This window comes from Trichomycterus rosablanca, chromosome 6 (genome assembly GCF_030014385.1).
Source record: "Trichomycterus rosablanca isolate fTriRos1 chromosome 6, fTriRos1.hap1, whole genome shotgun sequence".
Lineage (NCBI taxonomy): Eukaryota > Metazoa > Chordata > Actinopteri > Siluriformes > Trichomycteridae > Trichomycterus > Trichomycterus rosablanca.
This window is the reverse complement of record NC_085993.1, coordinates 8,029,696-8,158,873: the sequence shown is the minus strand read 5'-3', so window position 1 is coordinate 8,158,873 and position 129,178 is coordinate 8,029,696. Positions and strand designations below refer to the sequence as shown.

Here is a 129,178-nt window from a genome sequence, read left to right as displayed (position 1 = left end):
TGTGGACCAGTGCTGATGAGGTTGCTGCACCAGTGAACTCACTCAGATCCTTCCCCCCTGACAACATGATAAAAAAAATCAGGTAAACAAGCCTTGTTTGGTACTAAATCTGGTACAGAACATGGTTGCTTCCTTGTACAAAGCTTATACAGTATTTCCACTTATTTATGATATTTTTCCTTTAATCTGTCACTTGTCTGTGTGTATATTTTATTTGATCTGGTGTGAAGCTCCTAGTTCTGCTCTGCCTGGTGTCTCTCTCTCATTAGGGATTGTTCTGTGGGAGGTTCAGTGGGAGAGCTGTCTAATGGGTTCAATTCTGACCTACTGCACACACACACACACACACACACACACACACACACACACACACACACACACACACACACATTACTTTCCTATTGAACTCACTGTGATAATTGATTGCACTGGGCCAGCAAACTCCTGCTATGTGTGTGTTGCAGTTAGTTTAGTAGGACTTTTCTGGCTCAGTGAGATCTCCAACTGTGGACTCTGGACTCATTTTGAGGAACAGTACTCAGGTAGTAATCACTTTTCTTTATTGAGTTTAAAGTTGAGCTAAACACATTTTTATTAAGAAAGAAGATTTTCCACATTGTTTACTAACTTGTCTGTACTGGTAACACGGCTGGATTAAGTGAACAGGTCAGAGGTTTTTAATCTTGGGGTCAGCACCATACTTGGGGTGATAAAGGTGGCAAGTGGGTCTTAAGTGTCAAATGTTTTGACAGTTTATAAAGTTCTGGACAGATAATTCCAGCCTATACAATATTTTACAATAACAAATAGTTTGTAGTAATTATAGTTTCTTTCATGGTTATAAAATTATCTGCAAAATCACTTGACTAGAATAATGCACTGCAAAAAATATAGCACAAATTTCGGGCCCTTAAAATAGGCTCACGTGCTCTGGTGGCACCGCAGTCTTCTACGCTGGTATCTAGTCTTGAGTCTTGAACCGAAGATTCTGTCATGCCACTGGCTTGACTGGGTACTCAACAGAGCATTGGTAGTGTCTGAGGGAGGGAAACCTTGCTGCAAAATGATTTTTGCTGGTCGCCAGTCTGCATTTGTAGTGTTTGCATCGTGGTCATGCTGGTTTTGTAAGAAGGTCCTGGGTTCGATCCCCAGGTTGGGCAGTCTGGGTCCTTTCTGTGTGGAGTGTGCATGTTCTCCCTGTGTCTGCGTGGTTTTCCTCCGGGAGCTCCAGCTTCCTCCAACAGTCCAAAATCGTGTAAGTGAGGTGAATTGGAGATACAAAATTGTCCATGACTATGTTTGATATAACCTTGTGAACTGAAGAACTCTGTGTAATGAGTAACTACCGTTCCTGTCATGACGTTAAAATTCCAATTAAACAAAACAAACAAATCATGCTGGTTTTTGCTGGTCATTAAGCTGAATTTGTTGTGTTTATACAGTCTGTCCAGCTTACACCAGCAATCGATTTTTGTCCATTGCTAGTTCAAACTGGATTTAGTTATCGGGTTATTTAGTGCTATTTCAGCTAACACTGGTCTTTGATGGTTTTTATTATCAATTAAGCTAATATGATTTCAGAAAGCCATGTTTCCAGTACGGCAGCTGGGATTTTTTTTCATGCTCTGTTTACCTCTGTGCTTCCCTCTGTTTAACAAAGGTCAAAGAATTGAGGAAGAATGTTTGGTCACAGGTCACCAACACAAGGAGACGCAATGATAAAAAACACTGAGGTGTTTGTACTCATTGTTATTCAGGGAACTTCAAAACTGTTTTCCTCACATTAAAATCTCTGTACCGAGTTCCTTTTTATAACACAAACACAAACCCAGAGGAATTATTTGATTTTGACTTTGCAATGTGATTACTGGAAATGTGAGGGTTTTTTTTTAATGCTGTTCTAAAGCTTTGTGTAATATGAGCTGACAGCCAAAGGCAACTATGCAAAAAAGAAAAAAACTAACCTAGATACAATAAAGAAGACTCAATGACAGGAACCCAGAATACAATGAGGAAGTTTTTATTTATAAAGCTGGTTTAGGTTACAAAAGAATCTTCTGAAAATTCTGCCAAAATACAAAGTGTATAACTTTTATTAAGATGCAAAAATTAGAATGCTGATCAGAAATTTGTAAATTTTACTTAGTCAGAAGTAGTGGTGGTAAATTCGGTTCATTTTATGGACTCGGGTTAACTGAGTCAATCAGTAATGTGATCCGGTTCACTTGAGTCAGTTGAGTCACTTGCACTGACATCTTGATTGCGATTGATTTACTGCACGAAAATGCATCCAAATATCACTTGTCTTCCGTGCACTCATCTTCTGTAAATAAACCCTTCTCTCTTAATTCTCTTGGCATCTCACACTTCTCTTGTCAGTGACAAGTTGGCACTTTTTTCTAGGTGGAATCTTTTTTTTTCTTTTTTTTTCTTTTCTTTTTATTTTTTTTCTCCGAATTTTCTCCCCGATTTTTCTCCCAATTTTTTTAGCGCTTCCAATCTGTCTTCCGCTGCTAACAGGCACACCAGACCTGCATCCAAGGAGAGCATGCCGCTGCCCCATGCCTTCTTTACACGTGTACAGCCCTCCTCTTCTCGTCCGTGCATTCTGCACGGGCGTCTCTTCTGCAAATCAGGGTCCTTATACAGCGCATGAAGACCCACCCACCCACACATAGTCCGGTCCCGCACCCTGCAGGCACTGCCAATTATGCCCGCCAGATGGCGCCCAGCCGACCGATGGCAACACCGAGCCTCGAACCGGGAGGTTTAGAAACTCGGTGCTGGTGCGTCAGCGGAATATCCCGCTGCGCCACCTGGGCGCCCCTAGGTGGGATCTTGATCATGCGGGAGAGGAGGGTGGACTCACCTACCAATCAGATGGGTATAATAATGGGTCAAGGGTTCAAGGGGGATGGTCAACAACAAATTGCCATGGTAACTTAACCCATTCAGGCAGCCACAGTGGCACCAAAACAGTCAATAAATTACCATGGGGGTTATGATACTCCTTAAGTGGTACAGTACTAAAGTAGCCTGTAAGCATTTGCATTTTAATAATAATATAACTATATTTTGTTGTTGTTTTGCTTACAAGAAAATATGCTGCATTACTAATTTATACCTCGACTACTGATAATAATAATAGCATATGCATAAAATCAGCCACATAACGAACACCAGTGAGTTTAGCTGCTTGTTTATTGGAATATTTAACGTATTACTTAGATTCACGGACTGGAGTGAAGTCGGTTCAGCCAAATCATCTGAGTCTGCGGTGTTTCCGTGAGCCTGCTCACTCGCCTTGCGTACTTGGCAGCAGCCAGAAGACTCATAGGATCCGGGTTAATTGAGATTTCGGACTCGTGATTCCTGATTCAGTACAAAGATTCGAATCATTAACCCGGGTGATTCAGGAACCGCCCAGCTCTAGTCAGAAGTCCTTTGAAATATTCATACATCTGACGTTCAAGTAAGAACTTTGTAATTTGTTTAGGATTACACCTGAGGGTTTCATTACAGGGGAGCTTAGTACCTCAAAAGTGTTATATGAGGGTTATACTGTATGATATGAAATCAACACCAAGGATAATCTCTACAGGAGGAGAAGAGTGACTGCTGATCTAGTTTAAGAAAGTCACATGGTTTTAACACTTTCTGCCTAAAATAGCACAATCCTGTATGCATTTCAGGTAACATATAGCTGATACAGGGGCCAGCAGTCCCCAACTTTTTTTGCACCACGGACCAGTTTCACATAAGATATAATTTCACAGACTGGCAGAGGAGGGGTATTTAGTTATACTGCTCACAAATTATGTAGAATGAGCTTTTTTTCGCTGCAATGAGACGCTGCTCCCGACGCTGCTCCCGCCTAGGGGTGATACGAAACAATAACACCCAAAATATAAACAGTGAAAACTGCTTTTCTAGTGATCTCTAATTATTTATTCTTTCTGTGCGGCCCGGTAATAAATGGCCTGGTGGTTGGGGACCACTGGTCTAGTCAACTGAGGATTAAGAGCCTCAAAAATTGAAAGAGGTGTGACAATACTTTTGTTTACAAGTTGGGACAGTATGTGAAATACTAAAAACCCTGAAAGCAGTGATTTGTAAATTGTCTTTAAAATGTGTAAAACAGGACAAAAACCTGATTTTTCATGCTTTATTATTTATAAACGTTTATAGTTTTTTAAAATATACATATACATACAATATAAAGTAATTTCCCCCTCAACAAGTTTTAATAAAGCTTTGACAGAAGCATCACCATTTTTTAAACAACACTTAATAATCGTTTGGAGACTGAAGACCTTAATTCATCCACTTTTAAAAAGCAAAATCAAATCTTTAGCTGCTCACCTACAAGGTCTGGATTGCAGGCAGGCCAGTCTAGCACCTGATAGCACTTCTGATCATGCAGGCATTCTGTTGTAAGACGTGCAGACGGGGGCTGGTTGTTATCATGTTGAAACAAGCATGGCTGTTCCTGAAAAAGACATTATCAAGAATATGTTGCTTCAAAATGTCCTACCATGGCCCTTTTTCTTTGGCCCAGTAACACATTGTCCATCATTTCCATTTGAAAGGTTCAGATTTTCCACTGTGAATCAATTCATTTCAGGTGAGCTTGAGTCCAGAAAAGTCTTATTTTGGAATTTTGGACTTTTAGCCTTTTTGCGTGGTACAGTTTTGTTTGCTAAAGTATTTCCAAGTCCATGTGGTGACATCCATTATAGAAGCATGCCAGTTTTTATGCAATGCAGTCTATGGGATTCAGTAATTGTTTTCAACCTTGTTCTTTATACACAGAGAGTATTCTACACTGTTTTTTATCTAGATGCCCTTTTTGATGCAACCCTCCTTTTTTATCTGGGCTTGGACCTGCACTGAGATCGCACAGCATGGTTGAGTTAGCATATTTTACTGCTGCGCCATTTAAGTGCCTGATAATATTATACATTGTAAAGGGTGAAATGTGTGGCTCAGTGGTGCAGAGGGTAGCACTGTCACCTCACAGCAAGAGGCGACAGTTGGGTGGCCAGGGTCATTTCTGTGTGGAGTTTTAATGTACTCTTTGTTCATGTCTGGGTTTCCTCCGTGTGCTTTGGTTTCCCTCCAAAGTCCAAAAACATGCAGTCAAGCCAGCTGGAGCTTTTAATAATTAAATTTACATTTACATTTTCTGCATTTAGCAGACGCTCTTATCCAGAGCGACTTACAGAAGTGCTTCCATAGTAAACATTTCATTTCTCAAGTTTTAGTAAACAACAGTCAAAGATTAGACCACGAAGGTCGCTTGGGGCTGGTCCATTTTTAGCTTTGTAGGCGAGCATCAGAGTTTTAAACTGAATGCGTGCAGCTACAGGAAGCCATTGAAGAGAACGCAGCAGTGGGGTGATGTGGCAGTGTTTGGGCTGGTTAAAAGCCAGACGGGCAGCTGCATTTTGAATGAGCTGCAAGGGTTTAATAGTGGACACCTACGTGTAAGTGTGTATGTGAAAGTGTGTGTGTGTGTGTGTGTGTGTCTGTCTGTCCTGTAAAGGCTTGTCTGTCTGGGGTGTTTCCTGCCATTCGCCCAATGAATCCAGACCCCCTGCAACCCTGACCAGAATAAAGCAGTTGTAAAACAGACAATGAATAAATAAATGAAAGGGCGACCTACCTTAGCAACCTTGGCTCTCCACGCTGGTATCAAATTGAGAGACACTGTTAATAAACTGCTGGATTATTCAGTGATGCATGTTCTTGACTCATAATATGATGTTTCAGAATTTACAAAATACACACACTCCAAAATCTTGTGAAATGCCATTCCAAAAGAGTGAAGGCTGTTATCCACACAGGCCCAAGGTTTAAAATGCAATGTCCAACAAGCTCATGTTTACGTGTCCACATACTTTTGGCCATGAAGTGTATTTGTAGTTTTTTTTTAAGTAGGGTATTTTTGTCTCCTGTGGTTTCATTTGTTTACTGCTGCTTTCAGAAAAAAATTTACTGCACTTATAAGCTACAGTGTATCACAAAAGTGAGTACACCCCTCACATTTCTGCAGATATTTAAGTATATCTTTTCATGGGACAACACTGACAAAATGACACTTTGACACAATGAAAAGTAGTCTGTGTGCAGCTTATATAACAGTGTAAATTTATTCTTCCCTCAAAATAACTCAATATACAGCCATTAATGTCTAAACCACCGGCAACAAAAGTGAGTACACCCCTAAGAGACTACACCCCTAAATGTCCAAATTGAACACTGCTTGTCATTTTCCCTCCAAAATGTCATGTGATTTGTAAGTGTTACTAGGTCTCAGGTGTGCATAGGGAGCAGGTGTGTTCAATTTAGTAGTGAGAGCTTCACACTCTCTCATACTGGTCACTGAAAGTTCCAACATGGCAAAGAACTCTCTGAGGATCTTAAAAGACGAATTGTTGCGCTACATGAAGATGGCCAAGGCTACAAGAAGATTGCCAACACCCTGAAACTGAGCTGCAGCACAGTGGCCAAGATCATCCAGCGTTTTAAAAGAGCAGGGTCCACTCAGAACAGACCTCGCGTTGGTCGTCCAAAGAAGCTGAGTGCACGTGCTCAGCGTCACATCCAACTGCTGTCTTTGAAAGATAGGCGCAGGAGTGCTGTCAGCATTGCTGCAGAGATTGAAAAGGTGGGGGGTCAGCCTGTCAGTGCTCAGACCATACGCCGCACACTACATCAAATTGGTCTGCATGGCTGTCACCCCAGAAGGAAGCCTCTTCTGAAGTCTCTACACAAGAAAGCCCGCAAACAGTTTGCTGAAGACATGTCAACAAAGGACATGGATTACTGGAACCATGTCCTATGGTCTGATGAGACCAAGATTAATTTGTTTGGTTCAGATGGTCTCAAGCATGTGTGGCGGCAATCAGGTGAGGAGTACAAAGATAAGTGTGTCATGCCTACAGTCAAGCATGGTGGTGGGAATGCCATGGTCTGGGGCTGCATGAGTGCAGCAGGTGTTGGGGAGTTACATTTCATTGAGGGACACATGAACTCCAATATGTACTGTGAAATACTGAAGCAGAGCATGATCCCCTCCCTCCGGAAACTGCGTCGCAGGGCAGTGTTCCAGCATGATAATGACCCCAAACACACCTCTAAGACGACCACTGCTTTATTGAAGAGGCTGAGGGTAAAGGTGATGGACTGGCCAAGCATGTCTCCAGACCTAAACCCAATAGAACATCTTTGGGGCATCCTCAAGCGGAAGGTGGAGGAGTGCAAAGTCTCGAATATCCGCCAGCTCCGTGATGTTGTCATGGAGGAGTGGAAAAGCATTCCAGTGGCAACCTGTGAAGCTCTGGTAAACTCCATGCCCAGGAGAGTTAAGGCAGTTCTGGGAAATAATGGTGGCCACACAAAATATTGACACTTCAGGAACTTTCACTAAGGGGTGTACTCACTTTTGTTGCCGGTGGTTTAGACATTAATGGCTGTATATTGAGTTATTTTGAGGGAAGAATAAATAATTTACACTGTTATATAAGCTGCACACAGACTACTTTTCATTGTGTCAAAGTGTCATTTTGTCAGTGTTGTCCCATGAAAAGATATACTTAAATATCTGCAGAAATGTGAGGGGTGTACTCACTTTTGTGATACACTGTATTAGTAAAGAATTATAGTTAAACCTGCTGTGACAAATACAATTGGACTCAGTTGCATTTACTGACGAGATGAAATGTGTAAAATGTGGTCTGTCCCTGTACAGCAGTTTCTGTAAATCCTGTAGTGTTTTTATTCAGGTCAGATGATGCCTGCAGGGAGGTTGTACTCTTTTGACCTGACCTTGTTGTACAGAGTGTGAGATGCTGTGTGTTCTGATCAGGTCAAATCACTACATACAGTTCTAATACATTTCTAATTTCTGCAGCTGTTAATTTTCTTGGACTGAATGAATGAAACATAAATAAAAGAGGAAAAAGGAAACATATACAGTACATTTAAGGCATTTAGCAGAGACTTTTATCCAAAGCGACTTACAATTGTGACTGAATACAATTAATGCAATTGAGGGTTAAGTGCCTTGCTCAGGGGCCCAACAGTGGCAACTTGGTGGTTGTGTGGCTTGAAGTGGCAACCTTCTGATTACTAGTTCAAAACCTTAACTGCTGTGCTAGCACAGAATTTGACTTTAGTGTGACTTTCGAATTTGTGTTGTTCTTGTTCTCTAGAACTGGTAAAAGTTCTATAATGTCACTGAACATTTTGACGTGGTCTCCTAACTCCTAGCTCCAATTACAACCTCTGCTGGCTGATTGATGGTGCCTGCACTGAGACGTGGGATAATAAAGATCAGTGCATGACTCTCCATGCACAATACAGATCTCCATATGAACCCGACTAGTGCAGGTAAAAAGAATCGGTCACCCACTGCACACGTGTCTGAGAGGGTGTATGTTAGGGGTTAAAGATAGAATATCTTTATTCTTTATGTTCTTTTCACATTATTCCTGCCATAAGACTTTTTTCTTTTGTCCTTCTTACTTTCTTTCTCATGTATGTACTTCATTACTAATGGAATTGTTTTTACACAGAAGTTTGTAGTTCCCCTACAGTAAAATAGTACAGAGAAGTAAACAATAATCTGATATTAAACAATATCGGAACTTTGTTTGTTGTAAATAGCTGTTGAAAGTGGTAAAGCTTTCTTTCTTTCTTTTTCTTTCGTTTTCTTTATTTTTCTCACTGTAGACTGTGGTTAAATACAGTAAACACTGTATTGTGTTGTTCTTGTATAGAATTCGAACATACCGACAGCAAGATGATTCATTTAGTGGAGCAGAAAGTTCTATAATGTCACTGAACATTGTCACGTGGCCTCCCAACTTGGACTACAACTGTCATCTGTGCCCCTATGGAAGAGTGGTCAATTACCAAGGTTTGGAAAGAAACCCTAAACTGTCCTGTTGAAAAAGGGATAGATGTGAGCAAAATCTTATTTGGATTGTCAGATCCAAGAGCATCCAAAAACAAAGGAACATGGGTAACAGTGACCACAGTGCACTCTCTGTTTACTTTATTAGGAACACCATAATACCAATTTAATATCAAAGCTGTTCAGCGTGGTTGAGGTTAAACTGTAAGGGACTTCACCTTACTGTTGCTAATTTATTAAAAATATATATATTTAATAGTAACTTTTATAAATGATTTCATACTTAGACTTGTTAGCAATGAGTGTGGCAAAAAACACCTGAACTCAATTATCATAGGGATGTCCATATACTTTTTTAATGGTGTGAATGAATTCAGTTCCTATGAATTCATTTCACTCACTCACTCACTCACTCACTCAGAGTGCACTTAGAAGGGAACATTCCTTTCCACATAATTGGGTTTTATTCAGTCTCTGTGTGTGTGTGTCTGTGTGTGTGTGTGTGTGTGTGTGTGTGTGTGTGTTTACTGTGTGTCCTTTTACTGAGCATTTCTCCTTCAAAAAGCAGCGTGATGTGAAGATCAACACAGTTTCAGGGGTCGAAAGAGGAAAACACTTTAGTTCCTCTGGTTTTAATTGTGTAGTTTAAAAATAGGACTGTGACAGAATGAGATTGAATTTAAAGCAAATATTTACATTAAAATACAGAAAACAAGAAAAATACAGAAAGAAAGAAGACACACAATGAGAAGGAAGGAAATAATGGCAAAAGGAAAGAAAGAATTTTTAAATCATAAAAGTAAGGAAAAAAGAAAGGGAGAAAAAGCCTATATAGGGAAACAAACAAACAAATGTAGATTAAACAAAGAAAATATAAAAACAAAAGAAAGGATAAAAAAAAATTATTAATTAATCTCAAAGGTGTTTAATGGGGTTGAGTTCAGGGCTTTGTGCAGCCTTCACTGTCTATATTGGCCTTGCTTTGTACACAGAAGCACTGTCAGGCTGGAACAAGGAAAAAGCCTTCCCTAAACTGTTGCCACAAAGATAAAGCTTGTTATTTATTTTGTATAAGAGATATTATAAACCTGTTAGCAATGAGTGTGACTGAAAGACCTGGGCTGCGTCCGGAATCGCATACTTCCATACTCAATAGTACGCGAAATGAGGACGCGAGAGCGGTTAGTATGTCCGAATACATAGTATACACAAAGAGGTATGCGAGAAGTACCCGGATGACCTACTTATTGGGCAGCCATGTTTGAGTATGCAAGCGATGCACACTTGCGGTCCGTTAATGTATCCCATAATGCAACTGGAGCTCCGTAGGCGTTCGAAGCGTAATAAGAAACAAGAAAGATAGCGGTCCTCTGTTTACAAGTGTAAGTAAGATAAATAAAATAAAACATTTTAAAGACAAATAAATAACAAAAACATGATAAATATCCAAAAATTTGGCGAGTGGGGTTTGTAATGAGTCTGTAACCATGGTGATATTACGTCATCACGTCCCACGTCATCACTTGGCGTTGGAAAGATGGCGGATGTAGTGCGTAGCAGTGTTGTGTGCATACTGCATACTTCTGTACTGGAAGTATGTACTTTTTTACCGGCAGAGTTGTGCATACTTCCTCCAATCTAGTACATACTCTCTAAGTATGCGATTCCGGATGTATCAGTGTCCGCATACTTTTGGCTATATAGAATACAACAAGTACATGTAAAAAGCAGTTATCTTTTACTGTTGTGACACATTATTGGTAAAGTAAACTAGATTGGATGGGGGCCAATATTGGGGGGGGGGGTGATCTGTGAGCCTAGAAAAGAACAGAAACTACAAGAGAATAATAATTTGTTTCTAAGTGAGAATCAGTGTAAAGCACGTCTTGTGGATTAAGAATGAACGCACACAAGGAGAACTTGGTGGTGGTGGTGGTGGTGGTGGTGGTGTGTGTGTGTGTGTGTGTGTGTGTGTGTGTGTGTGTGTGTGTGTGTGTGTGAGTGTGTGTGAGTGTGTGTGTGTGTGTGTGTGTGTGTGTGTGTGAGTGTGTGTGTGTCAGTGGGGGTTGCATAAGGACAGGATTACAAAAAAACACTGCAGGATCCTGACTTTAGCCCTTTCTATCTAGCCACAAAGAATTTTTTTCCAATCAGTCTGCCTACAGACAAACAATTGACTAAATAATGTTCTTAATTAGTGTTTGAAGTGTACAAAAACTCACAAAGAGGTCCAAATTGGGGGGTTGTGGGGCAGTGCAGGACAAATCTTATTAGGCCTGTTTATTAGGTCAGTGATAGACAGATTATTTAATTTATTCTGTTTATGTCAAATTATTCAACATTATAGCTGTGTACTTCATATTAAAGTTTATCTTTATACCTTTATATTAAAGTTCACATATACTAAAATATATTTAAAGCTTTGCTATCGGCTGGCAAGGCGCCTGTATAGACAAAATGGCTTGCCCAATGAAGGGAGGTGTTAGGAGTGATTTCTTATAACTATTACAACCTCTTACAACCTCTGCTGGCTGATTGATGGTGCCTGCCATGAGACGTGGGATAACAAAGATTGGTGCATGACTCTCTGTGCGCAATACAGATCTCTGTATGAACCCGCCTAGTGCGAGGGCCCATATGTTAGTCATGGCTCGTCTTAGTCACGAGTAGAGGTCTGTTGCAGTAGAGGTGAAATACAATCGAGTTATTAGATACGACTAGACTGGAAGAACACACTGATCAGCCATAACAATAAAACCACCTCCTTGTTTCTACACTCACTGTCCATTTTATCAGCCCCACTTACCATTTAGAAGCACTTTGTAGTTCTACAATTACTGACTGTAGTCCATCTGTTTCTTTAAATACTTTTTTAGTCTGCTTTCACCATGTTCTTTAATGGTCAGGACCCCCCACAGGACCACCACAGAGCAGGTATTATTTGGGTCGTGGATCATTCTCAGCACTGCAGTGACACTGACATGGTGGTCTGACATGGAGTGTCTACTAGACACTCCTACCTAGTTATTCCACCTTGTAGATGTAAAGTCAAAGATGATCATCTATTGCTGCTGTTTGAGTTGGTCATCTTCTAGACCTTCATCAGTGGTCACAGGACACTGCCCACGGGAGCTGTTGGCTGGATATTTTTGGTTGGTGGACTATTTTCAGTCCAGCAGTGACAGTGAGGTGTTTAAAAACTCCATCAGCATTGCTGTGTCTGATCCACTCATACCAGCACAACACACACTAACACACCACCACCATGTCAGTGTCACTGCAGTGCTGAGAATGACCCACCACCCAAATAATACCTGCTCTGTGGTGGTCCTGTGGGGGTCCTGACCATTGATGAACAGCATGAAAGGGCGCTAACAAAGCATGCAGAGAAACAGATGGACTACAGTCAGTAATTGTAGAACTACAAAGTGCTTCTACAGTGTATCACAAAAGTGAGTACACCCCTCACATTTCTGCAAATATTTCATTATATCTTTTCATGGGACAACACTATAGACATGAAACTTGGATATAACTTAGAGTAGTCAGTGTACAGCTTGTATAGCAGTGTAGATTTACTGTCTTCTGAAAATAACTCAACACACAGCCATTAATGTCTAAATAGCTGGCAACATAAGTGAGTACACCCCACAGTGAACATGTCCAAATTGTGCTCAAATGTGTCGTTGTCCCTCCCTGGTGTCATGTGTCAAGGTCCCAGGTGTAAATGGGGAGCAGGGCTGTTAAATTTGGTGTTTTGGGTACAATTCTCTCATACTGGCCACTGGATATTCAACATGGCACCTCATGGCAAAGAACTCTCTGAGGATGTGAGAAATAGAATTGTTGCTCTCCACAAAGATGGCCTGGGCTATAAGAAGATTGCTAACACCCTGAAACTGAGCTACAGCATGGTGGCCAAGGTCATACAGTGGTTTTCCAGGACAGGTTCCACTCGGAACAGGCTTCGCCAGGGTCGACCAAAGAAGTTGAGTCCACGTGTTCGGCGTCATATCCAGAGGTTGGCTTTAAAAAATAGACACATGAGTGCTGCCAGCATTGCTGCAGAGGTTGAAGACGTGGGAGGTCAGCCTGTCAGTGCTCAGACCATACGCCGCACACTGCATCAACTCGGTCTGCATGGTCGTCATCCCAGAAGGAAGCTGACGCACAAGAAAGCCAGCAAACAGTTTGCTGAAGACAAGCAGTCCAAGAACATGGATTACTGGAATGCCCTGTGGTCTGACGAGACCAAGATAAACTTGTTTGGCTCAGATGGTGTCCAGCATGTGTGGCGGCGCCCTGGTGAGAAGTACCAAGACAACTGTATCTTGCCTACAGTCAAGCATGGTGGTGGTAGCATCATGGTCTTGGGCTGCATGAGTGTTGCTGGCACTGGGGAGCTGCAGTTCATTGAGGGAAACATGAATTCCAACATGTACTGTGACATTCTGAAACAGAGCATGATCCCCTCCCTTCGAAAACTGGGCCTCATGGCAGTTTTCCAACAGGATAACGACCCCAAACACAACCTCCAAGATGACAACTGCCTTGCTGAGGAAGCTGAAGGTAAAAGTGATGGACTAAACCCAATTGAGCACCTGTGGCGCATCCTCAAGTGGAAGGTGGAGGAGTTCAAGGTGTCTAACATCCACCAGCTCCGTGATGTCATCATGGAGGAGTGGAAGAGGATTCCAGTAGCAACCTGTGCAGCTCTGGTGAATTCCATGCCCAGGAGGGTTAAGGCAGTGCTGGATAATAATGGTGGTCACACAAAATATTGACACTTTGGGCACAATTTGGACATGTTCACTGTGGGGTGTACTCACTTATGTTGCCAGCCATTTAGACATTAATGGCTGTGTGTTGAGTTATTTTCAGAAGACAGTAAATCTACACTGCTATACAAGTTGTACACTGACTACTCTAAGTTATATCCAAGTTTTAGTTCTATAGTGTTGTCCCATGAAAAGATATAATAAAATATTTGCAGAAATGTGAGGGGTGTACTCACTTTTGTGATACACTGTATATGGTAAGTGAAGCTGATAAAATGGACAGTGAGTGTAGAAACAAGGAGGTGGTTTTAATGTTATGGCTGATCAGTGTAATTGTTAAAGATAGAATATGTTTATTCTTTATTTTCTTTTAACATTATTTCTGCCATAAGACTTTTTCTTTTGTCCTTTTTACTTTTTTTTGCATGTATGTACTTACTAATGGAAGTGTTTTTACACAGAAGTTTGTAGTTCCCCTACAGTAAAATGGTACAGAGAAGTAAACAATAATCTGATATTAAACGATATCGGAACTTTGTTTGTTGTAAATAGCTGTTGAAAGTGGTAAAGTTAGCTTTCTTTCTTTTTCTTTCTTTCCCTTTATTTATCTCTCTGTAGACTGTGGTTAAATAAAGTAAACACTACAACAACAGGTACATTACAACAAGTTTCCTATAGCCTGTTATAATGATCCACCTACAATTCTTTGTAATAAAAAAAACTACAAATAGCTTTAAGCTAAATTTGCTTATCTTTATTGTGGTGTGTTCTTTTTCTTTTTCTCTTTCTTTTTTGTGTATATATGATATATCGTGCACCTCTATTTTCTCAGTCTTCGTGTATGGTCGAACACTCCTGTAAAATAGTTGACAGCCTGATGCTGTGTTTAAGTTGTCTTTGCAAAAACTTGAAATAAATCGATTTCTAAACTTGATTTTGGAGTAAAAATTCTTTCTCCATAACTAGTAAATCAATTCCTTTTAGGATTGACCTCCAGCTTTACTACCTTTTCACTTATTAACATAATTATGATGACTCAAAAGTGAATATACAGTGTACCTGTAGTGTGTACCAGTGTGTAAGTGTACCTGTTCATTGGTATTTTAGGGGCCTTTTAGGGGCAGATTTGTAGAGGTTGTTTTATATATTGAGAGACATGTCACAAAGCAGCGGGAGATTCCAGATCTGGATTAATTTAGGATAGTCTGGTTTCAGAAGTGGCGCCAGTAGGAATTTTGGGCCTCCTGGTAGGTTAATCCTCCCATTTTCATCCCTCAAAAATTCTATTTCCCAGAGGTCCCCTTGGGTGCCCTGTGTATCTTGAACCAGTTGGATTTTATATGGCATTCCTGGGTTTTATTTAATACATGAAAAGTATGTCCAAACATCTGAGAAATTAAGCCTTTCTCATGGGCCAACAAAAGCTAATTGACAACTTCTGATCATCCAGTGCCCTTCTAATACTGATCGTCCAGTGCCCTTGCTTCTGATCCAGTTAAGGAAACATAATCTGAAGAAGAGTTTACCCAGGTTTATTTCTCTGAAATAATCATCAGAAGTTTCTAAAGTTTATGAGAAGTTTTAAAGACCATGGTTTATTCCAAAATTCCACTTTGCAGTCTAAGGTCACAAGTGTCTCCTTCACAAGGCTTTGTTAGGTTAAGCTCTGGTGTGTACAGACTGACTACTTGATTTATTTTTATGCTTTTAAGACAGGCATGTTGAAAGTCTGGTCCCTGGGGGCCAAATAAGCTATCTAATAAACTTGAAAAATAACTGCAGGTTCAGACTGACAGAACCCTGTAAATGACATTATTATTAACGTCTAAATGATAAAGGTGCTTTTGCCACACCCATTGCTAGCAGGTGTATAAGAATAATTATGTGTAAGTAATTATGTCCTTCTAACTTTGTGGCAACAGTTTGGAAACAACCATTTTCTGTTCCAGCTAGAACTTGTCCTTGTGCACAAAGCAAGATCCATAAAGACATGGTTTGGTTGGTTTGGCAAATTTAAGTGGCATGCACAGTACCCTGACCACTACCTAATTTAACATCTGTGGGATGACTTGAAAGGTCAATTACAAGTCAGACTTTTGAATCTGACACCAGTTCCAAATTTTACAAATATGTACATTTAAAACAAGGTCAATGTTCTCAGCAATTATAAGTTGCTTTTACATTCCTTATTAATTTTTAAATATTTTTACTAGCCCTGGTAGTAGATACTGTTGCTATATATGGGGAGTAATGTTTCTCAAGATATGACTTTTAGTGTTGGTACATAATGGAGCAATATAACCCCATTAGCAGAAAAAAACTGCATAAAACCACACGGACACATATATTTGCACACATACACAACATGAAAGGAACAGAAACTGAAGTTTGGTTCTCAGTGTTTTTGCGTCTGCTTCCTCTCAGTTACTTCTCCTCACAGTAACACATGCTTGATTTTGACATTCTCTCTCTGTAACTGCATACTGATGATTCTAATCAGACAGGAAATAAAGTAGCACAATAGATATCTTGAAAGTAATCTACAATAAGCATGTCGTGTTAGATATAATGAATATGTTTTTACTTCACTATATTTTGTAAATACAAACAATTTTTAAATTCAATGCCTACAACACAGTCAAAAAACAGGGCCAAAATAAGAGTAAAAAGTTTATAGAATATTTATATTACATTGTTTTGACTCAATAGGGAGTCTTTATAGGTGTAAAAAAAGAATCCACCAAAGGCTCAGTCTTTGTAAGCAAAGATACTAAGAATCTTCAAAAATTTTCCACACTTTTATATTTTGGTTGGGAATGGTGAGGGTGGCAGGAGTAGTAACTGTTCATGTCCGAGAGACTGAGAGAGAGCTTATAGTCCGGATTCAGCACCGTCTGATTTCCACTTTTTGGATGCTCAAAGAAGCTTTAAAGGAAAGAAGATTTTCATGTGATGATATGAAAGCAGCAGTGCATCAGTGGCTACTCGCTCAACCAAAAACATTTCTGCTGATGGCATTACAAAGCTGGTACGATGCATTGGAAGGTAAACATGTATGTAAACTGTATGCATATGAAAACTTATTACTATTGAAATTCTTAATAAATACAGTTTAAAAAGTACGGAAACCTTTAGAAAATTCCTCATAGGTTGTGGCTCACCACTTTGTGCCTAACTGTGTGTGTGTGTGTTTGTGTAAAATTACTAACTAAATGTAAAATTTAGTGTTATATAAAAATGTAGCAGTGGCATGAGCATAGATTGACTGTATATTGTTATGTTTGTATACATATAGCATGGTGTGTTATATATAAGCCCAGCAGTGTGTATGAGCTTTAGGTTGGATGTATGATGGAGTGTTTGTATACATGTAGCATGTTGTGTTATATATAAGTCAGCAGTGTGTATGAGCTGTAGGTTAAATATATGATGTAGTGTTGTTGTGTTATATATAAGTCATGAGCTGTAGGTTGAGTGCACAATGGAGTGTTGTGTTATATATAAGTCAGCAGTGTGTATGAGCTGTAGGTTGAATGTATGATGTAGTGTTGTGTTATACATGAGTCAGCAGTGTGTATGAGCTGTAGGTTAAATATATGATGTATTGTGTTATATATAAGTTAGCAGTGTGTATGAGCTGTAGGTTGAGTGCATGATTGAGTGTTGTGTTATATATAAGTTAGCAGTGTGTATGAGCTGTAGGTTGAATGTATGATGTAGTGTTGTGTTATATATAAGTCAGCAGTGTGTATGAGCTGTAAACATGTATGTAACAGTGTGTGTGAGCTGTAGGTTGAATGTATGATGTGTTGTTATATATGAGTGAGCAGTGTGTGTGAGCTGTAGGTGTGAGTGTATGATGTAGTGTTGTGTTATATATAAGTGATCAGTATGATGTAGTGTTGTGTTATATATGAGTGAGCAGTGTGTGTGTGAGCTGTAGGCTGAGTGTATGATGTAGTGTTGTGTTATATATGAGTGAGCAGTGTGTGTGTGAGCTGTAGGTTGAGTGTATGATGTAGTGTTGTGTTATATATAAGTCAGCAGTGTGTGTGTGTGAGCTGTAGGTTGAGTGTATGATGTAGTGTTGTGTTATATATAAGTGAGCAGTGTGTGTGTGAGCTGTAGGTTGAGTGTATGATGTAGTGTTGTGTTATATATAAGTGAGCAGTGTGTGTGTGAGCTGTAGGTTGAGTGTATGATGTAGTGTTGTGTTATATATAAGTGAGCAGTGTGTGTGTGAGCTGTAGGTTGAGTGTATGATGTAGTGTTGTGTTATATATGAGTGAGCAGTGTGTGTGAGCTGTAGGTTGAGTGTATGATGTAGTGTTGTGTTATATATAAGTGAGCAGTGTGTGTGTGAGCTGTAGGTTGAGTGTATGATGTGGTGTTGTGTTATATATGAGTGAGCAGTGTGTGTGAGCTGTAGGTTGAGTGTATGATGTAGTGTTGTGTTATATATGAGTGAGCAGTGTGTGTGAGCTGTAGGTTGAGTGTATGATGTAGTGTTGTGTTACAGTGGGGCCAAAAAGTATTTAGTCAGCCACTGATTGTGCAGGTTCTCCTACTTAGAAAGATGAGAGAGGTTTGTAATTTTCATCATAGGTACACTTCAACTATGAGAGACAAAATGAGAAAAAAAAATACAGGAAATCACATTGTAGGATTTTTAAAGAATTTATTTGTAAATTATGTTGGAAAATAAGTATTTGGTCAATAACAAAAGTTCAACTCAATACTTTGTAACATAACCTTTGTTGGCAATGACAGAGGTCAAACGTTTCCTGTAAGTCTTCACCAGGTTTGCACACACTGTAGCTGGTATTTTGGCCCATTCCTCCATGCAGATCTCCTCTAGAGCAGTGATGTTTTGGGGCTGTCGCTGGGCAACACGGACTCCACAAATTTTATATGGGGTTGAGGTCTGGAGACTGGCTAGGCCACTCCAGGACCTTGAAATGCTTTTTACGGAGCCACCCCTTCGTTGCCCGAGCGGTGTGTTTGGGATCATTGTCATGCTGGAAGACCCAGCCACGTTCCATCTTCAATGCTCTCACTGATGGAAGGAGGTTTTGGCTTAAAATCTCACAATACATGGCCCCGTTCATTCTTCCCTTAACACGGATCAGTCGTCCTGTCCCCTTTGCAGAAAAACAGCCCCAAAGCATGATGTTTCCACCCCCATGCTTCACAGTAGGTATGGTGTTCTTGGGTTCTTCTTCTTCCTCCAAACACGACGAGTTGAGTTTTTACCAAAAAGTTCCATTTTGGTTTCATCTGACCACATGATATTCTCCCAATCCTCTTCTGGATCATCCATATGCTCTCTGGCAAACTTCAGACGGGCCTGGACATGTACTGGCTTAAGCAGGGGGACACACCTGGCATTGCAGGATTTGAGTCCCTCTCGGCGTAGTGTGTTACTGATGGTCCCTTTGTTACTTTGGTCCCAGCTCTCTGCAGGTCATTCATCAGGTCCCTCCGTGTAGTTCTGGGATTTTTGCTCACCGTTCTCATGATCATTTTGACCCCACGGGATGAGATCTTGACCCCAAGGGAGATTATCAATGGTCTTGTATGTCTTCCATTTTCTTACAATTGCTCCCACAGTTGATTTATCCACACCAACCTGCTTGCCTATTGTAAATTCACTCTTCCCAGCCTGGTGCAGGTCTACAATTTTCTTCCTGGTGTCCTTCGACAGCTCTTTGGTCTTGGCCATGGTTGAGTTTTGAGTCTGACTGTTTAAGGCTGTGGACAGGTGTCTTTTATACAGATAACGAGGTCAAACAGGTGCCATTAATACAGGTAATGAGTGGAGGACAGAAGAGCTTCTTAAAGAAGAAGTTACAGGTCTGTGAGAGCCAGAAATCTTGCTTGTTTGTTATTGACCAAATACTTATTTTCCACCATAATTTACAAATAAATTCTTTAAAAATCCTACAATGTGATTTCCTGGATTTTTTTTTCTCATTTTGTCTCTCATAGTTGAAGTGTACCTATGATGAAAATTACAGACCTCTCTCATCTTTCTAAGTAGGAGAACTTGCACAATCAGTGGCTGACTAAATACTTTTTGACCCCACTGTATATATGAGTGAGCAGTGTGTGTGAGCTGTAGGTTGAATGTATGATGTAGTGTTGTGTTATATATAAGTGAGCAGTGTGTGTGTGAGCTGTAGGTTGAGTGTATGATGTAGTGTTGTGTTATATATAATTGAGCAGTGTGTGTGTGTGAGCTGTAGGTTAAGTGTATGATGTAGTGTTGTGTTATATATAAGTCAGCAGTGTGTGTGAGCTGTAGGTTGAGTGTATGATGTAGTGTTGTGTTATATATAAGTGAGCAGTGTGTGTGTGAGCTGTAGGTTGAGTGTATGATGTAGTGTTGTGTTATATATAAGTCAGCAGTGTGTGTGTGAGCTGTAGGTTGAGTGTATGATGTAGCGTTGTGTTATATATAAGTGAGCAGTGCGTGTGTGTGAGCTGTAGGTTGAGTGTATGATGTAGTGTTGTGTTATATATGAGTGAGCAGTGTGTGTGTGAGCTGTAGGTTGAGTGTATGATGTAGTGTTGTGTTATATATAAGTGAGCAGTGTGTGTGAGCTGTAGGTTGAGTGTATGATGTAGTGTTGTGTTATATATGAATGAGCAGTGTGTGTGAGCTGTATGTTGAGTGTATGATGTAGTGTTGTGTTATATATAAGTGAGCAGTGTGTGTGAGCTGTAGGTTGAGTGTATGATGTAGTGTTGTGTTATATATAAGTCAGCAGTGTGTGTGAGCTGTAGGTTTAGTGTATGATGTAGTGTTGTGTTATATATAAGTCAGCAGTGTGTGTGAGCTGTAGGTTGAGTGTATGATGTAGTGTTGTGTTATATATAAGTGAGCAGTGTGTGTGTGAGCTGTAGGTTGAGTGTATGATGTAGTGTTGTGTTATATATAAGTGAGCAGTGTGTGTGTGAGCTGTAGGTTGAGTGTATGATGTAGTGTTGTGTTATATATAAGTCAGCAGTGTGTGTGAGCTGTAGGTTGAGTGTATGATGTAGTGTTGTGTTATATATAAGTGAGCAGTGTGTGTGAGCTGTAGGTTGAGTGTATGATGTAGTGTTGTGTTATATATAAGTGAGCAGTGTGTGTGTGAGCTGTAGGTTGAGTGTATGATGTAGTGTTGTGTTATATATAAGTCAGCAGTGTGTGTGAGCTGTAGGTTGAGTGTATGATGTAGTGTTGTGTTATATATGAGTGAGCAGTGTGTGTGTGAGCTGTAGGTTGAGTGTATGATGTAGTGTTGTGTTATATATGAGTGAGCAGTGTGTGTGTGTGAGCTGTAGGTTGAGTGTATGATGTAGTGTTGTGTTATATATGAGTGAGCAGTGTGTGTGTGAGCTGTAGGTTGAGTGTATGATGTAGTGTTGTGTTATATATGTCAGCAGTGTGTGTGAGCTGTAGGTTGAGTGTATGATGTAGTGTTGTGTTATATATAAGTGAGCAGTGTGTGTGTGAGCTGTAGGTTGAGTGTATGATGTAGTGTTGTGTTATATATAAGTCAGCAGTGTGTGTGAGCTGTAGGTTGAGTGTATGATGTAGTGTTGTGTTATATATGAGTGAGCAGTGTGTGTGTGAGCTGTAGGTTGAGTGTATGATGTAGTGTTGTGTTATATATGAGTGAGCAGTGTGTGTGTGTGAGCTGTAGGTTGAGTGTATGATGTAGTGTTGTGTTATATATGAGTGAGCAGTGTGTGTGTGAGCTGTAGGTTGAGTGTATGATGTAGTGTGTTATATATGAGTGAGCAGTGTGTGTGTGAGCTGTAGGTTGAGTGTATGATGTAGTGTTGTGTTATATATGTCAGCAGTGTGTGTGAGCTGTAGGTTGAGTGTATGATGTAGTGTTGTGTTATATATGTCAGCAGTGTGTGTGAGCTGTAGGTTGAGTGTATGATGTAGTGTTGTGTTATATATAAGTGAGCAGTGTGTGTGTGAGCTGTAGGTTGAGTGTATGATGTAGTGTTGTGTTATATATACAGGTCCTTCTCAAAAAATTAGCATATTGTGATAAAGTTCATTATTTTCCATAATGTAATGATAAAAATTAAACTTTCATATATTTTAGATTCATTGCACACCAACTGAAATATTTCAGGTCTTTTATTGTTTTAATACTGATGATTTTGGCATACAGCTCATGAAAACCCAAAATTCCTATCTCAAAAAATTAGCATATTTCATCCGACCAATAAAAGAAAAGTGTTTTTAATACAAAAAAAGTCAACCTTCAAATAATTATGTTCAGTTATGCACTCAATACTTGGTCGGGAATCCTTTTGCAGAAATGACTGCTTCAATGCGGCGTGGCATGGAGGCAATCAGCCTGTGGCACTGCTGAGGTGTTATGGAGGCCCAGGATGCTTCGATAGCGGCCTTAAGCTCATCCAGAGTGTTGGGTCTTGTGTCTCTCAACTTTCTCTTCACAATATCCCACAGATTCTCTATGGGGTTCAGGTCAGGAGAGTTGGCAGGCCAATTGAGCACAGTAATACCATGGTCAGTAAACCATTCACCAGTGGTTTTGGCACTGTGAGCAGGTGCCAGGTCGTGCTGAAAAATGAAATCTTCATCTCCATAAAGCTTTTCAGCAGATGGAAGCATGAAGTGCTCCAAAATCTCCTGATAGCTAGCTGCATTGACCCTGCCCTTGATAAAACACAGTGGACCAACACCAGCAGCTGACATGGCACCCCAGACCATCACTGACTGTGGGTACTTGACACTGGACTTCAGGCATTTTGGCATTTCCTTCTCCCCAGTCTTCCTCCAGACTCTGGCACCTTGATTTCCGAAAACAGTACTTTGGACCACTGAGCAACAGTCCAGTGCTGCTTCTCTGTAGCCCAGGTCAGGCGCTTCTGCCGCTGTTTCTGGTTCAAAAGTGGCTTGACCTGGGGAATGCGGCACCTGTAGCCCATTTCCTGCACACGCCTGTGCACGGTGGCTCTGGATGTTTCTACTCCAGACTCAGTCCACTGCTTCCGCAGGTCCCCCAAGGTCTGGAATCGGCCCTTCTCCACAATCTTCCTCAGGGTCCGGTCACCTCTTCTCGTTGTGCAGCGTTTTCTGCCACACTTTTTCCTTCCCACAGACTTCCCACTGAGGTGCCTTGATACAGCACTCTGGGAACAGCCTATTCGTTCAGAAATTTCTTTCTGTGTCTTACCCTCTTGCTTGAGGGTGTCAATGATGGCCTTCTGGACAGCAGTCAGGTCGGCAGTCTTACCCATGATTGCAGTTTTGAGTAATGAACCAGGCTGGGAGTTTTTAAAAGCCTCAGGAATCTTTTGCAGGTGTTTAGAGTTAATTCGTTGATTCAGATGATTAGGTTAATAGCTCGTTTAGAGAACCTTTTCATGATATGCTAATTTTTTGAGATAGGAATTTTGGGTTTTCATGAGCTGTATGCCAAAATCATCAGTATTAAAACAATAAAAGACCTGAAATATTTCAGTTGGTGTGCAATGAATCTAAAATATATGAAAGTTTAATTTTTATCATTACATTATGGAAAATAATGAACTTTATCACAATATGCTAATTTTTTGAGAAGGACCTGTAAGTGAGCAGTGTGTGTGTGAGCTGTAGGTTGAGTGTATGATGTAGTGTTGTGTTATATATAAGTGAGCAGTGTGTGTGTGAGCTGTAGGTTGAGTGTATGATGTAGTGTTGTGTTATATATGTCAGCAGTGTGTGTGAGCTGTAGGTTGAGTGTATGATGTAGTGTTGTGTTATATATGAGTGAGCAGTGTGTGTGTGAGCTGTAGGTTGAGTGTATTGTGTATTGGTAGTGAAAGTTAAACACGGTGTTCCCTCTGAACTCATTTCCCTGTCGCTTCCGTTTCCACGGTGCTCTGCAAGAATGCATTAATATGGAAATTATCTGACGTGAACACTTAACCCCGCCTACTTTACCACCCACTCGGTGCCAGTTTGGCCATATATGGTGTGGAGGCGTGGCTCCAGCGCAGTAGTGTTCAGTAACTCAGTGCAGCTGCGAGTTTTAGTGTGTAAGATGTGAGTGTGAGCTTGTGGAGGAGTGTGTATTAGTGCGTTTATGCTGTGGGAACACACACACACACACACACACACACGGAGTGTACATCAGAGGAGTGAGTGCGGACTTCGGAAGTAAACTAGCTATTATGAGTACTGATTAGAGCTCACCTGTGTGATCAAGACCGCGGAGTGTGTTCTGTATATTAGTAGTAGTGCGTGTAGTGTATTGTGTGGTGCAGTGTGTGTGTATGGCTCTGGATTACTCTGGAGTGTTGGAGTGTGAGCAGTGGGCATACACAGACCATGTGGACCCTCATATACTGACCCCCACGGTAAGGAAGTTCAGATATTGGTGTGTGTATGCTTTTTTTTTTTTTTTATAATTTCATTTATTCATTCGTGTATTCATTGTGTAATTCTTTACTATGCATAAATCGTGTTTATTATCAGTACAGAATGGTGCTGAATTAATTCTGGGTGTTTTAGAGGTCTTGTCATGCCAGGAAAGTTGAGTTTCAGTTGATTCAAGTAATACAAAAGACAATAACAATAGACTGAGCACCTGAATGAAACAACTTATAGTTGAAATATATTTACTTCAATGCCAAGCTCAAAACTTTGAGTTGAGTTTTAACAACAAATTATAAGCAAGAACAAAACAAATCGATAAAGTAACTTGTATTGAATATCTTTTCCCTTTAAACTGAATGAACTTTTCACAGTGAAGCAGCTCACCAGTACCAGTAGCTGAAAAGCCTTCCCACATCATGACACATTTCACTATACTCAACAGTGCTAGAGATGCAGTTCACTGTTGCATACATCTCAAATCCTAAATCATTTCTCCACACAATTCTGCTCAACTGCTCAAAACCAACCTTTCCATATTCTACCAAAAACTTGTCTTTGTAAAGTAATGGTTGTTTAACAGATCTTCTAGGCAGAAAACGTTCTGCTTTTTGTTGTTCTTGGAAGAGTCTTGTTTCCTGAGGTCTTAAATTCTTCAGTTTTAGTAGCTTATCCCTGGTGTACCTAAGAACAGTACATTTCAGATTTTGTATTTAATATAAAACATTTTTAATTGTGCTAATAATTTTACTTGTATACAAAGACAAGGAAATTTCTGTAACTGTAGCAAAAATAGGAAATGGTGGCACTAAAATTGAGTGTTCAAGGTTTCAGGAGCATGTTATTTTACTTTGTCTCAATTGTGCCAACTAAAATTGTCAAAGGTATAATGTTTTTCAACTTTAGGCTTGCACATGAGTGAATACAGTGTTGTATTCATTAGGATTTATTGTTTTTAGGGCAGTTGTAGCCTAGCAGTTAAGGTACTGGACTAGTAATCAGAAGATCGCTGGTTCAAACCCCACCACTGCGAGGTTGCCACTGTTGGGCCCTTAAGCAAGGCCCTTAAGCAAGGCCCTTAACCCTCAATTGCTTAGACCGTATACTGTAAGTCACTTTGTATAAAAGTGTCTGCTGTAATGTAAAAGCATGTTCAGCTGGGTTACATACACATGAACGAGGTGTGTATGCCATGGCAGTCTTGGAATTTTAATTTCTAACACTTATTTTTCCTTTGTCAAAAATATACATACAGCAACTTCTGTCAATTAACTTTATGGCAGAGCGTTTTAATTCCTTATTAGTGAATATAATTATTGACCATGAATGACTTCTCTGTGCCCACATTAAAGGATTAGCTTGATTGCACCCATTATAAAGTACATGGAACCATAGTAGTCCCTAAGAGTGAATTTTAAAGTGACAATTGTGGGGGAGGGGTTAACTTTATATTCCATATTCATGAATGGAAGAATACAATTCCAGACACCCCTGAAGTGGACCATACTATGTCTCGTCTTATCCGCCTGCCTTCCCTCCCATTACTGGTCACGTCTTTATTAAGGTTGCAATTGCGCAAACCAGAGAAGGTGAAAGTAGCATGTAGCTTGTTTGACACTCTTTATTGTTCTCTGGGTTTCTAATTTAGATTGTGTCAACTGCATATTGATAAATTCTAACATCAGCTAGTTTTGCCTAAAGTTACAGTTTAGCTAACTACACTGCATCTAAGCCATGGTGATGTAAAGCTCATTTAATTGTGGACAATGTCATCAATGTTCCAGCAGCTTTTGTGATCAGTGATCAGTCTTAATTTGATCTACTCAATTTGAAAATCAACAGTTGAATCAATACAATTGTAATCTTATAAAACCTTCATGCTGTCCTATTTAATTTGTGTTGGAATGTGAAGGGTTAAATTTAAAAGTCTTTTGTCTCTGTGAGGTGGTCCATCTGTAGATATATTAAGGGCCAAGCAATAAGAATTTAATAAGACCAATTTCAAATGACAGCAAAAATGATCAATCATATTGTCCCTCTAAATTCATTGGCATCTCTAACTTTATCCCGAGTTCTGCTTTTGTAGCTGTCATATCTGTCTGGAGAGCTGTGTGGGCGTGACTGTCATGTGTTTTAAGCTGCACCATCATGCTAGTCAAAAGTTTAAATATAAGATCTGTTGATGCATGCTCAATAATCCAGGTACACAAATCCACAAAGTTGAATCAGTTCATCTGGACACAAGTTTGTTGTAGAGATACGTTTCGTCACTCAATCCGAATGACTTCTTCAGTCTGAAGAAGTCATTCGGATTGAGTGACGAAAAGTATCTCTACAACAAACTTGTGTCCAGATGAACTGATTCAACTTTGTGGATTTAAATATGAGACTTACAAAACTTGTACGTCATGGCCATCTTAGAATTCTAATGATTTTTTCTGTGTCAGAAATATACAGACAGCAACTCTTATGTGAGTAAACTTTGAGGCAGGGTCTCCTATTATTACTTACTATGATTGACGACCACAATCACTAAAATCACTTACAAGGAAGTAGGAGGCTGTTTTTACACAACTGAATCTACATTGCTGTCTGTATCCTGGTAGGGTTTCTTTTACCCATGAACTTTGGAACTAACTTTAAAATTTAATTTTAGATGTTTTTTTTAGATGCAAATATGTTTCAGTGTCTTTTGGCTTAGTGCCTACATAATCTAGCTCATTTTCTCTTTTTGTATAGCAGGCATTATTTGTCCCACATGAAGTATTACCACTGTATGTGGAAAATAAATTTTTTATACCCTGCTTATCTGGGATGTACTTGTACCCTACGCAGTGTTGTTTCTGTGGATTGTTGTGAGTTTCTTGACACGTACTGTACACAAATAGCATCTCTGTCTGTGCCTCACTGTCTCTGATAATAGGATTATTAAGAGGATTTGGGACAGCTCATTTGTACATCGGTGTGTCTGTTAGGGTTGGGGGTAGAGAAAACACAGTAGGTCTGTCCACATTATTACAAAACTGTAATTGCAATAATTTAGTCACTAGGTATTGGGCTGGTATTGAGCTTGTTTATTAATTATGATCAGTTTTAATATGGACAATCATTTGTAATTCCTTTTATTATATTAATTCTTTCTAATAATTGGTCTAATATCTGCGTGAAAGCCTATTCAGGTCTTGGACAAGGCCAAAAACTTTTGTCCTCTTTTGGCTGCTCCGTAAGTCATTTGTCATATCGGAAATGTCATCATAAATGAGGAAGTGCAGGGTACAGGTTTGACTCTCAGCTCTGCTATTGGCTGAGAGTGGGTGGGCCAAAGGAATTTCTTATTACTGCTAGTTAAAGGAACCACACAAAGACTGTAAATAACAGAGAGCAGTGTGTGACTTTTTTAATCACTGAGTGACCCCCCAGTAGTGCTTGGCTACTGCTGACGTGTTAGGCATGTTTTAAGTTCAGCCCTCCTTGGTCAGGGTTTAGGTCTGGAGTAGAAGCAAATGAACTTAGTGTTAATATGTCCTTCATTTCTCACCCATGGTAAAGTCACAATTTAGTGTTCAACAGGCTTTTTAACAGATGCACTGTTGTTCCCTTTTGACTGATTGTCAAGCATAGAGGTATGGCTGTGCCCCTCTTAGTTCTGTTTTTGTCCCAGTTAAACAGTTAGTACAGAAAAACCCCTGGTTTACAGAACAGACTCTAAATACATAGATAAACATATTTATATGACAGTCATCAGCTAATGTTTTGTTATTGTGACACCTAGTTGATGGTTTCACATGAACATTGTACCTGTTTAAAAGGGAAGTAGGATTTTCCTAACAGCACAATAAGCTTCAGTTTGAGGGAACTAAGAGTGTGTGTGCTGGTCAGGAGGAAAAGTGGTGTATATCTTTCCTATCTGTTCTATCGGGACAAAGCCGGAGTGTTGTTCTCAGTAATCTGACCCCCATTGGTTCTTTATCTTTGAGCTTAACAGCTAGAAGATTGAGAAGATCCAGAGACTTGTTTCTTGCTTTCTTTCTGTATTTTTTTACTGTCAGAGAAATGTAACTGCCACACTAGTCTCCAAAAGCAATACAAATAGCAGAACAATGGACACTTCTAAAATCCTAAATCCAAAATCAGTTTCATCTGTATTGCAAACCATAAAATCTCCAACTACAGTAAACAACTTAATGTATGTACACTATATGTATGACTGGAGTTGAGTATGAATGGAATTTTAAGACCAGTTTACAGCGTGTGTGTGTGTTTGTGATCAGGGTCTAAGGTGGAAAGGAGATGCACCAAATTATCATACCAATAACAGCTGAAACACCCACCCACTAATGCAAACACACCCACACACCCACATACACACACACACACACACACACACACACACACACACACACACACACACACACACACACACACACACACAAAAGATACCAGTTTGTCCACTTGTGTATCATCTTACACGGACCTGCTTTACTGAACATGTCACTGCATCACTTTTATATCCATATAATGACTGTATATATAGACACACACACACAGACTTGTGTAAAAGGTTATAACCCCCTTCTATCTGTCTGAGTTACTGCATACTTGTCCAAATGAATTATTTAAAACATTTATATTATACTAAGAAAAGAACACATTTTGTGAGACCCATGTACACAGAACGGAGTTCAATTCCAGACAGGAATTGTCCCTTAAATCTATAACGAGATGATTATCACACACTTCTGTACAGAACTGCTTTAAATCAATCAAGACACACTGCTGCTTATCAGACCTGAACTGATGGGTTCGGGTGTCACCGGGTCCTCTGTGGGGTTCACATCAGGGTTTTGAACAGAAAACCGAAATCTACTATTCTGATTCTTTTGCACGTATTGTGAACCGGGCTTTGACCTCAGCTAATAAACAGTTGACCACACATTTATTTTATTGGTTCTTTGAATTGTTGTCCAAATCGTAATACAGTGAAGACACCTTGCCCCATCATGCTGCCATCTAATGTTTGACTATTGCTATAATGGTCTGACTACTGAATGTTGGATTTACTTTCAGACATTCAGAGTTCCTATTTTTGTCTATTCCAAAAGGTTTAGGGGTCCTCAGTAATGCTCCTCTTGGTTAAGTTGTTTTATCTTTTCTACTCGACCATTTGTGGAGAGCCTGTTTGATATTGTGAAGCCGTGAACACTGAACTGAGGTATCATACGTCAGCAATTCTTTAGTTGCTGCTGAGCATTACATTCACTTGTTTCAAGTTTTCCTCATATGGAGATAATGTCTCTTTCTGGGGCAGCACGGTGGCTCAGTGGGTAGCACTGTCGCCTCAAAGCCAGAAGGTCCTGGGTTCGATCCCCAGGTGGGGCGGTCTGGGTCCTTTCTTTGTGGAGTTTGCATGTTCTCCCCGTGTCTGTGTGGGTTTCCTCCAGAAACTCCGGTTTTCTCCCACAGTCTAAAAACATGCAAGTGAGGTGAATTGGACAAAGTTGTCCATGACTGTTCAATATAACCTTGTGAACTGATGAATCTTAAGTAACTACCGTTTCTGTCATGAATGTAAGTCAAGTGTGTAAAACATGATGCTAAAATCCTAATAAATAATAATAATAATGTCTCTTTCTGTGGTTTTGTGGAGTCCTAGAAATACCATTTTAATCCAGTCCAGATCTGTTTAAACCTTTTGCATAGTTCCTTTCTGTGGAAATATGTCCTCAAAAACATGTCTGTTCATTCAGTTCACCTGGTGTGCCCACCCACACCCACACACACACTTCTCTGTGTAAGCACTGTGAACTGAGAATACAAGCACTGTTTTGAGCTCTCAGGTTTCAGAATCCTGAAACGAAGTTGATCATTTACTGCAGCTTGGTGGGAAGTGAGCTACTGGGCTTGTTTACACAATGGCCAAAAGTATGCGGACACTTCTTTAAAGTCTGATTTCTTTTAATTAGACTGTAACTAACATTTTATTTATTTAACAATAGGAACCGTATTCCAGTATTAATAAGGAACCACATACATTATGGCCACATTTATTAAAATAAATTATATGCTTCCCACACTGTACCAACAGTTTCAGGAATGCCCTTTTCTGTTTTAGAATGATTGTGTTCCTTTGCACCGTCCATAAAGATCTGATCTCAACCCTAATTTACACCTTTGAAACAAATTGGTACTTTGATCAGTGCCTAGACTCAAAAATGTGTTTTTTATTACTTAATTAAAGCAAATTCCCGTAACCATGTGGAAACTCTTCTCAGAAGAGTGTAAGCTGTTGTACCTGCAGCAGACAGGGGGCAACTTCATATTAACACCTATGGTTTTGGAATGAGATGCTGAACCAACTCATGGCAGGGTGTCCACATACTTTTGGTCATGTAGTGTAACTGTAAATGTGATATCTGCTGTCAGAACTGCTGCAGCATTTTTGATGACTCAGTGTTTCCTGTACATCACCTCTGGGTGCGGGGTGGCGGGTGGGAGTGTAAAATTGTCTGATCAGCAGAACCTAGTGATTCAGATGGTATAAAACATTATGAAGAATCAAGTCTGATTAAAAAGATGATGCAGCATGAAAGCCTGAATTCACTCTGGGGGAGGATGATGGAAATATTAAACACACATTTTAGGACTTTAAACATCTAAAACCTGAACAACCTTTGGTTTGTTACAGAAGATTGATCTGATTTGTGTGAATTAGATCTGTAATATGTTGCAGCAGTGCTCCTTAAACCTTTTTGTGCAAGTCCCACCACTGATCAAACCAAAATCTTTAAGCACCTCCAATAACGGGCAGTGGTGGCTTAGTGGTACTGGACTATTGTTTGAGGATTGAGGTTCAAGGCTCACCACCACTGCTGTTGGGCTCTTTAGCAAGACTTTTAATTCTTGTGTGCTTAAAAATATATCTTGGATGCTCTGTTGGTTCGTCATTCTAATGTAGGATTTGAGTCTTAGTGGTGTCCCAGCTGGTCATGTCTGAAAGAGGGAAGGTGGGACTGGGAGTCCTTACTGCTTCAGCAGTGACTTCTACTGTCTGGTGCAAGCACTGGCACAGGCAGTAGTGAATACAGAGACCAATTTCCACACATGCAGTCCAACATTTTTTAATATTATTGCCCATGGTTTTGAAACTAGATGCACAACGACCTCATGATGAGGTGTTTGAAAACTTTTGGTCATATGGTGTATTTTTAAGTAAGCATGTCACAGTAAAATAAGATTCATTGTGAATATAGGTCCAAATTGCAGTATCAGCAGGTTAAGGCACTGGACTACTGATCAGACGGTCACTGGCTTTGGATAAGCGTCAGCTGACTGCCATAATAGTTATGCTGTTTGGAGAACTTCAGAAATAAGCTTATGTTTCTATGCACATTAATAATCTGATCATCGTCCTTGTCTGTGTTTTATTGGTCTGATTAATGACAACACGTGGATGTTTTATCAGCTGATCCCTCACATTCATCAGTCAACTTCATCTAAAAATCACATCACTTATTTATTCAGCTTAGTCTCGGATTTCTGACTTCCGTAGAGCAGTTTAACACTATGGCAGCAGTCGCTGTGCTTCTGCAGATCTGGGGTGAGGACATAGTGTTACATAACCACCAGAGTATCTGGAGATTAACATAAATAAACACTGAGATGAAGCTGCCTTCCATATTACTCACATTAAACCTTTGAGGAAACCACCTGAGAGGATCTTGTCTCTGTGGAGATGTTTCGTTTAACCACCACTCCCTCTTCCACTGCTATGTTCTGCTGTGTGTGTGTGTGTGTGTGTGTGCGCATGTGTGTGTGCGCATGTGTGTGCGTGTGTGTGTGTGTACATCAGACTTGATGTTGTTTTCAAAACTTTTGCAAAGATTAATATTTACGGCTGATTTTATTTTCTGTAGCGCTCTAGACGAACACATGCGCCAATGCTTTTGTTTGACGTTACATACTGCTCTGTCTTCATTCTGATATTTTGATTTACTGTATGTGTAGCAACAGAATTCTAATGAACCACTTGTGCATTTACATACTTCTCTCTTAAAGGGAAGTTGTGAATTATATCCTGTCATGTCATCATATCATCAAGAGTTCATCTTTTATACCTGTAGCTTGTTTTATTTTAAATAGCTGGACAGTTTTATGGACCTTCTTTTTCATTATGGGGACCTGTTTTCTTCAAAATCTCTTAATTTTAAGAGCTGATGTGTTTAAACAGAATTTATTTTTTTTAAAAAGAGAAAAAAGAATCAGTTTAATAAACAGACTTTAATATACAGTCTATAACAAGCACGCCAGTAAACATACAAACATTTCATTGAAAAGTATCACTGTGCTCCCTGGGGTCCAATTATGAACTGTAAATGGTGTTCCAAAAGACATACCCCTGAGGGTACCAGCCTAGTGACAAGCTTTGTACATTCAAACCCCAGCAGTACTTTTGTTTCACAGACTGTATAAAACACTTGAGTGGATTAAACTATAGATCAATGAACGTGCATAAATGGGTCGTCTGAATGACTAGTCGATTTGTCAGTGTCTATTTAGCACTGTGTAATTATGTGCATCCATGGGGGTCGATTTAGGAGCGAGTGGTACAATTCTGTCCCTACCAATCTCAAAAGTTCAAACAAAAGATTGCATGTCATTTTCACCTGGTCGGTCACTAGTGGACATTTGTTTTGGACTTGTTTTGGATGTATTGCTCATGTCCATGGGTTCATTGATAGCACTCATTCGGAGAAGGGTCATGTCTTTGGTGCAATATGAATGCATGCTTGTGTGCCAGTTGTCACTTTACCTACCATCACCTACCATTTACTAACTTCTAATAATCAGAAAACATTAGACTTGAGTCCTGTCAGTGCACCTCTTATTACTCTGATTAAAGTGCCAGATTGTTTGGCGTAAAAGTGCCCATATGAATCCCTGTCCAACATCAAAAGTGACTAGAACAGCAAGTGAGCTGGTTTGATGAATCCCGTTTTTTCCAAGATCATGTGCACGTCTGGACACATGTGCATGATTTACCCAGTGATGAGATGCACCAGGATGCACCGTAAGATGATCCATCTCAACAAACACAAGTTGAAGGGCCTGCAAGTACCATACAACAGGTCTCCTTCAGACTCGCCTTAGCGAGTCAGAGCTCTTCTGACAGTATATTAGATGGGCAGTCATTATGCTACTGTGCATTGGTGTGTACGCTGTTGCTCTTCTGACTTTTTTCCTGCCAGCAAAGTTTTGCTTCATTGTTGGTTTAAGAAGTTTTGATAAGCTCTGTGGTTGCATTGGGTCAAAAATTAATAATGTTTTTTAACATAGTGTTAGATATAACAAATTTTTAATGATTAGTATGCTAATGTAAACTGGAACACTGCTCCTGGGTAACTCTGGTTCAAGGACAAAGACTGAAGAGTAAAAATGGGACATGTCCTCTGGTATGGTAACTAGACTAATGAGTCATTAGCCTGTTAATTTGCTTGAGAAATCTCTAATGGAAACTGTTAGACAATAGGCTAATCAGCAGCTAGCTTTAAACTAGCGCTTTATATAAAGCATCACACTCTGAACAGAGTGTTTCGTTCAGGTTGTAGCAGTGTTTATTGTGTTAATTTCTGAAGTACTTTGGATGCGATATACTGTACATACCTGGCATTGCACCCTTGATTGACCTTATTAAAGGACCTTATTAAGTATTTCGACATCTAACCATGTCCACGTAGGACACATTTTTGTCTATATAGTGTACTCTCTACTCATTGTTCTATTCCTGACAAGGCGGCAATCCATTTCAGACTTAGCCAATTATGCTTGTGTAGATGCCCAGTCAGTGTGTGTTGTGCTGGTATGAGTGGATCAGACACAGCAGCGCTGCTGGAGTTTTTAAATACCGTGTCCACTCACTGTCCACTCTTATTAGACAGTCCTACCTAGTTGGTCCACCTTGTAGATGTAAAGTCAGAGATGATTGCTCATCTATTGCTGCTGTTTGAGTTGGTCTTCTAGACCTTCATCAATGGTCACAGGACACTGCCCACTGTTGGTTGGATATTTTTGGTTGGTGGACTATTCTCAGTCCAGCAGTGACTGTGAGGTGTTTAAAAACTCCATCAGCACTGCTGTTATGGCTAATTAGTGTATATAAGTAATTTAAAAGTAAATGTAGTACACTATATGGACAAACATACTGAGACACCGCTTTTAATTATTAAGGACATGAAGAAAAGACATAAAGCACATGAAGAAATGCTTGGTTAAAAAAAAAAAAAAACTCCAGAGCCCTGACCTCAGCCCCACTGGAATGAACTGGAACGAACTGGAACATCAATTGACGCTATCTTGACCAACATTAATGCCCAACCGTACAAATGCTCTATTGAGTGAATGGGCACAAATTTTCCACAAATGTACTTTTTGGAATGTTTTTGAAATATGATGTTCAACAAGCTCATTGTCAGGTGTCCCAACACTTGGCAATATGGTGTATTTACAGCCTAATTTGAAAATTAGGTTTTTTTTTTTTGGTCATTAATTGTCTTATGTATTAATATATGTTATACATTGTCTCTATACTGTCAACAAATCAGGAGAGTTTTGGAAGCGTTAACACACTAATACTCTCCGTAATATAAAGTGTTACGAGTAACAAATGTTTTTTAATTTTCTTTTTGTTTAGCTGTACATGTTGAATATTGTTATAATTACTGGGTTAAATATTGTGTCTTCAGGTCTTTGTGTTTTATAAAGCTCATTATTTTTAGCCGTTAGTTTGACTGCATTACGCTAAGCATGGTGAGTGTTGTCATTGTCTGATCGAGTCTGAGCATGAACACTGCGTCATAAACCTGTGTTTGTGTAGGACCTGTTTCAGTCACCTGTTTAAATCGCTCTGTTTGGATGTACCAGCCTATGGGATACAGAGCCAAACCCAGAGTGGGTGTGTAAGAAGCAGGTGGATTAGCCTGTGCTAAATTAGTTTTGATTTGTTTTACACACGTTTATATACACCTCATAGTGCTAGCTAATAGCACTGATGTTCTATTACTGAGTGTGTCTAATGGTCCTTATTATAGACCTGGTTTAGGATTCTCAGCTGTACTGAGGGTTTTACTCCTTATATACACAGAGAATGGTGAGTATAAACACAACAACTAGAAACACTGGTGCTGGTTTTGTTTTGTTTTTTTCTGCTGGTGTTTTCTTCGACTCGTGTGTTGCTTTTTTATTGCTGATTCATAGTTAATATAATTTTTTTTTTCTTAGAAAAAGTAACACTGATTTCAAGACTTTTACATGACTTGGATTCCTTGTCATTTTTAAGGTATGCCTCAGGGGGCAATGCCAGGTCCATCTTTATTTGTACAGTGTCATTATTATATTTATTTGTTGAATTATTTGTTGATAATGTAATGATAAAAAGAAACAAAATTCTTATTACAATAATGGCTTTGTTCTTTTACTGGCTCTTTATTGACTTTTAAGGAACTTCTATTAAAAATCTTTTCGGGTGGCTCAGTGGTGAAGCACGCTAGCCTACCAGCGATCTTGGGCTTTCAAGTTCTAATCTCAGCTCTGCTGTTAGCTAGCTGTGTGCCTACACAGAGACATGATTGGCTATGGGTCTGTGTTTCATTGTTTATAGTTAATAATCAACAAAAAGTGGAAAATAACATGAAATGTTCCTTCAAGTCATTTAAACTCTGTTTTGTTACGGGTGCTTGGGTGGCTCAACGGCCTGATGAGCTAGCGCACCACAGTGGAGTGTTTGAGTTTGAATTTCACAAGAGCCACCAACCTGCCCGGCGTCCACACAGCTGGCTTTGTTTGAGGGAGAAAATGTCGGACGGGTCTCTTCCCACTGTTGCTTATATACTGGGACTAGTCCAAGTGCCTGCATGTGGTGATCTGGTTCTTTTTTGATCAGCTTGGGTGTATGGGGGTAGTGCAAGCAGCGGTGGGCCCACATTGGAAATGACTAAATATAGAGATAAGAGGGTAAAATCCAATTAAAAATCCTGTATTAACCCAGATTTTAATACAAAGTCACTATAAAAGTTTCTGTACTTAAACAAGGAGAGCTTTGTGTGGAAGATGTTTGGAACTAGTTGGATGATCTGACTGTGTCATATTTTAGGTATACCTCAGGGTTCTTCTTTCGCCCATTTATTTTAGTAAAATGTTATAATAATATTTTAAATCATTTAACACAAACATATATCAAATTTATTCTTCCCCTTTTGTGATTATTTTTGTACTTTGAATGGATTTCATTTGAAAAATCCATTTGGTTCATATTTTAAGGTGAGCCACAGGGAGCAATCTTGAGACCAGTTTAATTCATTAAGATTTATAATTAAAGCAAACTTAAGTTAATTCTCTTTTGTTCAGTGATTTGTTTCTTACATTCTGTTTCAGTTTCAGTCTGCTGATGACCATGGTGTTATTAATACTGTTATTGGAAAAAGTATCTATGTGGCTTTTGGATTAGGGTGTTATATTTGGCTGTTTGTAGACTTTCTACATGAATTTTCTACTTTTTTATCACACGCTTTGAGATATCATCAAACACCTGTTGGCTTGTCACTCTGGTGGTACCCTCAGGGGTAAATATTTCACACTTTTAGTGTGTATTGTTTACTACCTTAAATGGTTTATCTGCTTATTCATATGTAAAAGCAATTCACAAAAGATCCTGTTTACAAATGGCTTTTATCCTTTACTGTGGTAACAAAAGGCATACTGGTCAAGCCCTGTGTATTTTGGAGCTTGGGGACAAAGCTGGCATCTAAGTATGGGGAGGAATTAGTGCCAGATTGAAATGCAATCACTACAGTGGAAAAATGTGAAATGCAATACGCACGTCACTGCTTTTCTATAGGGACATGCAGAATACGTGTCAAAATGGAACGTGAAAGATTCTTTGCATTGATTAATGTTGCCCAACCTTTTAACAGAAAAAACAATACATGTAAGTTTGCTACATGTATTATGTATCTATTACATTTCACTGTGGGGTGTTTTGAACGTACCAATACAAGACACAATACGAGCATTGTATTTCCACTAATGGACACCAAACCCATAGTAAATAAGTTCATCAGAAACTAATGGCAGCTTAAATGGGACACTCAAACAAACAAACAGTATGATATACTCCACAATATTAGGGGGAAACCAGAAATGCACCTTGTAATATGCATAGACCAAGTGGTTTACACAAGATTTAAAATTGGCCACTCCAAAAATCAGTTCTCAAATTTCTTACCAATAAAAGACTAAATACACAAATATAAGACAGACCCTAACACAGTTAAACACATTTAAACACATTAAAACAAGCATTTTGAACCAAACTCTACCAAACTGAATATCTAGTTCACTACCAGTGGTGCAGTTATGCACTTCATAGCACATGTGATGGGGCTTGGGATGCAGCAGGAAATAACTTGTGCATGCTGTGTAAATAATGTACGCCTGTCATAATCCTTGACTGAAATTCTCATTGCTACAAAAAATGACCAATTAAAATGTCACCTAAGACTGAAGTGACTTCTCATATAGAGAATCAGTTTGACTTTTTGTAAAATAAAAAATATATACAGTTAGTGTAGCTCAAATCTGTTACCAATGAAAAGGGGACTGAACGTTCAGCAACACTGAAACTTCTCAAAAAAATAACTAAATCAAATGTTAAGCCTATTTTTGAAACACTGATTTTGAAGATTAGGTTGGTGCACCTAAGTTGAAGACCTTTTATTTTGTTTGTTTGTAGAAGGTCCTGGGTTCGATCCCCAGGTGGGGTGGCCCGGGTCATTTCTGTGTGGAGTTTGCAAGTTCTCCCCGTGTCTGCGTGGGTTTCCTCCGGGTGCTCCGGTTTCCTCCCACAGTCCAAAGACATGCAAGTGAGGTGAATTGGAGACTCAAAATTGTCCATGACTGTGTTTGATATAACCTTGTGAACTGATGAATCTTGTGTAATGAGTAACTACCGTTTCTGTCATGAATGTAACCGAAGTGTAAAACATGACGCTAAAATCCTAATTGTTTTTGATTTGATTTTGTTTGTTTGATAATTCAAATGATTCTGGTGTTAAACACAGGCGGGTGTAACTGAGCTTGTTGTCATTGCATTTGTCTCTAACATTTGTGAAGACTTTCACCAAAAAATCTCATTTGAGGTTACAGGTGGACCTGTGAGATCATCTATGAGCTAGCTGCTAAAGTTATAAATCATACACTCTGGGTGCTATCTTAATGTATTGTCAACAAAAAATTAACACATACAAGAAGAAAATTTTACATTTAAATATGTTCCTGACACATTTTAGCTAAGACTGCACGTGCACACACACAATATTGACATGACAGCGTGGTGCATCGCTGCATGTGACTGTTAGCTGTAGAACCGGTTTGATAAGCTGCATAAATGTGGGTCGTGTGAGAGTGAGACGGAATATAATCACAATGATAAAAGGAAGTGATGTTTAATTTTTCTGATGAACTTAGATACTGAATATCTACAGTCTGTACCTGCTGTGTAAACTCTCATCGTGTGTTTAGACTCTCACTGATCTGCTGCTCTGTAACTGTTACCCTGCAGATTTTTACCCTGATGAAAACATTAACCTATTTAAGTCTACTTAACCAAAAACAGGTAACAGATAAGCGAGTTATTATCTCCCTTCCCCCTCTCTCACAATGTTCATTGCATTTGGGAGAAAAGGAAAAAGAAAGAACATCATGTTTGCAGTGTTGTTTAAAATTGAGCTGAAATCCTAGAACTTTTTATTCAGACTCTGTACATAAACACAGATTTCAACTCTCATGAGTGGTAACAACTGGTACATGAAACATTTCTGATTTTTTAAATCCTGTCGTTCTCTCCTCTGTCTGCAAAATCCCATCAACAGATTTAAAACCATGAATAAATCTCTACATCAGGGACAAATGGCAAAATGAATGGAACACCCAGACCACCAACAAACTCTGTGAAATACACCCAAACGTCAATGCTAAACCAATAATTCACCACGGACGAAGCATAGATCAAGTCATATACACAAGGTGCCGAATCGGCCACGCCAGAATAACCCACCAACACCTGGTAAAAATAGAAAAACCCCCAACCTGTGAAATTTGCCAAACACCTGTAACAGTAAAACATATTCTGATGGAATGCCCCAAGTACACCAAAGAAAGAAAACAAGTGCACATGCCTGAAACCATAAAAGAAATTAATACACAAGACAACACAAGAACAGTTTTAACCTACCTCACAGCCATAAAAATAAAAATATAAAATGGACCAAAATATAAAGACAGATACATAATACCTACTGTTGCCATTAAATGACACAAATGTGTTAAACACGGCATTAAAATCCAAACAAACAAACGAACTTTCCTCTGTCTGTGGTTCATCTCTTCATGCAAAAATAAAAACATGAATGTTTATCAATCTGCATGTGTCTGTTTCCGTGTGTCTGTAGTTGGGAGAGATCATGTCTGTGAGGGAGCTCTACGAGGATGATGAAGCTCGGGAGTCGGATCATGACAGCGCCATCGAGAGTGCTGCGGGATCTGACCTCTCTGATGGAGGAAGAGGAGGAGAGAAAGAAGAACCCCTGCCTCTCTTTCTGTCAGGACAAAAGTTTGTGAAAACACACCTGAACACATGTAATCAGTATAATACCAATCAGCAGATACACCAGCATCAGTGCACTGATCTACTTATTATTAAATAAAGTGTAGAACAGCCCACGACTGCTAAGTGGTTTAAACGGCTACGTCTACAGAGACATGATTGGTTATGTCTGGGGGGTGTCATTAAGCCCTCATGTCAGGTGTCATATTCTGTAATGACTAGTCATAACAGTTAACATTAGGTGTCATAACAGTTGACATTACCACCGGTTTGATTACTATGAGTTTATAGTTTTTAAGTTTTGATATACTTGAAAGACATTTGTGTGGAAGTCCTGGGTTTTTATCAATTTCTGCACCTGCTCTTTTTCTATGACTGAATGATAAAACGTTCATTAATTGAAGTTTATTGAGGGTTTTCTGAAAGCCAAAAATAACAGTACAGCAACTTGTATGAATAATGTGGTGTAGAAAGTTCTACAGTGTCAATTAAGTTTGTTGCATGACCCCAGAATTCCTCACAGCTACAAACTTTTGTGTGTCCATATAAAAATAGGCTTTTTTGTTTGTATCAAATAGAAAGAGTCGGTTTATAACTGTTCACAAGTGCTTAAGGCCTTAGAATAATCTGTATAGTTGTCCATAAGTAAAAAACACATGGAACAGTGACCGCTTTGCCAAGGTTTGGAAGAACCCCAATCTGTCATCATATGCTTAGAAACAAAATGTGTCTGGATAGTCAAATGGTATCCAAGAACCACCAAAAACAGCCGAAACATGGGTGTGACTGTCCACAGCCATGCAAGCTTGACATTGACATTAACTTGGCTGCTGCTTTGCAAGAAAGAGGCCTTTGCTCCAAATTCAGCTTATTAAAGCCTGACTGAAATTTGTTGCTGATTGATGGTTACAAATGGTCAGAAGTGTGAATTGTTATTAAATGTTGGATCCCATTATAAAACATATCAGAACTGCAGAAAGCTTTTAGAATGGCCTTCCCAAGATAATTAACCCTATCAACATGCTATGGACTGTACTGCCAGTTTTGCCAAGTAGAGTCATTAAAGATCTGACCACAGTTGTTGGGTAAGCTTGTTGGGTAAGCTTGTTGGCAGCTGTAGCCTAGTGGTTAAGGTACTGGACTAGTAATCAGAAGGTTGCCGGTTCAAGCCTCACCTCTGCCAGGTTGCATCTGTTGGGCCCTTGAGCAAGGCCCTTAACCCTCAATTGCTTAAACTGTATAGTCACATTTACATTTTCATTTTCAGCATTTAGCAGATGCTTTTATCCAAAGCGACTTACACAATGAGCTGAACACGATAAGCAATTGAGGGTTAAGGGCCTTGCTCAGGGACCCAACAGTGGCAACTTGGTGGTGGCGGGGCTTGAACCGGCAACCTTCTGCTTACTAGTTCAGTACCTTAACCACTGAGCTATCACTAGTCACAACTGTAAGTCGCTTTGAATAAAAGCATCTGCTAAATGCTGAAAATGTAAATGTTGGCAATCAAACGTGACTGGTCAAGCTGAAATAAGCTAAGACATATAAATAAATAAGTCTGTTGTATGTATATTTTCGATCCAGCAGATAATCACACTAATCTATCATCACACTCCTTACTCGGACTAACTCAAATCTGATGTTGCAGGAGTGGAGAGGTCAGTCAGAACCCATCGGTTACGTCTGACCATTCAACGCACTCGCTGAACGAGGAACAGTTTGAGGATTATGGAGAGGGAGATGACGGAGACTACAGTCCCATCAGCCCCGAATATGAGACCCACACCAACGGCTTCTCTGACCTCGGATCTTCACTGTCCTCCAGGTGTGTGGCTGAGTGTGTTTTGGGTGTGGTGTTTGATGTTTGTTGAGAGGAGAGAGGTAGCTTAGCGATTAAACAGTCCTCTGGTTAATGCTCCGAAGATTTAAATAGAAGCGTCAATAACAGTCTCAAACGTCATTTGTGTACAAATGGGTTTAGTAATGCCACTCCATTTAGAATCTGTGCAAATGTTGGTGTAAGAAACAACACACGGAGCCTTAAACATTAAAGAAAAATGTGTGATCTGAATTCAACTTTCAGCTGATGTTTTATTTTTTTTACATCTGGATGGGTTTTATTTGGTGAGGGACAGCTCAGAATTCAAAATCTGGTGAAACAATTCCCAAAATAAACTGCATGAAATAACTCCCAACATTAATGTTAAACACAACCGAGACTTCTTAAATAGGCAAGACCAGATGATTATAACCAGGTGCTGAATTTGTCATACTGCCCTCACCCACCGACACCTCCTGGTTGGCGAGCAGGCACCAACCTGTCAATTCTGTACTACAACCCTTACAATACAACATTTCTGTTAGAATGTCCTAGAATTTCTGCCATCAGAGCAACTTTTATAATGTTGAGAAAACGGTAAAACACACGCTGTTCACCAGAGCTGAGATCTCGAATACATCGTATCGAATCTCAGCTCTACCTTGCCGGCTGAGGCGGAGTGGCTACATGAACAACGATTGGCCTGTTAAGATAAGGGGCGGGACTAAAAGACGGATAGGGACTCTCTCTCAGACTAGTGCAATTACGACCTTTGCTGGCTAGTTGGTGGCACCTGCACGGAGATGGGAAAGGAGTGCGGTAGGGGGTGTGGCCCTCCGTGCACAGCGCTGTACCGCACTGTGCTCGTCAAGTGTGGGTGATAAGATGTTCAATTGCTGTGCACGTTTCGGAGGGGGCGTGGAGCAGTCTCGTCCTCCCCAATCAGGAGCAGGGACCAGCATTAGTGAGAGGATGATTGACGGGTAGAAGTGGGATGCGCTAAAAGTGGGAGAAAAAGGGGTATAATAATAAAAAAAAAAGTTGAGAACTTGAAAGACTTGTTTGAGAGGATTCCTCCAATTAAAATTCTGAACTTTTTAGACAGACTTGATATAAAACAAATGATCTGAGCAAATAATGATCTACAGTTTTGCCATAAATATAGCCAGTATGTTGCTGATATGGCAATAAACCCAAACAAACAAAAAATCTGGTGGAACTCATTTACTTGCATTTTATAAGTGACAATTACGAGGCAGTTTTACAGAACCAGGTGCTCCTTATGGAGGTATGTAAATTATTACATGCCTCTAAAATTATTCAAAGGTGGCTTGATGAGTGCCAGGATGAAGTTAAGCTCCTTTTATGTTCTTCCTTACTCAACATACTGTAAAGAAGTTTTCTTCCCAGACAAGCTTCAACATTCCACCACAAACTATTAAGAAGGTTTGTTATAGGTTTCTGTGATTCCATTACACAATCCAGTACAGATTGTGTAATGTAGCAATGATGAAGTGATGCTGAGTTTCTGATGCATGTTGAGCAAGCAGGATGATTCAGAGTCGATGTCAGATTGAGTAGCAACAGGGTTTCAACAGCTGATTTCCTCCAGCTTTAGCACTGAAACTGATGCAGACTCAATCGAGCAGAGTTGCTGGTCTTGCACATGTTTTTTTGGAGACCACTAGGAAAACATTCTCATTTTGATTTCAACAGCACACATCCCCTAAAACATTCCAGTCTGTACAAAGCACCATGTTCCCTATTTCTCAACATATCTGAGTCAGCATGAAAACAATAACTCCTCATAATGAAGACCGCAAACTTACCACATCCTCTACAGGGAACCACTTTTTGAAATTTTATTTCTGAGGTACTGTTTATCTGCTGAATATATTGGGGGGAAAAAACCAAACATGATTGTAAAAAAAAAAGAAAAACAGCCCTATATACACTGAATCTGGATTAGTTTAAATTTAAAGTGAATTACTTTCCAGAGCAAAATACACTGATCAGCCGTAACATTAAAATTACTGTCCACTTTATCAGTTCCACTTGCCATATAAAGGCACTTTGTAGTTCTACAATTACTGACTGTAGTCTATCTGTTTCTCTGCGTGCTTTGTTAGCCCCCTTTCATGCTGTTCTTCAATGGTCAGGGCCACCACAGGACCACCACAGAGTAGGTATTATTTAGGTGTTGGATGATTCTTAGCACTGCAGTGACACTGACATGGTGGTGGTGTGTTAGTGTGTGTTGTGCAGGTATGAGTGGATCAGACACAGCAATGCTGATGGAGTTTTTAAACACCTCACTGTCACTGCTGGACTGAGAATAGTCCACCAGCCAAAAATATCCAGCCAACGGCCCCCCGTGTGCAGCATCCTGTGACCACTGATGAAAGTCTAGAAGATGACCAACTCAAACAGCAGCAATAGATGAGCGATCGTCTCTGACTTTACATCTACAGGGTGGACCAACTAGGTTGGAGTGTCTAATAGAGTGGACAGTGAGTGGACACAGTTTTTAAAAACTCCAGCAGCGCTGCTGTGTCTGATCCACCCATACCAGCACAACACACACTAACACACCACCACCATGTCAGTGTCACTGCAGTGCTGAGAATGATCCACCACCTAAATAACACCTGCTCTGTGGTGGTCCTGTGGGGGACCGGACCATTGAGGAACAGGGTAAAAGCAGGCAAGAAAGGTATGTAGAGCAACCGATGGACTACAGTCAGTAATTGTAGAACTACAAAGTGCTTCTATATGGTAAGTGGAGCTGATAAAATGGACAGTGAGTGTAAAGACAAGGAGGTGGTTTTAATGTTATGGCTGATCGGTGTAAATACGCACCTGATCTCCACCGATACGATTTGAATTGTATAAGCCAGTCTGTGCTTCCTCACACCAGAGCCTCCCCCGCCCCTTTTTAAAGGGGCCTTTAAAGCAGGCTGTGTCCCAAATCGCCCAGATGTCAAATCTCAACTGCTGGCCTTGCAGGACTATGCACCTGATAATACAGACTGATTCCTGAGCTACCAACAGCATGTTCATTTCTCTGTCATTCTAAGAGTTTGATTTTTCTCCTGGTTGGGAAATACTTTTTTATAATGATGTGCTTTGATTAGATATGATCAGGGTAACATGAATATTAATAAATCAGTTCTATCTTTAAACACACATCTCAGATACATAGTTTCAGCTACAGAGCTGTATCATGCTGCTGCTTCCTTCTGTACCCCGGTTTCAAGTTTCTTTCTCTCGGTTAGCAGAGTTACAGTATGAGCAGCACATTAGAAACTTTATACTGATGATTATTATGGAATGGAAGCCAAAACCAGCAGAAGCTGCAGTGTTGCATTTTAATGAGAACACAATTCAATTTTAACTCTGTCGGCGAGAGCAGAACAATATTACAAATCTTCCTGCTTGTTTTTCATCTACATTTCTGTGAGGATTGCAGCCTGAATTTCTCTACCACATAAACTTTCTGTTCAAACTTTTAACATTAGTTTAGATTAAACATGCACAAGTGAAATACTTTAGTAAAAATGTGTGTGTGGTAATGTGATGTGAATGTAGGTTTCACATTTTGACAATTATGTGGAGCATGTACAATGCAAGCGATTAAGGGTTGAGGGCCTTGCTCAGGGGCCCAACTGTGGCAACCTGGAAAAGGTAGGGCTTGAATTAGCAACCTTCTGATCAGTAGTCCAGTACCTTAACCACCAAGTTATCACGGTCCAATCCTTTGGCACAGACAGGAATAGAAGTGGGTTGAGGACTTAATGGTGTGTGTTTAAACACTTGTAAAGTGTATTTTATGGATGTTGGCAGGGAGAATAATCAATACTGCTGTACACACACACACACACGCTTTAGCAGCTGGTGAACCACTTTTTGTCGTGTTTGTGTCCAGTGGTGGTCAGCCTGGGCTTGCTATTCTGAATTAATCAGGGATTGTATGAGGATCTGTATACATGTGTGTGTTGGTGTGTATGGTCTTACATGTACATACTACAACTACATACTACATACAACTACATACTGTATTGTACATGGTGCTGTATCTCTTTTTCATGATAACCCATCTGTCTCTGCAGTGCGGGTCACACTCCGAGGAAGGTGCCCCAGCTGAATGGAGATCAGGACGTGTTTTGTTCAAACTGCTGCAAGAAAGTTGTTCAGCTCAACGAACTCGAGACTCGCCTTAAAAACCTCAGACTACACAGGTAACCCACACACAACACCCCCACTCTTCCCTAAACTTCCTGACTCCTGTGCTGCATTTACTTAAGTGAAGTCATTTACTGAGTGAAGTCTTTTATATGTTAGTATGTACGATTATATTGAGTGTGAACGCTGCTCACACCCTGTCTCTTCAGACAGTCATGGTTTTACAGCAACTATACAATTATGTAAAGAAACCGTATCTAAAAAAGCCATTTCCCTGCTCATTTAAAGTTATCTCTTACTTGCTGTTTTTATTAAGAGTAATTGTGCATTATAAAGGGAAAAAAATGAACCATGTAATTTGACCATGGGTAACTGAATGTTTGTATCAGATTGTGTATAGGTACTGTACACAGTTTGTGACACTTTTGATTTATTTCAGCCCAAACAGAACAATCTCCAGTACAGCATTTGGCAGGTAAGTCCCTCAACCTGTATGTGTGTAAGTGTGCAGGTGTGTATGTAGGTGTGTTGGTGTGTGTGTATGTAGACTGGCCAAATAGACCACCTTTATTTGTCATATATGCATATACAGGTGTAAAGTACAACGAAATTCTTTCTTCCTTATCCCACCTTGTTTGGTCAGAGTGCAGGGTCAGCCATTGTTCAGCGCCCCTGGAGCTGAAAGGGTTAGGGGCCTTGCACAAGGGGCCCAACAGTGGCTGCATATCAAAGCTGGGATTCGAATTCTCAACCTTTTAATTGATAGCGCAAAGCTCTACCCACTAAGCTACCATTGTCCTTGGGTGTGTACTGGTGTGTGTATTTAGATGTGCAGATGTGCATATGTGTGTACAGTAGTGTTAAAAAAAATAGCAGTGATTTTAAAAAAGTGAATAAAGCACAAAATCATTATAATAACTTTTATTTCCATAAATGCAAATGCACTGAAAATACTACACTTTTAATTCTAAATCAAAACATCAACAAAATTTAGCCAGTTTGTGTTAATCCTTTACAGAAAGTTAAGAAAAATGAATATTAGGCTGATCCATGATCCCTCGTATGTGATAAATAGACGTAACACCATGGTATGAAAAACATCCTCATATCATAGTTTTGTACCACCATGCTTTACTGTCTTCACAGTGAACTTTGGCTCGAATTCAGTGCTCGGGGGTCGTCTGACATACTGTCTATGGCCACTTGACCCAAAAAGAACAATTTTGCTTTCACCAGTCCACAAAATGTTGAGCCGTTTCTCTTTGGACCAGTCAATGTGTTCTTTGGGAAATTTGAACCCATTCAGGACACGTCATTTTCTTAACAACGGGACTTTGCAAGGAGTTCTTGCTGGTAAATTGGCTTCACTTAATTATCTTCTGTACTCACTGGGAACTTCAGATGTTCCTTGATCTTTCTGGAGGTGATCATTGGCTGAGTATTTGCCATTCTGGCTATTCTTTGATCCATTCAAACAGTAGTTCCACGTTTCCTTCTGCATCTTTCAGGTTTTGGTTGTCACTTTAAGGCATTTGAGATCATTTTAGCTGAGCAGCCTATCATTTGCTGCACTTCTCTGTATGTTTTTTCCCTCTAAAATCAACTTTTTAATCAAAGTACGCTGTTCATCAGAACAATGTCTGGAACAACCCATTTTACCCAGTATTTGAGAAGGAAATGTGCTATGACCAACCTGTGCAACATTTGCCCCCTCCTAAATTAAATAAGGGCCAAAATTGACACCCATTCTTCTGCAGAATGAATGACTTCACCAATTGAACTCCTCACTGCTATTATTTTGAACAACCCCCTTTCAATCAATGCTTCGATTACTCAGAATGAACGGCATGCATGTCCTAATTGTTGGGTGTGTTTTGTTTTCAATAATCTGCTACACTTTCAAGTAAATTTTTTGCTATGTAGAAATAGCATTTCTACTAAAAACTTTGATTTATCAAGTTAATGGTGTTGGACTGCTATTTTTTTGAACACCACTGTATGTAGGCGTGTAGGTATGTTGTTGTAGTTGTGCAGGTGTGTGTACTGGTTTCTGAGTAGTTTATTATTACACACACAGTCTGTTAAAGGTCAGTGTTTATGTAACAAATATTCCAGCTGAGGTTTTTGTGTATAATTATGAAATATTTGCATTAAAATACTGCTGCTTTTAGTTTGGACAGTTAGAATTACCTGTAATTGCAGGGTATGCTAATTTAGCGAGTGTGTAGCGTGTGTGGAAAGTGATTAGTTGATTATTTTAATTGTTAAATATGTAGCTGTACCACTATGTAAGAAGACAGGTAAGTCCTATGATTACAGTAAATTAGGGGGGCAATGCTAGAGAATGTAAGATACAGACTTTTACTGATCTCTCGTTTTATCTGATGGCCTTCAGGAATGTACTTCACCTTCTGCTGGTGTATAATTGTGGTCAAAAAAAATATTCTGAGAATTGTAATGGCAGTCGAGCAGAAAAGCCTGTGGCTATTTATTTAAAGTTAAAGCTGCTTTATGGCAACAACCTTCACTCTTCTGAAAGGCTTTGTAAAATAATTTAGAACATGACTACAGAGAGTCGCTTCCATATATCTGCAAAAGCTTTGGTCAGGGGGTGATGGTGATAAGACCCGGGTTTTAGTCATGTGAAAGGTTCTGGGTTCTGAAGCTCATTTTGTGCTTTACTTTAATTCCTTAAACGTGTTCCTCTTTGGTCTAGTGATGGTGTGCCCTACGCATTTGGCTGATATACACTGATCAGCCATAACATTAAAACCACCTCCTTGTTTCTACACTCACTGTCCATTTTATCAGCTCCACTTACCATATAGAAGCACTTTGTAGTTTTACAATTACTGACTGTAGTCCATCTGTTTCTCTGAGCTGATAAACTCCATTAGTGCTGCTGTGTCTGATTCACTCATACCTGCACAACACACACTAACACACCACCACCATGTCATTGTCGCTGCATTGCTGAGAATCATCCACCACCTGAATAATACCAGCTCTGTAGTGGTCCTGTGGGGGTCCTGACCATTGAAGAACAGCATGAAAGGGGGTTAACAAAGCATGCAGAGCAACAGATGAACTACAGTCAGTAATTGTAGAACTACAAAGTGCTTTTATATGGTAAGTGGAGCTGATAAAATGGACAGTGAGTGTAGAAACAAGGAGGTGGTTATAATGTTATGGCTGATAGGTGTACAGTTCTTGTGCTACTGTTGCTTCCAGAGGCAACCTGGTAGTGAGGCTTGTTCTTTTGACCTTCACAGCAATAATTCAAATGACGTGATTCATTTATTTACCTTACAATCAAAGAACACCAAGTCAAGCAGATAAGCTCTAACCTTTTTATTTCTCTTAGAATAGTGCATTTATTAAATAATGCATTTATTATTTGAGCCCTGCCGCATTAGCACGGATGGTTTTCGTTACATTAACCTACTTCATATAATGTGTGAGACTGAGTGTGAAAGAGACTGTGTGTGTGTGTGTGTTTGTTTGTGTGAGCGCCAATCCATTACAGTGCTATTTGATACTTCTCAATAGTGCATAGTATTCATGGTGCTTCATGGGTAATGTAGTTTGTATGTAAATGCTTTGCGTGTAAGGGTGTGACGGAATGCGCTAGTGTCTGTCTCAGACTTTACAGGCAGAGCGAGGATACACGCTGCAGTAAAACCCAGTAAATGTAAGTGTGTGTGTGTGTGTGTGTGTGTGTGTGTGTGTGTGTGTGTGTGTGTGTGTGTGTGTGTGTGTGTGTGTGTGTGTGTGTGTGTGTGCATGCAGGCAGCTCCTCCACCACAGTAATCTCATCAGTAGCAACGACAGCACAGAGGATCTGTTTAAAGAAACCATTGACTACTGTGATGTCGACATCACCGAGAAGGTAACACACACACACACACACACACACACACATACATACATACACACACATATATACATACACACACCATTAGACAAGTGAAGAGGTTAGTTTGCCTGGGATTTACCAGATGATGCAACAGACCTCATTTACAACCTGCCTCATGGAACAGATGACTTCATTCAGCACTTCTGTTCATGTTTACCAGCTTTTAATCCAATTTTATTAGAAAGATCAAAGGATTTTACAGCAGATAATACTTTTAAACATTCTATTGTACATCATCTCATTAATGCTCCTGACTCAAAAGCGTGTTGCTGCATTCGGATAAAATTATTTGTAGTTGTTGCGTTACATTTCAGTATTAGATTACATTTCAGACCACACCGCTCCTTTAGAGCGAACAGTAGATCAGTCGTTCTGACCATATATAGGAATTTGTGGGTCTACAAAAGATAACTTTAAGTAAATCATTTCCTGGTTTCTCTGGGAATTTTTATTTATAACAGAAGTAGCAGTTGCAAAATTGCTTGTTAGTGCAAATCCACCTGAGATGGAGGTCATTCCACGCAAATGGCTTTTAAAGAAAGGGGTGTGAACGCACCTTTCTTTAATGTTTCCTATGTAATGGGGAACTCTCTCTCTCACTCTCTCACTCTCTCTCTCTCTCTCTGTGTTACCTGAACAGGTGAGTGAGTTGGAGAAGAAGCTGTTTGAGTTGGAGAGTGAATGTCTAATGAATGGAGATGTGAAATCCAAACTCAAACAGGAGAACACACAACTAGTGCACAGGTAAACACACACACACTTCACAGCCATTCCAAATAGGTTTAGTGGGGTTAACACCTTTACTCCATTCTCATCAAACAAACAAACTCCAGTCTCATCAAACCATGGTTTTATTAACCTTGCCGTGAACACAGGGCATGGCCATGCTGAAACGAAGCGTTTAATTCCTTTGATCTAATTCACTGTAGACTTTTTAATAATGGGTGTGACTGGAATTTCTAAATTCAGTTATTAGGAAGAGTGTTTACATACGTGTGTGTTTGTGTGTGTGTGTGTGTGTAGGGTACATGAGTTGGAGGAACAGTTAAAGGAACAGGAAATGAGGGCGAAGCAGACTCTAGATGATGAACAGCAGAGACATAGAGACTCCCTTAGCAAGTTAGAGAGGGACAAGGATACACAGATTGATCTGCTTAATAACAGGTACTTCTTTCTCTCTCTCTCACACACACACACACACACCTGGAGGCACTGATGCTGAGAGACATATCTACTGGAGAGTGAGATTATTTAATTCATCCCAGTTCTTAAAGCAACACTGCAGTTCTGGCCTGCTGGGCTGTGTTTACATGCAGTTGATTCATTCTGTGCTGTTGCTCTCTTGGTATCAGGGTGCAGCACTTGGAGGTGGAGATTTCTGAGATGCTCACTAATGTCAAGAGGCTAAAGGCTCAGACGGAGAAGCTGGACGAGGTGCGAGTGTGTCACGTGACTGTATATATGTGTGTGTGTGTGTGTATGTGTATGCTGATTCCCATCACACTGCTATCTCACAAACCCCTGAGCTCATCAATCCATCACTTCATAAAATTAAGCTCAAATGTTTGCCAACACTTGCAGGGGACACGTGTGTCTGGGAAAATAATTTCTGCAACTGTTTTTTTTCTGTGAGGTTTTTGGGTGGTGCAGCGGCATATTATGTCCACCAGCCCACCACTGTTAAGATTCAAACCTTGATTCGGTTAGCTGGGTATCTATACAGACATGATTTGCTATGTCTGGTGGGGGTGGGTGTGATTGTTCATTGGCAGAAGTCTTTCAATGGATTAGATGGTTTCTATTTCATCAAGGGTGGTGTGTGTGCAGCAAATTGCATGGCAATGAAAAATGAAATAGCATATAGTAATTTAGCACTGATCTACTAATGAGATGATACTATAGTTAAGCAGCACTACTACCTCACTGCTGGAAATTCAGCTAGCCAATTGGCTAAGTTAATGATAGGACTGACCCAATATTTTACAGGTGGTTTGTGTTACTGCTCACCTCAGACAGGATCATTTCCCTGTTGACCTATTAGATGACGTGTGTGGGTGTGTGTGAGTGTGACAAGCTGTTAATATTTGTATGTGATTTGGTTACATGTACAGGAGAAACAGCGGATGACGGATAAACTGGAAGACACGAGTCTGCGTCTGAGGGACGAGATGGACCTGAACAGGAAGATGATGGACAAACTGAGGCAGAGCCGAAGCGACTTTCAGAAAGAAAGAGAAGCCCTGCAGGAGGTCAGTCTGTGCCACCTAGTTTGGTTTTTCAGTTTGTACGAGACCTGCACTTTTGAATTTGAAACTGATTTGAATTTGAATGAAATTGCATGTGCATTATATGTGCTTAAGTATGACTTATGAGCTTGTTGGGCAGCCCATTCCAATGCCAAGGACATTAACATGGAGTTTCTTTCTTTTTGGAGTGTGTCTGTATGAATTTGTCCACATTTAGTCCATGTAATCAAAAAAACATTTGTAGGGTCAGACCTGCGATCAACGTTCTAATTTATTCCAAGGTTGTTCAGGTGTTGTAGGGTTGAGGTCAGGGCTCTGTGCAGGCCACTGGAGTTCCACCACATCGAAACATCGCAACATGTCAAACATGTCGCAACATGTCAAACCAACCATGTCTTTATGAAACTAGTTTTGTTCATAGAGCTACAGACATGTTGAAACAGAATGTACACCTGTTAGCAATGGGTGTGGATTAAACACATGAACTAGTTAGCACTATATCTAAACGCACACACAAATATATATATACGTATATACAGTGTATCACAAAAGTGAGTACACCCCTCACATTTCTGCAAATATTTCATTATATCTTTTCATGGGGCAACACTATAGACATGAAACTTGGATATAACTTAGAGTAGTCAGTGTACAGCTTGTATAGCAGTGTAGATTTACTGTCTTCTGAAAATAACTCAACACACAGCCATTAATGTCTAAATAGCTGGCAACATAAGTGAGTACACCCCACAGTGAACATGTCCAAATTGTGCCCAAATGTGTCGTTGTCCCTCCCTGGTGTCATGTGTCAAGGTCCCAGGTGTAAATGGGGAGCAGGGCTGTTAAATTTGGTGTTTTGGGTACAATTCTCTCATACTGGCCACTGGATATTCAACATGGCACCTCGTGGCAAAGAACTCTCTGAGGATGTGAGAAATAGAATTGTTGCTCTCCACAAAGATGGCCTGGGCTATAAGAAGATTGCTAACACCCTGAAACTGAGCTACAGCATGGTGACCAAGGTCATACAGCGGTTTTCCAGGACAGGTTCCACTCGGAACAGGCTTCGCCAGGGTCGACCAAAGAAGTTGAGTCCACGTTTTCGGCGTCATATCCAGAGGTTGGCTTTAAAAAATAGACACATGAGTGCTGCCAGCATTGCTGCAGAGGTTGAAGACGTGGGAGGTCAGCCTGTCAGTGCTCAGACCATACGCAGCACACTGCATCAACTCGGTCTGCATGGTCGTCATTCCAGAAGGAAGCTGACGCACAAGAAAGCCCGCAAACAGTTTGCTGAAGACAAGCAGTCCAAGAACATGGATTACTGGAATGCCCTGTGGTCTGACGAGACCAAGATAAACTTGTTTGGCTCAGATGGTGTCCAGCATGTGTGGCGGCGCCCTGGTGAGAAGTACCAAGACAACTGTATCTTGCCTACAGTCAAGCATGGTGGTGGTAGCATCATGGTCTTGGGCTGCATGAGTGTTGCTGGCACTGGGGAGCTGCAGTTCATTGAGGGAAACATGAATTCCAACATGTACTGTGACATTCTGAAACAGAGCATGATCCCCTCCCTTCGAAAACTGGGCCTCATGGCATTTTTCCAACAGGATAACGACCCCAAACACAACCTCCAAGATGACAACTGCCTTGCTGAGGAAGCTGAAGGTAAAGGTGATGGACTAAACCCAATTGAGCACCTGTGGCGCATCCTCAAGTGGAAGGTGGAGGAGTTCAAGGTGTCTAACATCCACCAGCTCCGTGATGTCATCATGGAGGAGTGGAAGAGGATTCCAGTAGCAACCTGTGTAGCTCTGGTGAATTCCATGCCCAGGAGGGTTAAGGCAGTGCTGGATAATAATGGTGGTCACACAAAATATTGACACTTTGGGCACAATTTGGACATGTTCACTGTGGGGTGTACTCACTTATGTTGCCAGCCATTTAGACATTAATGGCTGTGTGTTGAGTTATTTTCAGAAGAAGTAAATCTACACTGCTATACAAGTTGTACACTGACTACTCTAAGTTATATCCAAGTTTTATTTCTATAGTGTTGTCCCATGAAAAGATATAATAAAATATTTGCAGAAATGTGAGGGGTGTACTCACTTTTGTGATACACTGTATATATACAGTCATGTGAAAAGATTAAGACACCCCATGAACCTTTTGTCTTTTTGAACATATGGACCTTTTCAACAGTATTGAGAAATTGAGCTTATATAACTAAACAAATCAAACTTATTTATTATCATTTATTATCATTACACATGTGAAATGTAATGAACAAAAATTAGATTTCTTGTGAGGAAAAAGTTAGGACCCCCCACATTTATTACTAAATGTCTAAAATTAGAATTAGTAGAAACATTAGTTTGGTTTGCTCTTGATTGTTGAAGTGAGTAGTTTTACCATTGCGAGATCCAAAAAGCTTTCTGAGGCCATCAGAAAGAAGGTTGTTGATGCATATGAGTCTGGAAAGGGATACTGTATTTGAAGGCCCACATTTTTTTTTTATCTGTGATTAAAGATATGTGACCTTGGAACAGCTGGTATCAGTGTTTACCAGAACATAGTCCAAACTATGTCCTAGCCAAACTCAAGCAACACACACTAATCAAACAATAACAAAGAAAATGAAATTAAAGCAGAGCCTATATTTTGAATTTTAATTTCATAATGAATATGATGACAGAATGAGAAATAAAGACGTGGGGCAAAATAACATAAATGCCAATGATTCCTAAGTGATGATCGTTTTCATGGTTTCAACATCTGGCAGTAAAATCTCGAGGTTTTAAGTTAACATTTTAATGTAATATAATAATGTATTTTAATAATGATTATAATAGCACAACTGCTTAATGTGTTGCTTAATTTAATTTGAGTTCCTTTACATTAACGTACAGTTGATCCATAATAGTTTTACTGGATTCGGTCTGTTGAGATTTTAAGGCTGGGAAAGTTTGACCAAAGTGTTTTGCTCGCTGATGTTAAAGAATCTCTGTCCTCATGTTGTGCAGTTAATTGAGGATCTGAGGCGCGAGCTGGAGCAACTGCATCTCTACAAGCTGGAGGCAGAGCGATTGGGGCGGATCCGGCGTGCGTCCATTCTTCAGTCAGATTTCCCAGGGCGGACCCGTGAGAACGAACTGGAGCAGGAGGTCAGGAGACTCAAACAGGTGAGGAAGTCTGAATGTTTGATGTGGTCTGTAAACCCTTTACCTTCACTTTCGTTTGAGAAGGGGAGTCATTTTAAGATTTTTTGTACTGAAAAAGACACTCAAGCTTGAGATGCCTCTCGAAATCTTACATTTACATTTCCAGCATTTTATCCAAAGCGACTTACAGCTGTGACCGTATACAGTCTAAGCAATTAAGGGTTAAGGGCCTTGCTCAAGGGCCCAACAGCAGCAACCTGGCAGTGGTGGGGCTTGAACCAGTGACCTTCTGATTACTAGTCCAGTACCTTAACCAACAGGCTAGGTTGTTTTATTCTTTTCAGAAACCGTCTTCTGTGTCTGTTGTGATGTCATCTGACAAGCTTCCTTGATCACCTGCTCACTGCACAATTAGAAAAGCATCTGATTGTAAAGAAAGGCCTTGCCCAAACTGTTGCCTCAAAGATGGAAGCATCTCATTTATTTAATGGAAGTGATTAGGAAGAATTAAAAGAGTTGTTTGCATACTTTTGGCTGTATAATGCATCAGTATTTCAGGGTGTTTACTAGGTGTGTTTTCCTTTGTTTTGTCACATCATGAGAGGAACTACATGTACCTTAACAGGTAGTTTCTGCCCATGTGTGTTTGCTCTGTTTGTTTTGTGTGTGTGTGTGTGTGTGTGTGTGTGTGTGTTTCGCAGGACGTTTCTTTTGACCTTCAGCAGCGAGTGTGTGTTAGCGCACAACTGTGCCGCAGTCTGGCGGTAAAGCCTCACTTTTGTGTCCACAAAATAATCTATTCATTAACCACTAATAACGAAAATCACCTGAACCGAGTTATCTGCTTAACATCTAATAAACATCTAACGAAACAAACATGTTTTGCTAGCTTTTTAATAGCCACAACAACAACCTGGGATGCATCAAACGAACTACGGAGCATTACTCAGATGTGACCAGACTAATATAGCTTAGCTTTCATTCTGTATGTTTCATATGGACTCATTTCATTGCTTAATAATTCATTCTTTTTCTTATTTTATGATGTCCTGATATTAAACTCGTCTGCACAGTCACTTCCATGATGGTTTGTTTCATATTGTTATTGTTTCTCAGCAACTTTGATGAAAAGAACATTAAGGGTCTCATTTATTCATATGTGAAATGAAATCACCACATTTAGTAGTTATTAGATACATCAGTACAGATCTGTTCCCATGTCACATTTTTATTGTTTAAAAGACATTTACACACGGCATCTTTTAACCTTGTACTTAGAAATATGAACAAGACTCGGCTAAGGCTGAGCGGCCTGTTGTTCTGATGGGCGGGACTAAGCCGAATAGGGTCTCTCTCTCTTATGACTGGTGCAATTACGACCTCTGCTGGCTGATTGGTGGCGCCTGCACAGAGATGAGAAAAGAGTGCTCTTGGGGTGTGTCTCTGCGTACACAACGCTAAGCTGCACTGCACTCGTCAAAGTGTAGGTGATAAGATTCATACGGCATGCTGCCCACGTGTTGGAGGGGGCGTGGGTTAGCTTCGTTCTCCTCAATCAGAGCAGGGATCAGCATTGGTGGAGAGGAAACATGATGCAATCAGGTAATTGGATGCACTAAAAAGGGAAAAAAAAAGGGGAAACTATGCATAAAGAAAATATATAAAAGAAATATGAACAAGACTGTATAGATTTATAAACTTAAATATAATTAGGGAAAACCTTCAGGCACCACAAAAAAGAGCCAGAATAAGTGATCACAGATCATAAAGTGGTCTTGAAAAATTAAGGAAAGGAAGCAGAACCTATGACGGATCAAGAGTCTGAGATAAAGCTGTCATTAAAATCATTCTGGGCCAGAGAACCGAATTTTGATCAGAGGTGTGAAATAAACGTCACAGAGACATGCAAAGTGATCTGAGATCAGCCGAGAAAAACTAAACCTGTGTTTAATGTGGTGATGGAGAGGAACAGATGTGAGATCAGCACCGTGAGAGAATGGTGTTTTGTGTTTGTGTGCAGGAGCACCAGAAGCTCCGGGAGCAGAATGAAGAACTGAATGGACAGATCCTCAGTCTGAGTCTACACGAAGCAAAGAACCTGTTTGCTACTCAGACCAAAGCTCAGTCACTAGCTGCTGAAATCGACAACGCCTCACGTGATCAGGTACTGTTCTAACTCGGATCAGATTCTGGTACTGTTCCTATCGAGATCTGATCCTGGTACTGTTCTAACAGTTCTCTTAAAATTCAGGCCAGGAACTCAGGAACCACTGGTTTGGTATGGAGAAGATGAGACAGGGTGTTAGTACCAGATTGTATGGAATAAATTATTGTTTTTTATTTGATCTTTTTTGTATGTTCCAGAAGGTTTTGATGTGTCTTTAGCTGGAAAGAGAATATGTATCGGTGTATTCTCACTCCTCATTGTTTCTCTCTCCACAGTTGATGGATGCCCTCAAAGAGCAGGAGGAGATAAACACCCGACTCCGGCAGTACATGGACAAGATTATATTAACCATCCTGGACCACAACCCATCCATCCTGGAAATTAAGCTCTAAAAATAAGCTGGTGGAACACTGGACTTATGTCGCCCCCTGCTGCCCTGGAGGAGGAACTGAGTTTTTCCTAGAGGATTTGCACTTCTTGGTGTAAAGTGAACTTAATGCACCCTTCCTGAGGATGGGTTCCTGTGCACTTTTCCAATGATACTTCATCATGGCTGCTGAATGGAAATCAGCGCTAGAGGAGCATGATGGGACTGTGAAATGAAGTGATTGGAAAGGATTTGCAACACTGGACGTGTCTTGCAATACACACATGCGACGGGTCACTAAAGTGGACAAGATGGTTAAAAATAAGTCCATTTTTTGTGAGTTATCAGAGCTGCTGATTGGTAATTGTAGTGTTAAGTACGTCAGTTCTGATGGCGTTATTGGCAGTGTAAGGCATTTTTATGTGAGGATTTAGAAAGTGTTTAATGGTCTGATGGATCATAGAAAGAGAGCGATGAAAACAGCAAGTGCTAGACAGAAGATTAGATGCTACAGAAGCACATCCTGATTTTCCAGAGTAACCAGTATCTTCAGGTTAACAAAGATGCAGTTTAAGTTAGGATTGATTAAACAATTACAGACCTGATCACATGACCAGCTCTAGCTTTTAGGTGCTTTGGGCCTTTAGTCTAAAATAGTGGATTTAACTGCAGAATAAATGTTTATATTAGCCAAGCTAGCTTGTAACAATGTGCAGCAATGTGTTTATCTAACCAAGCTGCCTCACCTAATGTTAATACAACATCTCCAGCTGTAGATATAAAACGTTACATCGCTAGTTAAGTTTAACAGAATTTTCAGTCATGTGATGTTGATTTATAATCAGGTTTGCGATTATTTAATTAAATTTAACTTTTTTCAAAATTAGTACGTGTGGTACCTTAACAAGTGCCAATATTAAATTTTCGGACCAGACTAATTGGTGTTCCATTTAAACTGTTAAGCGTTGTGTTATGAATTCGGTAGTATAAGTGAAAGGAGTTATGGGAATGCCTAATCTACCACTAAACATTTTTCAAAAATCTGTCTGTCTGCTGCCTTTTTAATAGGGCAGCTTTATCATTAACAATTATACAATTGTACAATTATAGTAGTGAATATGCTAAACTTACATTGTATAACCAGTTATCTGCTAATGCCCAGGCAATACAGAGCACAGAAACGCCACTGAAATCAAAGAGAGTGCAAAAATGGACTTGGTGTTGTGAATGTATGGATGTCAGTGTGAGAATTTTTTAATACTCATCTTTCTATTCTGTCATTTCGAAGTGCTTCCTGTTCTTAAACTGTTACAAGGCCAGGTTTGTAGGCAAGGTTTATAGATCAGCCATAAGCTGCTGTTACAGACAGCCTTTTTCTAATCAGGGTCTTTAATTCAGTGTTTTTATTCTAGGAATTATAGAATGTTTTTACACCAGCAATGTAAATCAATTAACAAAAATGTGGAATTTAAAGTCTGTGGATTGAATGGAAGAAAACCAGATTTAGATGAATTAATCTGATACTAAGAACTGATATCAGATGAATATTAGCCTGAATGCTGGTAAGAGATGTTCCAATTAACCCAAATGTAGTTGCTTAGCCATCCAGTTTACCACCAGTTTAGCATTACTGCTTAAAAAACTCAAGTCCAAATCATCACTAATTTATGCTAAATCTAATATAAAAACTTTATATGGTCTTAGGTGTGATGATTTAGGTATTCGGTTTGTGTGAACCAGTCGTATGCATTTGCTCAGTATCTGATCTGGTCCAGTCTGATACTCAGGCTCTGGTATCTGTATTGAACAGAAAATACATCAGGTGAACAATGGGATCTGTGCATTCCTATTATTTCTTAGATGTTGAATTGGGTGTAGTTTGTAATGTACTTGGTGACTGGGTCACTGTACACTTAAAATTGTGGTTGTTACAATTTCACAGAATGTTAGTTTTTGTTTAAATTACATAAACCGACCAGCAATCAATTTTTCCAGAAGCATAATGAAGGTAAGGTTGTTCTTCACATCCACTAAGGTAGTATTGTTTCATTTGTTTGTACCTTTAGCTTTGCACCATTGTCACAGTTGTTTTTGTATGTTTTATGCCATTTCTTTATTGTAAGTATTTGTGCCTTTTATGTACCAGTCCCACTGACAGACTGATTGTTTAGACTTCTTGCACATTTGTAAATCACATTATTTTAGTGGAATTTCAATGTAATCCCTAAACAACTGTAAATACTGTACATAATTAATCAGTTTTCTATTCTACAGTCAATTCACATTCCTTCTTTGCCACTTTTGTACTCATGATGTTTTTTTGTATCATCTGAAAAGTCTACTTTAAAGTTACTTGCAGATGAAAGCCAGAATTTTTTTCATGCTCTAGGTCTATCTTCCTGGGAAAAATAATTAAAAAGGTGCTTTATAATGAATCTAAAAGCAATATTACACCACTAATATAGTGACAGAAGCCACAAGCTGTAGCCTAATTGCTGAAAGCACTCTGGGTCTGCTGCACTGATTCAACATTATTCCATTTTGGAATTGGGTTATAAGATGTAGAAATATTAAAAACAGTGCATTGTAAATCACTACACTTTGTTTTCTCTCCAGATTCCTACAGTGATCAAACATTTGTCTAAAATCCTGTAGTTATGAGCCAAATATCAGCAAATCCAGACTATTAAAATCATCAAATGTGCTGTTTGCTGTTAGCCAGTCTACTGTGGTTAATGACGTCTAGCTTCTCCAACTTTAAATCACTTGTTTATGAAATTTTTTAATCTTTGACAGGGCAGAGGTTTCTCAGTGATTTGTATGTTTAATATGCAGATCATTTTAATTGCGTTCAATTTTCTGATTAGCCGTAAGATCAGCCTTGTTCATTGATTAATGTAACTTGAAGTATTGTTTTCTCTTTTTGTAAAATAGCTGTAATGTTCTGCATCATGTTGAATATGCAAAAAGAAGTCAACTTCAGCATGGTTTAGATAAACAGGATGTTACTGTGGCTAGACTTTTGAAAATAAATTCTAATGTCAATGTCTGGAGTCTTTTTTTTAATACTTATGCTATTCTTTACAGTGTTTAAAGGGGGTAAAATTATGGAAAGAAAAATCATTCAGTTAGCATAGTTTTAGTTAAATAATAATATTCATTTCAGTTTATTACCACTTCATAATGGTCAGGTTTGTGGTGGTTCTGATTTACCTGAAAACGCTTGGTTCAAGGCAGGAATACCCTGGACAGAGGGAAGACACACACACTCACACTTAGAGCAATTTTTAGAAGGGTCAGGTGGGAGGAAACCAGAGCACTAGCACTTTTCCACCAAAAGAACTCTGGTTCTTGAACCGGTTCTGTTCAGGTTTCTTCGAACCTTGGTGTTTTGTAGAGAACTGACCCAGTTTTTGGGAACCAAGCCTGTGTCATCAACGGTGGGTGTTACCCAAAGTAAAGAGTAGTATCATGATGGCAGAGCGTGTAGGTTACCTGCGAGCATTTGTGCTGCTGTTACAGATGTTTGTTTTTATACAAAAAGCATCGCTCAACTATCGGTGATAAGAAGCCATAGACGTGTTTGTTGCAGTTGTTGTTTTCTTTAGTTTACTGACGTGAGAAGCGTTTTGGGCTTTGTTCTCACCATGACTCTCGGCGTAAATAGCCGATGTGCTCAGCGCTAGGGGTTCTGAATCCGCAAAAAGCTTCACCTAAATAAAGCGTAACGTGGCTGAATGTACTAAAAGTAAGACACAGAAACACTCAATTTCTCTCCGTTATTACTGGTTACAAGCGCTCTATACTGCCCAAATTTATCGCTCATTATTTTAGTACAACAAGCCACGTTACGCTTTATTTTTCATGTTAAGTGTTGTTCGTTCTGTCCGGGTCAATTTAACCACGTTATATCACACCGTTCATCACTTTGAAAATATCAGCGAATATCAGAGGCAAACTGACTCAACATTTAATCAGGTGACTTTAAAAGATGAAAGTGCAGCAAACGTGGTTTAGCAGCTTCTCAAACCTCTAGACTGTGACACGCCCACAGATGACATCACGGTTCGCACTGAAAAACCAAGTACTGTATTCTTCGGTGCCAGATTAGAACGCTAGTTCGCTGTCTGGAACCTCTTTTTTTCGGTGGAAACACGCGGAACCGGTTATAAATCAAGTTCAGGAACCGGAACGGCGTCAGTGGAAAAGGGGTAGAACATGCGAACTCCACAGGTGTGCATTAGTGAATAAGTAATTTGTTGCGTTGTGATGAATTAGTGCCCTGTCCAGAGAGTTTCTGCCTTGCACACTGTGGGTAGCACTGAATCATCACAAGTCCGACTGAGATGAAGTCGTTAGTGAAAATGAATTAAATTTTAAATGTTACTAATCTTATTTCTTTTTGTATTATATAAATATTTATATAAATGTCTTTTCAATGCTTTGGCAATACTGTAACCACTACAACAGTCATGCTAATAAAGCTCTTTGAATTGAATTGAATTGAATTGAAAGTCCGCCAGCCGAAATCAGGACTAAATACTGTTAATACTTGTTTCACTAAAGCCTTCACACAACAACACTAACGGTAAAGTATTGAAAACAGTGTGAATCGACTCTATCAATTCTGTTTCCACTTACACATCTGAAATGAGTCACAATTAGAATCGACTCCGGGAATTGTAGAATCGAACGTCGGCGTCATTGTGTCACGTGATGTTGTTCCACTAATCAGGTTGAGGCAGTGTTGCCAACTTAGCGACTTTGTCGCTATATTTAGCGACTTTTCAGACCCCTCTAGCGACTTTTTTTCAAAAAAGCGACTAGCGACAAATCTAGCGACTTTTTCTGGTGTTATTGGAGACTTTTGGAGACTCGAACGTGAAAACACATTGTTCTGCAGTTACTGTCCTCAAGCACGGGCGGTCAGTATCACAGTCAGTGTTGCCAGATTGGGCGGGTTTCCACCAAAATGAGCAGATTTTGTTGGAAATTGGCAGGGAAAACACACTTTGGCAGGTGGACAAAATTTGGGCTGGTTTGTAATTATTTTGGCAGCTTAAAATATAAATAAAAAAAGCTATTGCTAAAGCAGGTGGAATATAAATAGGTCTCCCTTCTCCCTACCTTCTCCCACCACATCCAACCCGTTGTCAAAAGTTTGATTGACAGGTTATTCTATCCAGTCCAAGACACTGTTGCCACGCCCATCAATACAGTGATAGACACGTGATTTGAGTTGAATATGAAGGTAAGCAAGTCTCGTACATACAACCTCTCATATGTACGAGAGGGCAAACTTTCATTGCTTGCAAGTTCATTTTTATTTACATGCAAAGGGTTGTGTGTCCTAACAAATAATGCATTTCACAAACTTGGTAGGCTACTTTAAAGACATGCAAGCAAAAATAATTTGTCCTTTATAATGTATAATTACTGATCTGTACATTTTAAGATATTAATTTGTAGGTCATGATGGTTTAACTGGTTTATTATTTGTGAAATGCTAATCATCATCTGCTTATCCTGTGTTTTGGGCGTTTTTTCATGCATTTTGGCTGAAAATTACTGTCGCAATCTGGCAACCCTGGCCAGAGTAGCTCAGTGTTTTCTTAAAAAACAAAAACAAACCACGAATTAACAGAAGAATATTCATTTGTAGTTCTAAACATATTTAGGGTGTTTTTACCCACTTTTTGTCTCTCCCACGATGTTATTCCTCTTCTACAGCGTCAATTACATGCAAATTGATCATATGCAAATTAGGCGATGACGTCATTTAGCGACTTCCAGCGACTTTTAGGACAGCCAATAGCTACTTTCCTTACTGAGGAGTTGGCAACACTGGGTTGAGGAGCTCTTTAGTAAAGGTGAGGTGAATCATCGGTGCTGTGGTTTAGACTGTAGTTACATTTTTAAAGATGTATTTGTTTTATTAACTGTAATACATACAGCGAATAAAATAGAATTTGTATTGAAGGAACTACAGTGCAAGTATAGCTGAACTGTCTGAAATAAGGTTTTATAACAAAAGCTTAACTTTAAGGTCCTAGTTAATATGAGTTTTTTTTTTTTGCTAAGCTAATGGTCGATATTTCAATAGATGAACGAATGTAAAATAAAATAACTTAAATTCGCTGAATCAGTCTAGTAATTTAAGACGAAAAAAATGAAACATGACAATCTGCCCTGTAGAAACTGGCGGCTACAATCGACCGTTTGACAGAAATTAACGGGTTTTATTTTGAAATGCTTCAAATTTGTGCGCGTGTGAACCACGTGATCCTGAATAACAGACATAACGGTCAGTAACGGTACCGGCGACCTGCTTATTCAGGTGAGTTGGACTGGTTTGGTTGACAGAACTGTAGTTCAGGTGTCATGAATTAGAAGCTGTTGCAACACGAATGCTGCTGTACAGTCAAGCGAGCTTTACATTATCATGGGCTTAGATCATTCATCCAGCCAACATTTCGGCACCAAAGTTGTAGCATAGTGGAGAAGCGTGTGGTGTAAGTGCTGCACGGATCCAGCCACCCAAGTTTGATCTCTGATATTAGTGTGGGGACCTCTAAAGGTGTGTACAACATGGCTAGTGTGTTCTGGATCAATTGCACCACGGTGTGATTAACAGGGGCAGAATGATGAAGCAGCAGGTAATGTAGGTGCCACATCGATCTGGGTTTCTACGAACTTGTCTCAGAAAATAGTTAACTGATGGTTACTGTGTCTGAGGAAGCTCCTCATGTGTCTACATGAAACATATATTTACAGGTTTCTCTCACCTTTCTAAAACTTGGAAGTTGGGTTGGTTAGTTACATTTCGCACTAAAATTGTGTGAATGGCTGAGTAAGTAAATAAGTTAAACCCTTTCCGTAGTGTTTTCCTGTGTTTCTAGGCAGCCTCCAGATCTAACCCCATCACGGTCTGGGTAAAGTAGGCAATGAAAACGAATAATGTACCTACAGGTTGGGGGCGGCACGGTGGCTTAGTGGGTAGCACTGTCACCTCACAGCAAGAAGGTCCTGGGTTCGATCCCCAGGTGGGACGGTCTGGGTCCTTTCTGTGTGGAGTTTGCATGTTCTCCCCGTGTCTGCGTGGGTTTCCTCCGGGTGTTCCGGTTTCCTCCCACAATCCAAAGACATGCAAGTGAGGTGAACTGGAGATAAAAAATTGTCCATGACTGTGTTTGATATAACCTTGTGAACTGATTAATCTTGTGTAATGAGTAACTACCGTTCCTGTCATGAATGTAACCAAAAGTGTAAAACATGATGTTAAAATCCTAATAAACAAACAAAACAAACCTACGGGTTGTACTGTTCACTGTCAAGTGAGCTTTACATTACCATGGGCTTTACCATTGAGCAATTGTCTTATGCAATCTTATCATAAAGGGCCTGTGCGGCTGCAGCTTTTCTTAACACATGCTGCACATGATTTCCATTGTTGAATCTTTTGCAATGAACAGCTGATAAGTTGCAATGGGGTGTTTCTTCAACAGGGTTGGTTAAAAAAAAAAAAAACCCTGGAGCCATCCTGGTTCCCTACTGGTTATGATTCAACAACACTGGGCTTAGAAGTGGCTGTGCAAAATGAACACCTTTAAACTGGACTTCACTGAAGGATGTTGATTTTATTAACAGAATAAGCAAAAGTAAAGACCTCTTTGTTGTACACCAACTTTTAGGCCCACAGTGATGTTTGACTGCAAAGTGTTTCTTATGTTCCAGCAGCTTCTCCTTCATATTTCAGCAATCAGGTTATTTGCTTGTTCTTGGATTGCATCTGATCAAACAAACAATGCACTTGTCTTTTGTTCTGCACATAATCCATTTGTGCCAAGTACAGACACTGAAAAAGATGCAAATGTAGAGCATGTTCATGTTGTTTATAGTGTCTTTTGACCTCTGTGTCTAGATGATGGAACATTGCTGGGCTTTCAAACCAGTTCACTAGTATGCAGGAACCAATCAAGTAATGTGTCATTCTGATGGTGTTAAAATGACCTGATTATCGTGATATGATGTTTAGTGCAATGTAGAATGCTTTAAGAGATTAAAAGTGTGTAATTTTTTTTTCCTTTACATTTTTGATAGGTTGACTGAGTAAAATGCCTCAAACCTTATCCAAGTGTGGACATCCACTAAATGGCCTGGTCACAATACCTAAAACCGTCAGTAACGATCAGGAGAAAACAAGAATCCCACAAAAGAAGAGAAAGTGTAGGAGGCGAGGGAAGAAGGATTATGATAATTCAGTGCCGCAAGCCTGCACAGTTCCTGCTCAAGCTTCACAACATGAGGACTGGGAGAGCGAGATCGACGAGTTCTTACACAGAATGAGGGAGGAGAAGGAGAAAGAGATAAAAAATCAAAACCCATATGGTAATTTTTTTCTTGATTTTTTTTTTGTCTTTGTCTCCTATTTAGTCATTTCTAATTCCTGATTGTGAATCCATTGTGTTTCACAACCCCCAATTTGATCAAAAAGAGCCAGATTTCCACACATCCCTTCAGACATGTGTCCACTCTGAGGCTGCTTTTTATAATTTCCGGGTGCATCATATGGAGAGCCACGCTGAGCTCCATGTGACACCCGTCCCCCCATACTTGCACAGGCATGTGAACCGATCACAGCAGTAACAGACCCTGTCTGACTTTCCCTCCCTCAAACATGACCAACTGTGTTTGTGTGGACACCAGCCTGGTCTGTGGCTCTGCTGAGATTTGAACTTCTGCCATCTTTGGCAAGCGTAGGTGTTGTGCATGCTGCTGAATAAATGTAACAGGGAAATGAAACTGTTTGTGTGTGTGTGTGACAAGAATGTAGCAGTTAAAATAAAATAAATGCATAATTACTGTATATTGTTTTTACCTGCTGTTTTGTGTAGATGCTGAGGATGCCTTGAACACGGCAGCGTGTGATATGAGCCTGTACAACGTGTCCAGAACTCAAAGTCCAAAGCAGCTGCACTATTTCCCCTCTGCCCATCACAAACCTCCTGTGGAGTGGACCCACCACATCTACACTGTCGTACAGGACCAGTTTGCTGATGCTGAGGAGTAAACAACGCGTTCTAATAAATCCACTGATCAAAACTCTGAGGGATAGGGTGAGCAGGGGTCTAATTTAGGTTCAGCCCTGTTATAGTTTAGTTTTACCAGATAAGTACGTGTTCTGTTCTGTACGGCAAAACAATGCTTTAGCATTAACAGGTTATTTACTGTATTTTTAAATAGTTTTAAGTTGTTTTAAGGAATAACATGCCTCTTGACTGAAGATTCATTTCTATGGATTAGTTGATTAGAACTATGCATTTGTTTAGGGTGCTCACGAGTTGAAGCCTCAGTTCGGCCAAATGCATTCTCTATTCTTTTTTTTAACGACTATTTCTTTCAATCCTTACCTGCTGAAGCGAGCATGACTTTACAGTGCTCTAATGCACTGCAAATAAAGTTAGAAAAAAAATACTGTCTTTGTCTTTAGAAATCTTGAACTACTTTATCGAGTATGGTCAGGCTTTATAGGCTCACGAGTGAAAACAGTGGAACAGAAAAAATTTGAGTTTAAGGGTGTGATCACATAGGCTTGGGTTTTTAAATGAATTATATGCTCAATTACCTGTAATATTAGATGAGATGTAGACGATCTGGTGACTGGGAAGGCTATTAGAGTCCACTGGAAGCAATGTCTTGTGCTTTGTGACACTGCATTATCATGCTAGCTGTTATAAGATGCCACATTTTGTATGTCTTGGGTTGCACATGATCAGCAACAGATTGTTGCTTTTGAACCAAGCTTTGCATCAATTCATGCTGTTTATGCAAAACTCTGACTCTACCATCATGTTTCAGCGGAAATCTGGATTCAGAGCAGGTTGGGCTTTTTTTGTTTGTTTTGTGATGGTGAGTTTCATTGATTCTGTATCCACTGTAGCCTTAGATCTCCAGATTGGGAGTGGAACTTGATGTGGTCCTCTGCTGTAGTAGCCCATTTACCTACATTTACATTTTTGACATTTAGCAGATACTTTTATCTAAAGCGTGGATTCTAAAAAGTGGATTTACCTATAGAGCTGCCGCATTGTTTTCTGACCTGGAATTTTGCAGTTCAGAAATTAATATTTGGTGGGATAACTCCAGTTTTCAACCACAGCTTTTTTGCATCTTTATGCGTGTTCAGGGCGGCACGGTGGCTCAGTGGGTAGCACTGTCGCCTGGAAGGTCCTGGGTTTGATCCCCAAGTGGGGCAGTTAAGTGTTAAGTTTGCATGTTCTCCCTGTGTCTGCGTGGGTTTCCTCTGGGTGCACCGGTTTCCTCCCACAGTCCAAAGACATGCAAGTGAGGTGAATTGGCACTAAACTTGACACTAAATTGTCCATGACTGTGTTCGATATAACCTTGAGAAGTGATGAATCTTGTGTAACTACTGATCCTGTCATGAATGTAACCAAAAGTGTAAAACATGATGTTAAAATCCTAATAAACAAACAACCATTATGCATGTTCTCCACCTGACTTTCAAATTGCTGTTGCATGACTTTGTCACTTCTGGTACAAAAATTAAAGCGGCTCGGCTTGTGTTCACCTATTTCCCCTTCATCACATTCTAGAAATGGGGTTTAGGTCTGGAGATTGGGCTGGTCATGACAGGGTCTTGATCTGTTTGTCGTTCATCAACAACTTGACTGTCCTGCTAAAAAAGCAATCATTAGATTTGGGAAACATTCTCAGAATATCCTTGTACATGACCTGATTCATGCATCCTTAACTAAAACAAATCTGCTGATTCCAGCCTTGCTGAATCACACCCAGATCATTAAAGATCTGCCTCTAAATCTATTAGTGGGTGCGAGACACAGTGGCTTGTACACCCCAGCTGTCGTTTGCCGCTCTTATGTAGGTCACTTGATGTCACCCTACAGTTGAGTGTCTGCTGCTTGACTTTGTTCTTATTATTTGCCACCTTTAAAATTTTAAGTATGAAAGCAGCCTGACACTCATTTAATCGTTATTTTTATTTTATTTACTTTAGAGTAACTACTGGCACTGTTTATCCCCAGCTGGTACTGTGGCAAGAGGATAGTAATGGTAAGAATAGCAATGCTTAACTATGAATTGTTTAAGATGATCACTGAATCAGTACCTCATTAAGTGGAACGAGGTGCATGTGTTGGAATACATCAGCCACGGTAAAGTAAAAAAATGCTAGATGAGTAAATCTTAGTTAGTGATACTAGCCACTATAGAGCCTGTAGATGGCAGTACAGGACAAGTGTTTTCATCGTGCTTTAATTCTGTAACTATCATGTATGCTGGTTAAAATTCTAGAATTTATGTTTATTTACTTTTACTGTACTGCTTTTTAGTGGTATGTTGGCAAATGTCTAAAGTGGTTTATTGCTTCACTCTGCTTTTTGTCAGATTTGTCACATTATATGCTTGTATATCACCCAGAAAAAGCTGTAGAAAGGTCTTGTCTGTTTGAATGATTATTCTCAGTCACACAATTTTTATTTAATTATGAATTAATGATACCACTTAACAACAGCATACAGATTTCATAATCTACAGCACTGTAAATTATTCAACTCTTAACATCACTGCTAATCTGCAATGTATCAGTGTATTTTTAACCATTGTGATTTCAGTAGCGAGTATTTTAATATTTATTTCTGTTGAAATTAGTAATCTGTATGTGGTTCCATTTGGCACTTCAAGAGGTGGTTACATGGGGCGAGGCAAATCAATGAAAGGTGCAATGGGTAAAAGTTAGTCCTCACAAAGTAAACTACAAAACCATTGTAACAAATTGTTTACTTAATGCCACAATGGTGTCAGTTTAGCACAAAATTCATGCCATGTTTTGTTTATAGTATTTAGGGCCCATTGGTGTAGGTTCATAATGTTAAATGACAGACATTTTGTTGTCATTTTGTTGACATTTTGTTGTTCATCAATTACTGTTTTGAATTAACTAAATGCACTTCTGCAATGTTTACTTTTGTCAGCAGAGGCCAGTGCAGTTCATTAGTGTGTAACTGTTGTTCCTGCTGCTTTCAGGTTGTCCTTCAACTGCTGGCTTTTCATATTCTCACCAGAAACCTATTTCTAATCAAAATTAATCATACTAATCCTGTTTTTACGTTTGTCCTGGTATGATTTGGTTCTATAAAGGTTTTTCTTCATGACTATAGAACCAGTTGCACCAGCTTGTTTCTGTGGCTCAGCTTTTTCAGTGAAAGTGGTTCATCATTTTTTCTCTCAAACTTTAGAAAGCTCCTACACTTTTATGAATGCTGGCCTCCTTCTGGCCAGATGTTTTTAACGACAGCAGATGTAATTTGCACAAGAACATACGGTTGCACCATCCACATGTAGAACTAGTGATTAACCCACATGTAAATATCCAGCACTCTTCTACATCCTCACAAAATTCACCAGAGTAGATCACATTGGATATATTGGTGAAAGGTAACTGGAGGAAGTCATCATTTTAAATATGAAGAAATAGCTGGCAGAAATGGTGTTGCACAGCACTAACAGTCATCTGATTACACCACCAGTTGGTGTAAGACAAAGCCATGAGAGCCCATCCAAGTGGGCTAAAGTATTACATCGTCTTAAAATCTTGACCACAGTGTTTCCATGCTTTCATTTTCCTAAAAAATTTAATGTAAGGAATGGTTCACACCAAGTGTTTTATTTTTTAAGCACACTGACAATATTTGAACATCAACTTAATAAATGCCTTAATACTAAGACTGCATACATAGTTTTTTTTACTGTATAGAAAATGACACTTGATGGCAATTTTTAATTCTTGTATAAATATAGTAAAAGTTCTCTTTGTACCATCTTCCCTCTCGTACATGGAAAGTAAACTGATTATACAGTTTAGGATTAGCAGCACTAATTCGTGCCATTTAGGTCTTACAGAGCCAGACACAGTCTCGTAACAAAATACATGTCTGGGGAAATTTGTGAAAGTTTCTGAAATGAAAACTATACCTACTTTTTGCCCCCTATTTAATAAGAGGAGTTTATTCAAAAAATTAATGCCAGATGACTGTTTGAACTCAAGCAAACAAGTTGTCTTACATATAATGATTTATAAATAGGCCTACCGGATCCCGAACTGCCGGCTTTGAATCTCTGCTGTGCTATCAACCTGACTGGGCACCTAACAAATGCAGTTGTCTGTGTATAAGCAGTTTTTTTCTGAACCCAGCTTTGCAGTGATCAAGGCATGTTTGTGAAAGCTTCCATGCTAAAGATTTTTCCCAACACCTTTTTTGTCTCAATATAATTAGGCAATAATGTGCTGGCTGAGGGGAGCTAAGACTGTCATATGCCCCCTCCCAACACGTGCGCCATGTCAGATGCGCCAGCCAAATCTTTTCACTCATAAGGGCTGGAGTCTCACAGAGTCGTACCGCTCTTGCAGAGACACACTATGAACTCTGTGAGCACCCCATCACTCGTACAGACACAATCGACCTTTGTTCCTCAAGTACTGCCAAATGTGCCTGTTTGGATATCAGACCAGGCTGATGGCACCACCTAGGATTCGGCTTAAGATTCAGCAGTGGCAGGATAGCGTATTAGACTGCTCAGCCACCCAAGCTCACATTTTCTTTAACTGCTTTATTGTGCTTCATAACAATAAATGCAAGACAAGGACAGTCTGGCTAGAGTGTCAGTACCTAATTGGGATTTGCATTCACTCACACACAACCCAGGAGGATTTAGAGCAGGCAATGAACTGCTTTTTAAGCTTTTATAGGAACAATGTTAAAGTGCAGCACCCACTCCTGTGTCCAGATGTTCCATAGTAAAGGGCACAGTTTTTGAATTTCATGCCTGTGTAGATGTGTTGTGAGGCAGACTGCAGTTCCTTTGCAGACTCACTAGGGGTCTCTGTGTGTCTTTCTGTAGTTGATCTTAAGGCTTTGGAATTGTGTTGAGATTCAGAGCTCGTCTGTGTAGTTGGTCATAATGTCTCTCTACGTCCCTCTCTCCTTTCCTGTCTGGGTCAAGGTGCTGAATAATGAAACCGTCTGACTGGACAAATAGAAAAACAACGAGAGGGTGATGGAATTGATTTCGTCAGAAGAGAAAATGAAGAAGGGAGGTGAGGATCAGACGTTAATGTCATGTGTAATATTGCTGTCAATACGTATGCAGTGTTATTAATGCTCGCATATAAATAAATGACATTCAGAGAATATGGGTCGCATATGTTGCATAGCAGAAATGATTGCTGTGAGTTCATTCTCAGGAAAGAAAGGTCTGCTTTTGATGGAGAGGCCCAATGCCACATCCTCATTCTTTGCATTACTAAGAGCTATGATAAAGATGCTTCCTCCCACACACACAGTGGCTGACATCTTAGACAGCCTGGTGCAATACATTTGGTCCATTAGGCATTGCCTTTTACAGCCTCTTTCCTAGATTGTCTGGGGCTTGTGGCTGGTGGGGTTTGAGTTACCTGTAGATGATGATGAGGGGAGGTTATGATAGTGAGCAGAGAGATCTACTGAAATTAAATAAATCTTAGCTTAGTAAGTAGTCAGCACCTTGTCTTTTAAGAAGATTTAAATGTGGTGTGTTTCCTCAAAAGGATGGGAATAAAGTATGTCCCAATTTATCGTTACAAACGGCTTCCATATCATATCGGCTGTGTGTGTGTGTGTTGACATACTTTTTTGGCTCTGTCTTAGTCCCACTGGCATAGCGTCCTCCCAGAATCCAGGCCAAGCGCCACAGCACAAGGTCACCTCTCCTAACACTGGGCTTAGAGGAATAGGTGACCTCCTTCGCTTACACCATAGGAACAATTAAAGGAGAGATGCAGTGACAAACAGCCAAATTGTTTTGTGCTGATAAACGATTTCACAGCATTAAAAAATAAAATATTTTATTTTCACAGGAACTTAATGTTGTGAATTAGTTTATCATTGAAATTGGTTAAACATTGACCTGCAAAATACTAATTAACATTTTCAGCATTTAGCAGACACCTTTATCCAAAGCAACTTACAGTTAATGTTACAGTATACAGTCTGAGCAATTGAGGGTTAAGGGCCTTGCTCAAGGGTCCAACAGCAGCAACCTGGCAGTAGTGAGGCTTGAACCAGCAACCTTTTGTTTACTAGTCCTCTACCTTAACCACTAGGCTACAGCTTGCCTTGGGGCAAGATTAGATTGAATAAAATGTTTAAATATACAACCCCATATCAGAAAAAGTTGGGACAGCATGGAAAATACAAATAATAAAAAAACACAGACTCAACCTTTCCTGGATGCTGCTTTTGTACCAAACCATGATTACAATCACCTGTTAACTGTTTGGAATCACTGTTGATGCATGCTCAATAATCCAGGTACACAAATCCACAAAGTTGAATCAGTTCATCTGGACACAAGTTTGTTGTAGAGATATGTTTCGTCACTCAATCCGAATGACTTCTTCAGACTGAAGAAGTCATTCGAATTGAGTGACGAAACGTATCTCTACAACAAACTTGTGTCCAGATGAACTGATTCAACTTTGTGGATGTTTGGAATCACATCATTATTTAGTTTTTTTTAACTCATAACCAGCCCTAAATTGCCCCATCCCAACTTTTTTTGGAATGTGTTGCAGGCCTGAAATGCAGGAATGGAGGTATATTAACAAATGAAATGAAGTTGAGTTGGCATATCTTGCTAACTGCAACTAAAGACTGGCAATGCAGATTAATGTATAAAATTTTGTATACATGTAAGACCTGATTAGTTCTTTAAGTTTATTTTAGGATGCTAAATTGAATTTAAAACCAAAATGAATCCCCAAGTTGAAAGTTAGCTGTTGCTGAAATAAGTTATAGCTAAATTGTTAACTGAACTAAATTTCTGGGTAAAATTTGCCAGCCTCAGATTGACAGGGTGTCAGGAATGAGGGAGAAATGCACAATCATGCGCAGTATTCGTACCAGCTCCATAGTACGAATTTATTACATCTTAATAGTTCTTTGTTTAGCAAAGACCTTAGTGTATTCATAATACATTAAGTCAAGGGAAGCTGCCGTCAAACTTGTGATCATAAACTTCACTTGGATGTCCTGGTGGTGCACAGAAAGTCATGCCGTGATCGTTGTTATTCACCCCAAGGGCAGGGCCTTCCACCAGCCAGCAGAGGCCACAATTGCAGCAACAATGAGGAATCCCTTCAGCCAACACGTCCTCAGACACAGCCATGTCTGTTTAGATGCCTAGCTGGCCTACAGCAGAACTCCAGATCTCAGTGGTGGGTGGGAGCATAAGAGCATACTTAGTTTCTGTCTCACAAAAAAAACAATGCTTTACCGGCTGTAATTTTTTTTTGCTGTTTTTTTAATCTGGTTAACATTTTTAGGTGTAACAAGGTTGCAATGTGGCTCAATGATGTGTGTTTGTCGCTGAATGAATGGAATGAGGTCTGGCATTCCAGCCGTGCTACCTCATCCCTCTTTAAATCTCCCACATTTTTAACACACCAGCAAAGCCAGTGCTTAAAAAGTTTCTGTGTGTTTCATCATTTGTCTCAGTTGTGTTGTTGCTTCTTTTCTGAGCGTTCACCATCCAACTAATTAGTGCACTTAATAAGGTTCACGTTAAACGAACGTCGCTCTAAGGCACGTTGCAGATTGTGCAGATTGTTGTTTGGCATTGCTTACATGCCAGTCATATTGTGCCACAGTTCAACATGGTTATGTGAACGGGTGAGTCATGGCGTCTCCTGATCGCTAACTTTCCCCTGAAGACTCTTGACACTTTCACAAGTTCGTCTTTGGAAAGGAGGTTTTAAAACACATGTTGAGAAACAGAATTTATTCAAGATCTTCATGTAAAGAAACAAGATGTTCTGTCTTTCACCCACATTTCTGAACCTGTCTGGTTTTGTGTTCTGAGACGGGGCACAACACTAGCTGTCCAAGTTAACTTTAACCCAGATCATTCAAAAAATGTCTTTATAGTAATAATATAAAAAACGGATGTCAGTCTCTCATGTCTTACATCCACATGTTCTGCTTTATCTAGATGTGCTACCCCTGCCTTACATTATTGTTTTAAATCACCTTTAACATCATTTTTGGTGAAAACCAGCCATTATTTGTACTGTTTACAGACAGATTTACTGAAATATAATGTGGGAGGTAAAAATGCATTAAGGGGTCAAATCAACTACATGATTTTTGTTACAAAAATCCACTTCTCTCTCATTTATAGCTTATTGTTGTTTACACAGGCACTTTCACTTGTGAAATGAAGATAATGCACATTTATTTCCATGGTGTATTTAAACGAAAAATGCTGTTCAGGTCTGGAACCTCTTTTCAGCTATAACTTGTGCCCCTAGTGTACCTTTGTCAACATTAAGTACTTTGTCCACAAGATTTTATGTAGAACTGTTCTTTGACGGCTCATGTGCACTGAAGCTTAGCTGCACATAAAAAAAATTACTTCTATATTCAGGGTTTATAATTTTGATGATAGAGAGCACACACTGTGACTTGGCACCCATCCAAAACTGCCCAGTCAATATTCTAACAAAAAAAAAAAAAGCTGAGGGACAGTGGTAGCTCAGTGGTTAAGGTAATGGACTAGTAATCAGAAGATTGCAGGTTTAAGCCTCACGTCTGCCAGGTTTCCACTGTTGGGCCCTTGAGCAAGGCCCTTAACCCTAAATTGCTTAGATTGTATACAATCACAATTGTGAGTCACTTTGGATAAAGGTGTCTGTTAAATACTGTAAATGATGTTACAAGATTTTCTGTATGTGTCCCAGTCTGTATCTTTCTGCTCCTGACAAATCAGCACACCACCACACAGGGCGTTACTGGTTTAAATATTATTTAGTTTGCTCTTTCTTGTGATGCAGGGAAATAAAGTTCATGCACAAACTTGCTAGCTTTGTGTGTTTTCTGATTGATACCAGTAAAGTTTATGTGAACATCACCAAACTGAACCAACAATATTTTTTTGCCAGGTGTAAATTTGTGTCTCGCTTTGGCACGTTTGCCCAGGTGAGTTAGTTTGATGCAGAGTTCTCATTGCTGGCAGTGGAATGAACCGTTACGCCACACAGCTATGTTTGATGTGGCAGTAATGAGTCATGGCTTCTCTCCCCTCTTTATTCTTCTGCATGTAGACTCTGATCCTGACCTTTTTTTATTAAAATCCACATACTCATCAAAAAAGGCTTTTCCTGTTATTAACTTAAGGTGGACCACCTCAATCCTGTGGCTATATCAATACGTGCTAATGTTTAATTATTTAAATACAGTGCCACTGTCATGAATTTGAAACATAAACAGATGTCAGAGACAAACCCCCTTTGTCATATTTCATATTGATATTTACACTTGCACCTTCACATACAAGTGTACCTTTGTAGTCATACAGTTGTACAGTATGAATTGTAGAAATTAAGAATAGTCAGGACACAAAGCACAGGTTATGTAAAAAAGGGGGCTAGTATAAGATATTATGGACATTTTAAAGACGACTTTTACTTGTTTTGCTTCATGTAAAAAGGCTCTTTAAAAGTGGAGCTGTGTGGTGGCCCACTTTCTAAATTTAAACAGGAAGAGCTATTGTTCAACCTGCCACATGAGCTACTTCAGCAGTGTGAATGTAAACACGGAACCATGTCTTATGGTTAGAAAGGTTTATAATCTGCGACACTGTTTGGATCGTTTGATGACAAAATTATTGTAGGCTACACTCACTGAGCATTGTCTGGTACGTTCATGCCTGGAGCACATCTGTTTCTCTCTACACTCGATCAACTTTTTTTGATTGATTTATTTATCAGTTAAAGGTACACATCTCAGTTAGAATCTCAGCTATGCTGTTAGCCGGCCAGACATCTACACAGACTGGCTGTGTCTGCGGGTCAGGTGGCCGAAGATTGGCGCCCTGTCTAGGGTATTCCTGCCTTACACCAAACTGGATCCACTGCAACCCTGACCCAGGAAAAGCAGTTTATAAAAATGAAGTTTAGCTGTTAAAATGGACTCCTATAGGACCTTTACTGACCAACTGATGTTTGTGTGTTGGCCTATTTTTGGCAGCCCCAGTTCCTGTATTATATATTATTACTGAAGTACTTTCTGCACACTTTACCTGTAAGTTTTGACACTAGTTTTCTTTTGCTCTCTATTTATAGAAATGTCCTATTGTTCTTCTAATAATACAATGCTAAGGGTGGCACAGTGGCTAAGTGGGTAGCACTGTCGCCTCACAGCAAGAAGGTCCTGGGTTCGATCCCCAGGTGGGGCGGTCTGGGTCCTTTCTGTGTGGAGTTTGCATGTTCTCCCCGTGTCTGCATGTGTTTACTCCGGGTGCTCCGGTTTCCTCCCACAGTCCAAAGACATGCAAGTGAGGTGAACTGGAGATACTAAATTGTCCATGACTGTGTTCGATATAACCTTGTGTGAACTGATGAACCTTGTGTAACGAGTAACTACCGTTCCTGTCATGAATGTAACCAAAGTGTAAAACATGACGTTAAAATCCTAATAAACAAACAAACAATAATACAATGATAACAAAATGTTGGCCTATCATGCAGCTATCAGTTGCTGTTATAGAAAAAGCCTCAACCAGAAAAAAGGGTCATTCTTTAACATCTGGTATTAACGAATTGCATTTTTTTATTGCACTGACTTAAATAAACCCTGGTTCTTCCCATGGATCTGTACCTGATTAATGGCATCTTTATGGCGCCAACTTGGCTAATTCGCCTTAAAGTGTGATGAGTCATTCTTAAAAAAATAGTGGCACAGTTAACCATGATACACTCATACCAGCACCACAAACACACTACCATGATACACACATACCAGCACCACAAACACACTACCATGTTACACTCATACCAGCACCACAAACACACTACCATGATACACTCATACCAGCACCACAAACACACTACCATGATACACTCATACCAGCACCACAAACACACTACCATGATGCAGTCATGTCAGCACCACAAACACACTACCATGATACACAAAAACCAGCACCACAAACACACTACCATGTTACACAAAAACCAGCACCACAAACACACTACCATGATACACTCATGTCAGCACCACAAACACACTACCATGTTACACAAAAACCAGCACCACACTACCATGATGCAGTCATGCCAGCACCACAAACACACTACCATGATACACTCAAGGGTGAACAAGATCTAGATGATCTGGAGAGGCTCTTAGATTCTGATCAAGCATATTCGTGTAAAATGCAAGATCTAGCTTGATGCCTAGCTTCGTGCATTTGCATGTGTAATGCTGTATTTTCATTCTCTATAACAGGAGATATTGGACCATCGTTTTTGGAGAAGCCTCTACAGGAAAGACGTGTCAGGTTTTTTGGGGGGTTTTTTTTGTTTGTTTTGGATCTGTGGTTAATTAATTGCATGTTTTGTTGTACTGCCTAAGAGAACTGAGCCAAAAAGAGGAAATACAGTTTCTTCCCATGGATCTTCAATTGATTAATGAGTTATTATGGTGCCGGCTTGGCAAACATGCCTGAAGGTGTGATGAATCATTCTTAAAGCACACTGGTGGCACAGTAAAACGTTCTCTATTTGCGTTTTTTGACACCACATCCAACATTAATAACTGTGACTGTTCACTCCACCTTCCTTTGTAGGAAAGAGCCTCTGAGATCTGCCTGTAAAAGTGTATGCTTTCATTCCTTTATTACCCATAATGCTTGGGGCAGGAGTCAGTCCTCAGCAGGCGCTTACCTGTTGGCAGGTATCTGATTTCTCGTACCCCTCTGGGCTTTGTACCTGATCTCTCTAAATCATGCAAATACCTTCTAAGCTTTGAACTCATTTGAATATCTTTGTTTTAGAGTGACGATAAAATTCAGCCTTTAACCAGATATTTGTGTTTTGAATGAATTTGAATGATCAGTTATTTCTAAATGAAAATATTCTTGAAACAGGGCGAGCTCTGATGATTGATATTCAGGTTAATGTTTCATACAGGCCCGTTGGTCTGTTTGGGACACCTCCAACACATCAGTATCCCAGAACGAGCTCTAACCTGCCCGAGCGTTTCTCCTGACTCATGCACAATACAGAGATGAGAAGATGGACATGATCTTCTCAGACAAGAATCATCTTTTCAGCCATTCGCAAATTCTTCTATTGTGGTTCTCTTTTGAATAGGCACTCCAGTGGCACAACAGGCTAAGGGCACATTCACATGAGAAGCGGCAAAACCGATTTTGCGCCGGCTGTGACATTGTTTTCTATGGAGTGAGACGGTGCTGTTTAGCTTGCTGGTGCAATTCCCTAAGCGGTGTGCATCGCGCACTTTTGCAGAGTTGGGCTCATGATTTATGCGCTTGCCTCGGTTTACCTGATTAAACTTTGGCCCAGTTTGCCACTGACGTTTTCAACTTTCTGATATGATGTAGTAAAAACAACTCAGGCTGCACGAACAACACTTAATGTGAACAAAACGTGACTTATTGTATTAAAACAACGACAAAGGAATTCAATTAGTGGAGAGAATATATCCAGTAATAATTAAGAGAGGTTTCGTGTTTCTGTGTTGTTCTTTTAGTGTATTAAACCACGTTAAGCTTTTTTAACGATCAGCGTTTTAGACTCTCTCAGAAAAGTTGATTCTCATAATTTCTCAGCACATCGAGCTGTAACACAAGTGTAAAGATGGAACAGTGAGGAAAATACAGCTAAACACAGATACATGTGGATGCTTTCAGAGTGGATTTGACAGTTATTTTACACAAATGCATATTAGCGTGGTGGTGCACTGAGCGCTGAGCAAAGCAGCAGTTTGTGCCAAGGCTTGCGGTTTTGCCATGTATGCACCCTAATACAGAAACCCACAGCTGCCAAGACTAGTCTTAATGGTGCGCAATAGGCTGTGTATGGGGGAGGGAATTTTGGATGGGATAGAACCTTCTTGCCACTGCAACCATGGTGCTCCTGCTGTCTGGCTGAGGTAAAGCGGTGACTGACAGCTTTCACATGCCACATCTGGTTGCCGCTAGATGTGGCAGAACTTGGCGGTTCGCTCAGGGCTCGAAACTCGGCTCTTGAACGTTATGTGTGGACTGTTCAGCAACTCGATTCTAGCTGAAAAATATCTAGCATGTTAAATATCTGAAGCAGTCGCAGACTCAAAATCGTGTAGTGTGAAAGGCGCTGTGAGCATTTTGCGAGTGCCATGTCGAACTACAGCCAATGAGAACGCCAGATATGGAGTGAGGGGAAATCTGGGGGAGGAGTGTAAAAATGTGGGACAGAGGCATAATATGATTTCTATCAGGAATACATCGGCACACACAAGCTTTACAGTATTTTGTGATCTTATCGTCCACGCCAAACCATAACATTGCAAAAAAGCCAAATCCACTCAGATTCATTTATTTTTCCTCTTTGCTTTTACGCCGCACATCAGCGCACAAACAACTCAGATCGCTCGCTTATTGTTGACATGCATTTTTGGACGTAGTATCATTAAACCCCTCGTCACTTCTCGTGTGTGTTTTTGTGACAAAACTTAGTTTGGGAGACCAGATAGACTCGCCTGCGATTCCTCCAGGTGAAAGATCGTGTAGTGTGTAATCCCTGTATGCCGATCAGTCATGTAGTGTGAAATACACAATGATTTAAAAGACTCCCAATTGCAAGAGATCCAGTCGTGTAGTGGGAACTGTACAGCGATCTGACAACTTGGAAAGTTGTTTAGTGTGAACTTGGCATTAGTCAGCATAGGTGTTGTGCAGCCAGTGCACAACACAAAAACAGAGTATCTTCAATTAAGGGGTTCATTAAGCTTAAGCAGTACATGCTGCTCCTGAACTTAATAAAAAAACACTAGACAAAGTGAAAAGTTTACAAACGCTTATAAATGTGTGTTTGCCATGCCAGTCTTTTTCTGTTTAAGATTTTTGGAGCTCTTCTTTTTCTGTGACTAAATAATTGTAACCCATACTTTACCACAGTTGATTTTCTAAATTCTGCTATGCACAGACACTATTTTGGTGGTGTAGACAGGTTTGTAATGTAATTTAACTCTGTACTAGGTCCCCTAATTTCTTTCTAGGGATTACGATTAACTACACTTGGTGACTTTTCTGTGCCCATATAAACAGGACTACTTAGACTGCTCTCTCTATATTACAATTACATGGACTAATAGTCTTCTGCCAGGGTTGGCAAGAAAGAAGGCCACCTTTAGTTTGGAAAGTGGTGTGTTGTACTGTCCACAATCAAATGAGCTTTAAAGTGAGAATGAAGACTGCCATGTACTTCAAAGCTCAGGTACGTGTTGCTGATTACATAGACAAAGAAATAGCAGAAGTGAATTATTTCCTGCACAGCAGCCTATAAACTTATGGAGAAGACCCAGGAGTACTTGAGTATGTTCTCCTTTGAGAGTTTATGTGTGTGTGTGTGTATGTGTGTGTGTGTGTGTGTGTGTGTTTTAAAAAGATCAGTTGCTCTTTGAACAAGTCTTTTTATTCATTTCTTTTTTGATGAGTCATCTCTTAAACAAAAGAGTGTAAAGGGTGTGTGTAAAGAACCAGAACTGTACTTACTAATCCATATCCTGTGATACTTACTACTTGAATGCTTTTACTTCCATCAGTGCAGAATAAAAACAATATAAAATTAGGGAAGTGAATCAGTGGTCTATTATGCTTTGTCACCACAGCTGAAATCCGGGTTCAAATCCCAGAGTTGCAACCTATCCGCTGTGTTTCCTACCTTTCACCCAATGAATCACACCTGCTACGACCCTGACTAGGTTAAAGTTGTGGTAAAACAGACATTATAAAACAGATAGTTCCGGTCCTAAAATCTGATTGGCTGAGCCGCGTTCGAAGCCGTTGTAAAATCCCCGATAAACGCACACCTAGGACCACCTCACATCATTCCATATTAATACGCCACTGAAAAGAAAAAGTTAATGTTATTTTCGCCCTCATGTTGCCTAGCAACACTGTTAATCGAACTATTTTGCGTCGCGGAAGAATGCTTTATTGTAAGTTTATACACAATAAATACATTTATGAATCTAACATTGTTGTATTTATTATATTTTATGTTGACCGCCATTTTATAAAAACAATAAGCCACTCAAGACCGTGCATTACTGTTATGATTTTAGCACGGGGAAAGAAGTTTTAGGCACTCCGCTTCGCGTCGTGCCAAAAACGTCATCCCCGTGCTAAAATCACAGTAATGCACGGCCTCTCGTGGCTTATTGCTTTAATGAATGAATGAATAAGCTTGACTTGCAGAGTGTTTGTTTATTAGGATTTTAACGTCATGTTTTACACTTTGGTTACATTCATGACAGAAACATTAGTTACTTGTTACACAAGGTTCATCAGTTCACAAGGTTATATCAAACACAGTCATGTACAATTTAGTGTCTTCAATCTACCTCACGTGCATGTCTTTGGACTGTGGGAGGAAACCGGAGCACCCGGAGGAAACCCACGCAGACATGGGGAGAACATGCAAACTCCACACAGAAAGGACCCGGACCGCCCCACCTGGGGATCGAACCCAGGACCTTCTTGCTGTGAGGCAACAGTGCTACCCACTTAGCCACCATGCCGTTTCTTTCAGAGTGTAAATCCTGGACCTGTCATTACCTTTAATTCAGCATTATGTCAGACTGACATGGGCGATGCTCTAACAGATGCACCATCAATAAAGCAAGTTGTTTGATAACAGCTCTTGTTCTTCTTTTTTTCTTAAGCTGCACAATTAAGGTTTATAAATTAAAATTACTGTCCTATGTAATTTTATTCTGCACTGTGATGTGATATGAATCAGAAAATCAGACTTGTACACTTGTATGGAGGTGTACAGTACAGTAAATCTAAACCCAGCCTCCTTGAGTCCAGACGTCCAGTTTGGAGTTTGCAGATAATTCGGATTGGCTCTAATAATAGTGTAGATAGCACAGCACAGTCAGGTGCTTCTGAAACCTGTGTGAAATGCCTAGTGTGTGTGTGTGTGTGTGTGTAAGTAGATCAGAGCTGAGTGCGAGCTCACACTCATGAGATAATCAGCACTCATAAGGCGATGTCGAGAAAAGCTGAGGATTATTTGGGTGTTAAAATGCTCACTGTTCTGTCTGCTCACACCGAGTGTGTTTACAGCTTCCACTCTACTGCCAAGGCTTTCATTAAGATTTGTGTTTCAATGTTGGACGAAACACCTAGTTTACAAGTGATCAAATAAACCCCAAGGTGTTTGGTAGGATTGAGGTCAGTCTCTGCACTGGCCACTAAAGTGCTTTCACACCGAACTTAACAAACCAAGTTCTTATGGACTTTGCTTTGTGCTAACATTCATTCATCCATTCATTGTTGTACCACCGCTTTATCCGATTCAGGGTTGCTGTGGGTACATTTTACTAAGCGAAAAGGTAGGTAATACCCTGGACAGCTCACCAGTTCATCACGGGGCAAACTCTGACACACATTTATACCTAGGGCAATTTCAGTAGCTCCAATTGGCCTTCCAATTGTGCATGTTCACAGTTTGGGGAATTCCTCTTTCTCTTTCAGCATGATTATGCTCCTGAGCACAAAGCAAGGTCAATAAAGACATGGCTGTGTACAAAAGAGCTCCAGTTGTTTACACAGAGTTGGTCTCAATGTGACTCAAATTGGATTGCAAGCCGGGCCATCTCTTCCCACATGATTGCCTGGGCATAAATTCCCACAGACAAACTTAGTCTTGTAAAAAGGCTTCCTAAAAGAGTGGATGATATTAAAAGTTACAAAGGAAGAATTATATGTCCAATAAGCTCATGGTCAGTTGTCCCAATACTTCGGGTTCTCCATATAGTGTATATCTCTGTTTACCATAATGAAAAAAAAATAATAATAATAATATTTGATTATGTATTTGTGTAAAAGAAATGTTGAAGTTTATCTTCTCTCTCCTGATGGACCAGCACTGCAGAATCTGGATTTATAATCCAGAAACTTGGACAAAGGTCAAAACTAGAAATAACTAGAAACTAGAAAAACCAGGAGAACTAGAGCCAGGAACTAAAACATAGAATCAGGAAGTATGAGTAAATACTAGAGTTCTGCTTCAAACTGTTGCATATGAGTTACACCTCCTTGTTTCTACACTGTCCATTTTATCAGCTCCACTTACCATATAGAAGCACTTTGTAGTTCTACAATTACTGACTGTAGTCCATCTATTTCTCTATATACCTTTTAAACCTGCTTTCACCCTGTTCTTCAATGGTCAGGACCCCCATAGGACCACTACAGAGCAGGTATTATTTAGGTGGTGGATCATTCTTAGCACTGCAGTGACACTGACATGGTGGTGGTGTGTTAGTGTGTGTTGTGCTGGTATGAGTGGATCAGACACAGCAGCGCTGCTGGAGTTTTTAAATACCGTGTCCACTCACTGTCCACTCTATTAGACACTCCTACCTAGTTGGTCCACCTTGTAGATGTAAAGTCAGAGACGATCGCTCATCTATTGCTGCTGTTTGAATTGGTCATCATCTAGACCTTCATCAGTGGTCACAGGACGCTGCCCACCAGGCGCTGTTGGCTGGATATTTTTGGTTGGTGGACTATTCCAGGAGGGACGGTGAGGTGTTTAAAAACTCCAGCAGCGCTGCTGTGTCTGATCTACTCTACACTAACTGTCCATTTTATCAGCTCCACTTACCATATAGAAGCACTTTGTAGTTCTACCATTACTGACTGTAGTCCATGCTTTGTTAGCCCCCTTTCACCCTGTTCTTCAATGGTCAGAACTCCAGTGGTGTGGGCAAACACCAACTGCTTCATGTACATTGAAATTAACACCATTTACACACTTTTATTCAAAGCACTTGTTAACGAATACAGTGCAAGCAAACGAGGGTTAAGCTTGAGCTACCACTGCCCCAGTGTAAAAAGATAATGAAGAAAATGAAAGTGGAGCTTAAATGATATTTATGGAAGCTGTAACATTTTTAATAAAATATAGCCCAACATGGCTCAAAAATGGTAACTTGGCGACGAAGGGGCTTGAATCAGCAACAATGCTATTAGTAAAATGATTGCTATAAGCTAATGACACAGTTGATGTTTTCAGTTTCATTGAAGTTGCTGTGATGGTTCTGAATAATGTTTGATGGTTGTTGGTTATACTGAGTAATTACTCATGTATTTAAATACCCGGGGTAATTAAGCTGATGGGAAAATGTGAGTGGCACCTTCACATCATCTCCCATTCCCACAGACCAGTCTGCATTTGCATTCACATTTATTTATGCACAGCTAACAAATTCGTTTTAAAGAGTGTGTTTGCATGGTGCACATTTGGTTTTTAAGTAAAATGAGCAGCAGAACCAGTTAAGGACAGAAACAGCCGAAAGGTTAAACCGAAATGCCTCAGGGTTGATGTGAGGCTGACTTCTTGAAAAGTTCGTATAATTATTCACCCAATCAGTTCCAATTATTTTTTATCACCCATTTTCATCTCAAGCTAATGTTTTCCAACAGATTTCTCTGAAGTCGGCAATGCAAAACTTAAATGAAGCTGCTTTTTTGTTATCTAGTGTTCTGATAATCTAAACAATGGCGGAAAATCATTTCGGGGGAAAAAAGAAAAATCCAAAGCACTCTGGTGTAAAGTGAATCATGGTTTAAATTGACTGTACAACCTAGTGGAACGAACATTTCAATTATTAACATGTGTACAGATGGAGCGCTAAGCAATAAGAATAAAAAATGGGTAAATATTGGATTCAGCTTTCCCACAGGGTACGACGCAGCAGCTAACCAGAGTCTCACGGCCTGTGCGAGATTATAAAATAAATTCCACAAAACAGAAATAATTTAATACAATTAAAAGCTTTATTTCTTGTTTGCCTTTTCATATAATGATTAATGATTAGTGGCTTAATTTCAGCCTTGTCAACACATGCATCAGATCAGTTCCACATCAGCTTTAACAATGTAATATTGTACAATATATTGGTAAGTAAAAAAGGCGCTCTGGTGGTGTAGCAGTAAGTTATACTACCCCTCTACCGTTGGGATCCAGAGTTTAAATCCCCAGCGGTGCTATAGGCCAGTCGAGCAGCTACGTACAGACATAATTGGAAATATCTTGGAGGTGGCTGAGGCCCCGCGCTGGATTGGCTTCATGTCCGGGTTTGTAATAAAAATTGAGGAGATGTGTGTGGTTAGTTGGAGTCACTTTGTAAGAATGTAACTGCTGGAGGGAGGTTTGATCTTATGACTGGAACAGTTGATCTGTATAGAAGTATTGTTGGAAGGAACAGTTTTAATCTTCAGGCTTCATGTCTTTTGCTGGTGTTGTGAAGCCTCCTCTCTGTGTGAGTGAGCTGAGTTTACTGTTTGGATGGATCTGTTTAGATGGCGTTTGGTCCACGTCATGGTCTACGGGAAACTCTCAGTGATAAAAAGTTAGTTAAGCAAATTTGTTCTTTAATGGTCCAAATAAAACACATCTGAAAAAAACATTTCTTGACAGGGTTTATAAAAAGCACCCAACTTAGATTTATTTCTTCTGCTAGCCTTGATGCAGCACTTTTACCCACAAGCTTGATTAAAACAAACAAAAAAAACCATTTGCTTAGCACATACACAGTTTGTACCAATTTCAATGAGAATGTGGATTTCTTGGACCTATTTCCATTAAACACTTTTTTTCATCTTTGCTACTTTTCCAGTATTGCTAGCAGGTGCTCAATGTAAACAAGGCAAAGTTGATAAAATGATTAAAAAATGTGTGGCTTTATTATTTACATTTGTGTTTTTGGTTCATTTTAAATTAAACGTAGCAGAAAATGTTTTTTCCACTTAAAGTGAGTCACTTGCAGAGTCAGATGCAATGACATTTGACATAGGGGTGGTTTTTGGGGGGAGAAGGGTGGGGTCTTTTTTTTTAACTGACTGACCACCATGATACATAGTTGATGAGTCTTGATAATTAGTCATTTTTAACCAGATTGGAAAAAGGAAGTCATTGAGAATACATAGTGTATGCTGTGTTGAACACACCATCCCAAGAACCCAATCTCATGGTGAGGTACAGAGGTGACAGCATGTTAGGGAGCTGATTTTCTGCTAATGGTACAGAGCATTACACATCAGTGAAGGAAACATGAACAAGTATTGAGACATAATAAAGAAACCAAATCAGAACACAAACACCCAAAAACTCAAGACTGGTTTCTAAAACAGAGGGTGTAGAGGCGTATAAGTCCAACAGAGGGACCCTTGTTGACAATGAATCTCTTAGGGAATTTAATGGCTTTAAATTGAACCACAATGCTGCAAAGAGTTCATAATTGTAGATAACAATGAAAACAAACAAAGTTGAAAGTGTATGAATGTAAAGCAGATTTCAGTGAGAGAGTGTGAGGGAAATCTAGGGGTCCCAGATTCCTCACGCTCCAGAATCTTCTTGACACTCCTCCGAGGACGCTCATGTAGACGTCCTTCAGTCACTCCCATATCAGAAATGTGATAAATGTTCCAAGAATTCATGTGGAGTTGCTACAGCTGCTTTCAGTAAACGCCCCACATTTGAAACACACATAAGGTAGTGAAAGGTACCGATAATGGGCAATAATGTTCCAGTTTATTCCAAGTGTCAAATGGGTTTGAGGTATTTTTGTGCACAGGGGGCATTTCCATATTGTTTATATATACTATATGCCCAAAAGTATGTAGACATAATCCTCATTATTAGGTTTAAGTGTTTCAGACACACCTCTTTATAATAAGTGTATCAAATCAATTATAAAAAATTATATGCGTCGTAATTTGTGGCATCAGTTTGATCAAGGCTGTTTCCTATTTCAGCCTGATTGTCACTGTGCAAAAAAGCACGGTCTATAAAGACATAGTTTGGTTTTGAAGGAACTCCAGTGCCACGCACAGAGCTGTGACCTCAACCCCACTGATCATCTTTGGGATGAATTAGAATGTTACTATAGAGAATATGTTTTCTTTGTTCCAGAGTCAATTATACCACTCTTACTTTGTTGCTGCAAACTGGGTTCTTGTGGCTAGTTTTATGCAGCTGCCTGGCGATGAAACCTGATGCAGAAAGCACCCAAACAGAGCTTGTGCTGAAATAATAGAAATAGTCCAAGTTTAAACACTTTATCCTGCACATGGATATGGCTACTGGAAGTGGATTCAAAAGGACAAGGGTAGTAGAAAGTTCTTTAAAATTATTTTTATCATTATTATTTATAATTATAGATTATTTGTACACCACCCTAGCAAAGCACAAGTAATGCTTTACAATAATCGCACAGTACAGAAACAGAAATGTATGTATAGATTTATTTACCATAAAACATTGTACATTTTACTTTATAGAACACAAACATGAAGTGTGAATAGAAGAGAAAGGAGCCAACTGTGGAACCTTGAGGAACTCCTTCTTACTTGCAACAGAGGATCCATGTTTAGTTTGTCATTTATGGCGTAGTAGCTCATCAATAAGATTAGACACACATAATTTAAACATACACACACATTGTTAGCTAAGGTTAGTGATTATCATCAGGACATCAACCAATCAAAGCTTCTTCTTTTTTTCTCAGTAGGGTGGAATGTGATCCATGAGGCTCTAGGTAGTCGTGTTTGGGTTTTGTTATCTTATTTTTCTCAATGGCCGATTGTAAACAAAGATTTCCCTAAAACATCTTATAATATAAAATACAAATATAAATATGAACATTACATCCAATATCTTGGGAATACAGTCTCATGCAGAAGTTTAGACACCCCTGTTGCAGGGTAAAGAAAAAAGATACATTTGCCCTAAACTTTTAGCATTTGTTTCTTTTTCTAACATGTTAAATTCAGCAAATAAACAGTACAGTAATTGTGCAGATGTTTATTTCCTGTGGAGAATGCAGTGTTGAAGGTTAGAGGTCAGGGCTCTGTGCAGGCCACTCGATCAGAGAATCTACACCAAACTCGTTAATCCATGTCGTTATGGACCTGGCTTTGTGACATAAGGCACAGTCACATGCTGCAACAAGAAAGCATACGTCATTTACATTTTTAGCATTTAGCAGACACTTTTATCCAAAGCGACTTACAGTACAGTGACAGTATACAGTCTGAGCAATTGCGGGTTAAGGGCCTTGCTCAAGGGCCCGACAGCAGCAACCTGGCAGTTGTGAGGCTTGAACCAGTGAACTTCTAATTACTAGTCCAGTGCCTTAACCACTAGGCTGATTTATGATCTGTAAATGATTTATGCATCTGTAGGAAGGGTGTCGACATACTTTTAGCCATATAGTGTACATTCAGCCTTCTAAAGGCAACTAATGTCTTTATGCTGCCACAATGGTTCATGGGAACAAGTTCTTCCCCTGCAGAACTCTAACACCATTTTTATTGGTCTAGTTTTCTGGCTGTATATTTTTATAAATTGCTGTTTTCTCAAAGCTCATTAGACATTGGAGCGTCATACTTTGAGCTTTTCATCCTAATGGCATCACATCAGCGTCTGTCCTGCAGCAGTGTGTTGATTAAATTATCTAGAGGAAGCTGCTTTTACAGAACACATGCCGGCTTCTACTGAGCAGGAGGACGAGTTTATACACAATCAGTTTGCTCATCTGATACTAAAGACCAGAGGCTAAAACCCTATTTGTTTTAAAGAGCAGATTTATTGATCTGTAGCTCAAGTGTGCATGATGAGTGAATTGAGTAATTCTGGCATGTTGTGTGATGCTGAACAGATTATTAATCCTCAAGGCCTACAGAGACGTTCCACCCAAAAATGCTAAATTCTTTTTTAGACATACACACACACACACACACACACACACACACACATCCCAAAAACACTTGACATTACTTTGCTGCAGGATCAGATAAGAAAGAATTCACTATCCACAGCAAGGCATGTGACAGTTCAAGGCATTATGGGTAAATATTTTGGGAGTGATTTCTATTTAAAAGGCTTCTGCTTGTTTTAATAGCATTACATGGCCAAGTTACAAGGACAATCTTTATAATAATTACATTTAGGAGCATCATTGCTAACAGGTGTAATAAATCAATTAAATTAAATACAATACTGTAAACAATATTTGCTCCTTCCCAATTTCTTATACTTTGTCACAATGTTTCAGACCATCAAGCTACTTTAAACTCAAAATCAAGCTCAAGGGAAACAAAATAAAGATTTTGGAGCAGCTGAGTCAAAGTCCTGACTTGAATCTCATCAAGATTCTGTGACCTTAAATGGGTAGTTCATGCTGCAATTAAAACAAAATTCCTCCACATTGATGTAAAAAAGTTATCACAAATGTTTGATTGCCATTTCACTGCCAAGGGAGACATATGGGTGATTTAGGTTTTTAATAAATCTTTTAATCTTTAATAAATGGAATTATCATTTAAAGGCTGCATTTTGTGTTTCCTCGTTTTTTTTTATCTTCTATTACAATTAGGTGTAGAATTTAACTGTGACGAACTAGCAAAACTAGAAGGAATCGGGTGGGTAACTTTTTCACAAGACTGTAAGTTTAATTTCCTACACTTTAGAAGTTGAAGATTAGAGAAGGTCTTTTTCTGTACCAGCACTGTATCCAAAGCACCGTCCATAAAGACATGGCTAGACAAGATTAGCCTGCAAAGAGCTCGGACCTTAACCATAGTGAACACCTTTGGGATGAATTGGAATGTCAACTTCCAGGCCTTTTTGTCCAGTGTCAGCACCTGACCTATTTCATATAATGGGCACCAATTCTTAGACACCCTCTAAAGTCTTGTGGAAATCCTTGCCAGACAATAGAAGCTGGTACAGCTGCAAAGGGGTGCCAACTTCTATATTAATCAATGGAATAGAAGGGGATGGCCAACCAGCTCAAAGTAGTCCACAAACTTTTAGTCATGTATTGTAACACTTACATGGAAGTGGTTACACATCTAATAAAGGCAGCTGATGTAACGCAGCACTTTACAGGCCCTAGACTGATTATACAGATATCCCTTGGCTTTTTAAATAGGGGCTTTATGCCACTTTTATGAAAAACCTGCATCAGTGTGGTACCTGTTTTTGCTAATTGAAACACATAAAAAGGTACAAAATATTGTTCAGCATTTGTTTTGCAACAAGCTGTTATAGGGGCAGTGAGATTCTGGGAAGGTAAACTATACTGTATGTATATTATACACCAATCAGCCATAACATTAAAACAGCCTCCTTATTTCTACACTCACTGTCCATTTTATCGTCTCCACTTAACATATAGGAGCACTTTGTAGTTCTACACTTTCTGTTCTACAATGGACTGTAGTCCATCTGTTTCTCTACATACTTTTTTTAGCCTGTTTTCACCCTCTTCTTCAATGGTCAGGACCCCACAGAGCAGGTATTATTTAGGTGGTGGATCATTCTCAGCACTGCAGTGACACTGACATGGTGGTGGTGTGTTAAAGTGTGTGTTGTGCTGGTATGAGTGGATCAGACACAGCAGCGCTTTTTAAATACCGTGTTTACTCACTGTCCACTCTATTAGACACTCCTACCTAGTTGGTCCACCTTGCAGATGTAAAGTCAGAGACGATCGCTCATCTATTGCTGCTGTTTAAGTTGGTCATCTTCGAGATCTTTATCAGTGGTCACAGGATGCTGCCCACGGGGCGCTGTTGGCTGGATATATTTTTGGTTGGTGGACTATTCTCAGTCCAGCAGTGACAGTGAGGTGTTTAAAAACTCCATCAGCGCTGCTGTGTCTGATCCACTCATACCAGCACAACACACACTAACACACCACCGCTATGTCAGTGTCACTGCAGTGCTGAGAATGATCCACCACCCAGCACGGATTACCAAATGTCATCAAATAAATCTCAGACCTAGATGCGCAGTACAAGAATGTTTCTAACAACTGCAGTAAATGTGCATGTATGGCTTTCTGTTTAAGGTGCTGAATGTATACACTCCCTAAAGCCAAGTGTGTATCGTTTTCCAGTCATCCTCTGATTGTACTGCACTTCCTTATTGAGGCAAGTTTTGCAACATTAACACTAGAGCCTGTTTACTGCCAGGCTGGACACTGTAAATCCCTCCACACGTTGAAGTTAGTTCTGAGTGGTGATGATGACGGACGCTGCAGCCACGGCAGTGCTTTAACTCATGTTACGTCACTTTTGGAAGCAATGAAGCTCTGAAACTGTGTAGCATGTTTAAATAAATATCTGCAGATTTTACAGACGAAGCGTAAAAATCCTGAAGGACAACGCCCGAGAGACCACAACAAACACGTTTAAAGCTCTCATATTTGTACAAGAGGCCGATTGACCGGTTTTCCACGAACGCGCTGAGATCAGGTTGGGTTGGTTTTTTACTTTAGGGGCTCTGAAGTGCAGTGGAAGGGAGGGAGAGGGGCTGCACTCGTTCACCCCTGCCTTTGTCAGATATGTTTACTTCTTTCATTTTTTTTCTCAGCATGGATCGTCTCACACCCAAACGGCCTCAGTTATAGTCCTCTGTAAGTTTCAACCTGCCGGGAGGGCGTGTTTTGATCCATGGGTGACTCATAAACCCCCAATTCGGCGTTCGGTGAAATCTCCAGCAGTTGCTTCTGGGTGTGAGTGAACATTCAATGATATGCTACCAGAGTGCTCACATTTTATTCCAAAAAGCTGCACACACTTATTTATCCATGCTGTTAATGTTTTGGGAAAGAATTTGAAGGCAACTGTTCGCTCTGTAGCCTCTGGCTGGTTTTAAAGCTCTGGAAGATGATAAATCATCAGTAAACATGGTAACGTTTTGTTCTAATACGCTTTAATAACAACCCAAAACTCTCAAAGGCCCAAAGTGCATATTTAAAGTGAGCAAGGTCTCACAAGTCTAAAACAAGCTTGAAGACCTTAATCTGTAGCAGACAGCATTTGGATTGTATTTATGAAAACCGACAGTCAAAAGTGTTTAGACATTTTCACATTCGAACTGAACTGAGGGAAGTTCATAAAGTTTAATGAAACCTTAATTTGTGTAATTAAGGACTAACTGGGTAGTCTTAAATCTAGAAAGAACTTACTAGAGTTTGAATGCTAAAGCTGTAATAATAAATGAATAAAATAAATTGGCAAGCATACTTAAATCTGGGTGTTTATTTGTTTGTTTGTTTATTAGGATTTTAACATCATGTTTTACACACTTTGGTTACATTTATGACAGAAACGGTAGTTACTCATTACACAAGATTCATCAATTCACAAGTTTAATATCAAACACATTCGTGGACAATTTAGTATCTCCAATTCACCTCACTTGCATGTCTTTGGACTGTGGGAGGAAACCGGTGCTCCCGGAGGAAACCCACACAGACACGGGGAGAACATGCAAACTCAACACAGAAGGGACCCAGACCGCCCCACCTGGGGATCAAACCCAGGACCTTCTTGCTGTGAGGCGACAGTGCTACCCACTTAGCCCCTGGGTATTTATAGATGGATAAACTGTGCTATTTTAAGTCCAGAGTTTTAGAGTGTTGATGCTGAAGGTAAATGAATGAATGAATTAACATCATTAATCTTTGTAGGTTCTGGTTGCTGTGGGTCCAGACAAAACTCTTCAGTATGATATTTTTACTGTTACTAATAATGAATACTATCATTTCAGATCAGGTCACTGGTTTAATGGACGTTCGAGCAGTGAGCTGGTATTAACCTAGTCCACCACCGCCAAGACCCGGCTTGGAATCTCCAAAATAATATCGGCCAGCCAGGTGTCTGTTCATGTCTGTATGTGATTGGCCATGCATAAGGGGTGGGAAGGGGAGGTGAAGGCCTGCGATGGAATGGCGCCCTGTCCAGGGTATTCCTGTCTTGCACCCAGTGTTTTCCCATGGAAGCGGACACTCTCTAACCCTGACCAGGAAAAAACAATCAGGTATTATTGGGGTGATGATCCTGCCTTAGGGGTATTCCTGCCTTGTGCCTACTGTTTCGCTCAATTCGATCAGAAGAGCATTTGTGAGGTCTGCCTCGCAATTAACATTCTACTCTATCCCAAATAAAGTTGAGATCATATTGAAGTTGTGTAGGCCACTGGCGTTCCTCCACACCAAACATACCAAACCACTCCTTTATAGACTTCAGGTTGTACACAGCGGCAGTCATGCTGTGTCATCTGTTGGTTCTATTGTTCATGGGTTCATGTCAGGAGAATTAAAGGGGGTCTCATCGATCCAGCCCTGTCTTGACCAGATGATCCGAACATGTGATGGGCGTATGAAATTCCACATGTTTGGATGAGTCAGTTCTCCCCCTCTCGCATGAGTCTGAGTCATCCATGATTCTCTCTCGCTGAATCAGTCCAACGCTCTTCCCCACCCGCCTGCCCTCTCGCTCTTAGAATAGCCTTAGATGTCTTGACTGGAGTTGGATATTCGACGTGATCCGTCTGGTATTCCCCCATTCACGGTCCCAAACTGCGCGCACACACACTCACACACACTCACACTCACACAGACCCTGGGATACATGAGTAAGAAGATCAGATAGAAACATGAGTTGATGAATCACCAGTCTGAGTGAGGATGACATGCATATGGGAAACATTTTAGTGCTGAACATATCCTATTACAGCTCCACATCAAAAAACTGAACACACATTTCAGAAAATTAATCCCATCAGATGGCATTCAGTAGCATGGTAGCAGCATTCAGAGGAGGAAGTGAAGTTCATCGCTGAGCATTGCAAGAGCAATAAGGATTTTCAGGGGCATTATGACTGGGTTAGCAAAACACAGCTGCCCCTAAAAGTCCCTCACTTTTCTTGCTGCCTTTTCCACACCAGAACCTGGTTTCTCACATCACCAGTCCTGATTCACCTACAATATTACCATGATAGCACCCACAAAAAACATACAAGTTGATACTAAACTACTGACGACTAAAGGATTGAGATTTCCAGATGAGAAGATTGAAAGCAGAAAATACTGTAGCATTACAAGAAGTAAAGGTGACTATTAGAACAACACCAAAGTTTATTAGAACAGCTCTGAGGGAACTGAAGAAAATGTTAAACATATTTCTAAATTATTTATTTTTAAAGTTACTACCGAGGACAGCATTTTCATTGTCTGGTTTGCGCTGTGGGTTTATTGTCAGTTGGGTAAAATTGTAATAAATTTTTGCCAGTATACTACAGTGATTAGCACCATTTTGGATCATCTGTATTGAAGGTCTTGTGGGTTTCTGTGGGTTTTTCATCATGAATATGTACTTTTGGGGTGTTTGTACTCGGAATACAGGGACAGGATTAATGGCATCAACACATGCATGTAACATTTCTGTGTGATTCACCAAAGTAATTTCACCAAATGATAATAATCAGTACAGCTCCAATATTCTGACAGAAATGTACATATAATGCCAAACAGTGCAGGTGTGTTTTATAAAACACCTTATTTAGATTATTGGGGGTGTTTTGGGGTGTTGTGACATTTTCTCTGTACGACTGGTCTGTTTTTCACTTCTCTCGAGAAATGCAAAAGTTGGCGCTCTCAGGTAGCACAGTGGTCTAACGGCTAGCCCAACACTGCTGGGATTACAAGTTCGAATCTCAGCTGTGCTATGGACCTGGCTGGGCGTTAAACAAACACTGTCATGGAGCAGCAAATGGTGTCACTCTGTAAATGATACAACTCTGTCAGACTCCACCTCTGGTGGGTGAAAAGAAAGGGTTGTTGTCTGCATGCATGCTGGAGGTGGCATGATATTTTAGTTCTTCCTGGGGATAGTGCAGGGGAATTAATTGGGAAAAGCTAGATTTTTTTACTGTGATGGAATATAATTAGATCACACAGCTTTGCCAAAAACAGACTTTTACAAATTAAACTATGACCTTAATGTGTTTGATGGTTTTCTGAAAATCTAGGTCAAAAATAAACAGACAGCAACCTAAGATAAATATTTTGTTTTATGTAAGAAATCATTAAATGTAATTTATCTTTCTGACTTCTAACTTTCTGTCATTTAACTTTCTGACTTCTAACTTTCTGGACTCCTAATTAATTGACTTCTGCTGATAAGTTGTTTGGATCCATATAAATAGGGCTAGTTTGACTGCATACATGGAACAAGGGTCTCTTGTCAAAGTCAGTAAGAAAACATAAACTGTCAATTTATGCTGAAGGTAAATCTGTTAAGATTCTGACATATCATAAATGAGCTATTAAAAACAGAACCGTCATGAATTAGAATCTGCTGGAGGTGACACTAACCACAGTCAAGTTAGATTTTATTCTCTTAAAGTATTCAAAAACAATTTCGCTCCAAAGCTGGTTTTAAATTTAATTTGGCAAAATTTAAACTTTGTTGCTTGATCACACAAACAACAACAAAAAGCAGGATTTTGTAATGAACACCTGAAATACATCAATCTAAAAAACCCAAACTAAACAGACATCCAAGAGGAAGGTAAAAATGATCTAAAAGTTTGTTTTCAGACTGTAATAACACAGTTTTGGAGACAGAACCGAATGCCCCCTCTGGCTCCCCGTCGAGCGTCCTCGTCCTCGTGCTGCAGAGCTCAGTTTGGGAAATTTATGAGGATCATAAAGTTTAAGGGCTTTCACTGCTTTCATTCTCCTGCAAACCTGAACATCACGCTTAAGTGAGTTTGATAAGGTTACTGAGTTCATGAGGCTTCTGATCAGAGTTCTGAGAAAACAATGAAACAGGAAAGTCAGAATGCTCCTGTGAGCACACGCAACTGTTAATGCTGTTATTAAAATGTTAATAATACAGTGATGGAAACCAAACACACATTTTTGTTTTGCTGCAGGACAGAGAACAGAGCTGAACAGTAAGTGCTCACGGTTTCAGCAGCTCTCATTCGGAAAGTACATTTTCTATTAGAGCAACCAAACCAACCAGCAACCGGAATTATTACCATTTATTATAAATATGAACAAAAATAGTAGGAGTAAAGAGAATCCAGGAGCTCCAAAACAAAGATAACACAGCAAGCAAAACTAAAGGGGAAAACCATGCATGTAAACTTTAGTTGTAACAGAAATGTTCATTTTAAAACTGATAATATGATTAAAATAAAATAATTATTGTATATTTGTTTATTTCATTGTTGATTAAAAAGAATTCAAATACAAATTAAGGTGCATCTGCCCCACTGGCATCATCATCACTGGTACACAGTTCCTGTTTATCCAGGCTAACTTAATTAGCTTCAGTAAAACAAATAAAAAGTCCTGCAAACAGAAATGATCAGTTACACCAGCACATGCCAACAATCAACATACTTTATATTCCCTAAATACTGTCCCTCTGTCGTCTGTTCTTATGGGGCAGCAGCGCTAGGTGGTTTTGTTCAGGTAACTGTTCTAATTTAGAGAGCAGTACAAGTACAGACGGCATCTAATGTTCCCTTTTCAGGGCAAGTGTAGACGACGTCCATAAAGTGCACTGAGCTTACAATTTTATTTAATGTGCAGTCAGTAAAATTACCTCATTCATAAGTGTGTGTATGCGTAAAATAGACAGACTACCGCTAATTAGCATTGTGCCAATGTCCAGCACACAGGACAATAACTGAGCAGAAAGACATGAAAGCAGGACATGATTATATTCAGGGCCTGTTTTAATGTTTTACATCATCATGTCCTACTGACTGTTCAAGTCACAGTGTGTATTGTATTGCATGTATTATTTGAATGCTAGCCCAGATCCGGATTTGAATCTCAGCTGTGCTATTGGCCGGCCGGGCGTCTACACAGACATGAGCTACGTAGGGATGGTTAAAGCCCCTTATTTTCCTATTAAAGTACTAAATCCTGGTCAGGGTGACAGTGTGTACATGGCCACCTGAAAACACTAGGCGGAAGACACAAACACACCCTGGACCGGGCACGAATCCATCCCAGAGTGACAAATGTTCACACATTCACACACAGTTAAGGTCAATTTAATGCAGCCAATTTACCTTCTGCATGCGTTTTGGAGGTGGGAAAAACCTGGACATAACACACACAAAAAAGGGAAAACCATACAAATCACCTTACATACAGTGACTGCAACAGAGGATTGAACCTAGAATCTTGTTTACCATGTTGCTGCGCAGCACCTACTCTAAGCTTAGCCACTGTGCTGCATCACTGCAAGCGAACTCTGCAAAGCATCAAAGCTTTCTGTGTTTACAAGTAAAAACCTGAAGAAAACCAGCTAATACATGGAGAACATGCCAAACAAGGTTGTTGAGCAAGTAGCAGGTGCTTAGAGGGAACTGAATATATTCAAATTTGAACAACGCAAATGTTCTTGTTTGGCTAAAATGACATTCTGGCAAAAGATGAATATAAATTTACACAATTACCTTATTATATCAAAGTTTGTTTTTTACTTTACTGTTAGCACTAGAATCCAATTAAACTACAGCCGACAAATAAATCATTCTTTAAACACCAGTGACAGTTACAGTTAAAAAGATTATTTTATTTATAGTGGCAAACATTTGATGTTTACTTTATGGGAAGCTGCACTTATAAAACACATCAGCATCAGTTCACAACCCAACCTTTGTGAAAATGGCTTTGATTCTGAGTCAAACAGAAAATCTATTAAACCTTAACATGATAAACTCAGAATCTGATAAACATCAGTACAGAAATGCTGGTTTGACAGTAGTCAGACTGCATGTTAATAAGATGAAACTCAGCACATGGGAATTTCTATCTATTTTTATTTTTTCTGTTAAAATGATTCAGATGGTTTAGTTCATGCTCCTGTATAAAGCTTTCAGGTTCTGAAAATCATCTCAATGGATGTTTTTCGTGTTTTATTTCATTTATTTATCTTTTATGCATTTTCTCCCCATTTCCCTCCTGATTTAGCACACTCAATTTTTGTCTTCCGCTGCTGAGAGATACCAGATTGTATCTGAGGAGAGCACGTAGCTGTACACGCCTCTTCCGACACGTGCACAGCCCTCCTCTTCGTGCCCCTGCATTCTGCACAGGCATCTATTCTGCCAATCAGGGAACTTACACAGCGTATAAAGATACACCCACCCACACATAGTCCGGTCCCCACCCTGCAGATACGGTGGCCAATTATTTTCTGCTGCAGGCACTGCCAATTATGCCCACTAGATGGCGCCCAGCCGACAGGGGGCAACAACGAGTTTCTAACAGAGGAGTTCAGAAACTCGGTGCTGGTTTGCAAGCGGAATATTACGCTGCGCCTATGTTTTTCGTGTTTTAATAAACTGTTAGCTTCTGATCTCCTTGGTTACAAACTATTCTGAAAGCTGAACTCTTCTGCTCATGTTTAAGTTGGTTACTGTTCTATGATACGGCCACCTGAATCACATTTAATAAAACCTAAAGTCTTGTTGATATGAATCTTAGATGTGGAATATTTTGATCAGTGGCGGTAAGCTTGTATAAGTTACCCAGTGATCATCAGTTTATCAGAATTTTGTTTAAAACTCATTCTCAGACACATTTCTTTTTTGCACCCGCCCCACTTGTCTCCCAATCTAGTCATTTCTAGTTCTTGATTACATGACCCCTGCCCTGACCGAGCAGAGCTGCAAACTAGCACACGCCCCTCCAATACATGTGCAGTCACCAGCTGCTTATAGAGAGTCACGCTATGCCCTCTGTGAATCATCCACCACTTGTGTAGGTACCTTGACCAGCCAGCAGAGGTTGCATTAGCCACAGCAATGAGGAACCTCGTCAACCTCCTCAGAAGGGTTAATGGCACTGCTGAGATTCCAGCTCTTGGTTCATAGAATTAGATAATTATATAAAATATTTTAGCATCCTGTAGGACCTAATGTCAGGACTTTTTCCCACACAAACATTATACTAATACAGGACAGACTTGTTCAGCTACTTAAAAAACGAATCCACATTTAATGACTGGGACATGGTTATAAACAAGTGTTGCGAGTGTGCATTTTGGAGAGCTAAAGGATTCTGTACAGGATGCTACATGCTAGAAATAGCATGCATTCATGTTTTAAATTGCTTGATGTGTCAGTATAAGTTGATGAAACTGTTAAGGAGGTGAAATACAGACGTTCTTATTTTAGCTAGTGAACGTCAGAGCTGATGAAAAGCTGGAGGTCACATGAGCCGAAAACTGGGACTTTGTAGGCCAGTTGACAGGGTACAGATCTCACTCAGCTTGCCCGCAAAGCCCCAACTTCAGACACACACGTATACACACCTAAGCACAGAACACACCTTCACATGCTCTGTACTAAATATACAAGCTTCATAGTGTTCCCAACAACTACAGTTTCATCATTTTTAAGATGAGCAAATTCTTAATTCACGATTAAAAATGGGTCACTAATAGTCATTTAAAATGGTCATTTAGAAAAACATTTAATGAAAAAAAAATTATATATATGATGTCAGAGATTTTTGGAACAGAAATGTTGGGTGAGAGCCACACATAATTAATAAATCATAGATTTAGGAGTTATACTTCCTGTATTAGTTGTATTCGCATATAACATGGGATTTTTTGTTTTGTTTTCAATATTTATGGAAGTGCACCAGAATTGTCCCTAGAGAAATTCTTTAAATCATAATACACTGTCCCCTTAATTCTTCAAATTAATAATAATAATAAAAAAATGTATGTTAGTGTTTATTGGTTGTGCCACATCATGATGTCACAGGTTTGCAATAATTCTTATTTTAAGATTATAAATGCAGACTTTTTATTTAAGATTTTATATGAAGAACAAGATTTACAGTTAATCTGCAGGTCTATTTAATTCGAACCCGACGGCTGAAGCACATATTGTTGGACTGTGGAATGAATGCATGCTCCAAATGAACTCATTAAAGCTGCAGTATGAAACTTTGAGGAATTAAAAGTGTTTTGTCAGAACCACTTTATTGCACACAAATGTTTTTTTATTATATTATATTATATGATATTATATTATAATAAATTATAATTATATTTTACTGTAATTACTCTAATCTTGGATGTTAAAGGGCAGCTGAATGGTGAAGTTCAAGTTTTAAAACTGATTTCATTATTGTTTTTAATTGTTTAGATCTCTGTAATCCCAAATGATCAGAAAATACAAGAATTTATGACACTTGTGAACAGTTTTTGCATAATTTTTTGCAGTTTTTGCATAATGTCAAATGTTTTAAATCTTTTATTATAAAAATGTATTATAGAATTATACATTATATAACACTTATAGATATAAGTAATACGTTAACATGATAACAATTATTAATATTTAATTCTTTTTAAATGTTCTTTTTTGAATTATAGAATAATTTGAATGTGTAAAATATTTATTAAATTATTTAAAAGTAATGCTTTTGGAGACAAATAATGTTATTCACTCACATAACTTTATATACTACAGTCATTGAACCATGTGCTTTTTGTTTCTTCCCCTTTTTAGAGCTGCTGTACATAACTTTGGAATTTTTTGGAATTCTGACACTCCGGCAGAAAGATCAATCTAACACTCAATAAGTTCATAAGAGATCAACATCATGATGAATGGCTATGACTAACTGGGACATTAGAGTCCCAAATCTACGTCAAATCCAATGAACATTTTAGACCTTCCTAGGCAACTAAATTTTGTATATTACTAATGTTTATAGAATTTATCACCTCACTAAAATGCACTTCTCTAATGTTTTACTTCTGCCAAAAGTAAATAAATAAATAAAGGGATTCGTTTTATATCACTACTGTAGGACAACAATTGTTTAATAAACTTTCAGACAAAAAGTATTTATAACAACTATATAAGAATCTGATAAAAATGTTTACATATATTAATGAAGAATTTTGGAAATAAGAAGTCTGAATTAAAAATAACATTTAAAATAAAATTGAATGTAAATGTATGTAAAATAAAATGATTGGTGTTGAGTGTGTGGTCACACAGCAGATTTTACAGACAAAAATTTTCCTGCAAGCAACTCCTGTAAAAGATTTTTCATGTAATAATCAAGTATTGCCCAGAAAAATACCCCATATGCTGAACCTGAGCAACAGCTCAGACTTTGCAGTACAACATACAGCAGTCCTACATTTTTTAACAAAAAAATGAAAAGCACAGATGCTTGATTGGAAGAGAAATCTCTGACCTGGCAGTTTTAAGAATCTCTGCTGCTGGTTTTTTTTTACTGGATTGTCTGCTGAGTAAAAAATTGTCCAGATGGTCAAAAACATAGAACAGGTCTTCCTTGAATTAGAAGGTGCTAGTACACGAGTGACACTGTCCACAGTCAAGTAAGCTTTACATTGAAATGGACTTAAAAGTTGTGTAAAAGAAACCTTATATTATCAAAAAATCCCTCTAAAAGAACATAAATATATTATTTTTCTTCTGTGTCATCGATATAAAAACAAAAACGTGTTTTAGTTATTTAGTCACAGAAAGAAAATACAATTTTTTTAGATTTTTTTTCTTTTTTTCTTTTATCTCTAATTTCCCAGTTTGGTGTATTAAAACAAATTAAGTATAATTTGGAAATTAAACATTACTGTGCTGCCTGGAACACCAAATAAGGGGAAATAAAAGTACCTCATCATTAAATGAATTTTAAAACTATGTGACCGAATTACTGATGGGTAAAAAACTGACGAGCACCTACCTGTGCTCGCGCTCTGTACCTGGCGCTCCTGCCCATGCACACGCACGCGCCTCTGTGCCATTAAATGCTGTTTCAGTCTCAAACAAAAGATCTCCAGGATTAATGCTGTGGTGTGAAGTAGCAGCTCCTTATCACCACCACCACCATCTTCATCATCATCTTCATCATGTCTCCATCCTTATAAGAGTGTGAATGAAGAAAGAGGCTCCACAGGGACCGGTTGCAACATCCCCAAAGAAACCCAGAGACCCAGACAGAGCATATGCAATGTCATCCATCCATCCAGACTGGAGAGAGAGCAGAACGGCGTCCTGTCCCCTGTGGATGAGTGAGTGCACCCGGGTGAAGGCGCACTGCTTCTCCTTCTCTATCTGCGTGCATGTGCAGACCTCACCCGCTCAGTAGCAGCGACGCGAGGGGCGCCAGATTGAAAACAATTCCACAGAAACAAGAATTTACGTACAATAGGGTTGGACAACCTGGGTTGCCAGATTGGAATTCAAACCTCTTTGGTCCCATATTCCAGCCCAAATTATATTTATATTAAGCTAAATTAATCATGTGGACCTGGTTAAATCTTTACCTCGGGTCAATGTCTGTAAGGAGTTTTGCATGTTTTTCAAGTAACATGATTCCACTTGATTGGCCTGTTAACCCTTAGATGCACGAGTGACTGGACCCTACACTCTTCCATAAGTGGGTCAAAAATGGCCCGTGTTGGAATCAATGTGTTTTTATGACACTTGTCATTTTGGTTAAAAATAAACATTTGTATTATATTTTGTATTATATTTTGGTCCACAAAAGGATCATTTCATTAAATATTTTTATTTTTCACTTTTTAAAATTGTTTTAACATTCTTAAATAATTTTGAAAATTGGAAAAGAAAATGACACAACAGCAATTGAACAATGTCAACATCTATCTATCTATCATCTATCTATCTATCTATCTATCTATCTATCTATCTATCTATCTATCTATCTATCTATCTATCTGTCTGTCTGTCTGTCTGTCTGTCTGTCTATCTATCTACCTACCTACCTACCTATCCATCCATCCATCAGTCTATCCAATTTTAGCTAGCTAGTTTTGCTATAAAATAGGCAAATTTGATGATAGATGATAAGAAACACATACTCCTTCACACAATATACATAAATGACACACACACAGTACATACAGTAATGTTAGCTAGCTTAGTTAGCTAGCTAGTATTAATTAGTAGATACATGATATAGATATATTTACTCTTTAACACAGTAGTCATGAATGACACACATTTCTGAGGTTTTTAGACCTTTAAGATAACATTTACATGTATCAGATCTTGCTGTGTAAATAATCTTTTTAAGGGGTGACACTTGTAGTCTGTCAGGAATGTATAAGAATCAAAGGTTCCCATGAAATACTATAGGAAATGAATGCGGGTCATTTTTGACCCACTTATGGAAGCTTGGGGTAGTAATACAATACAAAAAAAAGAATTACTTAAAATGTGTAAAAGGTAAGTTAAAAATTTAGGTGGCATGATATCAATAACATGTTTGTTGAGGAATAGCTGGAATATGAAATGATAACAACTTTTCATTATGAAGATATTACAAGAAAACAACCTCACCGGGTCATTTTTGACCCACTTATGCATCTAAGGGTTAAAAGTTGTGTGTTTTGTCCTTTAATGGATTGGCACCCAGTCACGGATCGATTTCCCTCTACCGGCCAAAAACACGCAGTAGATGTGAATAAGTTTGTTTGTTTGTTTATTAGGATTTTAACGTCATGTTTTACACTTTGGTTACATTCATGACAGGAACGGTAGTTACTCATTACACAAGATTCATCCGTTCACAAGGTTATATCAAACACAGTCATGGACAATTTAGTATTTCCAAATTACCTTACTTGCATGTCTTTGGACTGTGGGAGGAAACTGGAGCACCAGGAGTAAACCCACGCAGACACGGGGAGAACATGCAAACTCCACACATATTTACAGTCTCACAGCAAGAAGGTCCTGGTTTCGATCCCCAGGTGGGGCGGTCGGAGTCCTTTCTGTGTGGAGTTTGCATGTTCTCCCTGTGTCTGTGTGGGTTTACTCCGGGTGCTCCGGTTTCCTGTGAGGTGAACTGAAGATACAAAATTGTCCATGACTGTGTTCGATATAACCTTGTGAACTGATGAATCTTGTGGAATGAGTAACTACCGTGAATGTTACCAAAGTGTAATACATGACGTTAAAATCCTAATAAACAAACAATTTACCTGAGGGTTGTCTAACATTTTTCACTCATTCATTTTCACTAACCCCTTTATTCTGATCAGAATAGCGGTGGGCCCAGTGCCACCTGCAAACACTGAGTACAAGCAAGAAATACACCATGAACAGGGCACCAATCCATCACAGTTCAACAAATTCACGCAGTCATTGGAATGGACTGGCACTATATTTAGAATGTCTGAGATCTTCAATCACCCCGACAAGAATAAAGCAGATATAATGAAGAGTAAAGACATTTATAAATTAAATCGAGCGAATAAATTCAAAAAGAAACTTAGTTGACCTGCACCGCGCTTTTTCCTCTATTTATTATTTTGCAGTATGGTGCGCCTCCCTGTGGCGACTTTACGTGTTACATCACTTAAAAAAACCAAAAAATATATAATTTTTTTCATTCTTTCTTCCTTCACAATATACTGTAAGTATTGTGGTCTTGTACAAATTAGTGGCTCCTGTAGTCAACAAATACATATAAAGTATAAATAACGTGTAACTTATAATTGTGTAAAATAAATGTCATTGTTAAAGTGGGGGTCAGTGGTTTGTTTGTTTATTTATTAGGATTGTAATGTCATGTTTTACACTTTGGTTACATTCATGACAAGAACGGTAGTCACTCATTACACAAGGTTCATCACTTCTCAATGTTATATCGGATACAGTCTTGAACAATTTAGTGTCTCCAATTCACCTCACTTGCATGTTTTTGGACTGTGGGAGGAAACCGGAGCACCCGGAGTAAACCCACGCAGGCACGGGGAGAACATGCAAACTCCACACAGAAAGGATCGAACCCAGGACCTTCTTGCTGTGAGGCGACAGTGCTACCCACTTAGCCAACGTGCAGCCCGGGGGTCAGTGGTAGCCTAGTGGGTTGAGGGGTAGGTTACCAACTAAAATGTTGTGTGTTCGAATCCCAGCTCTGCCATACAGCCACTGTTGGGCCCTTGAGCAAGGCCCTTAACCCTCTTGGCTCCAGGGTGCTGTACAGTGGCGAACCCTGCACTCTGAGTTCAGCTTTCAGAGAGGCTGAGATATGCCTAACAAGAATTTTACTGTACTGTACACGTGTAAATGTATATGACAAATAAAGGCATTCCATCTGCCCTAGATTATTCTTAATTTGATCTTTAAAGTTTGTTTTGTTGGACGGCACAATGGTGCTGGTAGCGTTGGTGCCACACAAATCCAGTGACCCAGGTTCTATCCTCATTTTACGTTTACTGTTTGGTAATGGAGTTTAGCATGTTCACCCCATTTGCGTGAATCGTTTTGGCGGAAACTGCACAGTTTAACAACAGCACTTTGAAGTGGAATTATTATTTTGACTTATTAGGTCTCGTGTTACAAGTCCTTTTTCTCCCATTTTAGCGCATCCAATTTCTACCATCAATCATCCTCTCACTAATGCTGGTCCCTGCTCCTGATTGGGAGGACGAGGCTGCTCCACGCCCCCTCCGACATGTGCACAGCAATCGAACATCTTATCACCTACACTTGACGAGTGCAGTGCAGCGCTGTGTACGGAGAGCCACACTGTCTACCGCACTCCTTTCCCATCTTCGTGCAGGCGCCACCAACCAGCCAGCAGAGGTCGTAATCGCACTAGTCTGAGAGAGAGTCCGCATTAGGCTTTAATCCCGCCCCTATCTGAACAACAGGCCAATCGTTGTTCATGTGGCCGCTCAGCCTCAGCCGGCAGGCAGAGCCAAGATTCGATTCGATGTATTCGAGATCTCGGCTCTGGTGAACAGCGTGTGTTTTTACTGCTGCGCCACCTGAGCGGCCCTGTGTTACAAGTTTTAGAATGAAAAATCTAACTTCATCAAATCCATAATTTTGAATCTTATTTACATTGGCCTTTAGAAATACTTTGTTGTCCACGACTGCATGGTGGCTCAGCTGGATACGAGTGCCTCAGATACACCACACCTTTATGCTCTATGTATAATTTTCAGTGGGTATTGGGTAGGGTAGGGGCTAGCGGGTACAATTTAGTCGTATCCAGTTACCCGGTCGCATTTCGTTTCCTCTACTGCTGCTGACCTCCACTGCTGTTTGAGGAGATGTCATGACCAACACAACTCTGACATGTGTAGCAGCCGCACAAGGCAGGTTCACATAAGGATCAGTATTGTGTACTAAGTCACTGATCTCCCATGATTCCACTGTCCCCCTTCTTATTGTGCAGGTGCCATCAATCAGCCAACAGAGGTCGTAATTGCAGCAGTTATAAGGAATCTCCTCCGGCAATCACAAGTTTGAGATGTCAGCTCTGGTGTGTTAGCATGTTTTACCGCTGCACCACCCAAGTGTGGTGTGCTTATGAGATTAGTGTTCGAATGGCACAATCTGCCAAATGCAGGAGGCGCTTAGTGAGGCGCTTTGATGGGAAATCACCTTCTAGCCGCAGCTATAAAGACTCTTACTGTCTAGTCAAGCTGCTGGCACGAACAGCGGAATCTTGGTCCTTCGTATGTGTGGAGGCTCTCTGAAAAGAATATATGTGTTATTTACAGGGGCGGCTCGTTCCTTATGGCGATCGGGCGACGCACCACCAAAGGGTGACTGTGACAGCTGTGACTGTTCTGGAGTCTGTCTTGCCTCGGAATATCGTAGTCCAATCAGCGTCGAGTTGTGTTCTGTACAGTACCGCCCCTTTTGGGGCGATTTCAGTCTGACTGAAAATCACCCCGGATTGCTCTCATAGACTCTCATGTACCCCTTTTCCACCGACGCGGCACGGAGCCCGTTCCGGTTCCCGAACTTGATTTTGAACTGGTTCCGCGTGTTTCCACCGGAAAAAAAGAGGTTCCAGACAGTGAACTACCGGGCCAATCTGGCACCACAGGATACTTGGTTTTTCAGCCCGAACCGTGACATCCGTCAGTGTCATGTTGTACAGCATAGCGCGTTAGCAACAATGCCGTCCGCTGGTGTCTCGTATGGAGCCTAATGCTGCATATTTATCTTTTAAACTTCACCTGATTACATTTTGAGCCAGCTTGCCGCTGATATTTTCAAAGCGCCTGTAAAAAGGTGAATTGTGTGATATTACGTGATAAAAGTGACCCGGACAGAAGGGAAAATGCTTAACGTGAAAAATAAAGTATGAAGCTTTTTCAACTCCCCGAGCTGCATAAACACCACACGTGTACATCCAGCTAAACACAGATACATGTGGTATTTTAGAGCGGATTTGATGTTTATTTCACACATATGGATGTTCATGTTGTGGAACTTTAATGATGTTTCACCGCTCAAGTCGAGCGCTGAGCAAATCGGCTATTTGCGCCGGGAGTCGCGGTAAAAGCGAAGTGCAAAACTCCTCTCACGTCAATAAACTAAAGAAAACAACAACTGAGACAAACACGTCTCGTCTTCTTATCACCAATAGTTAGATTGATGCTTTTTACATAAAAACAAACATCTGTAACAGCAACACAAATGCTCGCACATAATCTACACACTCCGCCATGTTATTACTGCTCTTAACTCTTAGTAAGTAACGCCCACCGATGATGACGCTGCTTGGTTCTCAAAAACTGGTGGAAACGTGCGTCGGTTCTCTACAGAACACCAGGGTTCAGAGAAACCTGAACAGAACCGGTTCAAGAACCATGGTTTTTTTGGTGGAAAAGGGGTAATGTTAACGCACTTTTTTTCGAACTGCAGGCACTGCAATACAATCTGAATGGGTTCCGGGAGGGCTCGCACTTACACGCTTGCGTCACACGTAACCTGGTGTCACGATCTCGTCACCATGACTACCATCACCTCAGTTCGGAGCAACTCCATTCAGTCGTAGTAGTAATCAGGATAAATTAGCAACTTAAGAAATAGGGCCACCCAGACCAAATTTAAACATCAAGTATCTACAAAGGGGGGGAAATCATATAAGTTACAAGTAAATTACAAGTAAGTAATGTAATTTTTAAATTGTGATTGCACTTATTGTATCTCCCCAATTGTTTAATTGTACTTCTATATTCATTGCAAATTGTTAGTGTGAAGGCTTTACTTAATTTTATGATTAATGGTAGAGCTAGGGTTTTCAACCGTCCCATAAAATACGGAATCGTTCCTAATTTTGAAACTAAACGTTGAGTTCCATATTGAACTGATACGGGACGTGCTTTGTTCTGTATTTTTATCAGTGGGAGAGAAATGCTGCAGATTAGACTGAGACAGGGCAACATGTATGAAACAGAAGGAAACTGCTGCTACCGTGGGAATTAGGAAGCGTTTGGTTATTATTTTCAGTAGTTTTTACTTTTAGTGTTAGTAACATAGTGTGTGCGCAGGTTATATTAGCATAACAACCTGTATATTACTCCTCTGTTTGAGTAGCGCAGTGGGCAGAGCGCATCGCTCATATCTTTCCGCCCTAGGTTCGAATCAAATATGGGGGCGCTGGGGTGGGCAGATTTTCTTACTGCCCCCCTAAGCTACATGTCAGTGTGAAGATGGATTATGTAAAAATGTTGTTTGCACTATTGAGAAAACATGTTACATGATGTTGTTTATGCATGTTGTTTTGCCTAAAATATGCTTCTGATTTATTACTATAAAGAAAGATAGTTATGTTAAACAACCTAAATAAAACATTTTGATAATGTTCCTATGACGGTGTAAAACCCGTTATATTTTTTATAGGTGCAACCAGGGCCGGCGCTAGGGGGGGGCTGAGGGGGGCATTGCCCCCCCAAATTGTGTCTTTGCCCCCCCAAGCACAATGCAAGCAACGGCTATTTTTAAAATGATCTCTGAACCAATCACAAAAATGCATTTTGTTTTACAGTGTGAAGATATTTCCTTGCTTATTCCTGATTGGCTCTTTGAGTCATATAAAAATCGGCACACTGCCCCAAACAGTTCAGTTCGGCAGTATATGTTCTGTTAGTGTGAGCGAGAGGCAGGTATACTGGTAAACACTTTTTTTTTACAGAATTAGTATTCTTTTGTTTTCTTTATATTTTAATTTCCCAATAATATAAATATTCTCACTCATTCCTATTTCCACGTTTGAATATTCTCAGTCTGTGTGTAGGTACATTTGTCAGCTTTGACTTAAATTTGTATTAAAGCCTTTCAAGAAATAGAGTTGTTCTACTAGTAATGGCAATTTAATTAAGGGGGCGTATTAAAATGAAATACAATTAGATAATCTTTTTTCTCCATTTACATAATCAACATGTATTTTTTAATCATTGGGTTTTAAGTTTAAGTTCGAAAACATGCATTTTTATTTCTTTACCTCATACATCACTTTAAGCCAGTATCAATAGCTTGGCTGTCATCATTCATGCACAAATCAAGCCTTGAATATATTTCTGGCTTCAAAAACATGACTATCAACATGCCCCCTCATTAGGTTTTACTGCCCCCCCCAAGCAAAGCAGTCCAGAACCGGGGCTGGGTGCAACCCTAACTGCTTACCCTCTCTACCACTCAGGTAAACACCCTCCAACCCATCCCCCACCCTATGCCTTCCACCAACCCGCCAGCCCAGTGTATCCGCTTGTTAAGTCGTGACGTGTCGACCTTATGAAACGTCACATCCGGGTCCAAGTTGGCTGAGACCCCTCGTATTTTCAATATACCACAGTGCTGTCGGAAAAAAACTACCCAACTGTCTTTCTACCGCTTTTCTTGCAATTAGATATCATGAAGTAATATTTTTGTTCATAATTTAATGTAAACTGTCAAATTGTATATTCATTACACGTGTTTCAAGCTGTTTTTAATTTACATGTAATATGTTCATATAATTTACATGTGATATCCTGGATTTTTTATTTTTATAAGCTATAAGCTTCAGAAAGAGTCAGAAAACTGACAAGAGTCAGAAATGTCAGTTTTCATGTAATGAATTAAAAATATGACCGCTTACCTCTTGATGAGTTGACATGAAATTAAATAATGACATGAACTAGTGTACTGCACATCTTGTCTATATATATATATATATATATAAAAGACCTTTTCTCGTCCAGATCGCTATTGAGAAGGACTAGAAGTTTATGACTCGTGTTTGTAAACCCAATTTCCAATGACAGCGACACAGAGTTCCATAAGTTTTCCACAAACATTATTTATTTTAACTTTCTTCTTAAATTGGCTTATCCATTAATCCAAGTTTCTTATAAAAACAAAATAAAAACTCAATATGTTCGCAATTGGCGTATAACAAACAACACTACGGTAAAAAAATCTATTGCTCCGCGTCCTCTTTCTTTCCGTAAATTTTATATATATTTTCCGTATATAGAGCCAATACAATTCTGCCCTCTTAAGGGCTAACCAAAGAGGACTAATGAATAACAGCATACATTGATTACCAGGAAAAATTATCAATAGTTAAAATACCAAGTCTCCACTTCAAATAAGTATTATTTAACCAAACAGGAAATATTTATGACAATAAACATAGAAAATTACAATTAGTGCAATATTGCTTTTACAATATATATAAAAAGGTTCAGAGGTTCAGCCTTATCTTATCTTATCTTATCATATCATATCATATCATAGTTGTTTGCGTTTGGACCCGGAAATGGTCCGAACGTCACGTGTGACGTCAGACTTAACAAGCCCAATCCTTATTTCCAGTTCTGAAAGTTGGCAACCCTAGGTAAAGCTGGTCTCTCTCCATGTTCAAAGTTATTTGTGAGGGCAAACTGACAGATGTTAATTATTTAAGCTTTAATTTACCCATTGAACGGGTCACCTTGGCCATCATCGCAACAATTGACCAGATTTATCAGCTGATGTTTATTTCCAGCCATGTGACTGTAGGATGACGAATTTAGCTTCATGTCCCAAATCACACGCAGTTTATTATGTAGTGCACTAGTTAGTGTGTGTAATTATTTCGAAAAAAAGCGAGTATGGTGTGATTTGGGACACAACCCGCCCTTTCTTCAGTCATATGAGGGACACATAAAAGTGGAAGCAAGCTTTAATGATCCATTACGGATGATTATCGGTACTGTATCTGCTCTTTTCTGGGTATCGGGGGTCCTGATGTGAGTGTTTTATATTTTATTTAAACTAATATATTTTGTTGGTGCCAACCTGAGCATGGTATGAAATTATTACGTCACAGTGATGGCGGAAGTAATTTACCTGTTTATTTCACTCTTTTGCATATACACCGATCATCCATAACTTTAAAACCACCTCCTTGTTTCTACACACATTGTCCATTTTATCAGCTTCACTTACCATATGGGAGCACTTTGTAGTTCTACAATTACTGACTGTAGTCCATCTGTTTCTCTGCATGCTTTGTTAGCCTGCATTCACCCTGTTCTTCAATGGTCAGGACTCTCCCAGGACCACTACAGAGCAGGTATTATTTAGGTGGTGGATCATTCTCAGCACTGCAGTGACACTGACATGGTGGTGGTGTGGTGTGTTAGTGTGTGTTGTGCTGGTCTGAGTGGATCAGACACAGCAGCGCTGCTGGAGTTTTTAAACACCTCACTGTCACTGCTGGACTGAGAATAGTCCACCAACCAAAAATATCCAGCCAACAGTGCCCCATGGGCAGCGTCCTGTGACCACTGATGAAGGTCTAGAAGATGACCAACTCAAACAGCAGCAATAGATGAGCGATCGTCTCTGACTTTACATCTACAAGGTGGATCAACTAGGTAGGAGTGTCTAATAGAGTGAACAGTGAGTGGACACGGTATTTAAAAACTCCAGCAGCGCTGCTGTGTCTGATCCACTCATACCAGCACAACACACACTAACACACCACCGCCATGTCAGTGTCACTGCAGTTTCTGAGAATGATCCAACACCTAAATAATACCTGCTCTGTGGTGGTCTGTGAGCAGTAGGTCTGTTTTCCTCTGACATCTTTTTTCAACAAGAAGTTTTTCCGCTTGTAGAACTGCCATCTACCGGATGTTTTTCAAGCCATTATGTGTAAACTCTAGAGACTTAGAATCAGAACAGCAAACTCAGAATAAACTATTTGGTATCAAACACCAAGCTACAATAAAAATCGTCTTTTTCCTTTTTTTCTCAATATACTCAGCACCCATGTGATTGAAGCTCTTAATCTGTGTCTCTATTAATTCATGCACTTCATTGCTGACACATGACTGTCTGATTAACTGAATGCTACCGTTTCTGTCTCCTCCGCTTTCTTCCTGCAGGATTGCATGGCTAGTTAAGTGCTTTAATGAACACCAGATGCCGGTGAGCAGCACAGTGATGCAGCTGGTAGAGATGGTGCCTCACTGAAACATACGTTTTGAGAACCTGAATTTCATCTTTGCTTCCAGTCGCTGTCTGTAAGAAGTTTATATTCTGTATTCTATCTGTTCTATCTGTGTTCATGTGGGCTGCCTTCAGTTACTCCTGTTTCCTTTCATCTGTGTGTGTGTTACCCTGCAATGGATAGGGACACAGTACTACTTGTGTTCCTGCCTCACCTCTATTGATTGTAAAAATTAATGAATGAATTGATCATCCCTAAATGACTTTTTAATGCACCCTAACAGTTTCCTGGAACTCTACTGAGAAATAAATACAATACGATTCTAGTAACATTAGAAATAAATTATTACATCATTAATAATTATCATGAAATAAAATATGACATCAGAGGCGTCTCTCATGTTCTGATTGATAATAATGTATCTGAATCTCACTGTGTGTTTAACTCAGGGAGCGGAGAGCTTGTGTGGACAGTGCTCGTCTACCCTCTGTTTTGGACGTCCCCTTTCTCAATGGTTTCTCCCACAATGAAGGCCCTGGTGGATGTCGTCTGGGTTGTTTGGAGTATAGGAGCCTCCATCTATGACTACTTCCACACCAGTGCCATAGAGGAGAGAATACACACTTTGGAGAGCACAATTACTGTACATGAATGTGTTATTGGTCTGCTGACCACCATACTGGTGGCACTGGTTACTTATGTATTGCTGAGAAAACACTGATGGAGGAGGAAATGTGACAAACTTCAACCATATGATTACATAAATGCTAATGGTATCCACTGAGCAGAAATATAGGCAAAATATGTGGACAGCTCTTCTAATTTTTGCATTTAATTGTTTTAGTCACACCCAGCACTAAAAGGGAGCATTAAATCAATTGTAAAAAAAAAAAGTACTTATATGCATCTATGTGGCAACAGTTTGGGAAAGGCCCTTTCCTCATCCAGCATGACTGTATGAGGTCCATAAAGACAGTTGGTTTGGTGTGGAGGAACTTCAGTGGCCTTAACAAAACCTTGACCTTAACATTATTAAACATCTTTGGGATGAATGGGAACATAAATTGCAAGCCAAGCCTTCATGTCCAACATCAGCGCCTGACCTCACATGTGCTATTTTAACTGAATGGCCCAGAGGAGTGAAGACGTATAGTGTAAATGTGACTGAGGAAACCACCTTGAACCCCAGCATCTGAGAATGTTTCTCTCTTTCCCTTACAGTCTCGTAATCACTCATCATTTTCTACATTTGAAGGCGTGACCTACACTTACAAAACAAGATTGTTATCAGGAGAAGGTTTCCGAAACTATGAGGATCCTAAATCCTCCTGTAGAACCTGTTATGACCATTATAAATTATACCAGGTAATAAATGTGAGATGTTTTTGTTTAATCACAGTGGCGAGTGGCGTTTTATTGCAGAAGGTTTAAATCCCAGTCCATAAGCTCTGACATCAGGTGTGATGACAAATGAGCAAACCAGTCACATTACCTGTTTAGTGAACTACCAGTGATGAGCAGCATAGTATAACAGACCCAGTGTTCATATTTAAGCAGAAATAATTACACCTTTTAAATCAATAATAGGTGAAGTAATCCATGTGGAAATCTGCTCAAGTAACAGTACTAAAGTGTCTCATATTTAAACATTAACATTAAAACCACCTCCTTGTTTCTACACTCACTGTCCATTTTATCAGCTCCACTTACCATATAGAAGCACTTTGTAGTTCTACAAATACTGACTGTAGTCCATCTGTTTCTCTGCATGCTTTTTTTTTTTTAGCTTCTTTCACCCTGTTCTTCAATGGTCAGGACCACCACAGAGCAGGTATTATTTAGGTGGTGGGTCATTCTCAGCACTACAGTGACATTGACATGGTGGTGGTGTGTTAGTGTGTGTTGTGCTGGTATGAGTGGATCAGACTAAGCAGCGCTCTATTAGACACTCCTACCTAGTTGGTCCACCTTGTAGATGTAAAGTCAGAGACGATCGCTCATCTATTGCTGCTGTTTCAGTTTGTCATCTTCTAGACTTTCATCAGTGGTCACAGGACGCTACCCATGGGGTGCTGTTGGCTGGATGTTTTTGATTGGTGGTCTATTTTCAGTCCAGCAGTGACAGTGAGGCATTTAAAAACTTCATCAGCATTTTTGTGTCTTATCCACTCATACCAGCACAACACACACTAACACACCACCACCATGTCAGTGTCACTGCAGTGCTGAGAATGATCCACCACCCAAATAATACCTGCTCTGTGGTGGTCCTGTGGGGGTCCTGACCATTGAAGAACAGGATGAAAGCAGGCTAAAAATGTATGTAGAGAAATAGATGGACTACAGTCAGTAATTGTAGAACTACAAAGTGCTTCTATATGGTAAGTGGAGCTGATAAAATGGACAGTGAGTGTAGAAACAAGGAGGTGGTTTTAATGTTATGGCTGATCAGTGTATAAGGCAAAACCTGCTTGCCGTGTGAAGAGTTTTGTTTAACCTGTTCATACTGTTCCTCCTTTCTGAAACTAAAACATTTTTTTACACAATGCAAGACACCACCTCCAGGCACAGCCCAGCTTGTTCACCATTTATTCTGAAATGAAACTTTAGGAAAGTCAGAACTGAACAGAGCAGCAAGAAGAAGATCAGCACCAGGTCAGAACCTCTTTTATTATTCTGTATTAAAGATTATTTCTAATATAAACATATTTTAAATACATTCTTATTGTTCAGGTGTCAGTGTTACTGCCACCCACAGCTTTAACTTCAACAGCCAACGTATGTTACTTTTTTATAAATGCTAATTTTAAGAAGATTCATTAGAAAAACTGGGTACCTGTGCAGGGTATGTGCCAGCTCTTTGTATGTTTGTGAGAATAAGAAAGGTAAGAGTAGGTTGTTTTGTTGTTATAGAGATAAGTGTACAAAGACGAGTATTGACGTGGTTCTTCTATTGTTTACTTACAATACCACTTACAAACACCATTTGTGTATATTGCAAATACACTCTTGTGGAGAATGAAGTACAGACTTAATTCATCTAACCAGACCCCCCATTACTTTTGTTGGCATTTGCTGATGGTTTTTGCACCACTGAATTGTGTGCTATTACTGTGGCTGAATGATTGGAAGACACTGCTTACTGAAGTTTTTTTCGTAGTTTATTGAAGGCTTTCCGAAAATATGTTGGCTCAGAAGTATAGAAACAGCAACTCAGATGTATTTAAACTGTAGATCTTAATCTGAATTTAATGTCAACTAGTCCTGCTGACCAGTGGCGATTTCTCTAAGACTGCAAGGGAAGCTCAGCTTCCCCTAAAATGTCAAACATTTAATGGTCAAATATGTACAGTTGTGTTAACATTTCATTGACTACAAATGTGTTAGAACACGTTCATCTCGAAGACGAAATCGTTCAGGTTTTTTTAATTGCTTCGAAACTCGCCGGTCATTGGATAAATGCCACGATTTTGTCCCGCCCCCGGACGCTGAGCGTCTCTGGGGGTGAATGGAGCTGTGGGCGGGTCTGGACGCTGAGCTTCTGCAAGATGATTGGAGGATCAGTCGAAAGGCTGAATCCCGTTTTGATTGACAGCTATTTTGAGATCTACACGTCACTTAATCACTGGGAGCTTCAGTCCCATCGCGGATTTTGCGAGTGAAGTCGAAAGACAAACTGCAACCCATTTCAGGCCATTTTCTTGAAAAGGACAGAGGGCAGAATTTATATATAAATAAATTGACAAATTTTATGATGTAAGCCAACAATGAGCTTCCCCTCTTTGAAAGACCAGCAGCCGCCACTGCTGAAGAGTATTTTTATATCTGCCATTATCTAAATTTCTCCTGACGTGTGTTTCCCCAGGGACCTGATAACGTCTGGGAACAGTGATTGTGTTTCAGGACACTTACCTGCTGTTTTTCCTAACTTGAATGGTCAGCTGAATGCTCTGGAGTTGTTTCGAAACACTGAAGTGGCCATCTATGACTGCAGTATTATCTTTAAGAGCCATCTAAAGAGAACCGCTAGTGAAAAAGCATTATGGGGAACAACAACCAGAACCAGATTGACATCCCCCAACATGAGAACCAGCTTGCCTTGCTGGACCAGAAGCACCAAATAAACAATCTGCAGAACCAAGTACAAACTCTGTTGGAGCAGATGCAGGCTCAAACTAACAATATGGCCTATCGTGTGAATTTTTTGGAGATTATCATTATCGTGCTATTGGTTTTTATTTTTGTAGTTCTCCTCATCCTCACAGTGTTTGTGCTGTTAAAATACATACTGCTGAGTAAACATGAAAGCCATGGAAAGGAGAAGTCATGTTCGGATCAAAAACAATCGAAAGCTAAGTGTAATTAAAGGAGAACACTTTCACAACCTGATGCCTGTCCCATTCCTGTACGCGTCATAAAACTTACATTAATGTTTTCTGTATGTTCTGTCTTTCTTACTGCTTTAATACCACACTGATCTGTTTTATTGATTAAAATGAAGTTTTAAATCCTAAATATTATTTCTTATCAACACCATTTCACTTTGATACAGATTTTTTTGCATTATAAATGTTTTACAGTTATTGTTCAGTATCTTTACTAGAACTGCTTTTAAAATCACCTCTAAAACATCATTCTTTTTTCATTTTAAATATAACATTGTTTGGAGAAAAGATTGGACTAGAAGACTAATTGGCTATGCTAAATTAAGAAAAAATGCATAAATAAAGTTTAAAAAATACTAGGAATCATTTAATGTCAAAAGGTTGTAGTGATCATCTGGTGTTTGTGCAATTCACCATAAAGGTGGTACAAAATTAAAGTCATACTGTAGAATTACTCTCACACACTTTCTAAGCTGTTTATCCTAATCACTCCTAAGGAAGGGGGGGTGTGGGGATTGGATTGCTGGAGCCTATCCCAACTGTCAATGGGCACAAGGCACACAAAAACACCCTGGACAGGGTGCGCCAGCACAGAAGTACTGTGAGATTATTGTTTTATAATGCAGTTGTAGTACAAAGTAGTACAAAACAGTAGGTAACTACTACAATCTTCATTAAATTAAAATATACATTTAATCATTTAGTATTTTTTAAATTATGATTTATTACTGTACTTATACTGTAGGATCTTTATTCTGTAACGTGAAGTAAGTGGTACATGTCACTAAGTAACTACTACAATATATTATATTTCAATATATATTTAATCATTTTAGTGATTTCTTTTAATATTATGATTTATTTAATATTAAAGACATTTATTCTGTAATACTAGGGTAGTAAGTGGTACATATCACTAGGTAACTGCTATAACTTGAAATTAATTTTAAACAGTTGTCCGTTTTTAGACGCTCACTAGTTCTTTAACGCAGCTGAACTTTGCAAATAAGAAATCATGTTAATTGAGATTAACAGAGGATTTTATATATATATATATATATAAATATATATATATATATATATATATATATATATATATATATATATATTTGATTGTAGGTTATTCATTGTCTACTGCAGAGTAAGTTCATGCAGCTTAATTTATTTATTAATACTTAACTCTTCTACTTGCTGGTTGTGTGCCTGTTATGGCAGTAACATACATGACATTAACTAAGAGCTCTCAACTGTCATATTCACCTGGATTCTGGTACATACAGTTACTTTAAAGAACTTGAAATTGCTCAATGCCAGTAATACACTCACTGAGGATAAACCACTGGAATATTTCCAGCTGAAGCAAAACTGGACAAAAATTAATCTTGCACAAAAATTTTGCCAATATTAGTGCCAGTTTCAAAACCATTAATAGGTAAGGTGATAAAACACAGGTAAACATGCCTCTTTTTTCTTTCTACTTTTATCGTTTAAATAATGATTCAAGGCAATGTAAAAATCACAGATTCTTCTTTTTACTGCATACAAAAAGTAATTTTTCATAAATTGGATTGTACATGCAAATACACCGATGAGGCATAACATTACGACCACCTTCCTAATATTGTGTTGGTCTCCCATTTGCTGCCAAAACAGCCCTGACCCCAAGGCATAGACTCCACTAGACCCCTGAAAGGGTGCTGTGGTGTCTGGCACCAGGATGTTAGCAGCAGATTCTTTAACTCCTGTAAGTTGTGAAATGGAGCCTCCATGGATCAGACTTGTTTGTCCAGCACATCCTACAGATGCTCAATCTGGGGAATTTGGAGGCCAAGTCAACACCTTAAACTCGTTGTTCTGCTCCTAAAACCATTTCTGAAGCGTTTTTGGTTTGTGGCAGGGCCCATCATCCTGCTGAAAGTGGCCACAGCCATCAGGGAATACCGTCTCCATGAAAAGGTGGACATGGTCTGCAACAATGCTTAGGTAGGTGGTACATGTCAAAGAAACATCCACATGGATGGCAGGACCCAAGGTTTCCCAGCAGAACATTGCCCAAAGCATCACACTGTCTTCGCCAGGTAAGGCATGTGTTCCCCAGGTAAGCTACACACACGCACCCGGCCATCCACGTCATGTAAAAGAAAACGTGATTCATCAGACCAGGCCTTCCATTGCTACGTGGTCCAGTTCCGATGCTCACATGCCCATTGTTGGTGCTTTCGGCTGTGGACAGGGGTCAGCATGGGCACCCTGACTGGTCTGCGGCTACGCAGCCCTATATGCAACAAACTGTGATGCACTGTGTATTCTGACACCTTTCTATCAGAACCAGCATTAACTTCCTCAGCAGTTTGAGCTACAGTAGCTCATCTGTTGGATCGGACCACACAGACCAGCCTTCGCTCCCCATGTGCATCAGTGAGCCTTGGTCGCCCATGACCCTGTCGCCAGTTCACCATTGTTCCTTTCTTGGACCACTTTTGATAGATACTGAGCACTGCAGAGTGGAAACCCCACAAGAGCTGCAGTTTTGGAGATGCTCTGACCCAGTCGTCTAGCCATCACAATTTGGCCCTTGTCAAATTTACTCAAATCCTCACGCTCGCCCTTTTTTCTGCTTCTAACATCAACTTTGAGGATAAAATCTTCATTTGCTTCTTAATATATCCCACCTACTAACAGGTGCTGTGATCAAGAGATAATCAACGTTATTCACTTCACCTCTCAGTGGTCATAATGTTATGTCTGGTTTGTTGTAAACTACATTTACAAGTTGTGTTTTACGTTGAAACATTACAAAGCCTGCCTAGAACATGGGCAATTTTGTTAAATATGTTTGTAATGTACTTATTTTAATCGGAAACAACTTTAAAATGCAAACACCACCTACAAATACCACCCAGCCCATACAGCAGCTCTTCTTCAATTAAACAACAAGTTACTGTGGGGAAAGTCAGAACTAAACGAGCAACAAAGACAAGGTCAGTACCAGGTCAGAACCTCTGTATAAATTATTCTATCATTATTCTGTATAAAAGATTATTTCTAATTCTAATTCCTATTCAGGTGTCGGTGTTACTGGCACCCACAGCTTTTACTTCAACAACCAAGGTATGTTACTGTGTGTAAATAGTAGATGAGATGTAAACTCTCCTCCACATGCTCAACCACAGCAACAAGAGCTTATAATTACTAGCTTATAATATCTATCAACCGAGATTTGCTGACTGATTTCAAACACCTTTTTTCTAGGTTGTTAAAAAAGGTAATGAGGAAATGAAATGAAAGAAGAGTCAAGGCTGAACATACACTATATAACCAAGTATGTGGACAGCATTTCTAATTATTGAGTCTAGATATTTAAGCCAAACCCATTTCTAACAGGTGAATACAATTAGATTTCTGGTATGGAGGAACTCTAGAACTCTAGGGCTTCTCATTCAACATCAGTGCCTGAACTTATTAAAATTCAGAATTGGGCTAGTTCATTCCTTTAAGATTTTCCATGCTGAAAATCTTCATGTCAAATTCAGATCCTACAATTCATATGTTGCAGTTTCAAACCAGAAACTTTAGCTTTAATTGTCTGATGGTTTTGGTGAGCATGTGTCCACTGTAGCCTTACATTCCCAATTCCAAAATTGTCTTATTGCCTGTTTGGTACAAGGTTTGACATGCTGTTCATAGATGTTTTCTGTTTTCCACAGTTGATAGACATTTTATTAAAGTGATCTTTTACTCTTTCGCCCTCTTTCGACTTTGTGGAATTTGTGAAGTTGCTTTAAGGCAATGCCCATTGTTAAAAGTATTATAAAAATACATTCGACTTGATGTGACATCTGTGTACCTGTCAGGTCTGAGCGGTGAACTAGCAGTGGTGAGCAGCATTGAATAAAATACCCAGTCTTTACATTTAAGCAAAAGCAAATGAATGAATAAGAGGTACAGGAATCCATGTGAAAATTTGCATAAGTAACATGACTAAAGTGTCTTATATTTGTACTAAGTATATATAAGTTTATTTGTTCATACTGTTCCTCTTTTCTGAAAGTGAAACAATTTTTACACAATGCAACACACCACCTCCAGGCACAGCCCAGCTTGTGCACTATTTGTTCTGAAATGAAACTGACTGCTGTTGCTTTCAGAAAAGTCAGAACCGAATAAAGCAGCAAGGAGAAGGTCAGCACCAGGTCAGAACCTCTTTCATTATTCTAATAGAAACATATTTTAAAAACATTCTTATTAATTAGGTGTGTGTTACTGTGATCCACAGCTTTTACTTCAACAAACCTGGTATGTTACTATATCTAAATGAAAGATGTAGATGAGAAGGGGTCAGTGATAGCTCAGTGGTTAAGGTACTGGACTAGTAAACAGAAGGTTGCCGGTTCAAGCCCCGCCACCACCAAGTTGCCACTGTTGGGTCCCTGAGCAAGGCCCTTAACCCTAAATTGCTCATTGTGTAAGTTGCTTTGGATAAAAGCGTCTGCTAAATGCTGAAAATGCAAATATAAACCTGCCTCTACCAGCTTAACTACAGACACAAGAACATGATTTTCATAAATTATTACTGGGGATATATCGGCTGACAAACACAAACAATAAAAATAATACAAAGTATAAATAAATTGAGAATAGTCTTAACTGTACAGATTATGTGCCAGCTCTTTGTATGTTTGTGAGGATAAGAAAGATCAAACTAGGTTGTTTTGTTTCCACGGTGACAAGTGTATGAGGATGTGTATTAAACATGATTCTTCTATTGTTTACTTTAATGTCTCTTGTTTGCCCTGTTGTGTGTTGACCTCACTGTGAATAGTATTTTACAAAAAATAGCGATGCAAACACCATTTGTATACATTACATTACACTCAGCCACTTGTGGAAAAAAGAGTAGACTTAATTTATCTATCCAGATTCTTTCTGCCCTATTACATTTGGTGGTGTTTGCTAGAGGTTTTTTAACCACTACATTGTGTGCTATTATTGTGGCTGAATGATTGGAAGACATACTGCTTTATAAGAAACAGGAACTTAGATGATAATTTTGGTGTTATGAGGAATTCCAATTTGGTTCTGAGGAAAAAAGAGAAAGCGGGATTTACAGGTGTATTTAAACTTTTGACTTCAACTGTAGATCTTAATCCACTTAATTTAGTGTCAACTAGTCCTGCACAGTATTTTTACACATGCCATTCACTAAATATCTCCTGGCGTGTGTTTCCCTAGGTAAGTGATAACGTCTGGGAAGAGTGATTGTGTTTCAAAAGTCCACTTACTTGCTAGTTTTTGTTGAATGCTGTGGAGTTGGTTTGAAACATCGAAATCACCATCAACTGCAGCATCACCTTTAAGGGCAATCTAAAGAATACCGAGAGTGTAAATACACTATGGGGAACAACAACCAGCAACTGCAGAACCAGCTTGCAAACCATCAACATGAGAACCACCTTGCCATACAGAACCAGATGCACCAAATGCGTAATATGGAGAACTACATAAATACCCTGCAGCACCAGATGCAGCTTCAATCACAACATGCTCACAATATGGAGAATCGTGTGGTTCATATGGAGAGCATCATCATTATGCTAATGGGTTTTATAATTGTTGTGCTCACACTCATAGTGTTTGTGTTGCTCATTGACAAACTGCTGAGTAAACATGAAAACAAAGAAAAGTCACGTTTTAATCAAAAAAATTTGAAAGCTAAGTTTAATTAAAGGAGAACACTTTTACAACTTGATGCCTGTCCCATTCCTGTACTTACATTGATGTTTTCCATATGTTCTGTCTTTCTGCTTTAATAACACATACTGATCTATTTTATTGATTAAGATGAAATTTTAAAGCCCAAATGTTATTTATCAACACCATTTCACTTTAGGGATTTTATTAAACAAAAGGGACATTTTAGCTAATCTAGCTTTATGAAAAGAAAAATTCCTGTACATGTCATAAAACCGAGAGTATTGTTTTCTGTATGTTCTCTTTTTCTCTTACTGCTTTAATAACACACCAATCTGTTTTATTGATTAAAATTAAGTTTTAAATCCTAAATGTTATTTCTTTTCAACATCATTTCACTTTGATACAGATTTTTTTGCATAAATGTTTTTATCTTTACTAGAACAGCTTTTGAAATCACCTTCAACATATTATTCTTTTTTTACTTTTAATATAACAATGTTTGCAGTAAATCCCTTGGAACATGTTCTACTTACTACAATTGAATTACAAAATAAAAGTTCTACAGTATAAGTGTATTATGGCTTTGTGATGGTTGGCTGCACAGACGGGTCAGCTTTCTTCAATGCCCTCTGTCTTGTGCTGCATGTAGCAGACTAGTTCCTGATAATTCAATCCACATCGTGATGTTGTCAATCCAGTTTATTCCTGGTCTAAGTCCTTCCACAAGTTCTAATGCTGGCTTCAATTTTATCATGCGGGTCCCTCATTACATGTCCAAAGTCACATAACTTGCAAAACTTAATGTGGTTTAGTAGCTCCTTTTCTGATCAGCTCTGCTACAGCAGGCACCACTGACAGTGCCTGCAGCTGACAAAATTGCCCACTAGTCTGCTGGTTGGAAAAAGACCAGACTAAATAAGGGGGTGGGTCTTTGACGCTGTGTAAAGACCCTGGTTAGTATCCAGTGGGGCCTGTACAGGAGTAACACAGAGATCAGTGTTTGACTCTCCTTGTGCGTGTGTTTCCTCAGGGATGTAATACATCTAGAGAAAATGATTGTTTCAATCAACTTACCTGCTGTTTTTTCTTAACCTGAATGGTCAGTTGGATACAGTGTAGTGAAGTTGCCATGAACAGCAATCTAAAGAGAACTGCAAGTGTACAAACACTATGGGGAACAACAACAAGCACCTGCAACAAAATCTTGACAAACAGCCCCTAAAAAAACACATAGACAAGCTGCAGTACCACACTAATGATCTGTTTAGCCACATAAATAATCAGGACAGCTACATAAATAATCTTATAGCCCCTGAAAAACCACATACACAAGCTGCAGGACCACATTGATGATCTGATTAGCCACATAAATGATCAGTACAGCTACATAAATACTCTAAACCAAAAGATACAGGGTCAAGCAAACTATATATCGTGAAGCTGAATTGCAGAGCATCATTGAGCTACAGAGTTTAGTTATTACAGTGCTCCTAATACTGTTTGTGGTATTTATTTGCATACTGCTGTGCAGACATTACAATAAAAAAAGTTATTTATCTCACCACAGAGCTACAAACCCAATTTCTGGAAAAGCTGAGACATTTGGTAAAATGCAGTAAAACAAGAATCTGTTCAATATCTTGAACCTTTATTTAACTGTTAAAAGTAGAAGGAAAAGACTTCATGTTTTCAGTGATCAACTTTGTATTTTGTAGTTATAAACACATTTGGATTTTGATGCCGGATATACTTACAAAGTTGGCACAGTAGCAGAATAAGAGTGAAGTTGGTAGACTGTGGAAGTTACAAGTATTCTACAGTAAGCAGGTGTTTTGGTAACAGGTGAGGGAATTAATGATTACATGTGCCTCTGTCCCAACTTTTACTGAATGTGTTGCAGGCATCAAATTCTAAATGTGTTAATTTAATATATATATATATGTATATATAATAAAGCTGATTAGTGAAAACTACAAAGTGTATTAGGGCCACTTTAAAGAAAAACGTTTAGATTTTGAGAATAAGGTTTAAATTATTTAAAGAATAAAATCGTATACGTTTTAATTTTGAGATTAAAGTCAAAATGATTACGAGATTAAAGTCGAAATGATTACGAGATTAAAGTCGCAATGATTACGAGATTAAAGTCGTAATGATTTTGAGATTAAAGTCGAAATGATTACTTAATATAAAACCTAGTTTATTGTTTTTGTAATAGTTATATCACTAATATTTTTCTTTTTCATTACAAATACTGATTTACAATAGTAAAATGTGCTCATAATATTATGCAAGTAAAAACTTACACATTGTTTCAAATTAACAGAAGAATTAGAATTAGAAAGCCTGAATGACATTTATATTTGTTTTGTTTTTATCAGCCTGTACTGTTCCTTTCTTCTGTAACCTAAAACACTGAACAATTATAAAACAAAAACACCACCCACAAACACCACCCAGCTCATACAGAGCAAATAGAAACTAAAAGTTTCTCCTGAAAAACTGAAGAGAGCAGGTTTGGGTTCAGCTTTGGGTTCAGAACTTCAGCACCAGGTCAGAACCTCTTTTATTATTTTAGTTTAAACAAAAAAAAGAAATATTTATTGAAGATTATTTCTAATATAAACATAATTTAAATAGATTCTTATTGTTCAGGTGTCATTGTTACTACGGCCCACAGCTTTTACTTCAACAACCAAGGTATGTGACTGTATGTAAATAATAGATGAGATGTAAACCCGTCTCCACCAGTTCAACTACAGAAACAGGACTTATTTTTAGGACTGTACTAAATCATTACTGGAGATCTATCGACCGACAAATATAAACTATAATCTAAAAAACTATATACGTATACATTGATCAGCCATAACATTAAAACTACCTCCTTGTTTCTACACTCACTGTCCATTTTATCAGCCCCACTTACCATATAGAAGCACTTTGTAGTTCTACAATTACTGACTGTAGTCCATCAGTTTCTCTACATACTTTTTTTAGCCTGCTTTCACCCTCTTCTTCAATGGTCAGGACCCCACAGAGCAGGTATTATTTGAGTGGTGGATCATTCTCAGCGCAGCAGTGACACTGACATGGTGGTGGTGTGTTAGTGTGTGTTGTGCTGGTATGAGTGGATAAGACACAGCAGCGCTGCTGGAGTTTTTAAATACCGTGTCCACTCACTGTCCACTCTATTAGACACTCCTACCTAGTTGGTCCACCTTGTAGATGTAAAGTTACACGATTGCTCATGTATTGCTGCTGTTTGAGTTGGTCATCTTTAAGACCTTCATCAGTGGTCACAGGACACTGCCCACAGGGTGCTGTTGGCTGGATAATTTTGGTTGGTGGACTATTCTCAGTCCAGCAGTGACAGTGAGGTGTTTAAAAACTCCATCAGCGCTGCTGCGTCTGATCAACTCATACCAGCACAACACACACTAACACACCACCACCATATCAGTGCTGATAATGATCCACCACCCAAATAATACCTGCTCTGTAGTGGTCCTATGGGGGTCCTGACCATTGAAGAACAGGGTGAGGGAAGAGTTTCTATATGGTAAGTGGAGCTTATAAAATGGGACAGTGAGTGTAGAAACAAGGAGGTGGTCATAATGTTATGCCTAATATATATATATATATATATATATATATATATATATATATATATATATATATATATATATATATATATATATATATATATATATATATATATATATATATATATATATATATATATATATATATATTAATATGTAATGAGAATTGTCCAAAATGAAACTTATACTTACAGATAATAATTGTTTCATATGTTAATAATGACTGAATAATTATTCTCATGCATGTGTTCATGTTTTGTATAAAACTAATCATCGGAAACCTCAGTGCTGTTTTAAATAGCAACAGTAACATTTTATTACTTTTAAATAAAGGGATGTGTAATGCAAAAACCTTGAAAAAAAAACTAAGCCATAAACTCCAAGGAACTGTTTGTGGATCTCTACAGCTTTAAATGTTTCCCAGACCATAGTAAAAAAATACTTATTATAAAAAACACTCCTAGAGTTGTTGTTTGGTCAAATTGGGCAGCCTAGCAAGAAGGGCATTGGTAAGGAAGATAAGAAAGAACCCAACAGCACTGATGAAACATAGTGATGGCAGCATCATTCTATGGGGCTGCTTTTCAACAAGAACAGGGTGAGTGGTAAGCATTGCGGAACGAATAAATGCAGTAAATACAAGAACATCCTTAAAGAAAATCTGTGCACACTTGTTGAGACGTATCCAAGAAGACCAGCAGCTGTAAATGAAACATTTAAAGCCAAAAGGCCTTCAACAAATTATTGAATAAAGTGTTTAAATCTCTGTTATAGGTGATTAAATGTAGATTGATGGTAAAAATTGCAGTGATATTCAAAAACAAATACACAACACAAAGAGCCAAAGGGTCTGAATACTTTCTGAATCTAACTTTCTCCTGGTGTGTGTTTCCTCAGGGAGGTGATAACAACTGGAAAGAGTGACTGTGTTCCTTGTTTCTAAAGTCCACTCACCTGCTGGTTTTTCCCAACGTGGTTGATCAGTTGGTTGATGTGTAGTTGGTTTGAAACACTTGAGGTCGTCATCAGCAACTTCAAAATCATCTTATACAGCAGGCTAAAGAGAACCGTGTGTGCACAAAATGGGGAACAATAACCAGAACATGCCGAACCAGCTAGTAATAAATGAACAGAGAAAAGAAATAAATCACCTGAAGAATATCATAGAACAACTGGCTAAAATGTTTAACATTCAGTCAGAAAATGCCAACAATATGCAGAAACGTGTGGATACTTTGGAGACTGCAGTAGTGGTACAGATGTATCTAATGATATTGCTTATCACAGTTTTCTTTTACATAGTTTGGAACAATCAAGCAAACAGGCAGAATCAAGATCGAGCCAGATAAAATGCTACCTACAGCACAGTAGATAAAATGCTAATAAACTGGTAAATCCATTTTTACCTGCATGTAAACAAGAACAATACTACAGACTATTTTATGTTGTACCCAGTTACCTTCATCGTTTTTTCCTAACTCTACACTGATTAAGATTAATTCAAAAGCATTCAAAAACAACATTAAATGTTGCAACATGTTTAATAAAAGTTAAACAGGTTGCTTAGCTGAAGTCCTGCAGAACAATGACAAACATTTCTCTTTAAGATAAGATAAGATAAGATAAGATAATCCTTTATTAGTCCCACAATGGGGAAATTCACATCGTTAGACAAGAAATGGTAACACATTGGGAGAGTAGTCCCAAAAAATGTATTAATTGTAATTTAAAGAAATGGAACACAGTGGTTAAAATGCTTCTGTCCCATTTTTGGAACATGTTGCAGGTCTTATATTAAATAATAATTACATAATAAAGTTTTAAAATGTACAAACCCATATTAATACACACAGTTTTGAGATGTCAAGCGAGCTCATAGTTAGGTGTCCACATACTTTTCACCATATAATATACGTGGTGGTGTCAGTAGCAGCTTGCAGTAATGTACAGTTACGTTATCAAGGTTTTTCTAGAAGTGTTAAAACTAGTTTGAGTGAAGTCATTTTAAAGATCTGTATATATTTTTTGGACCTTAATTGGATCTGAAGCTTAGCATTAAACACCACATTCAAGAGTGGTCCTTATAAAGAGCAAACTTGGTAGCAATAGGAAAAATAATTTAATAATAATAATAATAATAATAATAATAATAATAATAATAATTTAATAATAATAATAATAATTTAATAATAATAATAATAATTTAATAATAATAATAATAATAATTATTATTATTATTACTATATATATATAAATATAGTTGTGAATATTAATTTATTGAAATATTATTTCTACAACCTACATGATGCTACGTGTTACCAAACCCTTACAAACAGGTGCACCTACATTGTTTGCATTGCTCAATAATCCAGCTGTACTAACTTTAGCAGCTTTGTGACTTCATTATAAGGATTCTTGGAATTGTTTGTGAGTCTCCGTATTTGTAATGTTTTTCACATGTAGTTCAGTTTATATGTTTTTATATTCTTAGTTCAAAATGTAGCTTTTACAGACGTACTGACAAAAATATTCAATAATTTGTGTTAAATATTAATTATAAAACGTTCTGAATGTGATATAAGTGATACACCTTTTCCCTGTGGTGTTTGGGTGACGCAGCAGTTTATTTTGCTACAATGCTGAACAGGAAAA

The 129,178-nt window shown here is 39.2% G+C and overlaps 1 protein-coding gene and 2 long non-coding RNA genes across 3 annotated transcripts; 2 read left to right on the top strand and 1 right to left on the bottom strand.

Moving 5' to 3' along the window:
* Positions 1-23,763: 23,763 nt before the first annotated feature.
* On the top strand, positions 23,764-60,649 carry rab11fip4b (RAB11 family interacting protein 4 (class II) b). The gene is made up of 14 exons (XM_062997356.1): positions 23,764-24,072; positions 39,589-39,749; positions 41,392-41,568; positions 45,672-45,800; positions 46,184-46,219; positions 49,534-49,633; positions 50,301-50,404; positions 50,684-50,824; positions 51,013-51,094; positions 51,772-51,909; positions 54,933-55,091; positions 55,772-55,834; positions 57,091-57,234; positions 57,513-60,649. Exons 1-14 carry the CDS (start codon positions 23,989-23,991, stop codon positions 57,627-57,629), a joined length of 1,635 nt encoding a protein of 544 aa, XP_062853426.1. The 5' UTR covers positions 23,764-23,988; the 3' UTR covers positions 57,630-60,649.
* LOC134316851 (uncharacterized) lies at positions 56,283-62,394 on the bottom strand. The gene is made up of 2 exons (XR_010013132.1): positions 62,246-62,394; positions 56,283-56,685 (listed from the first exon to the last, which is right to left on the bottom strand). It is a non-coding gene; the product is annotated as an uncharacterized LOC134316851 (long non-coding RNA).
* A 49,152-nt stretch (positions 62,395-111,546) lies between these two features.
* On the top strand, positions 111,547-114,235 carry LOC134316241 (uncharacterized). The gene is made up of 3 exons (XR_010013065.1): positions 111,547-111,634; positions 112,778-112,915; positions 113,292-114,235. It is a non-coding gene; the product is annotated as an uncharacterized LOC134316241 (long non-coding RNA).
* The last annotated feature ends 14,943 nt before the right edge of the window (positions 114,236-129,178 follow it).

What these genes read in the sequence shown, in the direction of transcription:
- rab11fip4b (XM_062997356.1), top strand. Translation starts at nt 23,989, where the DNA reads ATGGCTCTGGATTACTCTGGAGTGTTGGAGTGTGAGCAGTGGGCATAC. An exon ending in AACACACAACTAGTGCACAG is followed by an intron (nt 50,405 to 50,683) that starts GTAAACACACAC and finishes GTGTGTGTGTAG; the next exon opens with GGTACATGAGTTGGAGGAAC. An exon ending in ACAACGCCTCACGTGATCAG is followed by an intron (nt 57,235 to 57,512) that starts GTACTGTTCTAA and finishes CTCTCTCCACAG; the next exon opens with TTGATGGATGCCCTCAAAGA.